This window comes from Equus caballus, chromosome 18 (genome assembly GCF_041296265.1).
Source record: "Equus caballus isolate H_3958 breed thoroughbred chromosome 18, TB-T2T, whole genome shotgun sequence".
NCBI lineage: Eukaryota > Metazoa > Chordata > Mammalia > Perissodactyla > Equidae > Equus > Equus caballus.
This window is the reverse complement of record NC_091701.1, coordinates 22,718,309-22,862,487: the sequence shown is the minus strand read 5'-3', so window position 1 is coordinate 22,862,487 and position 144,179 is coordinate 22,718,309. Positions and strand designations below refer to the sequence as shown.

Below are 144,179 nucleotides of genomic sequence, written 5' to 3'. Positions count from 1 at the left end.
AAATATTTTTGTTTCCCTCCAACTTCCCAACGAGCAGACGAGGAAGCACCATTTTCTGATAGCGCCCACTTCACTTCATTTAAAGATAACAAATGAGAGCAACGCTATCCTAATAGGAATCAGAGGACTGAAGGATTAATTATTTTCCCTGGAGCCAACTCTCCCCACCCTGGGGGAGGATGGGCTTTTCCTCAAGAGCTCTCCTGCATCACTGATAACGCTGCCTCATGCTGTGGAACAGCAGCGGCTGCAGTTGTCACTCTCAATTTTCAAATTCCCGTGGCCAGGGACTTAGTAAAATTCAGATTCCCAATACATCAGGAGGCGCCCTGGACTAGGATCTAAGAAAACTGAGTCTGCTCTTGGCTTCACCATGTGACTTCTGTGAGTCTCGGATTTCTCATCTCAGAGATGGGAAGAATGATCCTTGTGCTACAAGTCTCAAGGGGTCTTCATGAGACAAGATGCAGGAACGTTCTTTACTGAAAGTTGTCTTAGCCAGCTTGGGCAAATATAACAAAATACCATAGAGCAGGTGGCTTAAACAAATGGATATTTACTTCTCACAGTTCTGGAGCCTGGAAAGTCCAAGATCAGGGTGTGAGCAGATTCAGTGCTCTGTAAGAGCTCTCCTCCTGGCCTGTAGAAGGCTGCTCTCTCATTGTATTCTCACATCACAGGGAGAGAAAGAGTGCTCTGGTCTCTTCCTATTCTTATAAGGGCACTAATCCTAAATGAGGGCTCTACCCTCAGGACGTCGTCTAAATCTAATTTCCTCCCAAAGGCCCCACCTCCAAATACCATCCCATTAGAGGTCAGGGCTTGAACATATGAATTTGGGGGGGACACAAACATTCAGTCCATGGCAAAGGTGAAGCACTGCAGAAATAATAAACCATGTGTTGGACAAGTGTGGAATGATCCTATCGGCATCTCTTCCGACTTCTTTCCAGGAGGCCTTCCTGTTCTCTGGGGCCGAGAAGTTAAAAACGACACTTCTCAGACACTGCAACTGTGGTCTAATTCGGACTCTGCCAATCACGTACATTTATGGGACTCCAGTACGGAACCGGATACAGTGAAGAGCCCGGGTTTTGCAGGTGCCAACTCTAACAGAAGTGGCATGGTTTAGCAGTGGACAGCTGTAGAGGTTTTGTGATTGTGGTCCCAACCGCGGCCCCCTCGTCAGCCTGGTTCTGTGGGATGGCGGTGGGAGTCTGCCCTGGCAGCTCAGCCTACGGTCAGTTCCCTTAGTCCTCCAAATGATTCTGTAAACCACTTAGTAATCAGCTGTAAATCCTGCCTTAAACTCACTAGAGTCAAAAGATATTTCTGTTTTTCTTAAATACAAGTGCCAAGGAGCAACATGAGCTCAGAGAGAGGTGGAAACAGATCTTCAGACCAATGTTTAGGAGAACTTAAGAAATTCTGCGTGGGTTAAACAGTATCTCAGGACAGTCTGGCAGGAAAAGGAGATTGAGGAGGTGATCTGTGGACAAATTTTGAAGGTCCTTGTATGTTGTGCTAAGGACATTAAATGCTTATTTTGTAGCGAATAGAGAGCAACATATTCATGTGTGTGTTTCTGAATGGTCAGCCGGGATACACTAGGATAGCAAATAATCCCAGAATACTAATGGTTTACAACAGGGAAGGCTTATTTCTCGTTCATTCTTTCTACATGTCTAATACAATTAGACCCCAGCTCAGTTCCACCTGACTTCACTCTAGGACCCGATAATAGAACGTCTTCCACCTGGAGCATCACAGCTCTCCTGGCGCAGGGAAAGAGAAGTTAGAAAACTGCTTGCAATTTGTGACAACGCAGATGAACGTGGAGGAGGACATGATACCCAGTGAAATAAGCCAGACAGAGAAAGACAAACACTGTGTGACCTCACTTATATGTAGGGTCTAAAAAGTCAAACTCACAGAACCAGAGAGTGGATTGGTGGGTGCCAGGGACCGGGGGCTGGAGATAAGGGGGAGATTTTGGTGAAAGGGTACAAACTTTCAGTTAAAAGATGGATACATTCTGAAGATGTAATGTATATTACAGTGACTAAAGTTAATAATACCGGATTGTATACTTGAAATTTGATGAGAGAGTAGATCTTGTGTTCTCACCACACACACACAAATGATAACTAAAAAAAAAAAAAAAAAAGGGAAGAAAGAAAACTGCATGCAGGCCCTTACAGCCTCTGCTTGGATGTGTCACAGGACATTCCCATCCCCATTTCGCTAATTAAAGCAGCTCTCGCAGCCAAGCCTGACACCAGAGTAGGGAAGAATAACCCCCAGAGGGATGGGCAGAAACATCTTTGTTTTTCACCACATTCTGGAAGGCTTTCAGAGAACAGATTGGAGGGGTATCATAATAACAACGAACTCTTACTCATTTATTCCATCATACCAGACACTTGTGACACCCTCTACGCTCTGCTGTGCTGGCACCAGGATGGAGTGGCGGATACGACAGACAAGGTCTTTGGCTTCACAGAGTTTTAAGGTGAACACTTATTATGTGCCCTGCACTGTTATAAACACTTCTCCGTGTATTATCTCATTTAATCCTCAAACTAATATTATCCCTAGTTATAGATTAGTAAACTGAGGCTTAGAGAAGGAAAATAATTTGACCAAGTCCAGACGGACTGTGGCAGACCAGATGTGAACCCAGACAGTGTGACCCCCAACTCCCTGTGCTTACCCTTCGTGGAAAATCATCACTTGCCTGGAATAGTCCCGAGGAGGGGTGATGGAGACGTGTGAGATGGAGAAGAGGGAAGAGCTTCAGGAGGCGGACAGCGGGGAGAAATGCCTGGACTTGATTATAAGGAGACATGAGCAGGGAGAGAGAGGGGTCTCAGGTGAGTTAGGCACGTGGCAAATGAGTGAATGGTTTAACTCTCCTGTAACCAACGTGAGTCAGAAGAAGCCAATTTATGAGGGAAGATAGCAAACGTGGTTTTGGACATTTAGGTTTGAGATACCTGTGAGGCATCCAGAAAAATTTTGGAAAAACTAGTTTGGAATCCAATAAGAAAGTGAGGAATAGGAATACAGGGAAATGTGGTTGTATGGGTCTTTCACTGGTGTCATGAAGTAGAAGAGATTGTATCCCAAGGATGGATTCATTTCAAGTGGTTAAATAGCCAATTCTAAAGTGCAGCCGCCAGAGTCAAATGTCCACTTGTTCAAATCAGCGTGACTTGATGGATTGTTTCTGTACAGTGGGGGAGATTTTTCAGGTGATGCTCAATTTAGAAGTTACCCTCATCCTGTCAAAAGTCATTTGTTTACAGGGATCCAGGTCAGACATTTGCAAAGTATGTTTTAAAGAAGAAGTTATGTTTCATAAAATGCCTGGATCTTTACTGTAGCTAAGAGGAAGAGAAATAAGTAGGGAGATGTAAAGAATTGATCTATACTCTGTACTTATTGTGAGAATTAGACAGAAAATTCCATACATCTGGAATATCAGCCCTGCTATAAGCAAGGAAATATTTGGCTGTATGAAAGTGTGAAATATGGACCAAGGGGGACATCAAAAATAGTCATCAAATATAGATCTAGCCTGAGGGTCTGAGAGGAAGGAAAGGGAGCGATTCCTTTCAGCCACACTTGATGAAGGCTTGCCTCAATGCTCTCATTAGGATAAATATGAGTTACCCCAGAAGGGACTAAGGAGTCACTTTTTTAAAGTTAGAAACCTGTCATCTTGTGGTTATTTGCAGTTTCTGGTGCTCTGGTCCAGAAACTATAATTTGTCTTTGTGGCCTATCTTCTCTTTGTTCTGGAAAGAACCCTTTTCAGTCCTGCAAATGTAAGGTAAGTATCCAAATACTGTCCTTAGGGAAGCCTTGTAGGTAACAAATGTAAATACTTAAGACTGAAATATTAAGTAAACTGCATAGCAATGTAAAATGGATGTTTTAGCAAAGTGTGTCCCTGAATTGTTAAATACATTCTTCACCGTACAACAGCAATAGATTGTCCTGTGTTTGAAAATTGTAGCTTGTTCTTGAGACAGGCACGTGAATTCTCAACTAAGTGATTACCCATGAGAGATGAGCACTGAGACCAGGCTGTTTGAGGAGATGAGAACAGGCTTGCTCTCTGCCCTTGATGCTGGAGGAGAACGTGGCCATGGCTGGATCTGCACTCGGCACCTTGCTACTGGGATGGGATTGTTGGGCTCCACATGTGTGCTGCACGGCTGAATGAGCCCAATTTGCAAAGGAATTGTTGACCAGACTCCATCCTGAGAGTAGAGCGTGATCCCCCTTCTCCAAGAGGAGTACGTCACCCCACTGTCAAGCATCCTTTGCAGATGCTAATTCCAGGGCATGAACAAGGTGTGGGAAGTCCTCTCTCTTTCCCTTTAATTGTGAGTTCTTTGAAAGCGGGAAAGAGGATGGGTAGGCTTAAATTCCAAGGGTTTTTTGGAGCATTCCGGTGAGGGGAGCATTTTGAGTGGTCTCTGCCACATGTCTACAGGTCAGGACCTAGTGAGAAGGACCAATTCAAAGGACACTTCAGTTAGACACTCAGTTACATGGAAGCTGAGATTAATCCTTCTGGCCACACTTGTAAGTTTCAGCCTGTGTTGTGCTTCTCTCCCCCAGCTGACAGCTAAGTCTCTTTAGAAGTCACATCAGGTAGGACGTGGCTCAGTTGTGCTGGGAGGGTTACCAAGAGCATTGTCAGCTCCGCTAAGGCCACTGGGGATTTCAGCAGCGGTCTCCATCAGAGGAGAGCTGAGGCCAGCAGAGTAGCCATCACATGAGGGAGCAGCAGCAGAGGCCCCTGGGAGGGATTGTGCCTTTTTCTAATCCAGACAAAGGTACACGTTAGTATGCACTAGCGGCAGCCCTGCCTCCTTTGGTGGGAGAACCTCTATCCCCCATCTTGCCCAACGATGACCCCTGGGGCCCCTCTATTTCACATCAGGAAGGCAGCCAACACACTTCTCTGTCTCCAACAAGGATGCAAAAAGGATTTGAGCTCAGACACCAAGTCCCTCGGGGGCACCTTTTGGCCCAGTCCATCTATTCTAACCCCAGTGACCTCTAAATCCCTCCCTTCCTTTCAGAGGGAATGCCAACCAAACAGCACCACATGGAATAGACCTGAAAATGCCAACTTTGGAACGACACTTTGAATGGCAAAATAAAATTACACACTCATGACTCTGGATCTTGAAATAACTCGAGATGTCTTTACTAGTTCTTCTTTCTCTTTTTACTCTAAATCAGTATTTTTTTTCTTGGGTCTCAGACTTTGCATTCAATAATTCGGCACAAGATAGCTGGACTCTTTTGTTATACCTGTAAGTTTTGAGCCAAATTATTAATGTTGTGTCATAGGACAAAGCATCCAGAACAGGAAGAGCTCAAACAAACACAAGTCATCTTCCAGGCAGCAGGATTGTATTTGAATATTGAGGTTTGTTTAAGTTAAAATTATTGTTAAAAATTATTTGAGATTTTCTACCCATTTCAGCCAAAGTGCTTGCTTTTTGCCTCCATGTGTGCATCTCTCTGTTTACGTTTTCACAGCTTAGGGAAGTATAAGGGGAGAAACCTTGGGTGAAAATGAGAAAACTTAGACTATTTATATCCTGTTCAGGTACCTTCATATTGTTTGGCTTTGAACATGTCAACTAAACTTCCTCTTTTCCATTTCCCCTTAGTAAAAGTAGTGTTATTACAAAGGTATAAAGACACAATAATCTGAAAGAGCTTTGAAATTATAGAGAGCTTGCTGATGAAAGATATTAATTCTTTCTTCAAAGGGTCTACCTGCTACAATCCAGGGGAACCCATCTGCAGGCAGGAATTTGGACTTTATTTTAATTGAACTTCCAAAGGACCCAGAAAGCTGTTGGCCTTTCTTTATATCATCTGGCATAAACATGAAAAAAAAATGTGCACACAATAAATATTTTAACTTTCAAGTCATACTTTTCTTTTGATGTTTATTATATTTCTGGGAGAAAGTGTTTAGGCAGTGTTTTATCCTGGGTTCCCAGGAGATAGAGCCTGGGGCAAAATGTGTGTGCTAACATTTATCAGAGAATACAAATCCCAGGTAGAGGGATGGGGAGAAGAGAGTGAGGCAGGAATGGAAGCATCACTAAGCTGGCCACCACACGTTGGATCTCAAGGGACTGTCTTCCGAGAGGTCTTATACGTGACTGAGACACGATGGCCACTATCTGGAGGAGAAAGGAAGAAGAACGTATTGCTTCTCCACTTCTGCTTCTCATCGGCTAAAGGTCTGCCTCTCAGGTTTGTGCCTGCATCAGTGGTCCAAGCATCTCCTGGCCCTGCAACAAGGAAGCCCCAGCGGGGGCTGGGCACCATCAGGTTGCACCCGTGTGAAGTTGCACTGCGCTGCCCTGTCCAGAAGCCCCAGCAGAAGGCCGGCCTGCCAGGGTCTTACTAAATGGTGCTTAAGCGGTGGCCTCTCACAACATACTTAATATGTACTTCAGGCATGATTTTATTTTGTAAAAATGCAGTCCAATTTGTATTCTTTTTCTGTATCACTTTTCATAAGAATATAGTCAACCAGCAATCCATCAAAATGGCTCACTTATGGATTCTTATAGGTCCTATGGACTTGGAACACTCAAAGAACCATACAGCTTCTGAAATATTCTGAAATATTGAAGAGCCTCATGGAAATGCTTTTTTTTTTTTTTTGCCATATTTTAAAACTGAATTTTCACTCCTTTATACTCTATATACACAGGTTGCGTGTGCCCTGATCAGAAGAGATGGCCTGGTAGAATGCTAACGAGGTGATTCTGGGGATTTTTTAACCACTTAACCAGAGTCAAACTTCTAGCAGTGTCTCTAAGGCAAAACCATGAGGTTGGCCTTTCCTCTTCCACTTTCAATTCTTTTTTTTTTGAGAACAATTCTCCCACCTTCAGAATCAGCCAGGCCTCCAGACTCCCGTGGTTCTCATGCTGCTCCATGAGGAAGCTCAATTCCCATCCAGCTTTGACTTCTCAGATGCTGTGCCTGTGCTTGTGGACAGCAGCACTTCTGTCTATTTCCTTCCTTCCTTCCTTCCTTCATTTCATTCAACAAATATACTATCGAGCATCTACTCTGTGCCAGGCACTCCTTTAGGCTCTGGAGATAGAGTGATGAACACAAACAACCCGCTAGCTCTTGTGGTGCTACATTCTAACAGGGGATGAAGTTAATAAGCAGATAAGCTAATAAAAAAATAATTTCAGATGATGATAAGGGACACAAGAGAAATAAAACAGGGCGATGAAATAGTCTTGTAGGCTCTGAGACTCTAACTCTGGCTTAATTTATTCATGGCTGGCCACTGGTTTTGAGGTCTCTCTACACCTACAAGAATATTGCCCTGTGAACTCCTTTAGGCATTGGTGGGGGAGGTGTCTTTTATCTTTGCATCCTCAGTGTCTTCCTAAGTGCCCATTAAGCATTGACTGTCAATAAGAGACAAAATCTTATTCCAGCAAGTCTGTCTTCTTGAGGAATGGGGGATGATCATGTGACGTACAAGAAGTCTTCTTCCAACACCCCCTCCGCACATCACATGATGCCTGGAGGTTCTGCCCAGGAATGTTCCCTAGCAGGTGCTTTGTGGTGAAAGTTCAATGGCTTTGAAAGGAGACTTTGGCCTGTCTACTTTAACCAGGAGTTCCTTCTTTTCGCATTAGACCTAGATCAATATGTCTGGAATAAAGATTATCAGGACCAAATTCCAAATTAGCTCAGTTTTCAGACTTTATTATTTTTCATGCCAATGAATTTCTCACACTCTCAAAAGAAAGAGGAAAGGGAAAAGAGAAAGCAAAGCCGTGCAAACAAAGCAGGGTTTTAGAAGCCTTCCTGCTTGTATTATACCTGCACATTATTGGTCAGAATAGGCTAGCCTATGCTGCAGTAACAAACAATCTCAAATCTCAGTAGTGTAATACAACAGAGATTTCTTTCTTGCTCACAAGAAGTCTGCTGTGGCTCCATATAACTCTTTAGAGCAACTTTCCTCCATGTTTGACTCAGCAACCCGAGCTGTTCATCTCAACAGAAGTCCAAATCAGGCGCTATGGCAGCTCGTCTATGCCTTGGCCTGGAAATGACACACGTCATTCCCAACCACGGCCCATTAGCCAGGACCAATGATGTAACTTCTAAGTTACATCATTGCCAACTTCTAAGGATGCTGGAAAATGTGGGAAAGCAACCAGAATGTTTGCGGAACACCATTGTCTCTCCCACACTGGCCACTAAGGGTATCAAAGAAGGAACACAGAAAGCAAGAGATATTCCAGGGGGCCTGGTCTTTACCTGCCTTCCTGTCCCACCAATGCCAACACAGGGGGTCCTGGGAGCTTCTTATACAATTTTACACAACAGGTAGAATTAGTTGGAAAGGACACCTGCAAATGTATCTCACTTTACCCCAGATTTTGCTATCACTGTCCCCATCCGTGGTGATGGTTACAATAATCTCTCCTTGAAGTTGTAATTTCCAAAAGACAGCTTACCCAAAATATCAATGTTTCCCCCTAAATAGTTTTAAAAACTTTCATGACAAGTTCTGGAAATGGGGTCAAAAACACATTCATAAATAACCGGTTTCAATCATTTTGTGAGATGGTTATAAATATAAGGCTTTGATTTTTATTTTATTTTACATTTTGCTCAAATTCAGAGGGACTGGAAGCCATTATTTAATACTCACCATGGAAAGCATAAATTGGCATCTGCCCAGTTTTCCACAGATTATGCTGTGAAAGGAACAGACTCTGCAAATTACACAAGACCCTCCTCAGGGCTCTGCTCTTGTGGCTGGAAAGAGAAAGAAACTCTGTGAGAGTGTGTGTGTTTGCGTGTGTTTGCGAATGTGGACAATTAGCATCACTGTCCTCTTTTTTTTGTCAATTCTTTCAACAACATAACTCCAAATTAGGATGGTAAGCCCTAATTGGAAACTTCTGGAGAAGGAAGTGGATTGGGGTCAGGGAAGAGGTGGAGGAGAGAAAATATGCCCATTCTCAAGTTAGTGCCTGCCAAAATGTGGCAGAGCATTTTTTTCTTCATTCTTAGGCACTCTTGGATGTCTTTTACTCATTCACTCATTGAACAAATATTACGGACCAGTATTAGTCCCTGTGAAAAGCACCTAAGAATCAATGGTCAGTACAATTAACACAGCCCTTGCTCAAGGAGCTCAGTCTAGTATGGGAGACAAGTAGCACACAAATAACCACATAAACAAATACATAATTTGCCAGCCATGGCCTTATGCTTGTTTGCTCTCGGAGCTATTTCCTGCTCTTCCCCGATCTGCTGCATTTCCTTTGCCTTCTGGCTTCCTGGGTGATTCAGCCAACAGAATGCATTGGCAGGATTGGAGGGTGAGAGGAAGGGAAAAACCACGAGATAGTTCTCCTCCCTGACGGTGTCTCCTTTGGACAGCCCTGGCTGAGACTCTAACTCCCACTCTGTAGCTTCTCCCCGAGGGTTCCAGCATCCACCAGGCATCGCCAGCTCTTGGGCTCTGATAGATTGCTCGCTCCTCATCATCCCTCCAGTCCCAGGGATGGCAGTGGCTTTCCATAATTGCTTCCAACATGCCCAGCATCTGTAACCATTCCCTTCATTAAGCTCCCTCTAGCAAGGGTTTCCTTCCTAGGAAATCACATGATAGTAAAAACTGTGATGAGAGCCAAAAAAGGAAAGTATATTGTGCCAAGAGAGTATATAATGAGGATTCTGAGTTAGTCTTCACCGTCAGAGGTAACTTTTCCTGAGCAAGTAACATAAGAGGTGAGATTTGAGGGCTGAATCCAAGTTAAATGGGCAAAGCATGTGGTTAAGAAGGCTCCTAAGAGAGAGCACAGCATGGGCTGAGGCCGTGAGTCAGAAGACTTGAGAGCTGTCAAGGGACTGAAATAAGGGTGGTGGTACCTGAGTATAGGGGGCAAGGAGGGAGAGTGTCAGAGAATGGGGCAGCAGAGTTAGGACCGCACTGGATCGTGCAGACCCTATAGGCCATGTTAAGATCTTTGGTAGCTATCATGAGGAAAACGAGAAGCAACCGAAGGGCTTTTAAGCAAAAGAATAAGATGATATGCACTTTTAAATGATCACTCTGTCTCCAGAGTAAAGGATATAATAGAAGTAGGTGAGAATGGATTTGAAGAGATGAGTTAGGATGTACTGCAATAGCTCAGGCAAAAAATGATGTCAACTCTGGGAAAGGATAGTATTAGAAATGGAGAAAGGTGGATGAACTCAAGAGATGGTTAGGAGATAAATCAATAGGACTCGGTGATTGATTAGTTAGGGAGGGGTGATGGAGAGAGCGACGCCAAGGATGACTTCTGGGGTTTGATTTTCGTAGGTGGATGGGTGGATGGTGGTGACATTCACCAAGACAGGAAACACTGGAGAAGAAATGGGTTGTGTGTACATATAGGGGATAAGGAGGAGATGGATCATATGTTCAGTTTTGCTCACATTGAATGTGAAGTGCCTTAGAGGTATCCGAATGCATTTGTCTCCGGTAGGCAGCTGGATAGATGGGCTAGAGGTCTGTGGCAGGATGGATTATGGCTCCCAATTCTTCACTCTCCTATAACAGGATTTTACACCCACACCCTTTGCCATGTAACTTAGCAGTGACTCTCACCAGTGGGAGAAGCATATTTCTCCCATTGATCTTGGCCTTGGCCAAGTAACTTTTTTGATCAGTATAATATTAGTGGATGAGATGTAAAAAGAGACTTGAAATATGCTTTCATGTTTGGCTTGTCCTCTTGTGTTCTTTTGATCTTCTGTGAGAAGAATATGTTTTAGGCAGCCACTGACCCTCCAGCCTAAGCCCCAGATTGAAGACAAATGGAGCTGACCTGAACACAACCTGAAGACTGGGTCCAGCGTGACCCAGGTGAGCCCTGCCTCGCTGAGCCAATCTGAAGACCTGTGAGCATTGTTGTAAACCACTGAGCTTTTGAAGTTGTCAGGTATGCATCAGAAACCAAGGAATACTGTTCAAACAAACGGACCAGACAAGAGACTTGAATTTGTGAGTCATTGACATGTAGTTGGAATTACTACCACTGTATAGAAGACACCTCTCAGGGATCATCACATCCATTATGGAATCTTTGGACACACCCACTTAGGATAAGGCTGGAAAAAGCTTTCTTTTCGTTTTTCCTCCCCAAAGCCCCAGTACATAGTTGTATATCCTAGTTGTAGGTCATTCTCGTTCTTCTATGTGGGATGCCACCACAACATGGCTTGATGAGCAGCCTGTAGGTCCACACCCAGGATCCAAACCAGTGAACCCAGACCTCCAAAGTGGACCACAGGAACTTAACCACTCGGCCACGGGGTCAGCCCCTAGATAAAGGTTTCTTTGATCATCCCTTTGTCTTCCACCCCAGGTAGTTCATGTCGACTGAATATCTTTAGCCTCTCTTTCTATCAGCTCCAACCAGGCCTGATAATCAGGTACTTGGGTTCCAAACCTGTGTCACTGCATTCACCCTCAAACCCTTCTTTCTCTATCCCTCTTTTGATTCATGCATCTATGGTGCCTTCTGACTTGGTATGTCCTTGAGTGGCAATGGCATATGCCTCTCGAACATTTGCTTTTTAAGTAGGAACTTCAATGCCTTGGGTTAGAGTCAACGAGAATATCAGGCTTTGTGGAGTTGACATCTCTGTCAAGGGAAGCCTTCATCTACATTACAAGGGTGACTGCCTACAACCATCAATGAACACCATTCAACTTTCTTCAAATGCCAGTGGGAGGACTTCTGAAGGCTCAGTTTAGATTTCTTGAAAGGAGGAAGAGGAGGTGAATATCTATGTTATGCATGTGGCTTCATGGTTCAGCCAATTAAGGAATTTATGTGGTTGCTCCAGTTTACAGATATCTCATATTCTCATCGTCATTCCTTTTCTTTCTCATTCCTTTTCTCTCTCTCCAACCAAGCTCTATTCATTAATCAAAGCTCCTTTTACTCAGATTTGAATAAAGAAAACACATTAAAATATTTAGCTAAATCTCTTGTCCTATTCTGTGCTAATTTCTTAGCTTATTCACTACTGTAGTAGAAGTTTGTATTCATTTTCCTCCATTCCTCTGCTTCTCTCTGTATTTGAAGAATTCTCTCTTTTATTCATTACATTTGGTAATCTAACTCTATTCCATAAATGACTCCCTTCATCTTTCAGAGGACTGTTTCTAATGAAATTTTTCCCTTCTCCATTTTAAATCAAGCTGCAATGATGTTTAAGCCCCATAGTGGTTCTAATGCAAATATGAGGAAACACAACATGACATTCACATCCTCTGCACTGAGCATTTTAAAGAGCACTCAGGCAGGAGTTGGAGGAGCTGGGTTCCAGCTCCAGCTCTTGCAGTGGGTAGCTTGTCACCCTAGCTAGTCTTCTCCTTATCTTTAAAATGGAGATAATATCATGCTATTTACTGTATGTGATTGTTGACCTAATTAAACTGAATGAGAATTTTAAATATGGTCAAATAATGAGTGTATTTGGGCAAACGAAACAAACAACTCAACTCATAGTAACTTTAGGAACTCAATTTATTTTTCTCATAGAACAAGTCCAGAGTAAGTGATTTCTGGGGTTGGTTCAGGGTTCAACAGTCTCTTCTTCCCCCTCTATCAGGAGAGCACAAACTCTCCCAGAATGTCCTCCCAACAGACTTACACTTATTTCTCATGGGCTAGAAGTGGGTCATATGGCCTCACTTCACTCAAGGGAGACTGCAGAATCGAGTGTTTGGCGATCAGAAAGTGACAAGAAGAAAGTGGAGAATATTTGAGGGGATCATTTAAAATTATCTGTCGCAGAAAGCTTTGAATTAAAGTCACATTAATCAATACACCTACTGTTCTGGTACCAATTCCAGTATGTGGGTTTTTTCCCCATACCTCTGACACCAGCTGGTTTTCCTACAGTTGAACTCAATTCTGACACTATCTAGCTAGAGATAGCACCAGAGCTCACAGGTTAAGGACTCAGTCCCACAAGACTAACCGCCGCCCACTTCAGCTGCCAATCATAAGTCCAGGTTGTCACCTGTGCTTCTGATCCATTGAAGTTCCCACAACCCTCTCCTGCGTTTGATTAATTTGCTAGAGCAGCTCTCAGATCTCAGAGAAACATTGTACGTACTAGATTACCAGTTTATTATATAAAAGGATATAACTCAGGAACAGCCAGATGGAAGAGTTGTATAAGGCAAGGTATGTGGGAAGGGGCGCGGAGCTTCCATTTCCTCTCCAAAAGCGCCACTTTCTCCAAATCTCCACATGGTCACCAACCCGGAACCTCTTCAAACTGCATCCTTTTGGGTTTTTATAGAGGCTTCATTACACAGGCATGACTGATGAATTCATTAACCATTGACGATTGGTTCAACCTCTAGCCCCTCTCCCCTCCCCAGAGGTCAGGGGTAGGACTGAAAGTTCCAACCCTCTAATTGCATGGTTGCCTCCTCTGGCTACCAGCCTCTATCCTTAGATGATTTGCAAAAGTCATTTCATTCCCACAAACTCAGGTGTGGTTGAAAGGGGTTTGTTATGAATATTAAGACACTTTTATCGCTCTTATCACTTAGGAAATTCCAGGAGTTTGAGGAACTCTGTGCCAGGAATGAGGATGCAGACCACATATACATTTCTTATTATAAATCACAATATCACACACCTAAAACCTTCCTTTCAAGAAGGTGCAGTGTTTTCATAGGTACAAAACTTCTGTTTGTTCAGAGAGGGCAAAAACTAGAAAGAAGTTATGTCAGTCCTGAGAGCCAAGTGTACATTGTGCCTCTTCCTCGGGGCTGTGTCCTCCCCTAGATCTAGATTATGGGTCCAAAGGAATCAGGTGACTCGGTCAGCTTTGTAAACAGAAGTTCTCCACACACAACACTCTTCTCTGGCTCTGAGATATTTAACCCAGGGACTAAGAGTGCAAGCTCTAGAGTCAGATGGGCATAGGTTGAATTCTGACTCTGCCCTTTTTCAGCTATTGATCAAGACAAATTAATGCTTAAAACCCTCAGGTTACTTATTTGAAAATGGGAATAACAGTATTACTTATCTCTTTTTATCACTATGAGGATTAAGTGGAAAGCACTAAATACAATGGGTGCCGTATATAGTAACCACTCAGGTATGGTAACTGTTATTGACGTTAGTAATAGTAAAACTTTTCAAATTTGCAGATTACCCAGCTGTATCCCAAAGATCCCAGGCAACAATAAAAGTTATGCTGAATAATGGTCTCCTTCTATTTGCACCTAAAATTGAACCACATGAATCCATCCCAGGTTTTCTGTAACTGTTCGTGTTTGAATTGCACACTCCCCCATACATTTCCTAAGGCCTGTAAAGAAAACTATGCCATTCCTGAGTTTGGTGCTCAGTCCTGATAATATATCTAGTAAGCTCATTAGTTGCCTGTGGTAATATCTTGCCAAATTCAATTTGCAAAGACAATAGCTTTATAGCCATTTCTTTTAATCTTGTTTATAATATTGCCCATTAAATAGATGTACCAAGCCAGATCTTGTCCATTTCAAAGCAAATTATAGGAGGTGACTAAGTGGTGCACCAAAAGAAAGAGTCCAGTGTTTCACCAGCAGGGCCATAAAATCAGACATCTGCTTTTTGACAAGCTGACAGATCCAAAGAATTGAAACTTGATGAATCTTAATGCTGTCTGTCGTAGACCACAATGTTCTTCAATTATTTCTTTGTGAAAGAATGACTAATGATAATTCTTACTAGAGGATCATTTGCATATTCAAGCTCAAGTGTTTTATGGAGAAGAGAATGTCAATTTGTTGAGAGGGCAAACCCCTTCCCTCCAGATTAAAATGCTTCTTTTCTACACACTGCTACATCAGGCTTGCTATTGAAACCTAGAGAGAGAGAAAATATAATTCAGAAGCAGAGCCCAAATCTATTTTCTCTTTTCCAAGAGAAAGAAAAAGTGTCTTTTTCTCATATTTAGACTAGATATTTTGAAAACGTGCTCTGCAGCTGCCATTGTTCACAGGGGGGAAATGATCTGGATACAATTGGCCTAATCAACTCTTAATCTGAGAGCATAAGTGGATGATTACACCTAGTGTGACCCACACAAGCAGCTGCTGACACCAGGGTTCTTTTGAAAATGCTACTCCTGACACAAATGCCAGGTAGGTGGCACTGGAGACTTCCGACTCTGGGGCTCAGAGAGAAGCTGAGCCATTGCATCCAGTGGAACTAATCTTGGAGCCAAAAGGCTGTTCTGTTCTCCAGATGAATGAGCATTATTAACATCACTGTCCTTCCCAGAGCGTGAGTGCTGCCGGCCAAGGTCGCCACCTTCCAAAAGAGTGGAGTTGGAAGGAATGCGTACCACCTCTACACCCATCTGATTCCTTAGACAGTTTGATACTGGGAACATATCAGGAGAACTTGCCGCTGCTATGAGCCTGCACATAATTACAGGGGGAACATAACAATGTGATGCAGAGTTAGAAAACACTACTCTCTACTTGGCCACGTTCTACCTTTAGCTCACTCCCTCTGACAGCGTACAGCCAAATTCGCACTGGACTGTCAACAAAGTCCACTCGGAAGCAGTGAGTGGTACGTGAAGGACAAATAGGAAGTGTCCGAGTGGGTATGGAGGAGAGGATATTTCTGGTAGAAAGACTATTATGAGGCAGGCCCAGGGACTTGAAACAGCATGATACATGGGCAAAAAAACAAGCAATGCAGTAATCTGGTTTCCCCTCCCTTACTCTTCACTTCCACCAGACCCCTTCCTTCTCCTCTGCTGAAACCTACAACACATATGATTACTTGCTCATTGCATAGAGAGAGATCACAGTGAGATCACAATACACCAGCCCACCCCTGACATTTACAGGGCTCAGGATAAGAATACAAATGGAGACCCAGATAGCATATGTCTAACTATTTCCAAGTTATATTTTATGCTAAAAATTGTTAAATAAACTATGTTCTATTCTCTTATTTTGACAAATATACTTTCATTACTACAAAATTTAAAAAGAAATTGGAAAGCTATGGTTTTGGTTTAACTGAAAGTCGGCAAAATACCCAAGATGATCTGCCTGGGTGTTCTGTTGAAGGGTTGCTGATGTCAGGATGAGTAATAAAACAAAGACATACATAATTCATAAATTATCATACATGTATTCCATAGAATTTATTTCTCTTACTTTAAGTTCAGAAAATGTACTAATTATGTTATTGTTGTCAAGCTTTTCACATAATTTGTGTTTTATTGACAGTATTGCCAGATTAGACCAAATTCCTTGAGTGCATATTTTTCTTATTTTTTATGAATGTTAATCTTGAGACACTTCCCTGAGGCAAGAGTAACTGATATTTTCAACAAAATGCTTAAAGCAATGCCTAGACTCAGATATGAACCATAAATTTTATAGATCATGTTCAAACATAATTCATTTCCATATGAAAATTTATAATTATCACAGAAAGTGTTATAATATATTTAATTTCATCATAAAAATTGCTATCACTTATATCACAGTTTTGCCCATTATTTAAAGCAATATCTAGAGCCATTCCACATTCCTTAAGTTCTTATTTCAAATATTTCAATTTTAGGATGTTTGTAAGGAAAACTGAAAATAGTAGTATGTTGTAAGATTTGTTCAAATCTCTCTTCAAACAGGACTATATCTTAATCTATAACAGCCAGAAAAAAGTCGTCTTAAAAAATTAGCTTCAAGATTATTTGAACATATTATTTGTCTCTCCTTAAAGTCATTTTTGTTTCTAATTTCTAATTAATTTCTTATATTTTATCGCCATGTCACTTTTGCAAGTCACATGTAGTTTCTTTTCTTTTAATTATAAAAACACATTCTATAATTTAAATCCATATATATGCACGTATGTGTGTATGTGCGTGTGTATATATATGTATGTATATATACATAGGGCATTTTGATTATTTTATATTACAAAATGTTCCTCTGTCACCATGTGAACTGTGGTGGATACAGCACTAATTCACGGATCCCTCCTGAACCACAAATTGGAACACAAAGAGAAACAAGAAAATGGACGCTGGACACCACTAGGAAGAAGACACTTGGTTAGGCAAAAATCTAGTTCATTCATGCTCTCAGACAGGGAAAATTGGATAAAGTAATTTATTTGCTATTTCTCTTATCTGTGTGCTCCCACCACCGGAATCCTCCTCAAACTCCAAATTAGCGTCTGTTTCCAAAGTTGGCAGTGACTCAACCCAAAAATCTTCACAATCAACTGTCCTTTCAGGGACATAGGGTAAGAAATTTGGTGTCTCAGGGATCTGATATTGGGCCTCTAACATAGAAGGTTCAGAGCAGAGCCCCCCTGGCCTAGGTGTAAGGGTAATACTGCAAATAGTCGCCAGTTCCCTGGGACTCTGTTTAGTGTGTAACTTACTGGCTCAGTACCATAGGAATTTGGCACACAGAAGTGGCCATTAGACTCACATTCAGAAAAGAGGACCTCTAAACAGCGTTCTGTGCACATCCATACATACACACACTGTGCAGTGACTTTAAAAAGTCCATGTGTGTAACCTTAGTTAAAATCATTTCATGATGATGATGATGATATTAATAGTAATAATAAGGAGGAGAAGTGGAAGAATGGCAGCTACTATTTATCAAAGAATTTCTAGGGACCAAACGTGCTCTATGCCTCATGCAGATTATCTCATTTAGATATTATTATCCTCATGTTACAGATGAAAACACAAGGACCCAGAGTAGTTACATAACTTATACAAAGTCACAGCTGGTAAATGCTAGAATCAGATTTGGATCACAGATTAGTCTGACTATAAAGTTCATGTTCTTACCCACCATAGTGCATGGCATTTAATTTAACAGAGCAAGACAACATCATCAATCACTGCTCCATTTTTCTCCATGTTTTAATCCTTAAAATGAAAGTAGTTACACAAGTAATAAAAGACATTTCCATTTTAAAAAATTCAAGAGATGCAAAACTATATGCAGTGAAAAGCCAAGGTCATCTTTTACCTTCCACCAGGGTCCTTTTCTCCTTCCAAGGTAACCACAGGTTGTAGACACTATATATGACATATATGCGATCACATAGATGATATATGCAGACTCTACTCGATAGCTGAACTAGACACATATATAGTTTCCTTTCACATCAGTTAGGTCAAGAATTACGTATTATTCTGTGACTGGCCTTTTTTAAACATAGCAATATGTCTTGAAATATTTTTACATCTATATCTCTTGATCTACCATATTATTTCTAATGCCATCATTTTAACTATCCCTCTGTCACCTGGAATTTAGACTGTTTACATTTTTTGCTATTACAAAAATGCTCCATGGAACAGCCTTGTACATACATCTCAGCGTGTACACTGATTTTGAAGAATTGATGAATAGGATTTGAATTGCTAGATTGCAAAACATATTCATTTTTAGCATTTGATAGAAATGGCCAAATTGCTTCCAACATTACTAATTTGTACTCACATCAAGACCATACATGACTTTTTCTGCTTTGAGAGATGGTTTTATTCAAGGGAGTGTGTTTGGAACTCTGTAGCTAAAGCTCTTCTACCGGTATTCAAATGGTGCCCAAAGTTTACACAATCTGTTTAAGGCATCCAGCTATCAGTAGATAAATTAGTAATAAATAATTTTTACATAAACACCTCTCCTGTGCAAATCTTTACTACAACATACTGTCTGTCAATTTTTCTTCCACAAGAAGAAAACCCTGAATTTAATTGCAACTTCAGTTTGAATTTGGGTTCTTTCAGGCTTACGGATGGTAATGATAAAACTTGCATTAGTATTGTGGTTTTTAAAAAAGTTTCCTTCCAGCTTTATTGAGGTATGATTGACAAATAAAAATTGTATGCAGTTAGGTTGCACAATGTGATTTTTTAAGGTATACAATGTGATGATTTAATACATATATATATAGTGAAGTGATTACCACAATCAAGTTAACACATCACCTCATACAGCTATCATTTTTGTATGTGTGTGATGAGAACACTTGAGATCTACCCTCTTAACAAATTTCAGGCGTACAATCCAGTATTATTAACTATAGTCACCAATCTGTACTTTAGATCCTCAGAACTTATTCATCTTTTAACTGAAAGTTTGTAGTTTTTGACCAACATCTCCCCATTTCCCTCACTCTCTAGCCCTTGGCAACAACCATACTATTCTCTAGTTCTACAAGTTCAATGTTCACAGGAATGTGGAGAAAAGGGACCCCTTGCACACTGTTGGTGAGAATATAAATTGGTACAGTCATTGTGCAAAACAGTATGGAGGTTGCTCAAAAAATTAAAAATAGAACTATCACATGATCCAGTAATCCCACATCTGAGTATATATCCAGAGGAAATGTAATCAGTTTCTAAAAGAGATATCTGTACTCCCTGTTCATTGTAACTTTACCCACAATAGCCAAAACATGGAAGCAACCCAAGTATCCATCAACAGATGAATGGACAAAGAATTCCATTGTGTATGTGTGTATATTCATGTGTATACACACACACACACACGATGATATATTATTTAACCATAAAAAAGAAGGGAATCTTAACATTTGCAACAACATGAATGAAGCTGGAGGACATCAGACTCAGTGAAATAAGCCAGACAGAAAGACAGTTACTGCATGATCTCACTTACACGTGCTTTGACTTTCAAACTACCTTCATATATTTCACCCTCTCCATGAGGTCATAGAATTTTAAACATAAAAGTAATCTTACGAAGGTTTATTGGATTTGACTCACTACGTAATAAGAGCTTCTTCCTGCGTGGAATGTAGCCTCAAGAGCTGGGCTCCGCGTTTTACTCATCATGGTCTGCGCAGAGCTGTGCACAGTGTTTGACATTTCGGAGGCAAATAAATAAAACAAAAGAGGCTAGTTCAAGCTTTCCTCTAGTTAAATAGGAAACAGGGTCCTGGGGAGTCTGAGTTACTTACCGAGGAAAGGGAGTTTACTAACGGCAGAATCGGAAGTCTTAGCAGCTAAAATTATAAAACTGAGAGGCCACAGTGTGGCGTCTTCTGTTATTTACGTGGAGCTCTGGTCACCTGTGGAAACTTCACGCATGCCTGAAACTTGTCTTGTGGGTCAGTCACCTGGTTCTGAAAGCTGAGAGCTTCTCTGAGTATATTTTTCACTTGCCACCTGTGTGCCAAATATAAAGTTGCTATTTGGTTCAATTTTTTTTTCTAGTTTATAAACCAAAGTCATCACAAAAAATAGGAAGAGAAAACAGACAATGTGTGAAGGCATCCACCTGGTCTTCCCTACTGAACCACTTGGAACACTAAATACTTTTCCCCGCCCCTCCTCTCCCTTCCCCCAGTGTTTTAAATTTTCCTTTTGGTATTTTACACAAATGAGAGATTGATGGTGAAAGACCATAAACATCAACCTGAAATTCCTAATTTCTTTAACCAAGGAGCCTGATATTAAAGGAAGTCAGGCAGCAATATGGAACCGACGCAGAGGCAGCTTGTCCTAGAGAGCCTCTCCCTGAAGCCTCATTGATGGGTGGACACACAGCAGCTGGTGACCAGCAAATCTGACCAGGTTGGGCCTCCTGAGCAGAGAAAACCATGAATGTATACCTCTCCACTTTTTTTCTTGAGGTCATAATAGTTTATAACATTGTGAAATTTTAGTTGTACATTATTATTCGCCAGTCATCATAGATATGTGCCCCTTTACCCTTTATGCCCAACTCCCAATGCCCTTCCCCTCTGTAATCACTAATCTGTTCTCTTTGTCTGTGTGTTTATCTTCCACATATGAGTGAAATCATGAGGTGTTTGTCTTTCTCTGTCTGGCTTATTTCACTTAACATAACACCCTCAAGGTCCATCCCTGCTGGTGCAAATGGGATGATTGTGTCTTTTTCATGGCTGAGTAGTATTCCATTGTATATTTACCACATCTTCTTTATCCAATCATCAGTCAATGGGCACTTGGGTTGCTTCTACTTCTTGACTATTTGAATAATGCTGCAATGAACATAAGGGTGCATAACTGTCTTCGAATTGTTGATTTCAAGTTCTCTGTATAATAGTTAGTAGTGGGATAGCTGGGTCATATGGTATTTCTATTTTTAATTTTTTGAGAAATCTGCATACTGTTTTCCATAGTGGCTGCACCAGTTTGCATTCCCACCAGCAGTGTATGAGGGTTCCACTATCTCCACATCCTCTCCAACATTTGCCATTTTTTGTCTTGGTGATTATAGCCATTCTAATGGGTGTAAGGTGATATATTAGTGTAGTTTGGATTTGTATTTCCCTGATGATTAGTGATGTTGAACATCTTTTCATGTGCCTTTTGGCCATCTGCATATCTTCTTTAGAAAAATGTTTGTTCATATCTTCTGCCCATTTTTTGACTGGGTTGTTTGATTTTTTTTGTTGTTGAGCTGTGTGAGTTCTTTATATATTTTGGAGATTAACCCCTTGCGGGATATATGATTTGCAAATATTTTCTCCCACTTGGTGGGTTGTCTTTTCGTTTTGTTCCTGGTTTCCTTTGCCTTGCAGAAGCTCTCTAGTCTGATACAGTCCCACTTGTTCATTTTTTCTTTTGTTTCCCTTGCCTGAGTAGACATGATATTTGAAAAGATGCTGCTAAGACAGATGTCAAAGAGTGTACTGCCTATATTTTCTTCTAGGAGTTTAATGGTTTCATGTCTCACCTTCAAGTCTTTAATTCATTTTCAGTTAATTTTTGTGTGTGGTGTAAGATAATGGTCTACTTTCATTCTTTTGCATGTGGTGTGCAGTTTACCCAACATCATTTATTGAAGAGACTTTCTTTTCTTCATTGTGTGTTCTTGTCTCCTTTGTTAAAGATTAAAGATTAAAGATCCATAGATGTGTGGTTTTATTTCTGCACTTTCACTTCTGTTCCACTGATCTGTGTGTCGGTTTTTGTACCAGTACTATGCTGTTTTGATAACTATAACTTTGTAGTATGTTTTGAAGTCAGGGATTGTGATGCCTTCAGCTTTGTTCTTTTTTCTCAGGATTGCTTTAGCTATTTGGGGTCGTTTGTTGCCCCATATGAATTTTAGGATTCTTTGTTCTATTTTTGTGAAGAATGACACTGGGATTCTGATTGGGGTTGCATTGAATCTGTAGATTGCTTTAGGTAGTATGAACATTTAACTATGTTTATTCTTCCATTCCATGTGTATGGAATATCTTTCCATTTCTTTATGTCATCATCAATTTCTTTCAATAGTGTCTTATAGTTTTCATTGTATGTCTTTCACCTCCATCATTCAATTTATTCCTACACATTTCATTCTCTTTGTTTCAACTGTAAATGGGATTGCATTCTTGACTTCTCTTTCTGTTAGTTTGTAATTAGAGTATAGAAATACAACTCATTTTTGTAAGTTGATTTTGTACCCTGCAGCTTTGCTGTAGTTGTTGATTATTTCTAATAGTTTTCTGATCGATTCTTTAGGGTTTTCTATATATAAAATCATGTCATCTGCAAACAGCAAGAGTTGCACTTCTTCTTTTCCTATTTGGATATTTTTTATTTCTTTTCCTTGCCTAATTGATTTGACCAAAACATCCAGTACTATGTTGAATAAGAGTGGTGAGAGTGGGCACTCTTGTCTTGTTCCTATTCTCAGAGGGATAACGTTCAGGTTTTCCCTGTTGAGTATGATGTTGGCTGTGAGTGTGTCATATATGGCCTTTATTATGTTGAGGTACTTTCCTTCTGTACCTATTGTATTGAGAGTTTTTATCATGAATGGATGTTGGATCTTGTCAAATGCTTTCTCTGCATCTATCGAGATGATCATGTGGTATTTATCCCTCATTTTGTTAATGCAGTGTATCACATTGATTGATTTGCAGATGTTGAACCATCCCTGTATCCCTGGTATAAATCCCACTTGACCATGGTGTATGATCCTTTTAATGTATTGTTGTATTTGGTTTGCCAATATTTTGTTGACGATTTTTGCATCTATGTTCATCAGCAATATTGGCCTGTGATTTTTCTTCTCTGTGTTTTCCTTGTCTGGCTTTTGATCAGGGTGATGCTGGCCTTGTAGAATGTGTTAAGAAGTGTTCTATCTTCTTCAATTTTTTGGAATAGTTTGAGAAGGATAGGTATTAAATCTTCTTTGAATGTTTGGTAGCATTCTCCAGAGAAGCTGTCTGGTCCTAGACTTTTATTTTTTCAGAGGTTTTTGATTACTGTTTTAATCTCTTTACTTGTGATTGGTCTATTCATATTCTCTATTTCTTCTTGATTTGATTTTGGGAGGTTGTATGAGTCTAAGAATTTATCCCTTTCTTCTAGATTGTCCAATTTGTTGGCATATAGTTTTTCATAGTATTCCCTTATAATCCTTTATACTTCTCTGGTATCTATTATAATTTATCCTCTTTAATTTTTAATTTTATTTATTTGAGGCTTCTCTCTTTTTTCCTTAGTGAATCTGGCTAAGTATTTGCCAATTTTGTTTATATTCTCAAAAAACCAGCTCTTAGTTACATTGATCCTTTCTATTGGTTTTTTTTTTTTTTTTTGGTTTCAATTTCATTTATTTCTGCTTTAATTTTCATTATTTCCCTCCTTCTGCTGACTTTGAGTTTTGTTTGTTCTTCTTTTTCTAGTCTATTAGGTGTAGTTTAAGATTAATTATTTGAGATTGTTCTTGTTTGTTAAGGTGGGCTATACTGCTGTGAATTTCCTTCTTAGGACCGCTTTTGCTGCATCCCACGTGAGTTGGTATGGCGTATTTCCATTTTCATTTGTCTCCAGATATTTTTGGATTTATCCTTTAATTTCTTCAATGATCCATTGATTGTTCAGCAGCATGTTGTTTAGTCACCACATATTTGTCACTTTCCCAGCTTTTTTCTTGTAGTTGATTTCTAGTTCTTAGCATTATGGTTAGAAAAGATGCTTAAATTCATTGAGGCGTGCCTTGTTTCCAAATATCTGGTCTATCTTTGAGAATGCTCTGTGTGCACTTCAGAAGAATGTGTATTCTGTTGATTTTCGATGGAGTGTTCTCCATATATTAAGTGCATCTGTTCTAGTTTTTCATTTAATTCTACTATTTCCTTGTTGACTTTCTGTCTGGATGATTTATCCATTGATGTAAGTGGGGTATTGAGGTCCCCTACTATTATTGTGTTGCTGTTAATTTCTCCTTTTAGGTCTGTTAATAGTTGCTTTATATACTTTGGCGCTCTTGTATTAGGTGCTTATATATTTATAAGTGTTATGTCCTCTTGGTGGAGTATCCTTTTTATCATTATATGCTGCCCCTCTTTGTCTCTCATTATCTTTATTATCTTGAAGTCTACTTTGTCTGATTTAAGTATGGCAACACCTGCTTTCTTTTGTTTGCCATTAGCTTGGAGTATCATCTTCCTTCCTTTCACTCTGAGCCTGTGTTTCTCTTTAGAGCTGAGATGTGTTTCCTGGGGGAAGCATATTTTTGGATCTTGCTTTTTAATCCATCTAGCCACTCTGTGTCTTTTGATTGGAGAATTCAATCCATTTACATTTAGAGTGATTCTTGATATATGAGGGCTTAATACTGCCATTTTATCACTTGTTTTCCAGTTGTTCTGTATTTCCCTCATTTCTTGTCCCATATATTTGTGACTGCCAGTTCAGTTTGGTATTTCTCTATGATGGTTTTCTCATTATTTATCATTTGTGTCTCTGTTCTGAATCTTTGTTTAGTGGTTACTGTAAGGTTTCTATAAAAGATCCTGTAGCTGAGATAGTCCATTTTCTGATAGCCTCTTATTTCCTTAATCTAAACAGGTTCCTTTATCTTTAATGTTATAATTAGGTGTTTGCTAACCTGTTCTGCTAGAGAGCTGCAATTTTCTGATTTTGCCTACTTCTCTCCTTGCTCAAGGCTTTGTAAACCCTTTCTTTTTTTCAGGTATGAGGGCCGTCTTTATCATTTCTTGTAGGGGGGTCTTGCGGTGATGAACTCCCTCAGCTTTTGTTTATCTAAGAGTTTTTATTTCTCCGTTATATCTGAAGATAATTCTGCTGGGTAGAGTATTCTTGGCTGATGGTTTTTGTCTTTCAGAATTTTGAATTTATCATTCTAGTCTCTCTGAGCCTGTAAGTTTTCTGCTGAGAAATCAACTGAAAGCTTGATAGGGGCTCCTTTGCAGTTTATTTTCTTCTTCCTTGCTCCCCTTAATATATATATATATATATATATATATATATATATTTTGTCATTGACTTTTGCCAGTTTTACTACTATATGCCTTGGAGAAGGTCTTTTTACAGTGATGTAATTAGGAGTTCTATTAGCTTCATTTACATGTAAATGTAGAGAATTTCTACATTTCTTTTTAGTCTTAGCTCTCTCTCCTCCTCTATCTACCGCATTTCCAAATTTCTGTCCTCTAAATTGCCAATTCTGTCCTCTATAATATCAGCGCTGTTTTTTTTAAGGATTCCAAATTTTCTTTATCTCATTCATTGTGTTTTTCATCTCCAACATTTCTGATTGGTTTTTCTTTATACTTTTAATCTCTTTTGTGAAGAATTCCCTCTGTCCATTAATTTTATTCCTGAGATCATTAAACTATCTTTCTGAGTTTTCTTGTAACTTGTTGAGTTTCTTTATGATACCTATTTTGAATTCTCTGTCATTTAGATTGTAAATTTCTGTGACTTCAGGATTGATTTCTGGGTACTTGCCATTTTCCTTCTGGTCTGGAGTGTTAATATACCTCTTCATGCTATTTAATGGGGTGGACTTTTGCCATTGCATAGTGGTTGTATCTGGTCACAGATTCTACCTGCCACCACTGAAGGGGCAGAAGCTGTGTTTTCTGAGCTTTCTGTGACCCCTGGCAGATGTGCCTGTCCATTGGAAGCTGTGCCAACAGGGTCCATCTGTGTTTGCCTGCTGACTGCTGCTACTTTACACACATATATGCAGGCACTCTAGTGGGTATTCCCTGCTCTGGCTGACAGGCTGAGCTGGCGAGTCAGGCAGGAGAGAGGGGAGGGATGCTTTCTTTTGTGTGCATGATCCCAGGCAAACACACTCTGCACTCACTGTCTACTTGCCTGGGGTGCACAGGTTGGTGTGGACATCCCCTTGATTGCTTAGCCACCTCAGTGTGGAGCATTACCACAGGCTGGGAGGCAACTACGAGAGCATAAGTGTTCCTGTGGATGGCTGCCTTCTCCTCCTTCTCCTCTCAGCATAATGAGCCAGCCACCATGCAAGGTCCCACACCATTGATTGCTGCTGTTCAGGAAAGGAGACCCCCTTGCTTCCTTCCACTGCCTCCCAAGGGGGTCCAGCACCCCCTCCTTCAGACGTATGGCTGTGTGGACCTCTCAGATATCTGTTGTGTGAATATCCTCTGTTGGTTTATGAATGTCCTTTTCATTGTATCTTAGCAGGGAGAGACTAAGGGAAGAGCTCACTAAGCCATGATGCTGACATCACTCTCTGCACTTTTTTTTTTAACTTGGGGCTTCCACTGCCAGTCCACAAGAATTGACTCTTGTTTAAAAGGTTTCAGACTCAGCAGTTTCTAGAACCAAAAGCAGCATCAAATAGGCCATGTCCTTCTCCAGGAGGAAAGCAGCATCAGTTCTTGGAGCTCTAACACTGTCTCTGTTCATCTTCTGGAGATCCAGATGGCTTAACCACTGCAGTCCCCAAATGTTAGAGCAGTAGGCCAGGCACAGTAACACCTACAAAAATGTTGAAGGCATGGTCCCTGTCCCCAGGAGAAACATTTTCATAGGCCAAGTAGGTCATGTCTCCGAATAATAGTGCAAATCAGTGTGTCTCTGAATAATGGTGCAAACCAGTGTGTCTGAATAATAGTGCAAGCCAGTATGTGATCAATATCCTAAGAGAGAAGCACTAGCCATTTGAAAAGGAAAGAAATAATTCTAGTCCAAGTGACTCAGGGATAGATTAAAGGAGCCAGAATAAACACTTGTCAGCCATTACCACATGCCTCACATCCTTCCCAGAACAACCAGCCCCACCTACCCCACCACCTCTCTCATGAGGACAGCTTTCTCCTCACGGCTAACCTTAAAGGGATGCACCAAGTTAAAAAGGACAAGTTCTTCCAAGGGAACATGTCACAATTTAATTAACAGTTAAATCGTGGGAAGATTCTAGCACCCAAAATCATATTATTTTCAGGAGTTAGGAAAAAACATCAGCAATTCAAGCCTACCAAATTACTTGATATAGATTGAGCATTTATTTATTACAAGTCATAGTTTCTCTAAAAGTACACGGTCCCTGACAGCCATTTCTTGTTGATTTGTTGTGTAGCCAGGTTGCTGTGGAAGGATTTTAAACATTGTCTTAAACATAGGTAGCCATTTTATATTTAGAATATATAGAAAGTAGAATATATATGAAATAGACTAGGACACTATGGAGGAGCAAAGAGCAACTATAATAGTGTTCATGAATTATATCTATTTGGAAAATATGTTTATAGTAAATAATTGGTGGGACTAGTTGTTTATGTGAGTTCTCATATTAGGTAATTCTATATCTGACCCCAAGAAGTAATGTAGCAGTCAAGAATAGTCACTGATATGAAAAAGGTGACATTTCATAAATCAGCTGTGATGGGTATTAAAACCATTGGCCATACATTTGAAAAAAATTAGACCTTTATCTCTTACCATATATAAAAATAAAATTGATATGTGTCAAGTATCTATAGACTGTTAAAATATCAAAAATAGGCCCAAGATGATGTTGTTCATACTGAGCCCCACTAAACTCCAGTTAAGTTTAAGCAAAACCAAAACTAACTAGTGTCTATGCTCAGTTCTCCCAGACAAGGAAAGCCTCAGTCAATCAATCACTGCTTGCCTGCTCAGCATAAGTTACCTGACCCGGCTCCACTTTAACCAGCCAGCAAATGCCTAGTATAACATCCTTGTTCTCGCTCACTCTGGTCTGTAAAAATCTCTCACCTTCTGCAGCTCTTCAGAGCTCCTTTCTATCTGCTAGATTGGATGCTGCCAGATTCATGAATCACTGAATAAAAGCCTACTAGTAAATCGTCTGTGGAAAATTTTCTTTTAACAAGACCAGCTTGACATTTTGGTTTATTGAACACTACACCTAACAACTACGGAGTACACGTGGAACATTCACCAAGAAGAATGTGCGCTAGGCCATAAAACAGGTCTTGATAAATTTAGATGAAATCACAGAGTATGTTCACTGACCACAACAGAATTAAATTAGAAATAAATAAAAGTAAGTTATCTAGAAAATTCCTAAATACTTGATAATTAAAGAACATGTTTGTAAATCATCCATGATTCAAATAAATCATAAAGGGAATTAGAAAATATTTCAAATTAAATGATAATAAAAACACAGTCTATCAAATCTTTTGTGAGGCAACTAAAGTAGTGCTCAGAGAGAAATTTATAGTGTTAAATGCTTATATCTGACGATGAGATAATTATAAAATAAATGATCTAGGTTTCCACCTTAAGAAGCTATGAAAAGAAGAGAAAATCAAACCTAAAGTAGAAGAAAGAAAATAATAAGGATAAATCAAAATCAGTGAAATAGGAAGCAAACAATAGGAAAAACCAACAAAACCACAAGTTCTTTCATAGAAAAGATTAACAAAATTGATAAACCCCGAACAAAACTACATCAAGATGAAAAGAGATCAAACACAAATTACCAATTTCAGGAATAAAGAGAGGATGTTACTAAGAGTTTACAAACATTAAAGAGATTTAAAAAAATGATGCTATAAATAATGTAATACCAGTAAATTGAATAAATTAGGTGGAATAAAGAAATATCTTAAAAAACACAGTTTAGCAAAATGTAATACAGAAATTTAAAAATTGCATAGCTTTATATTTATTTTAAAAATTGTGTGCAATTAAAAATATTTCCATAGAGAAAATTCTAGGCCTAAATGGCTTTATTGGTGAATTCAATCATTTAAGGAAGAAAGAAAACCAACTTTACGTAAACTCTTTCAGAAACTAGAGGAGTAGGAAGACCTCCTAATCTGTTTTACAAGGCCAGCATAACTCTAATTCCAAAATTTGACAAGAATATTACAAGATGATCAAATTACAGATTGATATTCCTCCTGAATATAAACAAATATCCCTAATAATGTAATATTTGCAAATCAAGTCTAACAATAAAAAAGAGGAAACAGCAAGCAGGGTTTACTTTAGGACTGAAAGTAAGTTTAACATTTGAAAAACAATCAATATAATTTACTATATGAAGAAAAGAAAGAGGAAAATCAAATTATTATTTAAAAAACTGCCCCCAAAGTGTCTTTGGCAAAATAAATTATCAATGAATATAATAATAACAAAAACTCAGAAAGCCAGAAACAGACATGAACTTCCTCAAACTGATAAAGGGCATATATGAGAAATTTCCTGCTAGTATCACACTAATGATGAAATATTGAATGCTTTTACTCTCAGATTGGGAATAAGGCAAGGATGTCAATTCCCACCACTAATATTCTACTTTGTATTGGAGGGCTAACCAAGGGCATTAAAGCAAGAAAAGTGTAATAATTGTATTAAGTTGAAAAGGAAAAATCAAAATTGTTATTTGCTGGTGATATGATTATAAATATAGAAAACACCAAGGGATCTACAGAAATGTTTTTGAATTAGCAAGTATATTTGGCTAGGTCCCAGGATTTAAGATCAAAATACAAAAATTATTTGCATTTCTAAATACAACCAGAAAAAATTTTAAATTAAAAAAAATTTTGGTATCATTTATCTTAGCATCAAAAAAATCAAACTAGGAATAAATATAATGAGATCTCTACGCTACAAACTAGGAAACATTACTGAGAAAAATTATAGAAGCCTTAAGCAGTGAATAAATATACCATATTCATGGATTTGAAGGCTCAATATTGATAAGATGTAAATGCTCCTCAAATTTATTTAGATTCAAAGCATCTTAATCAAAATATTACCAGCATTTATTTCAGTAGAAAATGACAAGCTAATTCTAAGATTTATACAGAAATGCAAAAGATTTAGAATAGTGAAGACAATCTTGAAACAGAGCAAAGATGGAAAACTTTCACAACATGATTTTAAGACTTGCTACAAAGCTACAATAATAAAAAAAAAATCGGGGTATTGGCATCCAGATAGATACATAGTTAAATAGAACAGAATCAAGACGTGCACGGATCAGTCAGTTCATTGACTGATAGATTTTCAAGAAAAGCATCGAGTTAAGGGAGGCATGGGGAGTGACTGCTTAATGGGCATGGGGTCTCCTTTGGGGGCAATGAAAAGGTTTTGGAACTAGATGGAAGTGACAGTTGCACAACATTGTGAATGTACTAAATGCCACTGGATTGTACACTTTAAAATGCTTAATTTTATGATATGTGAATTTCTCCTTAACAAAAATAAAAGAGTATCAAGGCAATTCAGCAGGGTCAAGGAAAGCCTTTTCAACAAAATGGCACTCAAACAACAGGATATTCGTTTGAAATTTTCTTAAAAAAGAATTTTGACCTTTACCTCATGCCGTTCACAAAAATCAATTCAAAAGGAATCATAAATCCAAATGTACAAGCTAAAATCCTACTGTTTCAGAGAAAAACAGAAAAAAAATGTCTCCATGCACCTGGAGCAGGCAACATTTTTTTAGACAGGACACAAAAAGTAGTAACCATTTTAAAAAATGGAAAAATTCCATTTGATCAAAAGGTAAAACTTCTTGATCACGAAAAGTCACCATTAAGAAAATGAAGAGAGAAGCCATAGACTAGGGTATTTGGCAAAGGAATTGTATCTGGAATATACAAATAACTACAAATCAATAATGGGAATTATTAACTGATACATTAAATTTTATTAAAACAAATAATTAAAAAATCTTCAAGTGGGCAAAAGTCTTAAACCACAAAAGAAGATATATGGATGACTGACAACACTAAGTGTTCAATGTCATTAGGAACAATTAAACATTAGTCAAAATCACAATGATATCACTTCACAAACAATGGAATGGCAATAATTAAAAAGAATAACATTATAAAATGTTGGCAAGGATGTGGAACAACTATAACTCTCACATTTTGTTGTGAGAGTATAAAAAAATACAACCACTTTGGAAAACTGTGAGTTAGTGTCTTATCAAGTTAACCATACACGTATCCTATGATCTAGCGATTCTGCTCCTAGGTATTTATCTAAAAAAATGAACATATCCAAAGGTTACAAAACAAAAACTTGTACACCAATGTTCATAGCAGCCTCATTCATAATAGTTGTCAAATGGAAACAATTCAAATGCGCATCAACAGGAGAACTGAAAAATTGTTGTACATGCATATAGTAGAACATAGTTCAGAACAAAAAGTAGTTAACTATTGATACATCCAAAAATTTAATAAATCTCAAGTATTATGTTGAAGAAGCCAGATATAAAAGAGTACATACCGTATGAGTTCATTATTATGAAGTTCAAGAACAGGTGAAACTAATCTATGGTGATAGAAGTCAGATAGTGGTGTTGTCTTTGGATCAAGAGGATTGACTGGAAAGGGGCCTGGGGGAACTTCCTGGGGTAATGGAAATGTTCTATATGATTGGGGTAAATTTACAATAAGAAAAGCTCATTGACCTGTACACTTAAGATCCATTCATTTTATTTTATGTAAGTTATATCTCATTTAAAAATATCAGAGGAGAAGAAAAGTTATCTTAAAAAAATCTAGAAGAAATTTCTAAAGAAAACTCAAAAATCACTGAGACCTACGGAAAAAGACGGATAGATTAATCCTCTTCAAATGAAAACATATATATATATATATATATATAGCTTAAAGACATCATAAAATAATGAAAAGACAAATGACAGACTAAAAAGTAAAATGAGTTGCAACATATGAAACAAAGCCTTAATATTCTTAATATAGTTCTTTCAAATCAGTAAGAAAAACATAAGCATTTCAAAGAAAAGTTGGCAAAATACTGACTAAAATAAAACACCAATAAAACCCTTCAATCCAGAAATTCCACTTTCCATTTTCTATACCAAGAGGCAACGTGAACAAGATATCTGTTGTTCATAACATTGAAAAATTCAAGAAATCAATTGTATGTTTTGCCTTTGCTCGATTGACAAGATACGGCAGAGCCGTATTATAGAATGCATCAAGGCAATTTAAAAAGAATGAATATATAGATATATAGATATATGTATACTCGTACTGAAAGATTTCCAATACATTCATTAAGTAAGATGAAAAGCAAGTCGAAATCAAAATTGACGTTTGGGCTATTTTACAATAAAAAATTTTGCTTACGAGATCTAGCTGTACTTCCTGTTCCCTGCCTCTTCCTGAACGATTCAGTTTTGAAGTCATTAAGCGGGGTGGAACAAAGTAGGGGCCCACACCAGAGAAAGGGGGAGCGGCAGTGGCCCAGAGTGGGATGTGACAGTTCAAAGAGGATAAGGAGGATGCACAAGTGAACGTGGGAGTGGTGGCGGAAATAGAAGATTGATTATCCTCAGGAAAACTGATCAAATAACTAAATATATTAAGGTTAGTGGAAGCCAGGTTTATCACTAGCAAAGAAGGGGTTTATAACGATGAAAGGGAGAACACTAAAATGACCCCTGTGATTTGGTATTGGATTTGGAAATATCGATGTAAACTTGTGGTTTTCAAAATATACAGATGGCCATAGAATAAATATAGAAAAAAGATGTAAATAAATATCTATGCATATATATTCATATGTGTCTATACATATACATGTATGTATATGTATATGTATACACGTATACATAAATTCCCTCGCTCTGGCCTTTAAAAGGCTCTGGGAACAGAGATACTCCAGTAGTAATAAGCGTACCAAGGGCACACATCCTGGCTTCTAAATATCATTCTCCACTAAGAGGAAGTGGGGTTACTTGAAGAAATGGCTGATCCTAGGGCTGAGGCAGGAGAAGAATAAGTCTGAAACATCTTGCTATATCAGGAAGCAAGGAAGTGCTTGCAGAATGTCAGGACACAGGACAAAAGGACCCAGAAGTCAGCTTGATAAAGCCTTCACTGGCCCAATCAGAGACAGTTTGACCAACAAAAGAAATAATGATGGTAATGGATTATAACCCATTGAATAAAATAGAAAATCATGTTCATATAGATATAAATAAATACATGAACAAATTAGTAAAAAGTTTCATGGAGAGTGGGATACCTACATGGTTTCATAGTAACTCCTCACAAAATTACTAATTACAAAAAGATAAAACAGAACCGTTACAGTGGAAAAGCCCAGCAGACAGCACCTTAATTAAATGATCAAAGTGAATATCATCAGTAATGGGACAAATGGGAGTCATGTGCCACCCGATAAGATACAAGGAGAAGAACACAGATTTACTTCTCTGACATTTCTGCCAGTATACTCCTGTGTGTAACCTAAATTTAATTGAGAGGGAAAAAAAAGTCACACCAACCCAAATTGAGGGACATTCTACAAAATAATTGGCCAGTAATCTTCAAATTGTCAAGGTCACGAAAGTCAGAGAAAGGCCAAAGAAGACTAAAGAGACATTACAACTAAATGCAACACGTGATGATGAACTGGATCCTTTTGCCATAAAGGACAGTATTGAGACAACTGGTAAAATGAGAACGTGGTGTCAGATTTAGGTGGTTTTAATGTACTGATGTTGATTACCTGATTTCAATGATGCTTTTGGATAACATCCCTGGATGTAGGAAATTCACACTAAAGTCTCCAGGGCTATGAATTATCATGTCAGTAACTTCCTCTTAAATGGTTCAGGAAAATAAGTTCTTTTTTCTGTATGTAGAACTCCCAAGTTTGCAATTGTTGTTTCAAAATATTTTTTTAAAAGATAAGTATATAAAATAATAGTATATAAAGTACATTCCAAATTTGAAAATAGAAAAACAAAACTATGTATAGTTTTACATACAGACCTATGGAAATGTGCAGAAAGAGCTTTAGTTGAACAGTGGTTACATTTGGAAGAGGAAGTTGGTTGGGGAAGTTAGGAAAGATACTTGTTTGTGATTCAAAATATTTCTGTATTGTTTGACTTTTTATACAGCTATCATATATTCATATATTGCTTATATAAAATAGGAAGGAGACAAAGCTATCACTATTTGCAGATGACATGATTTTATACTTGGAAAATAAAATTAACTTGAAAACTACTGCAAGCAGTAAGAGAATTCAATAAGGCAGCAGAGTAGAAAACTAACATAAACAAATCAATCGATTTCATATATACCAGGAAAAGCCACAAAATGTAACAGAAGAAAAAAATTCATCCTAGTTGCAACAGAAAAGATATAATTTCTAGGGGAAAAAATAACAAGATGTCAGCTCTCCCTAAATTAATTTAGAAATGTAATATACTCTCAAGAGTACCAATAGGATATCTTTTTAAAAATTAAAAAAGGTGATTGTAAAGCTTATATAGAAAAATAAACAAGAAAAATGGCTTGGAAAATTCTGAAAAGAAATTCTTCATAATGAAATCAGTGAGGTATAAGTGCAATAATAGACAATGGAACAAAATAAATATGGAATAAAATAAATATTCAGAGACATCTACATAAAGATGGCATATGAAATGACTGGGGACAAGATGGGCTTGTCAATAATTGATATTGGAAAAGCTAGATAGCCACCTAAAAAATAATGTTGGCTCAAATCTTACATTCTGTATTATGGTAAGTTCGATATGGATCAATTAATTAAATATTTTTTTAAAAACCACAAAGGCACTAGAAGAAAACTTCAGCAAAATCCTTTATAAACTTGAAGGAAAGCCTTTCTAACTATCATTCAAAATCTAGAAGCTATTAAAGAAAAGATAGATAAATGGATACATTGACCTCCTTAAAAATAAAAAGTTCAACTTAGTAAAAAATACAAATATAAGCAAAGTCAAAATATAAATGATTAACTGGGAAAAGGATTTACAATTTATATTATAAATATAGTGCTAATTTTCCTAAAATATAGAGAGCGTCTAGAAAGTGCTAAGAATAAGACCCACGACTTAACAGTAAACGGAGGAAAGAGATGAATAGGCTTTTAACACAAAGCAAAAAGTTCCTTAAATGAAAAAACACTAAACTTTATTGATAGTAATAGAAATACAAATTAAAACCAAACTAAAATACTACTTTTCTCCTATCATTTTGGCAAAAATTCCAACCACTTAATAACATAGCATGTTGGTGAAGCTGCGAGGAAACGGCATTTTCATTCACTGCCTGGCAGGAGCACAAAGTGCCAGTGGGGGTGGTGGGGCCCATCAAAGGCCAAACACCCTTACCACTGGTCTCAGCATCTTCATTTCTGAGACTGTGTCTTAATCATACATCTGCACACACAAGACATAATGTTACTGTCAGTCATTATGACATTGTTTATCATAGCAAAAGTTTTGCCTGGTAATATCAATAGTCATCTTAAAAATATCAGCAACCTGAAAACTCCACCAATCGGGGCTGATACAATAAGTTATACTACATTCTTACAACGGAACAGTTATATACTTGTTTTTTTAAAAAAAAGGAGGCACAAAGGGGACAGGAAGCTACTGATACATAAAATATAAGTTGTTTTAAAAAGCAAGATGCATATCAGTGAATATGGTCCATACACTTCTTTCTTTTTGCAAGAAAAGGAAAAATAAAGAATATATATTTTTATTTGCTTATATTGATGTAAAGATATTCTGGAAAAAGACACAATAAACAATTAAAAGGAGGATTAGGTTCAGATGAAGATAGCAGTGTGAGCAATTTCTCTGAGATCACTAATCTCAACAAACCCCATGAGATATGGGGTTATCCCACATGAAATTGGCATCACTTAACTGTTTTGACCTACAAAACTGGCAATTTCTTTTTTTCTTTTGAGGACGATTAGCCCTGAGCTAACTGCTGCCAGTCCTCGTTTTGCTGAGGAAGACTGGCCCTGAGCTAACATCTGTCCCCATATTCCTCTACTTTATATGTAGGACGCCTACCACAGCATGGCTTGCCAAAGGGTGACAAGTGCACACCTGGGATCCAAACCAGTGAACCCTGGGCCGCTGAAGTGGAAGGTGCGCACTTAACCGCTGAGCCACTGGGCTGGCCCCAAGGCAATTTCTAATAGTTACTATTACTATTGCCATTTTACAGATTTTGAATATATGTGAGACTGTTTGGGAACATGGGAGACGTTAATATTATTGGGATTTTATAATCTGATCAAATGCATTAAGAAGTCAAAATTTAGAAAAATCTCATCTGAGGAATCAGTACATTTCCTTTTACTGCGCAATAATAATTCATCAGCTTTTGCTTTTTGCTTTGGTTGATTGGAATCTCAAAAATGTCTCGTAATTTAATGGCTGTCATGTTTTCTCTTGCTTTTTTCATCTTAATTTTTGTGCATGTTTTAAAAAAACTCCTGTAGTATTAAGTTTATTTGTAAAATGTATAGTACGAAAATAATTGTACCTGGTAAAACTGATGATCTTCTGTATCTAGGGAAAATGGAAGATGTAAATAGTACTGGGATATACCCTGATAAATTAAGCCTTGAGTTCAGATAGTCACATAAGTGGTACTGGAGGTCACTGAATATACTGTAACAAAGAGCCAAGACAAATACAAAATGTTTTCCTGCCACTTGGACCTCTGAAGATGTCTCCCTGGTGGTTGCAGTAAGGACAGGAAGACGTAGCAAACTATTAAGGACAATCCTGCAGACTAAGTGAGGAATGTGGCTTAAACATAAATAAAAATGCAGGTTGGACCTCAGATTTGGCGAGCTGGAGAGATACATGATTTAATCTAAGGTTTTTCAAGGTTTTCTGTACTATGAATGAATATTTTTCTCAAAATGACATCGTAAGCATGACTGGGGTGGTAGCTCTCCCAGAAGCAGAGAGAGAAATTTCCATTTCACAATCCTGAGAAACTTCCTTCTCTCTCGAAATTCAGTCACTCACTTGTATTGGTGGCTCACAAAGTCTCCTTTCCTTATTATGATGGGGAAACCGAGTGGTGCAACCTAGTATTAGATCCAAATAGTCTCTAGGCAGAAGCTGTCCTCTGTCCCCAACAGTGATCATCTTGTCAAGGTGGACGGAGTCCCCTTCAGGTCCCAGTAGAGATGAGAACCAGTGAGTAATTTCTCCCTCTCACAGTCTTTCTTGAACCACAATGAAATCAATGGGAAGGGGCCAGGCAGAAGAAGGAAGGATAGAGAACTGGAAGGGGAAGGGGTGGGGGAGGGTTAGCTGGAAAATAGAGGTCTGAAGACTCTAAGCAGAAGGTCACTTAATCCGAGACAATTTTGGAAAGAGGTTCTCAGCGTTCTTTTCACAAAACAAACTCAAAACCTTAAGAGGTACGAACACTGACCAAGAAGATAGGAAATCACTAAACTTAAATGTAGATGAGATACAGAGATACATTTTAATATACCAAGAGCTATGAAAGGAATAAATATAGCCATCGCATAAAAGCTTTTCTGCAAATCTGAAAAGAAAGAAACATTTTGGAGAGAAAAGGAAGGAATGAAACGCTGCCTGATTGGAAAACGCAAACAAGCAGATGTCTGATCCAGGCAGGAGGAATATAGACCACGTGAGGAACATTTAACGTTCAGATTAGCAAAACGCTGCAGCTTCATCTGTTTGTCTGCTGGCTTTTCACTCCTATGGCTTCTAGCTCAGGAAGTTAGTTCCAAACACTTTTTGAGAGTTGAGAAACCAGAGCATAGGTCTTCTTATTAAAAAGACTGATTGTGTCAGCTTTGAAAAAAGCGAAAGTCAAATTTAAAATAACGAGATCTTTCTTAAATTGATCTGATCCTGTCCACCTATTCTTTCCTTGCTATCTATGGTATTGACAGTCACTTTTCTCCTAGGGAAAGACCAAGGGATTTGCCCTCAGGAAGTTAGAAACTGATAATTGCAAAACTCAGAATGGAGATCACAGGAAACTACACAAGGTAGGATAACTATCCCCTAAATGAGGACTGATCCTATTGTAAATCAATCTCTTCGCTGGCTTGCTCTTTACAATTCTATGAGAAAAGAAGATTGCAGTGGAAATGCTGTTTGTTCCTTCCTTCCAACTTTCAATGTGTAATTAATGACAAGATCTATAGACGTTTACAGAGATTCTTGAAGGCTAGTAATACAGGATGAGTTGAAAGAATTCTTAATAGCAGTTTGCATTTGAAATATCATATTGCGAATATCCACAATATCAATATTTCATCCGTAATCACTGCCACAAAGAGCACCTGGTTTTATCTCAGAGACAATTCAAGCCCAATTTCTGATTTGTAAGACATAAAGAGGAGTTCCTAGGTTTACTTTCTATTAAAAAAAAGGAAGAGAGAAATTAAGATAAACTCGTAGAGCAGTAAGGGGGAGCACATCACAAGCTTTTCTTTTGGTATCTCAAGGTCTTGTGTCCCGGTTGCTATATTTTGCTGGGAGGAAACAAGAAGGCTTGAGAGGTCTCATGTCAATCTGAGAGAGAAAGTCATTAAGCACAAGGATACCCAAAGGCTTTGGCCAACATCTGCTCTAGGATGCAGCTGATCCATTAAGGAGAATTAAGAGTCCGTAACTAGGTAGTAAAAGAAAAGTCAATTTTCGTGAGTAGCCCTGTCTGTGGAATGATTCATTGGAGTTTAGTGATTAACTGGGAGCTCTCAGCAGCATTAGGATTGAACTCATGTCCCTTTCTAGAAAAACTGCTCTATCCTGTATCATCTCACTGTCTGGGTGGTGTCAGGTTTTGTGAGGTTTGAAATTTATACAATTTGTAGGGGGGGGGCCTCTTTAGGAAAATAAAGAATTAAATTATTAATACAAAATTTGTTATGAAAGTGAATATTTATTTTGAATGAGAAATTACAATAAATTACAAACTTTTAAAAGCTGATATAGACATCACAAAATCAATATAAACACAATGTTTTTAATAATTAATTGCCTGACACACACTACTCTATTTTCTACAATTTGCATAACCTCTGAACACTTTTTCATATTGACAATTTTGTAATATATTATCTCTAAAGAGGTAACAGAAACATAATTCAGCCTGAAACGTGGCTGATGAAATTTGCGTTATAGTACTGATAGTTTTTTTAAAAAACGTTCAGCTTCACAAGTTGTTATTGGTAACAAGATGCAGGATGTTGGGATGCATAAAACATGACTTCACACTCAGTTGTACTGCATCCGTAACACTGCTACAGGTTTTGTGCCCTACATACATAGCACTTTTGATAAATTTCACACAAATCCTATCAAGAAAGAAAAAATGATCGTGCGTTGATAATTAGATATGGTGCATTATTGAGTATATTCTCACAAAACACAACTTTCTTTTTTTCTAGGTATTAATGAGAACTGAATTCACCTCTTGAAAACGTACACATGTGAGGGTTGGAGGACTTTTCTACAGCCCATTTGGCTCCAGACATTTCAAACATTGTTTCTCCTTCATTACCCACATACTTCAATGCCAGGTGCAGTAGGACATGTTTATATGATGATACAGCTTTTGGCCCTGGACGTTTTCTCACGTGGTTTCAGGAAGTTGGCATGGCAGGCAATAGAATTATTCCTGGAAGCCATTCCTACACCCGAACAGCTAGCAATAATTTAACTGTACATGAATGCTTGTGACCCATATAGATCGCAAAAACTCAAACTAAATGCATTCCCAACTCATTTTTCCTTGGTTGCAGCATCAAAATGCCTGTGGCCACTCCAATAACAGCCTTCCCCCCGCACCCCCAAAAAGAGGAGAAGAGTGACAGAAAGTTGAAGTGAAAAGAGGCAACAGTTTTAACCAATTGCAGTCAAAACATCTTACTTTGGAAATTTTATGAAAATAGATAAATTTGAATTACATTACGGGAATCTCTCCCATAGCCTTGGGAGGAGCTCATCTGTGCAAGTGAGGGGCTTTGAAGCTGAAGCTTTACTAATTTCATGGTAAACCCATATTTACACACTGGACACGTCAGCACAGTTTGGAAGTCTTGGGTCTGCCCCTATATCCATGCTCATGGTCATAAGCCCGAGTCAGGACCTCAGCATCTTAGTTCTGCAATTGCTCTCATACTCTTTTCTGTCTCCAACTTCAGCCTCTCCCTTTTCCTAATCTTCCACGTTAGCCTCATCTTTTTCCATCTCGTTTTCACACTTCCCACATCAGAACCTTAAACTGATTGCCAATTGCCTCACTGAAAGGTGAAAACTCTTGATTCTCTAAAGAGCAAGTTTCCTTAAAGTTAGAAGAACTGGTGTTTAGGTTAACCACTGATCGATCGGTTGATGGTGGAGGTGGGTGATGAGAGCTACTTCCTCCTGTAGCCAAGTATGTGCCTGTATGTTATGTCAGTTGTGACAGCTGCATTCACATCCACTCTTGTCATTCAACCCTCACAACATTCCTTTAAGGTCATAAAGTTATCAACATTTTAAAAAATGAGGCAATAAACTCAGAGTTGAAGTAACCCAAGAACCCACAGTTGGTAAGCGGTGGAGGATTCTATTGCACTGATACTGACTTCCAGTTGCTTAGTTAACTCGTGTGCTGAGAGAAGGAAAATACAGCTGGATGGTGCACCCAAGTTCTAATCTTATGGCTTAGATTGGGTGTCACTTCAATGTCTATGCAGCTCTCTTCAGTCACTATTATCAGGTATACGAATCCTCCCTCTGGGTCCAAAGCACATCTATCTGGCTCTTAAAGACAGAAAGTTATGCGTAGCAGACTTTGTTCTAGAACCCCATTTGATTTTGAGCTTCTTTATCATCTTGATCACATACTACCCAAAGCACAGAAGGAGTTCAGACATTAGAGGGATGACATGGACATTTATAATTTCTCTTCAGATGCTAACAGCCCCCAGAGATTCATAAATAAAGCTTATTTTGGTTATTCAGAGATCAGAAAAAGAACACATCTTCCAAGGACTACAACTGTCTTTTCAGGGGAATAAACCTGAGACTAAGTGGAAGAAATAGAGAAATTATGAAAGGAAATACATACAAAATAAACTAAGAAGTAAAGTATCCAGCTATAAGGATGAACATGACAACAAAAATAACCAAAAGAATATTAACAGATATTTTTTAAATGATAAAAAATCCTCTCATCTTCATCACTGCTAGGTCTTGGGGAAAAGCAGTTGACACTTGGTACCTTCATTTTACTCTCATGCTGACGTCTTCGTAGAGAAAACAGAACCAGAACACCCTTCAGTCTCCTATCACCAAACATCAACCCACCATCATCTGCTCTGCTCCTATTATCCTTCCCTCGTTAAACAGACCCGAGCAACTTTCTTCTATTTAAGGCCGCTTACTTTTGAACTGAATATCATCCCAATGTGTGTATTCAGAAATCTTACACGATCCCTTAGCCTGGTTCTTATATACTTATGTTTTCTCTCTCACTGGGGTATTCTTATTAGCTTAACAATTGTTTTTGTTATCTGAGTGGTACATGTATATAATATAAAAAGTCAAACATCTCTATAGAGAAAACTTCTGGTCTAGATGACTTCACTGATGAGCTCTTTCAAACATTTAGGAAGGCAATAATGCCACATTACACACACTCTTTCAGAAAACAGAGGACAAGGGAACATTACCCAACCCATTTTAGAATAATTTAGCTAGAAAAATTGTAATACCAAAACCTAATAAAGCTATTGCAAGAAAAAAAACACACACACATACACATAGACCAATATCCTTCATGAACATACAAAATTTCTTAAACATATATATTAAATCAAAAACCTAAGTAAAGAAAACTCCAGAAAGTGACTAACTCTTGATACGGGAGAAGAAACTCATGGCTGTTCTCACGTGTGGCAAAACAGCAGAGTAAAGAAGAATCTACCACAGAGACAAGGTAAAACTAGCCAAAAATTCTTTCTAAAATCACTTAATGGCTGTATGTGAGCTAGCATGACAAATGAGAATTCTTAAAGGCCACAGTCACAGAGCAAGTCAGGCACCAACCTACCAAATCTTTCCTATGGGAATTTACAGAGTACTAGGGACAGTACACCAAATCTGAGGGGAGAACAGGACAGGAAAGACCCCTCCACACATGCAGAGCCTCTCCCAAATGTAAGGCAGCCCCCCACTGAACTGAATGGGCAGAGCAAAGGGAAGGAGAGAAATCAACTCAAGGTACTTAGGACTTTCACCTACAAAGTTTGGGGTCAGAGCTGAAGAACTGAGAGAGCAGTTCTCTTCTCTCACCATGCCAGGTACTCTATGCTCTCAGCTTCCAAGGTGTGGTTAGAAGTAACAGATACCTCTCCAAGGCATTCTAGGCAGAACGAGATCTCTGGAACAAGACTGAAGAGTAAATGAAACTTCTCAGTTGGAAGCTTATCTATAAAACACAAGATATATCTGGAATATTGCCAGTGCTCAGAAGGGAAAATCTTGATTTTGTTTCAAATTATTTGAAGCCAGTGTTTGAAATCACTAAAGATGATACTGACTCAACCTCACTTTAGTGGCATGACACAAGACAGAGGATACACTTTTTGGGAAGTAAATATTATTCACTTTAACTTTTTTTTTGTTTTTTGTTCACATGTGGCATTAAATCAAACATTAAAAGAAGAATTAAAAAGAAAGAAAATACAACTCATGATCAAGAAAAGAAACAGTCAATAAAAACAGACCCAGCTATAGCCCAGAAATTGGAATTAACAGACAGCGACTTGAAACTATAATAAAAATGCTGAAGGAAATGGAAAGCTGAACAATATATATAGAATCTTCAGAAGAGACATTGAAACATTGAAAGAATCAAATGGAAATTCTCTAAGTGAAAATTCCATGGTTATGTGAGATTACTAGCAGACTGGATTCCATTTAGGAAAGAAGATAATATGCAAACTAAAAACCAAACAGGATAAATAATGGAAAAAGAAAACCAAAACGGAGTACCTGAGATATGTGAAGCAATATTAAATGATCTAACATACACAACTGGAGTTACAGGAAGAGTAGAGAGACAATGGCAAAGAAGAAATATTTAAAGAAATAATAACTGAAAACCTTTCAAAATTGATGAAAGACATCAACCTGTGCATCAGAAAGCTCAAGAAATTCCAAAGAAGATCAATTCAGAGAAAAACATACCTAGATATTTTATAGTCAAATTGCTAAAAACCAAAGATAAAGAAAAAATTTTAAAAGCAACCAGAGAAAAGAAAAAAAGACATATCACAGATAGGGGGACAACATTACAAATCATGAAAAACAACAGGGGCCAGAACACAATGCAATCACATCTTTAAAGTGCTGAAAGAAAACAAACTGTCAACCTAGTATTCTACATTCAGTGAAATGGTAATTTAAAAATGAAGGAGAAATAGGGGCTGGCCCAGTGGTGTAGTGGTTAAGTTTGTGTGCTCCACTTCAGTGGCCTGGGGTTGATGGGTTAGGATCCCAGGTGTGGACATACACACCACTCATCAAGCCATGCTGAGGGAGCATCCCACATACAAAATAGAGGAAGACTGGCACAGACGTTAGCTCAGCAACAATCTTCCTCAAGCAAAAAGAGGAAGATTGGTAACATGTTAGCTCAGAGCCAGTCTTCCTCACCATAAAAGAAAAATGAAGGAGAAATAGAAAACATTTTCAGGCAGACAAAAGCTGAAAGAATTTGTCTCCACCATCACTACACTAGAAGAAATTGCTAATGGAAGTTCTTCAGACTGAATGGAAATGATACTAGATGGAAATAGAGATCTGAAGAAAGGAACCAAGAACACTAGAAAGGATAAATACTCAAGTAAATGAAGGTAACTTTTTTGTAAAAAATGTCTACACTACACATATGTAATATTTCAAATGTATTTAAAAGACTATTGTCTGTTTAAAATAAAAAATAATGTAATGTGGGGTTTGTAGCATGTGTAGTGCTGTATGTGAAGTATTATAGTATTAGTTGAAGGTAGATTGTGATAAAGATGCATATTGTAATCTCTACAGCAATCATTTGAAAACAGATCAAAGGGACCACAGCAAGAATTTCAATATGGAAGGTATAATGAAATATTTTTTAAAAACCCCACCATGTGATTCACTGCACAGAAAGGAGGAACAGAGGAACAGGATGGGATAAACACCAGATATCAAAATGCCAGATATCAAATCAAAAACCCAAACATATCAATAATCACATTAATTAGAAATGGACTAAATACTCCAAGTAAAATGCAGAGACTTTCACACTGAATAAAAAGCAAGATCCAACTATACGCTACTTATAAGAAACACTTTAAATATAAAGACAGAGGCAAAGTAAAACAACAGAAGACAGACCTTGAAAACAGTGTAAGAAAGCTGATGTGACTATAGTAATCATAAAGTGACCTCAAGATGAAGAGTATCACTAGACATAAAGACCTCTTATGAAGATAAAAGGATCAACTTACCAAGAAGACTTGACAACTCTGTGTGTGCCTTTAAAAACAAAGTTTCCAAATACACTATGAAAAAATTAACAGAAAAGGGGCAAGCAGACCAATTTAGATACAGTCAGAGATTTTTAAAACCCATTGTTCAGTAAGTGCTAGAAAAATGTAGACAAAAGTTAGTGAACATATAAAAGATTTGAACAGCACTAGAAATCAGTTTGACCTAATTGTCATTTATGGTACACAACACAAGACTTGCAGAAAAACACCGTCTTTTCAAATGCATATTAGAACCTTCATCAAGACAGAGCATTTTCTGTGCCGTAAAACAAGTATCAATAAATATCAACTGACCGAAATTATACAGTATATTCTCTGACCACCAAAGGTTTAAATTAGAAATCAATAAAAATATGATATCCAGAAAAATCCTCCCAAATATAGAAAGTAAAACACATGGACCAAAGGATAAATCACAAGGAATATTTTGAACTGGTGATAATGAACACACAACATACAAAAAATTGTGGGGTGTAATTAAGGCAGTGCTCAGAGAAAAATCAATAGCTTTATATGATTATTAGAAAAGAAGAAATATGTAAAAATCAATGATCTAAGCTTCTATGTTAAGAAACCAGGAAACAGAAAGTAAACAATAAAGCTAAGTGGGGACTTCAATGAAACAGAAACGGACTAACATCAGAGAAAAATCAACCAAGTCTTTTTTTTATATACATCTAGCAAGACTGATCATTATGGATTAATGACAGTTCCTCTATTAGTCTGTGAGCAAGGTGCACGAGTAAGGGACCTGTCTTTGTTTGCATTTTTCTTTCTTTTTTTTTTTTTTTACCATCACCGTATCCTCAGCATCTTGCATAGAATAAGGACTCAATTGTATTGTACCTAAGGAAACACTCTTCCAGTCAGCCTAAAACCTTAAATCCCAAGAGGAATGGATCAGATTAAGATTGCAGTCTGCTAAATTCTTGTTTGAGTATTATCGATTCTCAAAAGATCAGCATTCATTTTATGGAAAATGCAGAAAACGAAAATCTATTTATAGTAAATATGTCTTTTTAAAATAAGAATTTACATTATCCTAGCAATTGAATGTCACTTTATTTCCAAATGATTATAAACAATTTCATCAGTAATGATGGTCTGCATGAGAGTTAAGTACAAACTAACAGAGCTATCACATGACTTGTAATATTCCCTTCCCCAAGCTAGGTAGTCAAGTCTCACTAATTTATTGTTCTCGATTTTACCACTTTTACCTGGATAGCTTTAAAAAAAGTCAACTTACTCACTTTTCCAGAATGTATATTTTTTAAATGTTTAATCTTTTTTTCTCGTTAATAATGTAAAACATATTTGTTTTATGGAAATTTCAGAAAATGCAGTCCATTGGTACAAACGACTCCCAGTAGATAATCCAAACACTTTTATTGTGTTCTTATATTTCCCTCAAGGATATTTTTATTAAATATCGGTATATAGTAGTATGATTTATCTTTTTTCTTTTCTACTTTACAATTCCATTTTTTCCCTTTCAGTATAATTTCGTAGGATTTTTCCCTCTTTGTAGTGCTTTTACATCTCAGTCTAAGATCATTCTAACGCCTTTTCCATTTTACTTTCTGCCACTGTGTTTGGGATGTTATTTCTAATAAATGGTTTCTGCCAATATATATATCTTGTAGATTATCTCTAGATTTTCCTAGCCATTTTAGTAAACTAGCATTAAATTTTAAATTTAATTTGGGTCTTCAAGGAAAACAATTATGTATAACTTTCAAATATAGGCCTCCTTTCCCATACTTATATTGGTTGTTTCATATGAATCTCATAGATTAAAATTTCTAGAATAATTTTAAGTAACAAACATATTGTCAAGCTACCTGTGTTTTGGTTCTGATTTTAATGGGAACAACTCTAGTTGTGTCATCATTAAGATGCTGTTGGCTAATGGTGTGAGGGTGATATTCTCTATGTTGTTGAAGAATTATCTCCTGCAGTTGGTTTGAAAGGATATCTTGTGTGAAATGGATGTGTAATTTTGTAGAATTCAACTAGATGATCATGGCTTTCAGTTCACCTTTTGATACGGTGAAAAACTGAACCATCCTCAGAGTTCTAGGTTAACCTTAGGTGACTTGGTTTGTTTTTCTTTTTATTACTGAATTCAAGCTATTAGCATTTTATTTAGGATTCTATCACTCATATTTATAACAGAGATGGGTCTGTAAGTCTCACCCTTTGGGTATTGGCTTAGTCAGAGGGGGAAGGGACAGGGAACGAACATTTACTAGGCTACTGCTACCTCTAGGACTTTGCACTAGAGTCTTACATACACAATTTCATTTATTTTTTGCAATTTTCTAAGGTTTTCTGGTTTATACTAGCTTGATTAAAAGTACTTGTTTAAATTTACTTTTCATTATTTACTTCAATTCACATATCATAGGAATTATCAGTTCCTAAAAAGTTTGAAATAATTTCCATATAAAGCCAACCTAGTTCCAAGCCTTTTGTGGAGGTAATTATTTTATAATTGTTTCCATTTTTTCCTTATTTTAGTCAATTAGGGCAATTTAGAACTTAAAAGGGCTTTCTTTTTTTTTTTAAGTTTTACCTTTATTGCTTTTTTTTTTTTTGAGGAAGATTAGCACTGCTGCCAATCCTCCTCTTTTTGCTGAGGAAGCCTGGCCCTGAGCTAACATCCGTGCCCATCTTCCTCTGCTTTATATGTGGGATGTCTACCACAGCATGGCTTGTCAAGCGGTGCCACGTCTGCACCCGGGATCCGAACCAGTGAACCCCGGGTCCCGAAGCAGAACGTGTCAACTTAACTGCTGCACCACCAGGCCAACCCCTAAAAGGGCTTTCTTGACTTAGTCCTACCAGAGTTCTCCCACTTGGATTCCTATCCCCATGAAAAAAAGACACACACACACACACAGAGAGGCACTACACAGCAACAAAAATCACTACCTTTCAGCTCTACTGAATGTCGGTAAAATCACCCTCCCTTCTGACCCCTCAGCCTTCACACTTGTTCCCTTACACAAACAATCTTTCTCCTCCACACCTGGCCAGCAATTATGTACTGTTGAGATGTGCTGTACAACACTCTCTACTCCTCTTTCACAAGGCTTATCTTTTGTTATTGATTTTACTAAATTCCATCAGAACAGGCCATCTCTCTCTCACTATTACATATCCAGTACAATCTGATGAATGAGACCATTGCTCAGGTTTTCTTAGAGTAGGTGTGTTTAACCTATTCCATTTGTCATACAGTTCTGCTGGATCATTGTAATGTGATCTTTGCCCTCTCCTTTTTTGATGTCCCGATTGGTTTTTTCCTCTGGACTTTGCTTATATTTTGGAGGATATATATGGTCTATTTTAAGTTCTACCAGTAGATAATTAAAGCTTAATTATTAAAAAAATCCTCAAATGTTTATAACTCAAAGTTTAAAAATAAGGAAACATTTTTAATTCCTGTTTATGGAAGAGTTTTACACTTGTACTTCCCAATCCCAGTTCCCCATCTTCCTCTTGTCTAGCTTCCTTTTGGTTTACAATAGATGATGATTTGCACATTTATATTTGTAACCTTTATACTTTTACATTTTATTTTATGGTTTCTATTTCTAAACCAGCCAGGGTTCATCAGCGAGGCAAGACGGCCCCTCTGTAGGAGGATAATGGCTGCATAACGGGGGCGGGGTGCACCAGGCAAGGGGGAATGCAGGAGGGTGGGGGAGGGGGTCACCGTCAACTTCTACATTGGTTACACTTATATTTGTAAACAATGTCACAATAAGTTAGACTTCCCTCTAACAGTATAATACTCATTCCCAGTCCTTTTAGGCCTCAACTTCCTATGCTTGAATTAATTTTGATCAATTTTTGGCATTCTCTACGCTTTAGGTACTATGTTAATATACTACTTCTATATAATTTAAATGTTAACTTTAGAAATAAATCACTAAACAGTTAAGAGTTCTTGAGTCAAAATTTTTTCACTTAAAGTATTGTCAGAGAAACATGACTTTAAAACTTTTATTTATTGCTTGGATGCTCACACTACTTTCCTTTCCAATTTCTAAGTCACCCAGTATGTCTAGGTTTGGATGTCTGTTCATAAATTCCACCTGGAGCACTATGAATTTTCTCATTTCTAAAGTTCGTATATTTTTAAAAAGTGATTAATCTCTTTAATCACTGCTTCTATTCCAATTGTTTCTTTGGTAACGTCAATCATGCAAACACTGGGTCTACTCAACTCATCCTGTGTAATCATGGCCTCCAATCTCAACTGGGCCGTCCATGTTTTTCCTCCACATCAATTATTTCAAAACTCCTCTGCTCTTTTCAAACCTATGAACTCAGTAAACAATGCACAAGGGCCAAATCCAGCCCACTGCCTGCCTTTGTAAATAGTTCTGACAGAACAAAGCCACACTCATTTGTTTACATATTGTCTATGGTTGCTTTCACGTTACAACGGCATGGCTGAGTAGGTTAAATATTTACTACCTAAGTCCTTTACAAAGTTCGCTGGCCCCTGCTCTAAACTCACCTACCTCCTTTACTCTGAAAGATAGCTTCACAGGAATAACAGACATAAAATGACTATATCAACTTTCAAGCAAAAAAACAAGAGAGGATAAATCTGACTCTGTATCCATGCATTTCTTCTTCGTACTTGCTAGGGGCTATCCTCGTTTGGCATCTGATTCCAATTTCTCTTCTCTTCTTCACTAGGACCTCAGTAATCCCATTTGCATTCTGTTCTCTGATTCCTTATCATTACCTTAATATACTGACACTTCTTCCACTGCAAAGGAAAACCACCAAAATAAACAGATCCTAAACGTCATCCCACAGCTACATTTTATCCTTGCTGTCTTCGCCGAACCCCCCATATTCTATACTTGGAACACCCATTTCCTCTCTCCAATCCTACTCTTTTCCCCACTCCAGACTCTTGTCATTTCCTCTCTCAAAAATCAAATGTATATTTTAGCTTCTTACTTGACTGCTCAGCAGCATTTCACATTGTTGGCCATTTTTTCTCTTGCAATATTCTTTTCCAACTTGTCAGATGGACACTCTTTGGTTTTATGTTCATGATCATTCATCCTCTTCTGCAAGCTGCTCTTTCTCTCTTCCTTTTTCTGCCCTGCACTGCCTTCTCTTCACCTTAGCCTACAAATACCAGTTATCATCTGTATATCAAGAATTCCTTACTTTATAATCCAGATGGCACTCATGTTAAAGATTCGCATATCCAATCAGAATGCCCCAAAGAAACCTTAAGCTCAATGGGTTCCATATCAAAATAGGTTTTTCTCCCCAAGCGGCTACACTTGTGAATACTGTATCAGTGAATGGTACTATCCTCCATCCAGTTGCTCAGACAAACGCTGGGAGTCTCTTGACTCCTCCTTCTTCCTTCTGCCATATGCAATTTATTTCCAAGCTCTCTCCTCTCTCTCCATTTTTCCTCCATCCCAGTGCTCCTAACCTAACACAGAGCACTAGCATTCCTCATCTCTTAAGAGAGTCTCCCTCCCCTCTCCTCTAGCCCCTTCTGATGCATCTGAAGATTGATAGATTGTTGATCATGATATAACCCCAACTAAAATCGCTCAATACTCACAGGTTCGATTCCCTAATAAGCCCTTTAAAAACTCATGATTTTTGCCTACTGGTTTAGCCCTCTCTCCAGTTTACACATTAGGACATAGCCATGTTCGTTTGCATTCCCATAAATGTTCCATATGAACCTTGGTCAACCTCGGGGACTTCACATAACAGGTTGGATGATACTCCTACTAAGTTGCCTAATTTCCACTCAATCTAAATTCAGACACCGCTTCCTCAGGAAGGCTATCTGGGATCTCTACCCCCACCCCAGATTAGGTGCCCCTCTTGTACTCCTACCAGAACAATTCACACACTGTATTATAGAATTGTGATTTCTTCAAGAATATAGACTTCATGAGGATATAGACCACTTGTACCTTGTTTATCACTGTAAACACGTTCAGCACAGTGCCTAGCACTCCATTTAATTAATGGTTGATAAATTAAACTAAATCTTTATTTTCATCTATTATTGTCCTTGTGGTCTGTGAGCATTTCTGAACCTTGTCATCTACTGATTCAAATTTCTGCTTTACCATTTCTGGTATTTATCAAGGTTAATGTATCTAATTTTACTAGTCTTTTTCAACTGCATGTCGTTTTCATTTTTCTGCATTTTTGCCCAATTTCCATAATTACACATCTTTTTAGCATTCAGAATATTAAGTATACATTCTGAAAAGCTTCTGCTATGGCAATAAATCTACTTTCGAGCAAAGTGAGTATCAGAGTCACCTAGGACACTGGTTGCTTTTTTAAATTTTTTTTGGTGCTGCAATTGTTATTCCTAAATTCCACAATTTTCCTTTCTTTGCCTTTATTTATTAAGGTCTGGTTTGAATTTGGGCAAAAGAGTAAGATTAGATACTAAAGGAATTATTTGGCTGTTACATTATAGACTGGCACAGGACTACACCTGAATTCTTTACAAAGGATTGAGGGTGGAGGGCAAGAGACTGGGGTGGCGGGGAGGGGAAGGAAGCACTCAACAGGCATGATGAACCTTTTTTGCCACTATCCACTGAAGATGCATGCAAACCTCACTGGTACAAAAAGAAAAACACTTAGCAACATATTATGTTAAAGATTTCTACCAATATGTCTTCTATTTAAAAAGCAAATGCTACCCTTAGCCTTCTCTTAGAAACAAAATGATTCTGAGATGGTAGAACAGAGGAAACAACACCCCAATGTCCTAAAATAAAGTATTAAGGGCTCTGGCTGCTACAGAAAGGGTTATATATAGTTCACTTAAAAGTTTAGAATATGACCACTTGACCTATTTTACTATAATTGCATAAACAATGCTCTGTTTTTTAACCCTTCTTTTATTCTTCTAAGGGGAAATCTGTGTGTGTACATGTGTGGGGGACAGGAAAGTTTTTCACTTTGCATTTCTACTGCTACTCTGGCCATAATTTTTAAGCACTAATTATGTTACTAAGTTGGTCCAGAAATGCACTGCCCCAAATCTGCTCTTTCTGACAGCAGCAAATGACTAAGCTGTTAGTTGAAATTAAGAAGTAGTAGGAGGACTAGCTAAAGGTAATCTCTAAGTGCTACAGCAAAGTTACATGACATTAGCATAAGTCATTCAATATTGACGGTACACATATATTAAAGTAAATATATATGTAACATCTCACAGTTAAGGAATAAGTCTTTAGTAGGCTCCAAAAAATATTAGCTTCCCTATGTAGAAAAGACAGCTACTCTGCATAATTTTAAAAGTTACCATATCAATACATGGCTCTTTGCAAAGCATCACAGTAATCTGAAAAAGAAGAGTTCATATTTTCAAATAAACACAAAATAAACCAATTAATTCTGAATAAGTAGTAACAACTTTATTTTAACTCAACGTGCTGAAATGCAAAAAATATTTTCAGCAACAAGATACAAAAAGTATGTATCTCATCATTAACATCAGCTGATTAAAAATGAGGCTGAAAAGGTCAATATATGTTTTTATACATCTGAATCTTGAAAATCAATTTCCCCCAGAACTAATTTTTAAATAATTTTAGCAGAATTTTATTTTCAAAAACGGGACTCACTTAAGTTATATCTTTATTCTAAAAAACTGAAGGCAAAATTAACTGGGTTACAGTATACAATGATAAACTCTAACAACATAAAAAGATTTAAATATAAGAATTCCTTTTCAAACATAAAATCCACATACTGCAAACAGAAGACACGGTGTGGTGATTTCATTTCTAGTGAGGAGAAAGTCTTGCATATGGTAGGCACTCAGTATTTGTTCAACTGGACCTAAAATTTACATCATTCCATGAACACTTAAATAAAGTAGAGCTCATAATCTGTATAAAAGAGGTTTGCAAAATACTCTTATGTGTGCTGAAAGTGCTGTCTTTACAATCTGAAAACACTAAAACCCACCCACCCGCCTTATTTTGCAAGAATACATTGAATATTTTTATTTTATCCATCAAAGAGCTTGAATGTCCAACTCGGAATAGGTCACCTCTTCAAGTATACTTGGCTATGAGAAAAGCTTTTTGAGTCGGATTTTAACAAAACAACTTATGAAGTCCCTAGTGTTCTATTTTACTAACACTGGGTAGTATCTATGATGCACATTTTTATAAAGAATTCTGCTTAGGTTTTAAATTTCTGCATAAAACTTAAACGGGTAAATAAAGTTAGTAATTAAACTTTTGGGAATTTAAGCTCTAAGTTAGGTCTAGTTTAAAAATAAGCCAATAATGCTCATGACAACTTTTTAAGAGATTTTTGCTAATATTTTAAAACAATTTTAAAATCGATGTCCTAAAAAGGCACTATTTTCACATTTCATCATGCAGTAAACTGGTCACATTTTTGAGAATAATAACTTCCTCTGTCAATCAATTGTCCCCCAAAATAAAGCACATTTAAATGAAATATTTCAACTAACCTGAACTTGAGTCCTATTTTCAGAAATTCACTCTTTTGAACATACCACAAAGTCCAAGCGAATATAAGTACGTGTACACACACCCGCATGCGCGCACACACACACATACACACACACGCTCAAATGACTACGTAATAATACATGCAAGGTTCTCCAATTACTATTTCAAGACAATGACACATGAGTACTCAAAGAGGTAACAATGGCAAGCCATAATATTATGGCACCTTCATATTTGTGCTCCAAATACCAATACACGTTAAAATTAAGAAACGAAAAAGGCACAAATATAGTGTTTCTGTATCTCAATCTAAAGAACAGTTCTCCAATGTTTACTTTTACAATATGTAACATTTAAAACCAGTCACTACTTTTCTAAGGAAAAGCTTTGTTTAACTGACAAAAAGGGAAACAGGAGCAGGCTGACAGTTCAAAAGGCAAGACTGCTCTGGACAGAATTGTGCCTACTGAAAACAACGTGTGTAGTTTAAAAAAGAAAAGCTATTAGAGCACTCATATCAGAATACATTAGCAGATTTTTATCATTGCCTCAAGAACCAACAATACCAAAAACACAGATAATAAATAAAAAAAAATAAAACTACCATACAATTCTGTTAGTATAATGGTAGGCATATTATCTGAAAAGCGAACATTTCTACAAATGTGGATATTCTTACAGCACAGTGTTTGACGTTTTTGGTATAAAAATGTGCTACCAAACTAAAGAAAAAATCTTTATAATAAAACCCTTAAGATTTGCAATAAACAGTGAAATTAAGTAAGTAAGGGCAAGCTGAAATGTTCATTATATGGTGTTATTTCTGAAGTCACTATGGTTAGAAATGTAGGTTCAAGCAGTGAATTAATTCACAATGTGCCTGTGTGCATTTAATATAAATGGATACACCAGTATTTTTTTATTTTTGAAGTATGACAACAAAATTTTATAGCCTGAGTAAGGAATTTTTGTTTTCTTCTAAGACCCTGACAAAATCTTAAATTAAAATCTTAAAGTGTACACCTATGTGTGTATGTATTTTTTTAAATTGTACACTGTAAATTTAATAAACTCAATCTTATGGTGAAATTAAGGAAGTGAGTTTCTGATCCCTAGAGTACTTTTATATAGGACGGAGTCCACTAACATGTAAGAATCTTTCTTCTATCCCAAAAGATTCTTCCAATTTCAAATTTAAGTTAATACAACAAAGACTCAAACTACACAGAAAGAAATGAAGATACCGGAAAATAGGATCTTTTCAAACTCCACTTTGTTGCGGATAACAAAGGCTTATTTGACAGTGTTTGTTCAAAGTAAATATGAATTATGCTTGATATTAGGACTGCTTCACTGAGAACCTAACAAAGAAATAACAAAAATAAACTCTATGTTAAAATCTCAGGCTTAATTTTTTCCTTTTGTCCTAAATTCAAAAACTATATACAAATTTTAATTTGGAGATTAAAGTTATATAGGTAAATACATAGGTTTATTTATTTTTTTTTTCCAGTGACATATTTTTTTTTCTTGTGGTCAAATATAGGTCTTGCCTAAGAAGCAAGTTGTCACTGTGACAGGAAATCAGGCACAGCAACTTGCCACTGATTTCTCCTACTTCTCTGGGATAACGCACCAGAACAGACCTCCATTGTGAACAGAACTATCAAACACTGAACATGTGTATGTGTTTAAAGCAAAAATTCATTTATAATAAAGAACTGGCCCATGAAAAGCAGTTTATAAATAGTTTATCCTGTTCACATTATGCAGAATTTCAATATCATCCACAATGTTAGTACAGTAACTGAAACAGAAAGGAGAAAGCTAGGGGGAAAAAATGGCTAGAGTGTGGCCTGACATATTCTAAGGGTTCTCTCCTTTAGTCTGCAAATAATATCAGTTCATTGTTTTTAGAAGGAGAGGATGCTGTTCAAGATTTGTTTACTGTTCAGGTGACCTCTCCAAAGTGTGATAAAACAGGAGCAAATTCAGTAATGAATATCTGAAATTCAAACCAATTTAACTATAATCAAGGATATCTTTCTTATCTATTATCACAAACATCCCAGTTGCCTCCATCCATCCTTAGAAATTTTCAAAAGTTAAGACACAATTAATTATACCTTATTAATTCCCTCAAAAGCAAAAAAATATATGTACCACTGAGCATACAAAAGTTACACATTAAAAGTGCATATATATCTTAATTGGCCCACTCATTAAATTTACATTTGGTCATCCTTACTTTTAACATGTACAGAATTCTTCATATAAATGTAAGTCACTATAAATTAAAAAAAAAAAAATAATTCAGCACAAAACATGCTTTCTTCTTATTGAAACCTTAACCTCAATCAGTTCTCAATCATTGTAAACTTGGATACACCCACAAAGAAACACAAGCAAAGGTTTGTTATGCTTCTCTTAGTTTGTTGGACAGTTAACATATAGACAAACATTACAAATTTTACTAAAATTTTGGGCCAATTCATTGCATATTTGCCCCCTGAAATGAACAATAAATTAGAATTGAAGCAGTGTATTGCCATAACTTACCTTGAAGGTAAGCGGGTTCTCCTGTATTTACAGAACTTAGATTGGAGATATTACCAATAATCTCCAATACAAGTGCTTTTAAAGAGAACCTAGTTTTAAAACTTTGAGATAGCATAGGACAAACCCTATAAAATTCATTTTGCTTTTCTCAAACTAATGGAAGATCCTTTTGAAACTTAATATCTTCAGTTATCAACATTACTGCATTATGGAGCTAGTGCAATCCTGCATAGCCTTGGTCAAAATGACAAGGCACAATAAAAAAATTAAACTATCATATGAACAAGAGAAGTCATTGAAGATAATTTAAGGCCTTGAAGTGAATTAGAGTATAATCAGTCTAATTTAAAGCTGAAGAATAAACCATAAATTATCCACCTGAAATGCAAGCAATACGCTTTTTCAGCTTCTGTTCTGTGGACAAAACAACAGAAACAACTCTTGCTTATGGTTTGTGTATTAGAATCCTTCTGGCCCTGGAGGAGAAAAAGTCAATTCCACTTTTCTACAGTTCATGGAAGATTTCAGGACTGTTTTAGCCGTTTGCGTGGAAGGCCAAACTGTGGACACTGTGCAGAGGCTAGCGCTCGGAAGGCTTCTGCTACTAAATGGGGGTGAGACTGAATCATGGACTTCCAGCCCGAGGTTTCCATTATGTCCGTTGCTTGGCTGAAAAATAAAATTAAGAAATGTTTATTAAAGAGAACTTTTCAAGACGCATTGCTGCACTGTCAATTTTTTTTTAATTTACAGATTTCAAAATGTTTTGAACACTGTCTGCCTCTCTATGTATTCAAACCATTTGAATTCATTAAAATATTATCGTTAGCTTACTGGTATTTTCTGTTGCAAGTGAAACTATTATATTTTTCCGGAATTTCTACTCTCCTGAAGTATGCGGCACTTGTCTCCATAGCCCCACTCCCACTGTTACCATTTCTGTCCTGGCTCTTTCAAGAGCTCTTTTCCCCGGCTCTTAAATGTGCAGGTTTTCTCTAGAGTTGCAACTTTTGCCTTCTACTCTTCTCCCTTAACATTCATTATTTATCCTATCTCATCTACCCTTCACAATTTTAAGTATCATACTCAATGATGATAACTACTGATTTGCAAAATCCTAGGCCTCCCCACAAGATTCGTTCCCCACCACTTGTTCTCTTTACAGTCATGCATTGACTAACGATGGGGATATGTTCTGAGAAACGTGTCACTAAGTGATTTTGTTGTGCGAATATCACTGTACTTACACAAATCTAGATTGTATAGTATAGCCCTACTACACACCTAGGCTACGGTATTAATCTTATGGGACCACTGTCATATATGCAGTCTATCATTGACTGAAACGTTCTTATGCAGTGCATGACCATTTGGATGTGCCTCAAGACCCATAACTGCAGGATTGTCAGATAAGAACTCAACACGTCTCTCTCCAAGCCCCAGGTTCTTCCTCGTTCATTTCCAATGAGCTAATGCTTCCACTATCATCCAGTGATTCAAGTCAGAAACCTGGGAGTCACCCTAGACATCCTGTCCTTTCCTTTCCAATTAATCATCAGTCCTATTTTAATTCCCAAAGACATTCTCCTAATTTGTCTTCTAGTCTCCTATCTTGCTCCTCCCAAACCAGCCTCCATGCTACCTTAGGAACATAAACATGACTACATCATGTCCTCTTCTATTGTTCCCTACTGCCAGCATCCAAGTTCTTTAGAAAGAGAAACAAGGTTTCCTACTTCCTCTCTGTAGCTTTGCACCTCCCACTTCTATGCTCTGGCATTTTGTATACTGGTACTGAACTGCTTATTGAACCCAATGGACAACACGCTCTCACTGAACAATTACAGTAAATACCTAATTGCTCAAACAACAAATCTAGTTACCCTTCCTGGACTCCTGTCTTCTTCCCCTGGTACCCAATCCACTATCCAAATAATATCCAAATATTATCATTGTCCCTTCAAAATATTATATACTTTCATTTCTCTCTACTCCCACTGTCACCAATCAAGTCTAATTTTACCCTTCATTCCTTACTTGAACTACTCTAACAACTTTCCAACTGGTCTACCTATATTTAACCTTGCTCCTCAACTACCACCACCACCTCAACCTCCCCACATCCATTCTCTACACTGCCTGCAGACTGCTAAAAACGCAAACCTGATCAGGCCCTACCCTAGGTTAAAACCTTTTACTGGATGCCCATTACTCTTCACATAATGTCTAAAAGCCCTAATGTGCTTTACATGGCCTTCCAGGATCTGATCTCTGCCTGCTTTCTCCAGCTTCTTCTCATAACCTCTCTCTCTTACTCTATATTGTTCTTTCTTATCACCAAAACTTTGCACACATGATTCCCTTTTCCTGGGACAAACTTTCTCATCTCTTCCCTCTTCTTCACCAGGGTAACTCCCACTAATACTCTGGGTCTTTATTTATACAACAATTCCTTGAAAAGGCTTCCTCTGACCCCTAGGTTAGGTTCCTTTGCTACATGCTCAGATAGATATGCTATACATTCCCTATCATCATACTTTATTTCAATTACTTGTTTAATTCCTACTTATCTCCTGCTAAACCATAAACTCCACGAAGGCACGGAAAACATCTGTCATGTTCGCCACTATATTTTTGTACTGAGCACAGTGCCTTGGGTACTTACTGAATAATAAATATAAATATCTGTCAAGTGAATGATCAACTACCGCTCCATGTTTCTATACTTTGATTCAAGCTATCCTTTCTGTCTGCAATGCCTGTTATTTCCTTCTTAGTTCTGCTAATTCTTATTCATGTTTTAAGACTCAGTTCAGTCATCTCCAGGAAGCCATTCCTGAACCTCCAGCCTTTTGTCAATTGCCCTCTTTTGTTACATTACTTACCATGTTACAATGAAATGATAAGGTCACATATTTACTTCCTTTGTTACATAAATTTCTCAAGAACAAAGATGCTTTCTCGTAATTATTTTTATATGCAGCACCCTAGTATGGTGCCTGAGATACAACAAATCCTAGATAAAAGTTTGTTGAAGTAAATAGCAGCTAATAACAAAACAGGTTTTTTTATTTGCCTGATATCAAATTACCATGTGTCATTATGTTTATAATTTCAACTAGTTGTTTAGATTCACATAGATACCTCTTAATATATCTGAATTTTCATTTATTTAAATCAACAAATACCCACTGAAGGTATGTGCATATAATAGCTTCTCCAAGGAATATAAAATAAGCTGATATTTTCTGATATTGAAAAAGTTATACAATGTAGAATATTTTAACAGAATAAAACTAGAGCTTGAGAGTGGCTAAGTATAAAGGATCACAAATTGTCATTTGCTGCTAATACCTTACATTTTAAATTCAAATTGACTTTTTCTAGGATCACATATCACAATGTATTATCACAGACTGACAAATATATAGAACCAATAATGTAAAAGTAGTCACTAAGTTTTACTTTCAGAAAACAGAATTCACAAACTGATATGAACTCGGTTAACCAACTTCATAGATATCAAAACACATCAAAGTAATTGGAAATAAGTCAATAAACATTGATTTTATTGTCTCTAACACTGTCTTTTTTCACTTTTTTGGATCAACTTTTGACAATTTGTGAAAATGGAATTTAAGGGTTTACAGGCAAAAACTAATCAAAAACAGATGGAAATTCTTCAACCTATCGACTCTTTACCCTTTTTGATTTTGAATAATTACAAAGAGTAGAAAATCACTCTAAGAACAAAAGGGGAAAAAGGGGAATAATAAGTTTTAATAGCTCACATTCAGAAGGTCCAAGCTTAGAAAGATGTAACAACTATCCCACCGCTTATAATTTTACCAGGGAAAGGAAAGATCAAATTGCTACCATTTTTGGAATATTAGCCAGCTAGCATAATACAGCATTTGACGCAAGGTACCTAGCTAACCTAAGAAGCAGTGGATTAGATTCAAATGTAAAAACTTTTAAGCAAATCTTGAGGGTACATTCCTCATAGGATAAAAGGAATATTTCCCACATTTTTAGAAATGCTTTCTGAAGGGGCAGGGAAAGGATGTCTAGTAGCCACTGAAATACCGGGACTCAGCTATATACTACGTGAGCATGTGTGCTTAAGATATTAGTGTCCATCCCAGTTCACACTAGAAGCTGATCTACAAGGGAGCATAGCCTCAAGAATCCACTAAGCAGTAGTCAAATTATTATTATTTTAATAATAACTGGCAGTTTGCTTCATATAACTAATATCTGGATTCATACTTATTATAGATGAACAAAAGGCTATGCAAATACTTAATTTCATATATGCAGATCAACTTTAAGTCAGAAACTGATGTCATCTTACTTGCTGTTCCAGTTTTTCCCATCTTTACACCCAAGCTGTCGAAGTACACTGCACCTGCATTGAAGATTTAAACACACTTAAGAAAAAGTCCGGTGAAAAAATGTTGAAGGTGTCATGCCCACTGAAATACAAGCACAGCTTACCTATTAATAAAGTCTATGGCTTGTGCTTTCAACTGTTCTGCACTGTGCAAATCTGCAAGGACAAGGGTATCAGCAACATTTTCTACTGAGAGGTTACTACACAAAGCTTCTTCACACATGACCTTCAGCCGTTCCAGTGCATACTATCCAAAAGGAAAACATAACCATTAAACATTTACCCAAAATACTAAGTTTTAAATACATGATATTTTAACTTAGAAAATAAAGCACATTTCACTTTGAACTGAGGGTACTTAAGTCTTTAAATTATTTTAACCTAATACAAGGAAATATGAATGAATGTACTCAAAAGAAAGACTGATTTTTCTTTAGGAAATTTCAATTTGTCTAAATGCAAAATACCGTGTATTTTACAAGTAGGGTTTTAGGGGCTGGCCCTGTGGCCGAGTGGTTAAGTTCACGCACTCCACTTCGGTGGCCCAGGGCTTTGCCGGTTCGGATTCTGGGTGTGGACATGGCACCGCTCATCAGGCCATGCTGAGGTGGTGTCCCACACAGCGCAACCAGAGGGACCTACAACTATGTAATGGGGAGACTTTAGGGAGGAGAAGAGAGAGAGGAAAAAAAGAGAAGATTGGCAACTGATGTTAGCTCAAGTGCCAATCTTTTAAAAAAAAAAAAAAAAAAAAAGGAGGGTTTTATTCTTAAAAAAAAAAACAACCCTTATTACTCAACATCCTTAATGAGTATTTCTCTTCTCTACTATTTTAAACACCAGAGTGTACCAGCCAGTACACTGCATGTAGCCACTAGTCAATCTTGAAGAGCGAATTATAAAGCAAAACAAATCACATTCATAACCACAAAAAGTTCTTACAGTTATTAGTGTATATAACACTTTTAGCAGCTTTACTGAAGTATAATTGACACACATGTCAAGCATGGTCAAGGAGGTGGAAGAATTAGGACTTTCATATACTGCTGACGGGTGCAAATGACTTTGAAAGACCATTTTGCAGTTTCTTAAAAAGTTTTACACCTGCCATATGATCCAATGAGTTCTACTTTTAGCTTTTTACCCAAGAGAAAACAAAGCATATGCCCATACAATGACTTTCATATCAATGTTAATAGAAGCTTTATTTATAACAGCTAAAAACTGGAAACACACAAATGTTCATCAACAGATGAAGGATAAACAAATTGTGGTATATCTATATACAATGGAATACTACTCAGCAATAAAAAAGCATTGAACTACTGATACACAGGCAACAACATGCATGAATCTCAAAATAAAGATACTGATGGAAGAAGCCAGACAAAAATGAGTACAAATTGTATGATTCCATTTATAGAATACTCCAGAAAATGCAAACTACAGCAGTAGAAGGCATATCAGAGGTGCTGCTTACTTAGTATCATCTTTGTAATTTCAGCTATCATAATACACGTATAGAAATAGCTGATGATAGTGTTAATTTACATTTCCCTAATGGCTAAGGATGTTGAGAATCTTTTGACATATTGACATTGTTTCAGGAAGCATCTGTTCAAATATTTTCTCTATTTTTAGAAATAACTGTTTTCTTATAATTGAATTTTGAGAGTTCTTTACATACTGTGAATACAAAAGTCCTTTACCAGATATATTCTGGATAAAAGTTGTTCATCAGATATATGCTGTGCAAGTATTTTCTCCTAGTCTGTGATTAGTCTTTTTATTCTCCTAAGTGTGTTGTGTCTTTTGAAGAAAAGTTTTAAATTTCATTGAAGTTCAATTTATCAATTTTCTTCCTCTATGTATTATGTTTTTGGTATCACAGCTAAGAAATTTTTGCCTAACACAAGATTGTGAAGACTTTCTCCTATGTTCTCTTTTAAAAGTTTTACATTTTTAAGTTTATAATCCATTTTGCATTACTTTTTGTATATGGTGTTAAGTTCATATACAAAATTCATTCTTTCAAACAAATCTAATCAAAGTTCATTTTCTTAGGCATACAGGTATCCAATTGTTCCAGCATCATTTGTTGAAAAGACTATCCTTTCTCCACTGGATCGTCTTTGAAGTTTATCAAAAGTTAGATATCCATATGTCTGACAGTCTGTTTCTGTACTCTATTCTAATGCAATGAGTTATTTGTCTATCTTGTCACCAGTATAACATTGTCTTAAATACTGAGGCTTTACAAATAAAAGTCTTGTTATCAGGAAGTCTTAGTCCTCTACTTTGATCTTCTTTTTCAAAGCTTTTTGACTATTCTAGGTTCTTGCACTTGCATATAAATTTTTAAATCAGCTTTTCAATTTTTAAAAAAACAAAACAAAACCCCTGCTAGGGACATGTTGGTTCTATTAATAAATTAAGGAGAAGTGAAATTTTAACAGTATTGAGGCTTCCAATCCATAAACAAGATTGCTCTCTCCATTTATTTAGCTCTACCTGAATTTCACTTAGCAATGTATTGTAATTTTAAGTATACAGGTATGAACATCTTTTGTCAGATTTATGCTTATACATTTAATATTTTTTATTTTAATTTAAATTTTTATCGAGATAGTTACAGATTTATGTGTAGTTGTAAGAAATAACAGATTCGATCCATATACACTTGCCCCCCAGGTATAATATCACTATATATATATATATATATATATATGCATATGCACACACATGCATACATATACATGGATGGAAGTGGCATGGACACCAGTACTTTTGGAGAAAGCACTCAATGTACTTTCAGGATTGAGAACTACTGGCTTTGAAATTTTCTCGTATTTTTGCACTGTTTCTCTATCTTCAAGAAATCATCATTATAAAAGTACTATAAAATCAATAGTTTTTTCTCTTCCTATGCTATATTAAAAAATAAATTCATGAAGAGAAAATTAAATTAGACAAAATACCCAATATTTTCTCCTTTTTCAAACAAAGGTTATGCACTGTATCTTAAGACTAAGAATATCTGAAAATTTCAATAAATTATATATGCTATTGTGTGTGTGTTCTTATAAAACAGAATAAAGATACCCTCAAAACTACTAGGTTTTCTTTTTACAGTTTAATCTCCCATGAAACATTCACTTTCTTCCATATATGGCTCAAGGTATTTTTGTCCTATTGATTTAAAAAAATCTCATTTCCATATTATCCCACTGTATGCTATATCGTAATACTCTCAAGAGCCATCTACAAATAGTATAATTAATTCAATATTGAAGTTATTTGGGGTTTTCATTTGATGATAGCCTTCTAGACACCTCAAACTTGAGGACATTTTTCAGCTCTTTAAGACCTAATTACTTACTTTGTCTGCAGCTGCCAACAAGTTGTCAGCCATTTTGTCAAGGTTTGGTGCTTTCCCTGTGTAAATGAATCTCATCATTTCTTTAAAAACCTCAGGGTCTACATCATTTATTTCCACTCGATTCTGATATTAAAAACAACACAGAAAAGTTATACTTAAAGAATACCCACACACACGAACCAAAGCAAAACTTCGACAGTAATTTAAAAGCTCCAAATCTGCACTCAAGTACGCTTTGACTCAAATATACATTGCACTCTATTTTAAAATTGAGCTAAATAAATCTTCATTAAACTAAGCAAGCAGGTCTAAGAGGAGAAGTACACCCAGTCAAGCACTATCATGTAGAAATATAAACCCCAAATTCACAATTAAAAAACAGTAAAACAAAAACAAAAAACTGTAAGGCAAACAAAATATATCTGTGTTCAGTTTCTGACCTCGATCTTAGAGGAAGATTGCTATTCACTTTTTCTTTGCTGAATTCCTAGGTCATAGTATGCCTAAGATCCTATAACCAACGGTTCTATTCCCAGCTTTAAGCAAAAGTAGAGCCAGGTATTTGAGATAACTTCAAAGCCCACTAACTCAGAACTCTCTCTTTTGCAAAAATGGCACATAATATTATCTATTGGCACCTTGTCTCTTTGTTTGAGACATACTCAAGTCCAAAGAGGACTAGCTCCTTTTCACTCTTCTATCTTTGTATTTGATTTCTCTCCTGGGATCAATGAAGCTAAATATCTAACACTAAACAATACCAAACATTTCTGATTCTGCTGACAATAACATTTGACATCACTGATGTCTCCTTACTTGGAAGTAATCAGAAGGTTAAATATAGGACCTGTCCAGACAAACATTCAATGGAAAGAAAGCAGCTACTCTGTGGCAGCCTCTAGTTCTGCAGAAAGAATAAAGCTGAGCCACATAAATAAACTCTGGAGTTGTCCAGTTGGAGCACTAAGGCTCACATGTAATGCAACCAGCAAAGAATCAACCTCTGATCTTTAATCTGACATATCAAGATGACAGGTCAAAGAGAAACATCTGGGATAACCAAATAGGTAATGTTTTGATTACAGTTAATGTATAAGAATACCGATGTAATTTATACCGTTTTTGTTAAATCTAATAAATATCCTCTTATTTTAGTAGTAGAATGTAGGCATTATTTTTGTTCTAGAAAACAAATTCCAAAATCAACTCATAAAGTCTAGAAAGGAAGAATATACATCTTAATCAGAGAACTCTCAAATAGCTATGGACCACAACAGTCCTTTTGGAAAACCACCCTTTTGGATAACAACTACCCATTTCTTTTGCCGCCAGATGAGCATAAAAATAGCTGTTATTTGGAACATTCATCCACATTAGGCTACATCTATTGTTCTATTATGGAATACATGCCTCCCTCCCCACCGTCTTCTACTTCTTTCTGAAATCACAGTATTAACAAAGAGAACCTGCACCATTATTTTTGAAATACACATTCCAGTATTCTGTATTTGTACAAATTAAATATTAGCCTTTAAACCATGTTTACCTTTTTGCTTTCTTCCATTTCATGTTCAAACATTGCATTAAAAACTGGGGATCGAGCTGTAACAAGATTAAGCATCATTATTTAATGCACAAATATATGAAAGAAATGTACTATATTACCAAAAGTAGAAAGTACCTGCAAGTACAGATTTATGAGCTTTAAATTCTTGTCCTCTCACAAAAAAACTGCAATCTGTAAATCTTGTGTTTTCCCAGAGATTACCTAAATCTTCTGCTAGTCGACATTCAGGCACCTTCAAAGTATTTGTATTAGTATGTCCTGATATATTTACTGAATCTTGGACCACACTCACCTAATAAAAAAGGGATAGCAAAAAAGAACACTTTTACAAATTAATAACAATTACTTACTAAGTCTATACTTAAATTTCTTATCAATAAAATCTTTTGGATAATTCAATATACTCCTGATCAAAACTGCTAACACCGGGAAATTGAATTTAAGCATACAATTTAAAGGAGAGAATATAGAAAAAATTCGAAACAAAGTAGATCATTTTGAGGTGACATTTTATGTAAATAAATGGCTTATCGACTGGTTGGAATGCTTGTTTATTAAAGTAACTACAAAAACTATTTCTCAACAAGAGAAAGTCTTAATATGATGTCAAAAGCAAAAGGAGAAGACATTTTTGTGAGGTGGAGGAAGAAACTTCTTTAATTTTCATTTTCTCATACTACAGACCTATCAACATTTAAAGTTTATTATACACACAATAAACACAGCGCTACCCTCATAGTAACTTTTTACAGTATTAAAAAAGGTTATAAAACTACAGTCTATGATAGACAATTTGGGAAATATTTTAAGTGTTGTTCCTACATGTTTCAACTCTAGTAAAACTGATTTAAATATCTAGTTATATTGATTTAAATTTTAAAGTACAAGAATTCTCATAAAAGCAACTGTAGTTATTAAAGTTCATGGAAATCTTTTATAAAAAATCAACAGTAAGAATAATACAAATAGAATTTAGTTTGATTTGCAGACTTTTTATTTGCCTATGAAATAATCAATAAATAAAAGTTGGTATGATTACAAAATTGTTTTTATAGATTCCAATATAATACGAATTAAATTATCTCATTAAAGATGACTACATACTGAATAAAAAATACACTATTGACTAAAAGTCTTGCACAACACTTTTAAGGTATTCTAATATTAACATGAATTTCACATTAAATTTAGTAAGTTGAAGAAAATACTACCTCAACTAGTAAAGCAAATGTTTCAGAATAAACGATCTTTTACAAAAATGCTATATTAGTTATCTACTGTTTTAAGCTGCTAAGTTTTATGGTCATTTGTTGTGCAGCAATAGATAACTACATTCAGTTAAAAACATATGTCATAAGGTTCTAATTAAATAAAAGTAGGTATAAATTAAGAACAAGTATAAATACAGTAAACTATGTAGAAAATGTAAATTAGAAATGGATAGAATTGGACTGAACTACTAACATGCTAACACAAAGTAATAATACTCCAACATAAACACTTGGAGAATATGAACTCTCTGAAGTCCTCATTCACCCAGATGTATAAACATGTAGCATGTGAATGGACATTTCTAAAGAAAAACCTTATTTTCTGAGGACATTTTTATTAATCACTTTGTTTTTCCAACTTGCATTATTAATCTTTTGGAATCGTGTGTGTCATAGAAATCACCTACTCCAATTACCTTATTTCATAAAAAGATTTCAAAATGACATCAAGACAAAGTGACCAAAGTGTCCTCAATCACACTGCTACTATCAGAAGACTAGAGCTACATGCCCAGATTCCTTTTTTTAGCATTCTTTGTACTACACAATTATTTCTTTGGATATTTTTAAAAATTAATAGTACTACTTTAATGTAACTACGGTTCAGAAATGATTTATTACAATAATCTGGTGAGATGTTTTTCTAAATATAGGAGCCAAGATATTGTGTACATAAATAAATCCACCAATAAAGGTTTTCCTCTAAGCTTTTGATTATTCAAATTGTCTCTAAAATTTTAATAACTGCAAAACAGAAAAAAAGCTTCACTAATCCTTACCTCATTGCCTTGTTACACCATTATAATTTAATGACACATAAACCAAAAATGTTGGTGTTAATATTCCAGGTTTAGGTAGGGATCAGTTTTTTATCACATGTATTTATTCTTTCCTATCAAGCATTGCTCTTGAAATTTCTAGGCAGCAGGAACAGGATCAGTTCAATTGCATAAAGTATGCAGTGAAGTTATAAAAAAAATGTGAGGCTATTAATTTAGGAAAAGATTTCTAAATCCTAAGTATTGTCTATTACCCTAACTCAAAATAATATAATGTAAAAATCTGACAAAAATCAGGTGACAGAAGAAATAAAAAGATCAAAAAAACAAAGGCATTATCATCAGGCATATATATTGATGATGTTATATTTGTATTTCGTATATGTAATAATTCAGAAGAATTTGTATTATTGACATACAATACATAATATTATCATAGCAACCACAAATTTTAACTAAGATATAATTAACATTTCATACTCCAAAAAGTATTCAAGAGACTATTTATAGAGCACAAATTAATGATATAACAATTGATATGCAATGAATTCTGATGACTGTTTTCTTGATATCTATAACTAAGAAATCAATAAAATTTTCGGTTTTTAGTACATATTCAAATACAGGTAATGAACATGTTTACTGAATGGAACCTAGAGTAAAAAATCCAGAAAGAAGGCTGAGTTTCTTTCCTGAGGTTAAATTGTTGTTCTTTCAAAGTAAAAGTGCAAATGCACAATACTCAAACTTCACAAATGGTGCAAAGCAAAACCTCAAACTCAGTGGACAGCTCTTTTTCAAATTTGCTTCTGGCTCAACCCTGAGAATGTAATTTAGGCTAAAGATGTACACATGCAGGCTTTAGTCAACTATGACTACCCTGGAAATCTGGGTCTCCTCTAGTGTGGAATTAGGTGACTACTGGTTTCAATTTTTAAAAATCTCAAGTTTCCATTCAATTCTGAAAACTAGGAAATTTACAAAGGTGCATAGTACTAAAAATTTTGCCACTCTAATCAACTATCTAACCATCCTTCACACTGGCTCCAAAGTGAGAAACTTTTAATAGTCCAATTTCACATCATCTTCTAGAATAGCAGGTCTTAAGACTTTCTGACTTTCATAGATAGGTATCCTTTTTAAAAATTTGGGTGCTAGAAGCAGGGTTGTTAACTTTTCATTTTGCCACGAAAGGGCTTTTTAGAGAATAAAACCCAACTTCCATCCATTATCACAAGTATTTTAAAACAGAAAAGTATCTTAGCAACAGAAAAAGAGGAAGGGGAAAAAGGTACGTCCTCCTAAATTAATTTAATTTCATGAACAACTTGCTATCTATATTCTATCTGTAGATATATATTCTTCTGTATATGATAGAATGGCATTGGTCGATAGACGGATTATTAAAATCTGTTGGATTTCAGAAGATGAATTAATCTAATCAATTTTCTGGTTTTTTTCCTACTTATTCCTCAATTCCTGTCTTCTGCATTACTTTGAGAGAAGGGGCAGAACTATTTACACTGCTAGAAATCTCTACCTCTAGCTACTTGATTCATAATATGGAACTTGCAAGATTAAGTTATGTCTTGCACAAAAAGGTAGCAGCAAACTGCCTTACCTGTCTACAGCACCACTTGCAGGGGAGGGGGAGGAGGCAGTTCTTTAGGTAGGGCAGTGCAATGCTTCCTCCTCTTCTGCAAGCAGTGCTGGAGATGCTGTAGAAGGAAGGGCATCAATGAGAGGTATGGAAGAAACGGTGGATGGTATGAGGAATGTTTGTTCAAAGCATTTTCTGCCTGCCTATGTTAAAAACAGTGCTCAGGGTATAAATGTCTACATCAGTAAAAAGGCACATGTTACAGTATCCAAAACTGAATCTGATCCATGCCAACTTAAAATGTATGTCATGGTGGGTTCTATTTTTAGGAGGTCACTAGTGTGTATAACCTAGCATGTAGACAGAAAGTATACTTCAAAAATATGTACTGAAAAAAGATCTTAATTTCAGCCTTCATTCTGAATTTCTTGGTTGTCTAGGTTCCAGCGCAATATGCTTAGGAGAATATTTGTAAACAATATTTCAATTCTAAAAGAAAAATCTTCTTAAAAAGTTTATTCACAAAAAGACTTTCAGCTGTAGGTTTGTTTTTTTTAAAACTGGATTACATAGCCTTTGAAGGTCCTTTAAATTCTAAGATGATGTGATTTAAAAAAATTAACATGCTGAAATTTAAGGTAACTGCTAAAATTCTGGAAGAGTCTACATTAAGGATGCTAAAATTTTTAAATAACATAATCTATATTTATTTAGAACACTACTTAGAAGATCTGTCTATTGGCAACAAACGCTTTAGGATTTTTTCTCCCCAAATTATTTAATGGTGAGCTCTGCTCAAGACACTTGCGTTATGTGTTTTATCAACCAAATAACTGTATTCGTAACAAATTCATCATACAGTTCATTTAACTTATCTAAGTGAAAATAAGATGCACTATATTTGCACTAGGTAGTCTCTGGGGCCATATTTCAATTATTCTTCTGACACAGCATAATGTCATACAATTAGCTTGTAATCTCGTCAAGAAATTTTACACATTTTCTATAAAGAGATTAAAGCTAATTTAGTAGCAGTTAAGGAAGCTGTCATGCTTCTAAGATACTCATCTATCTATAATAACCCATTGAAATATATTTAATGTTGAGTTTACTTGATCATAACCTTTTCAACTGGCTTTCCTATGAAAATTATCCAACTACTTTAAACATTCTGAAAAAACTGTTGCTGATGTATATTCTCTATAAACTCTATAATCCTTGAAATCACTCCAAAGATGAATCTGAACAATTTGTATAGATAAAACTATGACATGATAACAATGATAGAAGCAAATCCAAATCTCAAATTAAGACAAATCGTAAGTGTAAATTATTGGCAGGGGCAATGCTGATAAACTTTAAAATCTGACATTTTATATATATAAATACACCTCATAAGTTTGTCAACAGACATGGGCATATCTTAAAAAACTGAGATGCTATAGTTTATAACGTTAACATCTATCTGATTAAAGGAACCCAACTGCTTTAATGAACAAAAAGCTTCCCAATCATTTTTAGGCACTTTTACTACCATTCAAGTATGGATTCAAACTGATAAACTACTAATAATGTTTAATATGTTCAATCTGAGTATGACAAAAATTACTGATCAGCTATGTCAAAATTATTCAAAGTGAAGAAGATATTTACATACTTTCATATAAAGATATACACATCCATAGTCTTCCTAAGAGGAAGAAGTACTTAGTATGTGGTAGTATAACTGCACATACAATTTAGAGGTAGAAATACGACAGAATTTTTTCAGACTGGGCCACTATACTGATTTCTAAGACAATCTCGTCAGCTTTCACTGGTAAAACATTTACAAATAAAACCTCAGCAATTATAGAAATTACTTAATTTTCAAAGTATGCTCAATATTGTTCTAGTTTATATTTTTGCTTTATCACCAAATATAACCATGCTGTTCCTTGAAATAAAGAACGTACCCACCTCACAAAATAATGTAAGCTTGTCATCTGGTAAAAGACCATTAGCTTCATCAAGCAAAAAATCCCTCCGAATGAATTTTTTAAAACCCCAGTCCTTCCCTTGCACAAATCGATATGCTCTTTGGCTTTCTAGTGAAAAACAGAACAGAAGTTTAAATAAAACAAGTATCCAAGAAACATTTTTGTTAATGATAACATAGTTAAATGAATGTGCAAAAATAGGACTTGGCTAATACATATCCACCATCAAAATTACAGATACGTGTGTTCATAAACCAGATTGTTCCACAGCGCTACTCAAATTTTGGCCATCATCAATGAGCTCACTTTCAGATTTCTGGATCTCCAAGGAAAAAGCCAGATCAAATCTCGTGAAGAAGGAAGAGATTTTAACACATCTAGGCTCTTTAATAATGACGTAGAATCAAAACACACTGGCATACATACTACATATCTAATAGCAGAACCCAGTTAGAAACATACCTCTCATTCCTGCTTCTCCCTTTAAAGATGCATACTCTAAATCCCCAGGGTATCATCCTTTAAGCTTTCCTGGCACATTCATCCCACTGATTTAAATTTTACTGAACCAGAGAAAAATCCATTAATAGGCGAAAACTAAATAAAGTCCCTTATCATTCCCAAATTTTTAGACATAATTCCTTCACCCCTAAAAACCACCTCCATAAGGTCCAAAAGACAGTTTTAGTATAATTTATAAAAGATTTAATAAATGCCTGAAGCAAGTGTTTCAAATGCCTAACATACTATATAACAACTGTATACCATGAAATAAACAAGATCCTTTATAGAAAGTATTCACTATCTGTTATATAAAGAATAATTAGAAGCAGAAAACCTATAATAAATCTAATTGAAATATTTCATGTTATGGACTGAATGTTTGTATCCCTTCAAAATTCTCATGTTGAAACCCTACCCCACAATGTGATGGTATTAAAGGTCAGTAATTGGGATTAGAAGAGGTCATGAGTTCAGGCCTCATAAACGGGATTAGTGTTCTTATAAAAGAGAACCCACAAAGCTCCTTAGCCTTTTCCACCATGTGAAGACAGTGAGAAGTCAGCAGTCTACAACCCAGAAGAGGGCCTTCAGCAGAATATGACCATGCTGCCACTCTGATCTTGGACTTCCCAGTCTCCAGATCTATGAGAAATAAATGTCTTGTTTATAAGCCACCCAGGCTGTTGTACTTTGGTACAGTAGCCTGAACTGCCTAAGACCCTGCACTATCTTAAATGTCAGACCACGTGAAAATGCATGTGAAACTATGTATTACTTCAGTAATAAAAGATATTATTTAAAAATGTGGTTTTGGAGGAGGTTTTTTTATTGTAACGACATTACTTGGTTCTGTGATTCACTTCTAGAACTCACTTAAAATTTAATGTGGCAGTTCATGACATTATTTTCCTACTATGCACATTGTGCATTTCCTACAATATTCTTCTATTATGAACCTCCAGGCTACACGGTTTTTAGCTGGCTAGACATGTGAAGCCTAAAATGAATTTAACAGGTCCTGAGACTAAGGAAAACTGATTTCCCTTCAGTCAGTGTTCAGTCCACTGCTCAAAAAAATTCTAGTGACAAAATATCAGGACATTCAGTTTGTTCTTCACATTTTACTATCTGGCAAAAATGGCGAGGAAGAAGAGAAATATTTCCTGAACACCTATTATATATGCCAGGCACTGAACCAGGCACTTTGCCCTAATAGCAACCATTTTTCCAAGTGACAAGGGAATGTCATTTTAAGACAAAGATTAGGTGAAAAACTTAAATTTTAATATTATTTGTAACTAATTTTACATGTCTTATGAAGTCTAAGACTTAGTAAAACAACCAAAACTCTACACCAGCATTTACAATTAAATAATGGCCATTTAAATATTTTAGGTTAAGCAGGTTATAGTAGAAAAAAATATCCCAAGTTTTTATGGGTCAAAGTGCAGAAGTCACAGTATGTAGTCACACAGAGACTCCTTCACTCAGTTTGCAAATCACTTACCCATTGCTTTTGTTTCTTCCCTTTTAGCGTTCAGAAGGGAAAATTTGAATTTTGCTCGAACTTCACTTTTTGGACAGCTGACTAAAAGCAAATATAAGGACAAGTAGTCTTTACTTTCATCATCTAATCCCTTTGGATTTACCCTCAGGCACCTAAAATAAAACAACAGGCTCACATGGAGGAATATAATACTTTAAACAGTGAAGAGAAAGGCAACAGTGAAATCATTTGTTAAATAATATCACGAACAGCACTCCCATCAATATCCCCACGGTTCTCTAGAATTCTATATTATTAGGAACTTAGCACAAATCTAATAGAAAATTAGACTAATATCCATTTAGAAACAACAACAAAAACCACAAAGTAACCGATGATAACATCAAAAGAAAAAATTCAAAACAAACAAAAATCTTACCATTTCATTTTGTCACTGGGGCTAGATGAGAATGTTGAACTTTTTAACACTTCACCCATTTCCTCTCGACAAAAACTGAAGTTATTAATGGTCCACATATAGGAAAATTTTACTACTTTAACCTAAGAGATTCAGAAAACCACTTTTATAATGATGACTTTTAAACTTTTAATTTATCGCATGTTAAACATCCTATGACCCACTCTTCTAACACTTCTAATAACTATGCCAAAGTGCTTCACAAAATTCTCAAAATACTATAAAATCTGTAAGTGACAAAAAGTAAGGCACTTTAACAGCATGTACCTGTGTATAACACCAGCTTTCTGCTATAGGACCAGTGGACATATCTCCAGGGAGAGGTGGGGTGGGTTCTCGAGACATTGCCACTTTATCGCAGTCTTCCAAGATTTATGCAATATCCTACACAGCTGAGTACTTTACTACAAAGAAGAGAAGTTTCATTTACTGATCAAAAAGTTTAACTGACTGAATCAAGAGGGAAGAAGTATTTAAACAGTCATAAAACAATTACTTTCCCAAATTAGATTATGAGGAAATATGAAGATTTCATTATTTAATAATTTTTAAGAAATGAAGTCATAAGTCTTTGTGACATATAACATTTGAAATCTAAACAATACTTATAGACAAGACATTATTTTATAAAAGCACACTTTGCAACATATCACAAATCAAAAAATAACATATAGCTAAATGGTAAGATCATAAACATAAAATCACAAAATAACATGGAAAGTTACTGGCAACAATTAATATCTAATTCACCTTCCTTCCTTCATCTTTTCATTGACATATTCATGGAAATCAAAAGGGCTGTAAAGATAGAATAGCCCTGGAAACTATAAATATTAGTTATTCAGCTGTCAGACTCTAAAGTTTTGACCAATTAAAACACAGAATGGGACTTAACAGGCAATACTATACAAGAACAATTATCTAGATTTCCACAGAAGTCTACCTCTACCTCAAACAGGTTCCTGATAAGACTTTGTCCCTATCAGAGACCTCCCTCCGAGATAATCTGTACCATATCATGACATTTCCTCCCAGTTAGCTGTTCTTGTACTACATCCATTTGGTCTCATAATAAATTCATCATAACCTAGGCAGGACATTAGTGACTAGATGATGATGCTTTGCAACTTGTAAAGTCTGTAAAAGAAAACAGGCAAAATCCAGAAGAGCTACATAAGTAGTGCACTTGGCAGGGAAGTTGGTGTGGATGTCTCAAGATTACATTCCAACATAGGGACTTAAGTCGAGAATCCTCTTTTCATTCAAGAATAATTAATAAGGGAAGAAAACCACACGCATCTTATAAAAAGAAACTACTAGGAGAAAAAAGGGCAGGACTTCATCTCAAATACAGAAGAAAATATTTACTTTGTGTCTATACTCAATGAAACCATAGTGTGAAATGAGAAAACAATGACTAAAGAAAGCCACCTGAAAGATACATAGAACAAAAAGATCTAAAAAAGGTATGAAAAAATTCGAAAGTACAAATGAAGGACATTAAAAACTGCACTAGAAACAACCAAAATAAGCCATCACTGAGATATACTTCTGTGGAATTCAAAATCAGAAAAAAAATGCTACAAGTATACATGTTCCTTTAAAGGAACAAAAATCAAGATGGCCCCATTCTCCTCATTGCTCTATGTCTGAGGAAAACAGGATAATTACTAGAGTTCTAAGGGGAAAAGACCTGTAGCACAAGGATTCTACAGTGCATCATGTTTTCATTCATGTTGAAACAAGCACAAATTCATTTCTAGATGTGTAAAATATGTATACCACCTCCATAGCTATTTGGTGGAGAGACGAATTCAGTCAAGTTATTTTCTAGTCAAAGACAGATGAATCAAAGACAAAAATCTCCATCATAATGAAGAAGTTCTGATTTTTATAACTCTGAACACGTATAACAAATCCATAATGTTTTAAAACTATATGGACATGTCAAAAAATAGTTCTTAAAGCACTGTGACAAAATAAGTCAAGTGAATAAAATGTTAAGTAAAATTATTCTTAAGGCACAAAATCAATGGGCACAGGACTTAGTTTTGGAACTATATAAATTCATCTGATCCTTAGAATCAAGAAATAGCTGATTCAAACCAGAAGCCATTTCATGGGGGGAAAAAACCAAACAAACTGCCAACTTAAATGATTTAAGATTTAGTTCAAATGAACAACTAAATTTGGCAGAAGAATCTGCCAAATTAATTATAATTCATTCATCCATCAATACTTATTAAGTAGCTACTATTTATAATATAATCTTCAAGATCAGGAAACACGTCAGAAAAAAAAACACAATGACAGGTAAATAAGTAACTAAGCAAGATAAATCGTAGTAAATGAAACTAAAAAAAGAGACAGACATGGGATAGAGTAGGTGCTATGCAATAACTGAAAAATCTTCAAGTAGGTATCCAGGAGGCTACTTTAGATAGAGTGATCAGTTTAGGCTTCTCTGAAGAGCTGAGAACTAAAAGATAAGAAAAAACAGCAGAGACAAGTCAAGGGAAGGTGTCTGTAAGAGAGAAGAAAGGATAGCCAGTGCAAAGGCCCTAGGGCAGGAAAGAAATTGAGAGAATTTAAGGAAAAGAAAGTAATCCAATGTGGTTGATGTCACTGAAGAATTTTAAGCAGGGGAACAACAGCGTAATTTAGATAGTAGTAAGATCAGAATGTCAGCTTCTCAGGGAATAAAATGGTGAGAAGAATCAAAGCAGGGAAACAATTAGGAGATATTAAGAATAGTTGGCAAGAGATAGGGGTCACAGACTAATATGGCATGACAGTGGAGATGGGGAAAGTGGTCCTATCGATTGAAGACAATATTTAAAATTAACAGAATGTGTAATGGATTAAAATTAAAGGAAGGAGAAATCAAGGATAAGTCCTAGTGTGGGACCGGAGCAACTGGGGGGATAGTAATACGAGGTTCTCAGATGAGGAAGGCTGAGACAGAAGAGTAATTGTGGGGGCTGGGGAGACTCAATTTCAATAAAGTGATGTATGCAATATCAGGAAGTACTTCATATGGAACACTTTTAAATTAATCCTTTGTGATTAGATTGTTTATGTAATTTTCCTTTTCAATTATGGCATCAATACTAATACACTCACTCAAATACTTATGCAGGTTCCTTACATACAGGAGTTCCTATCATGTGATGCACCTGTGGCATTACACAATGAACTGGGGAATCAGCAAGGTAACCAGGCAGTAAAGTCAGAAGGGTAACACTGGAAATAGTCTATCAAGAGCACCTAAAAGTCACAATCAGCATTAAAGAAAGGTGAAGAATGGATGTTCCTTAATTACACAAGCAAGAATAAAGGTGATGAATGATGGAAGAAAGTAAAAGTGCCTCCAAGAAAAGTGAATACACTATTTAAGAGCACCACACACTGTCACTTTCAAAAGAATTATTCACGTCTACATAAAAATTACATACTGCTCTTAAGTACCTCCAGTTATCATCGTCAATTACTTCTACAAATCACAAATGTTATTTGCTTTTATTTGAAAACAGTACAGCAAACAGGTAGCCACCCCACAGTAAGTTGAGATCACTAATAGACTACCGTCATTTTAAACATGTTGGTGCCCCCTCCATATCTAACAACTTTATTAAGGTATAATTTACATATCACAAAACTCATAAACTCATTCATTTTAAATGTACCGATCAATGATTTTTAGTGAACTTTTATCAACACAATGTAGTTTTAGAATACTTCCATCATCCCAAAAGGTCCTTTCCACCTCCAAATTTGGGCAACTACTAATCTGCTCTCTATAGTTATACTTTGTCTAGAAATTTAATGCAAACAGAATTGTGCAATATGTAGCTTTATGTCTGGCTTCTGCTTTTTTTTTCCCCTGTTACAGTTTCCTCTTTCTTAGCATGTCTCATAATTTCTGGCTGAAAGCTGGACATTTCCAGTTAACATACTACAGCAACTCTGATTCTGACTTGTTTTCCTATGGCTTGCTGTCTTCTTCTTAATAGGTTGCCTGGACTTAACTGCAGCATCTGTCTCCACCATATTGCGTGGTTGCTGATACTTCTGTCTAGCTTTTTATTCTCAAGTTTTTTTCCCTGCTTAACAAAGCTGCATGCAGGTGGTCCCCTTTCTTTCAAACAGTTTGGTGACAAAGCCACAGGTTCCCCACTCTGAGCCCCAAATCAAATCCACTCGATCTGACAGCAAAACTGCTGGTTTTCCTGGCTAGCCCCAGGCTGGTAAAACTACCATGGTTGTCTACTGTGCTGAGGTGGAAAAAGAGAGAGAGAGAAAAGAAATTCTTTGTCAGATTTATCCTAGAAACTCATCCTGGGAAAAGTAATACAACTGTGGAAAAAGATAATTAAGTATAAACATAGTATGTTTTTGTGATATACATGTAGAACTACACAACCATTGAGAGTGTATGAAAAATTTTCTTAATGACATTTAAGAAATGTAGTATATAAAAAAATCAGACAAAGAGTATGCCTAAAAAGATCTTACTTTTGTAAATATAAATAGCATATAGAGTTAATACAGGTACAAGTGCATAAAGAGAAACAGACTGGCACATAGATGCACCGAGTTGCACTTTGGCATTGCCATGATAATGCTGATAAGATATACATCTAAATATTACTAATCTCTGGGTGATGAGCTTTTTCCATTTGTTTATATTTTCTAAATATATTATTATGTTTTAATAAAGAAATACAAGTCATTATTCTTAAAAGAAGTAAAAAACATAGTTATTTGCATACTCAAATGAACCCACAGAAAATATGTTACGCGTGCGTTTGTGTGTATATGTTACTTTCCAAGTAGCAGAGATTGAGAGATGTCAGGTCAATGAAGATGGTAACTCAAAGAAAAACACTGCAGATTAAAGTTGAGTTTTTATAAGAAGACACTACTAATTTAATACTAATAAAATATATAAATAAAAAATAAATTTCATTTTCTGGAGAGTAAAGAGGAGAAAGTTCTTTAATGGCTCTACAAGAGCTATTACCCTCCTCAAGCATAACACACAATGTAATTCATAAATAAAAGCAAATTAAATAAAAGGTTACAAAGATTTTTGTTTTCTTTCCAGCTTCTTCAAATGATGTAATTATGGGATGGAGATATGGAGAATGCTGGTGAAGCAGATTGCATTGGTGAGCACTGAGAAGACGACACACCTTGTTTATTCTTCAGCAACTCTATGAGACGGGTGGTAATAATCCCATCTTAACCATGAGAAAATGATTAACGACAAGTTAAAAGGTTTCCTTTAACTGTAAGTAACCAGAAAGTGGTTGATCACAAATATACCGGCTCCAACGTCTATGCTCTTTCTTATAGTCATGCTGCGTCTCCTGATATTACAGAGCTGAAACAGCCCTCAGCTATCTGGTCTAACTCTTCTTTTACAGTGGAGAACCAAGAAGAGAGAAATGGATTAGACTAGTGACATAAACTGTCCAAGTTTACACTGTTAGATAAATATTAAAAGATGGACAAAGATCTCCCAAGGTCCATTTCAGTGCTATGTCCAGTATTCTTTTTCTTTTCCAAAGGAAAAAAATGAGAAAGAGAGTAGACAATTAACTACATTCACGACTTCCTATTGCTGTGCTTGCAGAAAAGCTTGCAGAGAGACAGCAGAACCAAAACGAGATCTAGAGAATAATACAAGACAATCAATCTATACACATTAACAAAATAAAGCTTTCTTCTATATTCTGTATTTTGCTTTGTAAACAAATTTAAAGTGTGATGTTTCCTAGTTTTACTTATTAAAGGAAAGCAAGACTCCTACTTGTTATTGGAAAAAACACGAATGTGATTTTCTAGCTTAACAAAATGTCTGAGTGCCAGAATTAATGTTCTATATGTCAAACACACACACAACTATATACATTATTAAAAATTTCAAATATTCAAAAAATATACAAAGAGTCATATGTCAAACAACCATCTTCCTGCCATCCTTGTATATATTCCCACCATCAAATCTCTCACTACCAGAAGTTATCTGTATCCTGAATTTGTTATATCAATGAATTTCTTCACATTCTTACTATCTGTGAATCCCTAAACCATATGGATAGAAGTTCACAGATATGTAATAAAGGACATAGACATCACCAAAAATGGCAAAGTGGAGAACTCCAAAACTCCATCCTTCCACAAAAGCAATGAATAAGATGGCAAAAACTTTTTCATAACCCAGAAGTGAATCAAAAACATACAACCAGGAGAATGCTAAATGAAGAATGCAGCTGCTGAATTGCAGGGAGTAAGAGTTGTGGCGTTTTAAGATACTCACTCACCATGGCCCCCTCTCCAATTCAGCAGCAGCAGAGTTGACATCAGCCCACATTGCTGACGCAGGCTGCTGGGACCAGAGGGAGCTACATGGATTTATTCTAAAATAATTGTGGTTGCATGCTCTGTCCAGTCTGGTAACTCTCTGAAGAATCAGGTCAAGGGCCTACCTTTGCTTCACCTGCTGTGGAGCATCCCTAGGGTAGAAGCAGCATTCTGGGGGGCAGCAGTTGTCAAAAGCATCTAACGGCAACGTATTAGCTGCAGCTGCCTGGAGCGAGGGATAAGAGATGGGGCGAGCAATAGCCAGAAAGGAAAGCCTGGGAAGAAACAAGCTGAGAAATATATTTGGGGGAAAAGGGCTTTGAAAAGCTCCCACATATACAGGGGAAACTAGAAGGCCATGTACATACCTGGGGCCAAACACATGCTTGGAAAATATGTGAGAAGACCCTAAGCTATCAACTCTGGTGGATCTTTGGGCGCCAAGCAAGCAGAAAGAAGCTAAAGCAGAATCGTAAATGGCCTGGCTAAGCAGTGAAGGAGTGCCCCAACAGAGAGCCAAACTCTACAAGACTAGAAAAGCTGTGGGGCTTTTTTTGTCTCCATATATATATGGAAATCAAACATCAGTTGAAAGTGAAAAGGTGGAAAAAAGATATTCCATGCAAATAGCCAAAAGAGAGTTGGGTGGCTACTAATATAAGACAAAATAGACTTTAGTCGAAAACTGTTACAAGAAGGATCAAAACAAAAAGACAAGCCACCAATTGGGATAAAATATTTGCAAATTATATATCCGACAAGGGGTTAATCTCCATAATATATAAGAAACTCACACAACTGAACAAGAACAAAAAAACAGCCTAATCAAAAAATGAGCAGAGGATATGAAGAGATATTTTTCCAAAGAAGATATATAGATGGCCAATAAGTACAAGAAAAGATGCTCAACATCACTAAGCATCAGTGAAATGCAAATCAAATCTACAGTAAGATACCACCTTACACCTGTTAAAATGGCTATAATAACTAAGACTAAAAATAAATGTTGGTGAGGGTGTGGAGAAAAGAGAACCCTCATACACTGCTGGTGGGACTGCAAACTGGTGCAGCCACTATGGAAAACAGTATGGAGATTCCTCAAAGAACTAAAATAGAACTACCATATAACCCAGCTATCCCATTACTGGATATCTACCCAAACAACTTGAAGTCAACAATCCAAAGTAACATTTGTACCCCTATCTTCATTGCAGCACTATTCACAATAGCCAAGACATGGAAGCAACCCAAGTGCCCATTGACTGATGATTGGATAAAGAAGATGTGGTACAATGGAATAGCACTCAGCCACAGAAAAAAGACAAAATCATCCCATTTGCAACAACATGGATGGATCTGGAAGGTATTATGCTAAGTGAAATAAGTCAGATTGAGAAAGATAAACACCATATGACTTCACTCATATGTGGAATATAAACAAACACATGGACAAAGAAAACAGTTCAGTGGTTACCAGGGGAAGGGGGATGAGGGGTGGGCACAGGGGGTGAGGGGAGCACTTAGGTGGTGACAGACAAGAAATAATGTACAACTGAAATTTTACAATGATGTAAACTATTATGAACTCAATAAAAAAATGAAAGAAAAAAAGGAAGGAAGGATAAAAACAATTGTTACAGGAGACAAAGAAGGACATTACATATTGATAAAAGGAATCAAGACATAATTATAAACATACATGCACCAACCAACAGAGCTCCAAATTATATCAAGCAAAAACCAACAAAACTGGAGAAAAATAGACAGTTCTACAGTAATAGCTGGAGACAGCAATACCCAACTTTCAATAATCCATTGAACAATCAAGAAGATTAATAAAGAAATAGAGGACTTGAACAAAATAACTAAACCTAACAGAGATTCACCTGTCAACAGCAGAATATACTTTCTTTTCAAATGCACATGGAACATTCTCCATTTAGACCATACGATAGGCCACAAAACAAGTCTCTAATAAACTTTATAAGATTGAAATTATACAAAGTGTTTCTCTGGAATGGAATGAAACTAGAAATCAATAACAGAAGGGAAACTGGAAAATTCACCAGTATGTGGAAATTAAAAAACACATTTTTTTTTTTCCTGCTTTATCTCCCCAACACCACCCCCCACCCCCACACACACACACACCCTGTACATAGCTGTATGTCCCAGTTGCAGGTCCTTCTAGTTGTGGCATGTGGGACGCCGCCTCAACATGGCCTGATGAGCGGTGCCATGTCCACGCCCAGGATATGAACCCTGGGATGCCAAAGCGGAGCATGTGAACTTAACCACTCGGCCACAGAGCCGGCCCCAAAAAACACATTCTTAAAAAAAGAAATGACAAGAAAAATCAGAATTTCACTTTGAGACAAAAGAAAATAACAATATACCAAAATTTACAGGATGCAATGAAAGTGGCATTCAGAGGGAAATGTGTAGTAAATATAAACATCTACACTAAAAAAAGAAAGATCTCAAATCAATAAGCTAACTTTACATCTCAAGGATCTAGAAAAAGAACAGCAAACTAAACTCAAAGCTTGCAGAGAGAAAGGAAATAGAGAACAGAAAAATAGAAAAAAAATAAAACAAAGTTGGTTCTTTGAAAAGATCGACAAAACGGACACCTTTAGCTAGACTGCTCAAGAGAAAAAGAGAGAACACACAAGTGACTAAAATCAGAAATGAAAGTGGGGCTATTACTACGAATCTTACAGAAATAAAAAGGATTATAAGAGAATATTATGACATTGTACATCAACAAATTAGATAACCTGGAAGAAATGGACGAATTTCTAAAAAACACAAACTATAAAAACTGACTCAAGAAGAAACAGAAAATCTGAACAGATCTATAACCAATAAAGAGACTGAATCATTAATTAAAAAACAACTTACAGCATGACAGCCTGAGGAGCTCCATGGATTTGCTTTCCAGTGAAACTGGTGAAAATTATAAAAGAACAACCATTACCTCTGGAAATGGTCCTGGGGCTACAGAGCAAAGAAGAAAGATGTATTCAAGAAAATCTACTAGGTGCTCTAAGAAACGTGAGAATCTGTGGTGTTTGAACCAGGACCTGCCCTTCCCTCCATCCTTCCAGCTCAGGGAGTCAGAAACTCCACTCCAGACGGGTAAAGCCAAGAGCACAGGGCTCCCTCTTTGCCCAGCGGGCTCAGGGTTCTATCTTACTGGGAGGGGCAGGATGCCAACATTTCTCATCTTGCCTCCAGCCACCTATTGCTAAAGCTAATGTGGCTAAGAGGGGAGGTGAAGGATGCGTCCCTTCTTCCATGCAACCCCCAGTGGTGGGATATAGGCTATACCATGGGTATGGTGCTGGTGGGGCACAAAGTGCTATTGTTCCAGCTTGTAAGATGAAGCTTTCCACACTGGGAGAGCCAAGACAAGAAGATCTAAGGGTACCGTTCCCCTCTTCTCCCATTCCACTAAGTGCTCAGCTCCTAGAGCAGAGATATCACTAAGAGAGAAATGCATCATTGTCCCCACTCCATATTCTAGAGACCTGATTTGATGATACTGCCTATGTGGCAAAGGGGGGCATAAAACAGCTCCAAATCTCTTCCTAGAGAAATACTGGCTTCATTTGTAAGGGAATGGACAAGGGTGCTCTAAAAAAACAGTGCAGGTCCTGGTAAAAGGCAACTGAAAGGAGACTGGAGAAATTATTGGGCATAAAGCATAAACTAAAGGCTGGTTTGTTTGCCAGAGAGAACAAGAAGGCAAACAGCTGGGAGGGGCCTGCCTAGGGTCAGAAACAAATCAAGCACTAACTTAGGAAATTATCACTCCAAAGGAACTCAAATTTTGATTAGTTCAGTCTGTGGATCAATTACTGCATCAAGGAATGCTGAAAACAACAGAGCAATTAGCACTAGATTAGTGGACCTTAACAGTTGTATGTGGTCAAGGAAGGAGGCAGTCAAAGAGAGCCCTGCCGAAACGACTGCCATCCCAGGCTAACTGGGAAAACCCAAGACTGTGTCCCTGAGGAGCAGCATCAGAGGCTTAAGAGCGAGTGAGTGAGTGAGAGAGAGAGAGAGAGAGAGTGTGTGTGTGTGTGTGTGTGTGTGTGTGTAAGGGGAGGAGGGGGTGGAAGGACAGGAAAATTGACTCCACTAAAATAACTCTGCCAGTCACTAAATAAGCAAGAAACAATAACAAACACCGGAAGGGAGAAATTAGCTCCAAGAATTTCTACAAAATATAAAATGTCCAGTTTTGAACAAAAAATTATAAGCATGCAAAGTATGACCCAAGCAACAGGCAAAAAGGAGGTATTAGAAACGTCTGATTGCAAGAAGATGCTGGGTTGAACAAACAATGCCTTCAAAGTAGCCACTGTAAATATGCCTAAAGAACTAAAGAAAAATCATGATTAAATAAGTAGAGGAAGGTATGTTGACAATGTCACAAAAAATAAAGAATATCCATAAAGAAGTAAAAATTATTTTTTTTAAAAAAGGAAATTCTGGAGTAAGAAAGTACAACTGAAATGAAAAATTCACATAAGGAACTATGTTCCTATACAGCAGATATGAACTGGTAAAAAAAAAATTATTAAACCTGCTGAGAGATCAATAGAGATTATCTAATGTAGAGATAAAAGGATGAAGAAAAACAAACAGAGCCTCAGAGAAATGTGGGACACCAGTAAGCCGACTGACACATATATAATGGGCATACTAAAAGGAGAGGAGAGACAAAACGAGCAGAAAAAAACATTTGAAGAAATAATGGCTGAAAACTTCCCCAAATTTATTGAAAATCAGTAATATATACACATTTAGGAAACTCAACTAACTCTAAATGGATAAGTGCAAAGAGATCCACAGACACATTACAGCAAAAATGATGAAAACCAAAGACGAGGAAAAAATAGTCACTAGGATGGCTATAACAAAAAATAACAGAAAAGTACTAGTGTTGGCAGGATGAAGAGAAATTGAAAACTCTGTATATTGCTGGTGGACATGTAAAATGGTTCAGCCACTGTGGAAAACAGTTTGGAAGTTCCTCAAAAAGTGAAACATAGAATTACCACATGATCCAGCTTTTCTACTAAGTATATATCCAAAATAATCAAAAAAACAAGTGTTCAAACAAAAACTTGTATAACAATATTCACAGCAGCACTACTCACAATAGCCCAAATGTTACTGGTTAATAATCAATTCACAGATGGACAATCCAAAAGACCATCAACAGATAAATGGATAAATAAAATGTGGCATCTCCACACAACGGAATATTATGTAGCCATAAAAAGTAATGAAGTACTAATATATGCTACAACATGGATGAACCTCAACATATCATGCTAAGTGATAAAAGCCAGACACAAAAGGCGACACATCATATGATTTCACTTACATAAAATATACAGAATAGGCAGATACATAAAAAGAGAAAGATTAGTGGTTGCCACGGGCTATAGGGAGAGGGAAATGGGGTGTGAGTGCTCAATGGGTATGGGGTTTCCCTCTGAATTAATAAAATGTTCTGGAACTAGATACTGGTGCTGGTTGTACAACACCGTGAATGTTCTAAATACCACTGAATTGTACACTTTAAAACTGCTAAAATGGTGAATTTTGTTAATGAATTTTACCTCATTAAAAAAAAAGTACAGGCACATACGTGTCCATATGTACTACATAAAAATCTTTCTTTTGTGATTAAAAAGTAATGGAAGTAATAGATCCACAGTATGGAGGATCCTCAAAAACTTAAAAACAGAACTACCGCATGATCCAGCAACTTCTGGGAACATATCCAAAGATAACTTAAACATTAACTCGAAAAGATATCTGCACCCCATGTTCATTGCAGCATTACTTACAACAGCCATGACACAGAAACCCCCTCAGTGGCCACAGATAGACAAACGGACAGAGAAGTTGTGGTATACATATACAACAGGATATTATTCACCATAAGAAATGAGGAAATCCTACCATTTGGACCTTGAAGGCATTATGCTAAGTGAAACAAGTCAGATAAGAGAAAAATACTGAGATATTTCACTTATACATGGAATCTAAAATGGAAAAAAAACCAAACTCATAGAAAAAGAGATCAGACTTGTGGTTACTACAGGTAGGGGCTGGAGATTTGAAAGAAGGTGGTCAAAAGGTATAAACTTCCACTTACAAGATAAAGAACTACTAGGGATGCAATGTACAACATGATGAGCATAGCTAACACTGTTGTATGATATACAGGAAAGTTATTAAAAGAGTAAATCCTATGAGTGCTCATCACAAGAAAAAGTTTTTTTTCTTCTTTTTTCTTTCTTTTCTTTTGATTGTATCTATTTGAGAAGAGGAATGTTAGTTGAACCTATTGTGGTAATCATTTCACAGTATACGTAAATCGAACCATGGTGCTGCACACCTCAAACTGAGTGATGTATGTCAATCATTTCTCAATAAAACTTGGGGGGAAAAAAAGAAAACTAAACCAAAACTCAATGTGCCAAACAAACAAACAAAAAAGTAATGGAAGTAATTATAAAGTTTCTTCTGTAACTATTGAGTCTAAATTAGCCAGATTAGAGAATTAAGTACTTAAACAGATTTTTAATGACTCTCAAAAGAAAAACTATTAAGGTTTTTTAACATTTGTCTTGAACTGCAATACTCCCAGTATGCTAACTATTGAGCTTCCAGACCAATGGAATATATAAATTATCCAGCAAAGCAGTTGTTTTAAATCACTGTCTGAAGAATATTATTAAAATTCTATCCATTCATAACCATGTACCCAGCATGTTTATGGGATACTTCTTTTCTACTGTCATCTGAACTCAGCTCAAGTCTTCTAGGAGCTAGCTTAACCTGGATGTTAATCATATAGCATTTTTGTTTATTAATTCTTCAACTAACAAAATGTAAATCACTCTAAAACTGTGAAATACTAGGATATTTTTGCTAAAAGTTATCTGAACTGCTTCATAAAGTTATAACTGAAAATACTGAGATCAAAGCAATTTTATACAAATTATGACTATGATTACATAATGAAAGGAAATGAGTTAATATGTAACACATATATAATATTCAACAGTTTTGCTAAGACTGTTATCAGGAATAATTAGACTGTAATAAATGTTTATAAAGGTGATAAAACAGTTAACAATACATGCATCATATCTTTATTAAATCTCTTTGAATTAAGCATATGACGACTTCATGGGAGTGCAATAAACATTTATTACACGCTTAGATATATTGTGCACTCTAAGGGACCTTGAAGCACAAACATGAATAATATATAGTCCTGACTCTAGAGAAGACCATAAGATAGTAGGAGAGACACCTGCTAGGATACTTTCAATACAATAATAGAGGAATGTACACAGTAAATGAAGCCTTTTCAGAACAGGAAGGCTGTCCTGAAGAAAGCCCTTGAGCTGGATTCTAAAGGAAGAAAGCAAATGATAGGAAAACCATAAACTACAGCAGAGATTTGAAAAGCAAGGGTTCTATAGTGAGACTAATGTGAATCACTCTCCTGTCATGGATTCTGTAACCTTACAGACATTGGGACTTTCCTTTTTTCCATTAAAGGATTCCAGTACCTCATTTCCCTACGGTTGGACAACACGAAATAATATACATATAAGTGGTTACACTTCGCACAAAGTAAGTACTAGAACAGACGTATAGCAAGGAAAACTTCACAGGTGACCTTGGAAGTAAATAATTTGTGCAGAAGTGATATGGGTGGGAATAACCAAGACAAATAACGTGTATAAAAAGTACTTAAAGGCTGTCATGCGGTCTTGCTTCTGAGTACGATGGAACACTGGTAGGTGAACTAACTTCTGCTGTGAAGTAGAAAAACTTGGATAAAAATAAAATAACTATTTGTTTAATGGCAACTAGAAATGCTCAAGCAATCAGGACGGGAGGTCCCAAGATTCCAGAGAAGAGGGAATCATCTAAAGGTAAGCTGATAGACTACAGCTACTTTTTTCTCTACGAGTATTTGCTGATTTTAGCCACAGTGCAGAGCGAGAATCCAGGCTTTGCCCGGGCTGAGGGCCACTGCCAAGGGGTAGAAGTATCAGCAAAGATTTTGTTGGCCTGGTGAGGTAGGAGATAAAAATAGGATACCTGAGGGGCTAAGATCCTGATGAAAAGTGCCCTTTAAGATTTCTGCCAAATGCAGACCCAGCATGGAGCAGGAAGCCAAGAAGAAAGCAAAGTGTTCAGATATCTCATATTGCTGAGGAGACAAGGATTAGAGTTCAGGATCCGCGAAAGAGAGGGGCTGAGTAAAAACACCAGGTTCTCATTTGGAAGGCCTGGAAAGCTAGGCTATACAAGAAGGACAAACCAAATATACAAATAGCCTTAATTCACTTCAGTCTCTGACTAGCTCAAAGTGATCGGTCCCTACGCCTTATATCTAAGAGAGGAAAGGATGGATCCTCTATGAAAGAAGATATCATCTAGAGCCTTTAATATTCTCATAATGGCTAGTATTCAATTAATAATTACCAGGCTGCCAAAAAGACAGTTGCATATGACTGAAAAGTAGGAGAAAACAAAAACAGGTAACAGACACAGACCTACAGAACTTTCAGACAAGAACTTTAAAATAACTGTGATGAATATGTTGTAATAGAAAAAGATGGAAAAAAATAGATGAAAAATAGACTTGTATCAAGAATTCCTTAAGAAAGAAGCAAGCGGAAATTCTAGAACTGGAAAATAATTGAAATCAACAACTTAATATGTAAAGTTTTTTTGTTTGTTTGCTTTGCTGAGGAAGAGTGGCCCTGTGCTAACATCTGTGCCAATCTTCCTCTATTTTGTATGCGGAATGCTGCCACAGCATGGCTTGATGAGTGGAGTGTAGGTCTACGCATGAGATCTGAACCCACAAACCCTGGGCTGCTGAAGTGGAATGCATAATCTTAACCACTATGCCACCAGGCCAGCTCCCTTAATATGTAAGTTTAACAGCAGACTAAACAACAAAAGATAGGACTAGAAAACTTTTTAAAAGGTCAATAAAAGATATTTTCACCAACGCAGAAAAAAATATTACCGAAAATGCAAAAACAACCTAGGATGAATGGGAGACAGTGAAAGCCTACCATATGTGTGGGTGGACTCGCAACGCTTGAAAAGATAAATAACTAAGAATTTTCCAAAATTGGTCAACAAAACAATAGTAACGTTTCGTGGGGCTTAAATATATGTACAATTAAAATGCGTGACAAGAATAATGTAAAAGCCATGGGGAGAAAATGGAATAAAAAGTGTTCTAAATGGGGAAGCAGCAAGCATAAGTACTGGTACTAGTTGTAATAAGTCAATGAAGCATACTCTAATCACTAGGGTAACCACTAAAATAAATGTGAGATAGCATAACTAAAAATATAATAGAGAAACAAAAAAAGGGGGAGAAAAACTATTGAAAAATAGTACAATGATAGATAATGATTATATATAATTACACTATATGTAAATAGGTTACATACTACAATTATCAGCCTGGATTAAATAAATAAATACCTGAAGACATAACAACTAAGTGCAATGTCAGATGTTGGAACAGTAAAAAGACAGCAGAGGAAAAACTGGTAAAAATCTGGTTCAATTCTTCAGTTAGTTAACAGTATTATACCAATGTTAATTTCTTGGTTTTGATAAGTTTAATATTGTTATATTAGTTAATACAATAACAAGGTGTTTAAATGTAATTGCTCCTTAACATGGGGTCTAATATTGTGTTAACATTATGGAAATCTGTGTGAGGAAAAAAAAAGTAACTATTTGCTGTTTGGAGAAGACTTAAATATAAGGGTATAACAAGGTTTAAGTTAAAATGAAGGGAAAATATATACCTTACAAATTCTATCCAAAACAAAACAGGTACAACTATACTATGATCAGACAAAACAGACCTTAAAGCAAGAAGCGTTAGGAGAGGGAAAAAAGAAAATAATAAACTGAGAAAAAAAGCCAATTGTGAAAACATAATTCTAAATGTGTCTGTATGCAATAGGATTGGTTTCAAAAATCATTGTGGGAGACTTTAACTCCAGTCACTCAATAAGTGAAAGAACAACCTTAATGAAATATACATGTATATACACATAACGTGGCACTAACAGCAAAAGAATGCAAATTCTTCTCAACTGCACAGAAAACATTTACCAAAACTAGCCATTTTGGTGCAGGATAAAGAAAGCCTTGCAAACAAATTTCAGGTCGTTGAAATCATTCGGAGGACGAACCTTAATCACAGCAGAATTAACTTAAAAATCAATAAGCAAGGGGCCGGCCTGTTGGCGTAGCAGTTAAGTTCTTGAGTTCCACTTTGGCCACCCGGGGTTCGCCGGTTTGGATCCCGGGTGCGGACACGGCACCACGTGGCAGGCCATGCTGTGGTAGGTATCCCACATATAAAGTAGAGGAAGATGGGCATGGATGTTAGCTCAGGGCCAGCCTCCCTCAGCAAAAAGAGGAGGATTGGCAGCAGTTAGCTCAGGGCTAATCTTTCTCAAAAAAGAAAAAAATATTCAGTAAGCAAAAGATAACCAGAAAATATCTAAGTCCCCAGAAATTAAACAATAGCTTTCTAAATCTAGGGGTGAAAAATGAAATTACAATGGAAATTACAAAGTATTTTGAACTGAACAACATTAAAGATAAGGAATTTCCAAACTTGTGAGATATGGCTATACCAGTACTTGGTAAATTTATAGCCTTTCATGACTACACCAGAAAAGGAAGACTGAAAATCAATGACTTAAGCTTCCATCTAAAGAAGCTAGAAAAAAATAAGTCGAACCCAATGAAAGTAGAAGAAATAATAAAGGCATGAGCAGAAACCAGTAACTAGGGAAAAATGTACAAGAGAGAAAATACAAAGCCAAAAGCTAGCTCTTTGGGAAAAATAACAAAACTGATAGCTTTAGTCAGATTAATCAAGGGAAGAGAAAGAGAATACAAATTTACAACACCAAAAATGAAGCCCTAAAAGATAATGAGGCTCTCATGAAAATGTTACACGAGTCTAATTGATAATTCAGAAGAAATGAGAAAATTACTTGAAAAACATAAGACTTCCAGAACTGACACATAATATAAAGGAGAAAAATCATAAATAGTCTTATGTGATTAAAACAATTAGTTATTAAAAACCCTCCCACAAGGAAAACTTACACAGATGGCTTCACTGCAGAAGCTCTTCCACAGAAGGGAAGATAAAACCAAATTTCGCAGCTTGTTTGATGAAATGAGTGTAACTTTTATAACAAAATCTGGTAAGCACATTACAAAAAAGGAAAATCTCTCTCATAAACACAGATGTAAAAATCCTAAGCAAACTAATAGCAAGTCAAAGCTAGGACTGCATAAAAAGTATACCACTTCATGACCAATGGAGTTTTATTTGAGTAATGCAAGGGTGATTAACATCAGAATCTATCAATGTAATTTACCCTATTATAATAAGGAGGAGGAGAACAGATCACCTTGACAGATGCAGAAAAACCTTTTGATAAAATTCAAAACATCCATTCAGGAGAAAAACTCTTTACAAACTGGGAATAAGAGAGAACTTCCTTAATTTTACAAAAAGTGTCTTAAAACACACACCCACACCCACAGCCCTACAGTGAGTGAGATGAGACAAGACAGACCACTGTCAGCACTTTCATTCAACATTGCCCTGGAAGTCCTAGCCAGTACCTTAAGGCAAGAAAAATAAAAAGCATAAGAATCGGAAAGAAAAAAGAAAATGATCACGTTCACAGATAACATGATTGTGTACAAACTAACAGAATTAACAAGTAATTTTGTCCAGGTTGCTTTATACAAGGTCAACATACAAAAACGCACAGTAGAGGGAGAGGGGGACACACAACGGCAGGACAGGCAGAGATCTGAGAGTCTGCCTACCACACTTAACAGCTAGACTTGGTAAATCTGGCTGGCCTGATAGTCTCTAGGGACCCTCTCCAGGGGAGTGTTTGGTAATAGCTGAAGCACCTAAGTGAAAATGCTCTGCTATCTTGTAACTGCTGTTAAAGCAGTTTATAATTTCCTAAAATTACATAATACATAAATATGAAAGTTTTTAAATTGAGGGCTATGTTTTTACAGAGAATGCTCTCCCAAATATATGCAATCGAGTCAGTCACTCCATCTTCCTAATTTTAACAAATGATCTTTTATAACGGATAATTTTGTTTTAAAATTGTGTAACAGTATACCAGAGACTATGATAGCCCATCTCTTTAGTCAAGATATTTCTGTAATATTCTGAAAAGACTCCACATGCACTAAACTCATAGCTGGCATATAAAATATTTTAAAATTAGAGTTTAAATAGATTTATATATCCTCTACAGGTTAAACAAGTATTTTGATTGTTTACGTTCATTTCCTTGTTCTCATGCCAGCTTAGTTACGACATTTGCTGAGGTTCAAGTTTTGAAGTCTAGTTTTGCTTAAATAGGACTGAAATTACTAAGAATATTTTAACTTTGGTGTGCCGTACCAGTCAAAAATTCAAATTAATGTCACAGAAAATAATAATTTTTAAAAAGGTTAATGTCAAATTTTCCAGAAAATGCTATAATCGCTCCATTTCTTACTGTTGAAGAGATTGATAAAGAAGTTAGAACAAAGGAATGATGAAGTGAGAGTAATTCTGGAAAGTGTTTACAATTGAATATAATGTAAAACTCAATAAAAGTAAAATAAATGTAAACATTAGGAAATCCATTATATTTCTGTGTTAGCAACAAACAGGAAATTTTAAAGGATACCATTAATAGTATTTAAAAACTCACTTCTCCTAGAAGTAAATCTAATTAAGGATGCTCACAATCTCTACACTGAAAGCTAGAAAGTGGTATTGAGTGACAGTAAAGATAAGCTAAACTAATGGAGGAATACACTATGTCCATGAAATGGAAAAATCAATCTTGTGAAGAATTCTCCCCAGATTAAGATATAAATTCGATGCAATCACAATCAAAATTCTAACAGTGCTTTTTTGTGGAAATCGACAGGTAAATTCTAAAATTTACATGGAAATGCAAAAGGATCAAGAACACCCAAAACAATCTTGAAGAATAACAAAGCTGAAGAACTATAAGTACACCAAGTATGTGATAATCAAGACTTAAATACAGTCACACAGCACATAACAATGATTCAGTCAATGACAGACCACATATACGATGGTGGTTCCATAAAGTTAGTACCATATAGCTTAGGTGTGTAGTGGACTATACCATCTAGGTTTGTAAGTACACTCTGTAATGTTCAAACAATGACAAAATCACCTAATAACGCATTTCTCCAAACATATTACAGTCCTTAAGTGACGCACGAATGTATACGATGTACGTATTATAAAATATCAAGACTTAAAATGTAGCCATTGAAATTAAGAAAGAGTGGTATTGGTGAAAGAATAGAAAAACTGATCAAAGGAAAAAAATAAAGAGTCCAGAAACAAATGCACATATATATAGCCAGTTCATTTATGATAAAGGTTAATGATGAAGTGCAGTACACAAAGGATGGTCTTTTAACAAATGGTGCTGGGTTGGGCTGGCCTGGCGGCTTAGTGGTTAAGTTTGTGTGCTTGCGTAGTGGTTAAGTTTGTGTGCTCTGCTTTGGCAGCCCAGGGTTTACTGGTTTGGATCCTGGGTGCAGATCTATGCACCCCTTATCAAGCCATGCTGTGGCAGGCATCCCACATATAAAGTAGAGGAAGAGGGACACAGATGTTAGCTCAGGGCCAATCTTCCTCAAAAAAAAAAAAAAAAAGTGCTGGGTCAAATGAATAATCATAGAAAAATAAAATCTTCACTCACATCATATACAATGATCAATTCCAGATACACTGCAGAATAAATATGAAAGTAAAGCAAGAAAGCTTTTGGGGGGAAAAAATGGGAGAATATCTTTATAACTCTGAGGTAGGCAAACATTTCTTAAGCAGGACACAGGGTAGAAGATATCTGCAATACAGGTATCTGATCAGGATTTATATCCGGAATATACAGAGAATTCCTACAAATTATTATAAAAAATGCAAGCAATGCAACAGAAAAATTGGTCAAAAACTTAAATATTACATAAAAAGAAAAGAGGAGGATATCCAAAGGTCAATAAATATAAGAAAGCACGTTCAACTTCATTAGTCATCATACAAACACATTAAGACAACAATGTGATACCACTACTCAAGCAACAGAATAGCTAAAATTTAAAAAGACAATACAAGAAATGTTGGCAGATATGGAGAACTAATCTCTAAAATTACACTGAGAAGGAAAGCACAAATCAGTATAACAACTTTGGGAAACTACTGGCAATATCTATTAAAGCTAAACAAATGAATACCTTACAACTCATCATTTCACTTCTGGGTATACAGCCAATAGCAGACATTCATATGTTCATCAAAAGACGTGTACAAGCATCTTCATAGATGGACTCTAGATATAAATATGAAAATAAGCACTTGTGATAGTCCAAAACTAAAAACAATCCAAATGTCCATCAATACAATGGTTAAACTGTGGTACACTCATACACTGGAATACTATACAGCAACGAAAATGAACACTATTACAACAAGCAACATGGATCAATCTCATAGGCATAATGCTAAGCCAAAAAAGCCAGACATGCTGCATGGTTTCCATTCATACAAAGCTTTAAAACAGGTAAAACTATCTTAAGATATAAGAAGTCAGAATAGCAGAGGTATAAGTGACAAGATTTTGAGGAATTATAGATGTTATCAAAGTTTGCAGTTTAGAAAACAGACTTAACTCAGCAATAAAGGGGATTCATGTAAGCATAAGTTGGGGTTTTACACAACTTAAGATTTTGAGATACCAGTGTGGGGGCAGGATTATAAACATATTCAAAAAGACCATAAAAATATACATCACATTTATTGTAACTTTACAGAAGCGCACAGACACAGAAAAATGACACAATCAGGTAAGTGTTATTTATTGGCTTCGTATGAGTCTAATCATGCAAAGAACTCTATTATTCCAGCAGGTGCTTCCTAAGAAGGAACAAGAATCTCTAGAAACTAAAACCCTGCAAGTGTGCTTGCTACTGATTCCAGTGAGCCCTTCACCAAAAGCTTTCAACTCATATAACAGAGGGATTTTTCTCTGCAAATGCATCTTCAGTATTATAAAGAGAATCATTGTGAAAATTTATTGTAAAATAATCCACTTCATGGCCAACTTTGCAGAAACTTATCTGTTCTGTAAGGAAAAAGGGGCTGTCTAAAATGTATAACTAGCTTTTTCCTGAATAGAAACAATTTAACAATACCAAGAGCAGATATTTGTAAAGATTTTCTATAAGGCAGGCTTAAGTATGTATGCAATTTGACTCCCAAAATCACTCTATGAGGAAGGTAATAACTGCCTTTGCCAATGTTACAGATGATTAAACTAGAGCGCACAAAGGCTATGTAACCTGCCCAAGATGATAATGCTGAAATTTGGCAAAGCCTGTCTCTGAGCCTAAGCTTATACATTAAATTCTTAAATAATTTATGTTGGCAACAGAAAAAAAAAAATGCCTGGTTTAAAAAACCCAAAACAAAGGGGATTCACATCCTCTTCCAAACTCATGTGACAGATATATAGCTTTCTATCAATTTTCTAATTTCTAGATGCCTGGATCAGATATTGCACCCAAGATGGAACTCTGAAAACAGCACATGCTTCAAGGCAGTGAAGTGAGCACATTTATCTGTCTCTTTTATTTCCCAATATACCAATGAGATGACAGAAAATTTTCACAGAAGAATGAAGCCATACCATGGCTGGGAAATAAGAAAGGGTGATGTTGGTGGATCAGAAATTTTGAGAAATTCAAGGCAGATAAATGGGAACAAATTAGCAGAGAAATCAATCAGATGGGAACAGCTTTGCAGAGAAATTAAGGGAGAAAACCACAATCCAAGATACTAGAGGTATTTACAGCTCTTTGAAGGACGGTCAAAGAACCAACCTTTTATCAAACACAAAGGGTAGGAAAAGGCCAAGTGGCGATCATCAGGTTAATTATTTTAGAAACAGTATTTGGGCTGGCTGAGACAGCTGGGGCCCTCCTCGCTCCCAATGTTGGCAGTTGTGGCTTTTGCCATCATGCCAAAGCCCAAGAAGTGCCCTCTAAAGGAAGTGGGCCACCTGTCTGGGTACATTCCTTTGAGAGTGTCAGTGCCTGAGAAACAAACAGGACACAGATTGGATTGACTCTGAATAACAGACATTAGAGCTGGGATAGAGAGAGGAGATAATTCCTAAGAGAAATTAGACATTAAAGCACTCTAACACACAAAATAAAGCCCTCTTTACTTTGGCATGAGTAGGGGTTCCCAATCCACCCACACAACCTACAGAGAGTTACCATGTTGAAACACGGCCCACTTACACTGAACACATCCATAGCCTTCCCATTCAAAAGAGGCCTGCTGAGGAACAGACGTACCTACACAATTTCTGAGAAAACCATGCCAGCCAGATACCATCACTTGGCAACTTAGTTCTTCATCCCAAAGTATTAAGGGAAAACCAAAGACCACAGACATTTGGGAGAAGATCCAAAAATGGAAAACAAAACAAAACAACCCTAGTAGAAATGGAGACGATTCAGTAGACAGAATGGTACACTTAAAAAAAATTTTTCGGGGCCGGTCCCGTGGCCAAGTGGTTAAGTTCACACGCTCTGCTTTGGCGTCCCAGGGTTCATATCCTGGGCGCAGACATGGCACTGCTCATCAGGCCATGCTGAGGCGGTGTCCCACATAGCACAACCAGAGGCACTCACAACTAGAATATGCAACTATGTACTGGGGGGTTTAGAGGAGAAGAAGAAGAAGACAAAAACCAAGACTGGCAACAGATGTTAGCTCAGGCACCAATCTTTAAAAAAAAAAAAAAATCATAAAGTATGCTTGAATAAAACAAAAATACCCTGCTTTGAAAAAGCAGTCAGAAAAACAAGAATTCTTGTTAATTAAAAATATAAATGATAAATTCAATTGGCAAGAATAAAAAAATGGTTATAACAGAGGCATAAGTGAAAAATAAAAGATAAAGACTACTTCTGAAGAGACAGACTAAAAACACAAAGAACGTAGGAAATAAGAGAAGTTAGGGACCGAGAGATCTAACTGAAGAGATCCAATATTCACCCTAATAAGTGCTCCTTAAGGGGATAAAAACAGGAATAATAGAGATATTTAAAGAGAAAAAACCAGAAGACTATTTCCAAGATGTGAAGGAAGCCACGAGTTCATAGACAGGCCTCACCAAGCGCTAAGAAGGCTTACTGAAAAAAGATCTATACCTACGCTACATCCTGGAAAACCAGAGTTCCACAAAAAAGAAAAAAATCCTAAAATTTCCCATGTTATCTACAAAGGAACAAATCACAGTGAAAACTGAATGCTTTTAAGGTTTATAAGAGAAAAAAATCTTGAACTTACAATTCCATACTCAAATTTATTCAGGAATGCAAGCTGAATAAAGGATATTTTCAGACAGCAAATACTTGAAAGTTTTGCCAGCCTATACTGAAAATTAATCAATGAGGTATTGTGAACTCAGTGAACTCCAACCTTTGTTGTAAGACATGTCTTTATGAGAAAAAACCATTTGAACATATGCTCTCAGTATATGTTTATTTAAACTAACATATTATTATACTAATATATTTACATATATTATAAAGCATTTCAAAATAAAAACTTAAAATAATCAGATAAAATTAACAGATAATTTAATTCCTAACATATTCTGACATTCCCCAAAATTATCTTGTGCACCCTTTTTAATGGGGATGTCTCACTTTGAACACCACAGGCCTAACCAAAGGAAAAAGAAACCCATGAACTCGAAGAAACAATAGAATTGAACGGGCCTCAGAGGAAGAGAAGGAAACTAAAAAAACTAAAAGAGAATCCACTAGAATTTGACACGTGGAAAATTTTCAATTGGTAAAGTTTTAATGTACATAGGATTACATTTCATTCTCTGTGAGGCCATTCTACTTTGTTCTAGACTAAGTGCTTATATAATGACATTATAAGTATTTCCAGGTTCAAAATTTTTAGAATTGATCTATAAATAAAGAAAAAAGAAATTACAGTCACAAAAACAAAATGCAAATACTTTGATGATATAAAATTAACAACAAATAATAATTGGGAGATTGAGAGAGGGAGAAGAGGAACAAGACTATCATTTAGAGTGGTAGACAATACTGTCTAGAGCTAATAAATAAAAACATTAATAAAAACCACTAACAGAACTAAAAGGAGGTGTAATTTACAGTGGGAGTAGGAAAGTGACTTCCTATTCTTTTCACTCTCTTATGTAATACATCTCAATACAATTATGACTTCTACTTTTTTTTTTTTTTTTTTGAGGAAGATTAGCCCTGAGCTAACATCTGCCACCAATCCTCCTCTTTTCGCTGAGGAAGACTGGCCCTGAGCTAAGATCTGTGCCCATCTTCCTCTACTTTATACGTGGGACACCTGCCACAGCATGGCTTGCCAGCAGTGCATAGGTCCGCACCCAGAATCCAAACCTGTGAACCCTGGGCTGCCGAAGAGGAACGTGCGAACTTAACCGCTGCGCCACCGGGCCGGCCCAATTATGACTTCTCTTTTTAAAAAGCATTATAAGAAGGAGGAAAAAAGTAGTAGATAACATCGTATGCTCATTTAGAAAGCTGAAATTGGTTACTCATCACCATAGTAAGCTCACATTAAACACTCCTACCACCACCTCCATCACTCCCTTTCATTTACGCCTTTCACTATTTGAGTTCTATGTGCATGGTTGTGTTTTTACCTAAACTATGATCTCTATGAAAGTCTTGTGTGTTTTATTCATTTCTGTAATGCAAAGCCTAGTACAATGCTTGGTGTATGTTTAAAAAAAGAGGAAGGGGGAGAATTCCAAGATGGCGCCGTGAGTAGTCCTCTTTGTCTCTCGCCCTTCGAGTCTACAATTATTTGGACACTTATCGCTTGACAAAGGATATCCAGACAGCATCTCAGGACGTCTGAGACACCCACGCGACTATACATCGGAAGGCGGACGGACTTTCCTCCGGGAGGATGTGGAAATAGGTGGAAACTCTCCGACCCCGACGGGCAGCCTAGTACCCGCAAGCGGCTTTCTTCCAACGGACGCCCCCAGAGGATCCACACACATCTAGGGCAGGAGCGAGAACACAACAGAGGAGCGACGGTGGAAACAGGTGACCAGAACCCTACTTAAAGCCCCCGCAATTACTCCTAAACGCAGAGGGAAACTTTGGAGTTGCACACCTGAGCCCGTGGGGAGAGTCTCTCCCCGCCATTGGCGGGGAGACCCAGCCTGGTGCTCGGGGCGCCCGGAGGGTCCCAGAGAGAGACACGGAGGGCACGGAGGTCTCCCAGCTGCCGTTGCTCGCCCCGTGGGACTAGGGATTGCCGGAGATCTCGGAGAGGACCGGGGCGGGGGAACTTTCAAAGGCCGGTCCGGCGACCCGGTGGGGAAGCGCCGGAGCTCCGCCAGGCAGCAGACAAAACTCTCTGTCTGCCGGTAGCAGAGGGGCCACGCTGAGCATTCAGAGCTCCCGGCAGAGGCCCGGAGAGAAGCCCAGAGGGCGGGGCAACCCCCAGCTGCCGTTGCCCGCCCGGTGAGGCTAGGGATTGCCGGAGATCTCGGAGAGGACTGGGGCTGGAGAGAGTTCCAGAGACCCAGCTTAGTAGCCTAGGGGGAAACCCTACAGGCTCACAGAAGCCTTAGGGAAAGCCTCTGCACAGCACCAGTAGAAGGCACCCAGCCGCCAGCCACAAGGCTGGAAGACCCCAGGGCAAAAGCAGCATAGCTAGGTGTACTAACCACAGACTGTAGAAGATGCCAATAGCTCTCCTGCGACCCATAGAGGACAAGTGAGATTTGGTGGGTGCCGACAGCAACGGAGCGACAAATATAAGTGATCCCACCCCTGGCCGCTGGAAAAGCCCATAACACCGTTGCAGACCCCAAGGAGAGAGCGCATCTAGGTGGGCAACAACAGCAGGCACCTGCAGCCTGAAGCCCCCCGTGACGGCCCCCACGGCAGAGGAGGGAATCCAAAGGGCCACTGTGGCTACGAAGAGGGGCCCAGGCCCAGTTAGCAACTACGGACAGGGTTCCTGGTTGGTGAAGTATAAACAGCTGCTCCCCCCACCGCAGCAGCTGAAACAAGTGAAAGGAGCAACTAAACTCTATCTCCATGTGGAGGCACAAATCAACATCATCAAGCAATATGAAAAAATACATTAAATCTCCAGAACAGAAAGAAAGTAACAAATACACAGAAAACAATCCCAAAGAAAATGAGATATATAACCTAAATGATGATGACTTCAAAACAGCCATCATTAAAATACTCACTGAGTTAAGAGAGAATTCTGACCGACAACTCAACGAGTTCAGGAGCTATGTCACAAAAGAGTTTGATACGATAAAGAAGAACCAAACAGAAATATTGGAAATGAAGAACACAATAGAGGAGATTAAGAAAAATCTAGATGCTCTGAACAGTAGGGCCGATAATATGGAGGAAAGAATTAGCAATTTGGAAGATGGCAATATAGAATTGTTGCAGGCAGAGGAGGAGAGAGAAGCAAGACTTAAAAGAAATGAAGAAACTCTCCGAGAATTATCAGACACAATTAGGAGATGCAACGTAAGGATTATAGGTATACCAGAGGGAGAAGAGAAGGAGAAAGGGGCAGAAAACCTATTCAAAGAAATAATGGCTGAGAACTTCCCAAATCTGGTGAGGGAGATGGATCTTCAGGTGACAGAAGCCAATAGATCTCCAAACTTTATCAATGCAAGAAGACCAACTCCACGGCATATAGTAGTGAAGCTAGCAAAAGTCAACGACAAGGAGAAAATATTAAGGACAGCCAGGCAAAAGAAACTAACCTACAAAGGAACCCCCATCAGGCTATCAGCAGATTTCTCAGCAGAAACTTTACAGGCTAGAAGAGAGTGGAATGATATATTCAAAAATCTGAAGGACAAAAACCTACAGCCGAGAATTCTCTACCCAGCGAAAATATCCTTCAAATACGATGGAGAAATAAAAACTTTCCCAGATAAACAAAAATTAAGGGAGTTCATTGCCACAAAACCTCCTCTTCAGGAAATCCTCAGGAAAACCCTCATTCCTGAAAAATCCAAAAAAGGAAAGGGGCTACAAAACCAAGAGCAGAGGAGATAAGTAGAAGGACAACAACAGAGAGTAGCAGCTCTACAGCAGAACAGATTAAACCATGGGACGAGAAACAAAGGAAACTGAAGAAAACCGGAAAACAAGACACAAAATGGTAGTGGTAGGCCCCCACGTCTCAATAATCACTCTAAATGTAAATGGATTGAACTCCCCAATCAAAAGACACAGAGTGGCAGGATGGATCAAAGAACAAGATCCAACAATATGCTGCCTCCAGGAAACACACCTCAGCCCCAAAGACAAACACAGACTCAGAGTGAAGGGATGGAGAACAATACTCCAAGCTAATAATGAACAAAAGAAAGCAGGTGTCGCTATACTAATATCAGACAAGGTAGATTTCAAAGCAAAACAGATAAAGAAAGACAAAGAGGGACAGTATATAATGATAAAAGGGACTCTCCACCAAGAAGACATAACTCTTATAAATATATACGCACCCAACACAGGAGCACCAAAATTTGTAAAGCAACTCTTAATAGAACTAAAAGAAGACATCAACAACAATACAATAATAGTAGGGGACCTCAACACACCATTAACACCAATGGACAGAACATCCAGACAGAAAATCAACAAGGAAATAATAGAATTAAATGAAAAATTAGACCAGATGGACTTAATAGATATATATAGAACACTTCATCCAAAAACAGCAGGTTACACATTCTTCTCAAGTGCACATGGAACATTCTCAAGGATTGACCATATTTTGGGAACCAAAGCAAACATCAATAAATACAAGAGAGTTGAAATAATATCAAGCAGCTTTTCTGATCATAACGCTATTAAACTAGAAATCAACTACAAGAAAAAAGCAGAGAAAGGTGCAAAAATGTGGAGACTAAACAACACGCTTCTCAACAAACAATGGATCATTGAAGAAATTAAAGAAGAAATCAAATATTATCTGGAGACAAATCAAAATGAGAACACGACATACCAAATCATTTGGGATGCAGCAAAAGCAGTCCTAAGAGGGAAATTCATCGCAATACAGGCTCACCTCACTAAACAAGAAAAAGCTCACGTAAGCAACCTCAAACGACACCTAACAGAACTAGAAAAAGAAGAACAAACAAGGCCCAGAGTCAGTAGAAGGAGGGAAATAATAAAAATAAGAGCAGAAATAAACGATATTGAAACAAAAAAGACAATAGAAAGGATCAATGAAACAAAGAGTTGGTTCTTCGAAAGAATTAACAAAATTGACAAACCCCTAGCCAGACTCACCAAGAAAAGAAGAGAGAAATCGCAAATTAATAAAATCAGGAATGACAGAGGAGAAATCACAACAGATACCAATGAAATACAAGAGATCATAAGAGAATACTATGAAAAACTATATGCCAACAAATTGAACAACCTGGAAGAAATGGACAAATTCCTAGACTCCTACAATCTCCCCAAACTGAATCAGGAAGAAATGGAGAATCTGAATAGACCAATCACAAGTAAGGAAATAGAAACGGTAATCAAAAACCTCCCCAAAAACAAGAGTCCAGGACCAGACGGCTTCTCTGGAGAATTCTACCAAACATTCAAAGAAGACTTAATACCTATTCTCCTCAAACTGTTCCAGAAAATTGAGAAAGATGGAGAACTCCCTAATACATTCTATGAAGCCAACATCACTCTGATCCCCAAACCTGACAAGGACAACACAAAGAAGGAGAACTACAGGCCGATATCACTGATGAACATAGATGCAAAAATCCTCAACAAAATTTTGGCAAACCCATTACAGCAATACATCAAAAAGATTATACACCATGATCAAGTGGGATTTATACCAGGGACACAGGGATGGTTCAACATCCGCAAGTCAATCAACGTGATACACTACATCAACAAAATGAAAACCAAAAACCACATGATCATCTCAATAGATGCAGAGAAAGCATTCGACAAGATCCAACACCCATTTATGATAAAAACCCTCAGTAAAATGGGTATAGAAGGAAAGTACCTCAACATAATAAAGGCCATATATGATAGACCCACAGCCAACATCATACTCAATGGACAAAAGCTGAAAGCCATCCCTCTGAGGACAGGAACAAGACAAGGGTGCCCACTTTCACCACTCCTATTCAACATAGTTCTGGAGGTGCTGGCCAGAGCAATTCGGCAGGAAAAAGAAATAAAAGGAATCCAAATAGGTAACGAAGAAGTAAAACTCTCGTTGTTTGCAGACGACATGATCTTATACATAGAAAACCCCAAAGAATCCACAGAAAAACTATTAGAAATAATCAACAACTACAGCAAAGTAGCAGGGTATAAAATTAACGTGCATAAATCAGTAGCATTTCTATACACTAACAATAAACTAACAGAAAAAGAACTCAAGAACTCTATCCCATTCACAATCGCAACGAAAAGAATAAAATACCTTGGGATAAACTTAACCAAGGAAGTGAAGGATCTATACAATGAAAACTACAAGACTTTCTTGAAAGAAATAGGCGATGACATAAAGAGATGGAAAAACATTCCTTGCACATGGATTGGAAGAATAAACATAGTTAAAATGTCCATACTACCTAAAGCAATATACAGATTCAATGCTATCCCAATCAGAATCCCAAGAACATTCTTCACAGAAATTGAACAAACAATCCTAAAATTCATATGGGGCAACAAAAGACCGCGAATTGCTAAAGCAATCCTGAGCAAGAAAAACAAAGCCGGCGGAATCACAATCCCCGATTTCAAAACATACTACAAAGCTACAGTGATCAAAACAGCATGGTACTGGTACAAAAACAGGTCCACAGATCAATGGAACAGAATTGAAAGCCCAGAGATAAAACCACACATCTATGGATAGCTAATCTTCAACAAAGGAGCAGAGGGCCTACAATGGAGAAAAGAAAGTCTCTTCAACAAATGGTCCTGGGAAAACTGGACAGCCACATGCAAAAGATTGAAAATTGACCATTCTTTTTCACCACACACCAAAATAAACTCAAAATGGATCAAAGACCTAAAGATTAGACCTGAGACAATAAGTCTTTTGGAAGAGAATATAGGCAGTACACTCTTTGACATCAGTTTCAAAAGAATCTTTTCGGACACTGTAACTCCTCAGTTGAGGGAAACAATAGAAAGAATAAACAAATGGGACTTCATCAGACTAAAGAGCTTCTTCAAGGCAAGGGAAAACAGGATTGAAACAAAAAAACAGCTCACTAATTGGGAAAAAATATTTACAAGCCACTTATCCGACAAAGGGTTAATCTCCATAATATACAAAGAACTCACACTGCTTAACAACAAAAAAACAAACAACCCGATCAAAAAATGGGCAGAGGACATGAACAGACATTTCTCAAAAGAAGATATGAATATGGCCAATAGACACATGAAAAGATGTTCATCATCGCTAATCATCAGGGAAATGCAAATCAAAACTACACTAAGATATCACCTTACCCCCGTTAGATTGGCAAAAACATCCAAAACCAAGAACGACAAATGTTGGAGAGGTTGTGGAGAAAGAGGAACCCTCATACACTGTTGGTGGGAATGCAAACTGGTACAGCCACTATGGAAAACAGTATGGAGATTTCTCAAAAAGTTAAAAATAGAAATACCCTATGACCCAGCCATCCCATTACTGGGTATCTATCCTAAGAACCTGATATCAGATATCTCAAGAGTCCGTTGCACCCCTATGTTCATCGCAGCATTATTTACAATAGCCAAGACGTGGAACCAGCCTACATGCCCAGAAACTGATGATTGGATAAAGAAGATGTGGTATATATACACAATGGAATACTACTCAGCCATAAAAAAAGACGAAATTGGCCCATTCACAACAATGTGGATGGACCTCGAGGGCATTATGTTAAGCGAAATAAGTCAGTCAGAGAAAGACGAACTCTATATGACTCCACTCATAGGTGGAAATTAGTATATTGAGAAGGAGATCTGATCGGTGGTTACCAGGGAAAAGGGGGGGTGGGGGGAGGGTACGGAGGGGGAAGTGGTGTACCCACAACATGACTAACAAAAATGTACAACTGAAATCTCACAAGGGTGTAATCTATCATAACATTAATAAAAAAAAAAAAAAAAAAAAAAGAGGAAGGGGGACTAATTATATGGTCTGAGGGAATTAATGAAATAGCTAATTTAGACCTAGACATGAAAACAGAAAAGTCAACTTGTAGTTCCCATCACTTAAAACCAGTTTGTCTAAAGTTTACTAAAATGTGTATAACATGGAGAGAAAGTCTCCTCTTCAAAATATAAACAAACAGCTGTGACTTTCAATAGAATGACTCACCTCAGTGGCTGCAAGTCTGAGAAGAATCCTAGGGGGCAAGAACAGATGAAGAATACAGCAACAGCAGTATTCTGAACCATCAGGAAAAAAGCTGGCTATGGATGGGAAGCTCATTCCTCCTCCCTGACTACATACATTCCTATATGAAGGGAAAGCCAAAAGAGCTGAGGCAAATGGGAGGAGGAGGGGATGCCCACCCAGGAGTATGGCTGACAGTGACAAAACTACACCGGGCCTCGGCTTACAAAAAGAAAAAATGCATGGGCTGAGCAAACACCTTCCTTTACCTTATAGTCTACTTACCTGGGCCCTTAATTTTTTTTACTTTGGCTATTGAGAGGCCTAAGTGAAATAGCTGTTTTACAGTTTAAACTTTCTGCCCCAAGTAAAAGGTTACTTTCCTTCAAGATTAACAAGTTTCAACAAATCATTTTTAGAAGTCAAAAGCAGAAGAATATCAGTAATTTCATATGGTGCAAACTAATAGTCCCAGCATCTAAGTGATTATAAATGGTAGCCTTTTGGATTTATATTTCTCTAGGGCAGCAATCCTCAAATTAAGTGTGCATTAGAATCACCTAGAAGGCTTGTTAAACCAGAATGCTGGGCCTCAATCCCAGAGTTAATGACTCAGTGGGTCTAGGTCAGGCCCTGAATTCTGTATTTCTACAAAGGTCTCCGTGGTGCTGATGCTTCTGTTCTGGGGATCTCACACTGAGAACCACTGTTCTAGTCTGAGGGTCAGACCAGAAAGCTATTAATACCACTAATACAAAAATCTCATCCTCACTGCCCTAGCTATCCATCTGTCCTCTACCTCTGACTAAGTCTTCCTTTTTACCTAAGTATTATCCTGAGGGGTTGGGCTAGTTTTCAACTTCTTTGTTCCAGGGTCTTATCCAGTGTTATGGAATCTCGTTTGAAATTCACAACACCCTCTAACACTGAAAGTAAGGAGGGAGTTTTAATTGCATATAGTATGTATGGAAACTTTAGAAGGATAAGCAAAAGACTTACACACATTTTAAGACCAACTCTTTTTTATGGTGGAGGTTTCTACTCAAGCAGAGATTTAAAGAATGCTTACTGTTGCCTTGTCTTTCAAAACCAAGGCTCTCCCTTAAAAACAAAAAAAGAAAAGAAAGAAAACAAACAAAGAGTCAACTCCTGTGTACACACATTGTAACCCCACAAAAATCACTGCATTTCTGTTGCTTTAATGTACTTTCAAAGAAAGGATTAAAAGTAAGAAACCAATTAACATCATTTCTAGACATAGACATAATATGTCATTTTCCTTAACAATGAAAAAATGGAAAAAAGCCCTAGGATCCACATGTTGAGAGATGTGGACTCTTCCTAGCCATTTTAGGTTTCAGCCACACGACCTATATCACTGAGCTTTTGGCTATACAAAGAGTTGGGGTCAAGAATTACTCAGTCCCATCCAGTTCTACCTTAAGTTAATACAGTAAGACTCATACACCTTAGACTAGGACTTACTTGATATCATCACATAACTTCCTCAGACTGCAATGAACTTAAAAAAAAAGAAATCAACTGGGGCCGGCCTGGGGCACAGTGGTTAAGTTTGCATGCTCTGCTTCAGCGGCCCGGGGTTCACCAGTTCAGATCCTGGGTGCAGACCTACACACCGCTATCAAGCCATGCTGTGGCAGTCATCCCACACATAAAGTAGAGGAAGATGTTAGCTCAGGGCCAGCCTTCCTCAAAAAAAAAAAAAAAAATCTACTGCACAACTATAGATCATTTCAGAACCTGATTGCTTTTCCTAAGGCATAACATATTAAGGATATTCTGGATCTTTTCAAATCACTTTTAAACATCATTTGCAAACAACTAGATTTGTATGTCATGCTAGCTGCTATAAATTCAATTGATTTCTTATTACTTATTTAATAACTTACATACAAGGCACAATAAGAAAAATATAACCCTATCTGTATTTATATTAATAGATATATCCCCTTAAAATATAGGAAGCATGTTTCACTTTTTAAAAAGAGGCTACTTCCAGAAATTTTATAAAAATATTATTGGGATTTTTAAAAATCAGCTTTATTCAGTTAGCATGACAGTTTATAACTATGGTTATTAAACTTCATGAGGTAAGATTTTTTTGTTTTGTTTTGTTTTTTGAGGAAGATTAGCCCTGAGCTAACTACTGCCAATCCTCCTCTTTTTGCTGAGGAAGACTGGCCCTGAGCTAACATTCGTACCCATCTTCCTCTACTTTATATGTGGGATGCCTACCAGAGCATGGCTTGCCAAGCAGTGCCATGTCTGCACCTGGGATCCAAACCAGCAAACCCCGGGCTGCCAAAGCAGAACATGTGAACTTAACCGCTGCACCACCAGGCTGGCCCCCATGAGGCAAGATTTTAAATTATAGTAATAAATAAACTGTGGTGAACTAAAAAGCGACAAGACTAGCAATCAGGAGACTACTCACTATGACCAAGTTGCAAGACCTCTCTGGTTCTTTTTTTTTTTTTTTAATCATACATTTGGTCCTTTACTCTCTCTCTCTTATTCACTGACCCGTTTTGAGTATTTTTGGGGAACCTACACTGAGCTAGGCCCTGTGGAAACAAGGAAGGAGAACAGAAAGACAGCCCCTAATCTCATAATCTGAGCTACATCTCAGAGGTTCTTCTGGTTAAATCTTCTATAACTTTAAATGTGCTTAAGAGAACAAACAAAACAGCAAACACCTGATCAAGTCTTTTGCGGTAAAAATTTCAAATAGCTGAAACCAAATCATGTCACCCAAATTCATATGTGTATGAACGTATTTATTTTTAAGCAGCAGGAGCATGATAAAAGGAACAGGATCATTCAGATACTCTTAACACCAAAGACTTACCTTCAAGTTCACCAGTCTCTAAAAGCAAATTTACAGGGGCATCAGCCTACAGAGTTTTGCAAATATCAGGAACGGCTTAAGGCTACTAACAAGACAGAAAGAATCAGAAATTATCTATGAGTAATTTGTCTTTTTTGTAAAACGTGTGAAACAGCATGGAAATATACACATTTCATAAACTTCTGATACAATTTTAAATTTTGAAAGTCAATTTAATTCAAGCTCTAATTTATAAATTACAGTAACACTTCTTTTATCTAACTCAGAGGAGTAAGTTACCTCAATTAACAAACAATAGATAATTTAACCTTATCTCTTCTTTAAGCACCAACACTGTGTTTTAATCTATCCATCTTAATTGCCACCTTCTTTTGTAAAACTTTTACTAACCAATCTACTTCCCTATACCATTTTCCTCAGTAAAATGAAGGAATCCCTAGCTACCCAAGTACTTTCATAACCAGTGCCTCACACATAGAATTAATCAAATTTATTGTAGTTATTAGTTCAATAATCCATAAGATTTTACTTTCCACTTCACTCTTAAACAACATTATCTCATTTGATCCTCTAAACAACCCTGTGAAGTAGTTCCTTCTATTTTACAAACAGGGAGACTGAAACACAGAAGGAATGTGATCTAAGGCCCAGAGGTTTAGGAAAAAAAGAACCACCAGCTAGTCAGAAATTGAATCCAGGGTTTTTAACTGAAAATATTATGATTTGTCCAATTCATCAAATGTGCTGACCTCCTTGAGATTACTATATTTTCACTTTTATGTAACCACTGCCTAGTACAGAAAACGGCAGAAAGTAAGCAAAGGCATATTGACTGGATTTGAAGTCAGCTACTACAAAAGTATTACATATTTACTAGACAGTACATAATTTATTGCCTCCTAAAAAACAAAGTACCAAATATAATTTAGCACTACACAATGATCCAGGGAACACCATCAGGGTTAAGAATTTGGTTTCTGATATTAGACTTAGGTTCAAATTCTGAAACCGTGTGAACTCTCTTGGTCTCAATTTTCTTGTCTGTAAAATCAGAATAATAAATGGTAATTGTCCCAAATGACTGGTGTACTGAATGGGAATGTATAGAAGACACCTACTGTAGTGTCTGGTACATAGAAACCACACAATCTCTTAGTTTACTTAGTTTAAGTATATGAGTACCAACGTGAAACTCAAAGATAGAAGTAGTTTACAAAACAGCAATAATCTCATGCTATGAAGAAGAGCAGAGTTAAATTTGCCTAAATAAGTTTTCTTCAGGTTTTCTTTTTGTTTTTTTAACCCTTTCACTTGGCTCTCCATCAGCCATTACATCAGGTATTAACTCTGTTGCTCTCACATTGCTTATCTCTAACAACTTCCATCTCCCTTTTAATGCAAGTAATGTGAGGTATAGCTGGAAAATGTTCAAAATGTCTCTTAGGAACTGTGTAACCTTAAGGGAACTTTCTGGAATAATGGAAATGATCTATATCTTGACTGGGCTGTTGTTACACAGGTGAATACATCTATCAGAACTCACTGAAATGTACCTGTAAGACATACTGGCCACTTGCCCCACTCCTGACCCCCCACAAGCCCCCTGTAGGGTCCCCAGTCCAGGCCCTGACTGCATCCTGTCCTTCCGTGTTTCAGGAATTCAAAGTAAATAGGGAGATCCAGCTCCTCCAAGTGGCTGCAAATCATTACAACCTGGAGCCTGAGAAGAATCTGAGGCCTGCTTCCAGGTCATGGAGCAGCTCAGTGAGAATGAGAGCTACAGCTTGTCCTGCCAGCTGGAGCCCCCACACCAGTGGGCCAGCAATATGCAACTGTTCTTCAAGACCAGGAAGAACTGGCCATCATCAAGCTCAGGGGCAACAACCAGGCCCCTGACAGAGAGCCCAGTTCCAGTGGCAGATCACACTCCTGAGACCAGCTGAAGTGTGGCCCCATCCTCAGCTGTGGGGACACAGCTGGGACACCCAGGGTGCGCTGGGGTAGCTCCTCCTACCCTGATGGGAAGGAGAACATTGTGAGCTTCCTGGCATCCCCTGAAGGCCAGGAAGGAGGGGACAACCCTGCCTCAACTCCCTGATCTCTCTACCCCAGCACCCAGCCTATTTACCTATTGATGGGAGGGGCAATATTTACTTGTTGTAGAGAGCAAATGTTAGAATAGAATATTAAACATAGTTATATTAAAATCCTGTTTCTATTAAAAAATACATATTAAATTTTTTTTTAGGTTTCCTAGCCCTTGAGCAAGATACCTTCCTTTTCTGGCCCTTAGCTTTGTCATCTTCAGAAAGAGAATAATTACTCAGAAAGATTACAGTGAGTGAGTGTTAAAGGAGACAATGTAAAGTACTTCCACTAGTTTCTGCACAGTTGCTAACTTTGGATACACTAATATTAACCCTAGGCATTTTTCAAATTTACCTGAGTCCTAAAACTATATTCTCTCCATCTTCATTCTCCTACTCTCCTCTCATCTCTTTAGCCCCTCCCTGTGGTTTTTTTTTTTTTACAAAATTACAATGGAGTCTTTTGCCTTCCTGTTTCTCCTCCTGCTCATTTAGAGATGGTTAAAAATTTTTTACCTTAAATTACTGAAGACTTCTTTACTCATCTTGCCCAAAATTAATCTGCTATAATTCCTTCCTCAAGAGCCTAATGCTCCAATGAAAGAAAACAACAAAGTAACCCATTGCCAGAGATTAGAGTTGTAACAACTGTTGAAAAGTCTAAAGATATGCATCAATACAAACATGTCTAATTAAAATTGGGGCATTAATTCCATATTTTGAAAATATAACTGTATTAAACTAACATGTCTAAAATTTGGGTTATTAATTCCCTATTTTCAAATACAAACATATCTAATTAAAATTGGGGTTATTAATTCCATATTTTGAAAATACAAATGTGTTAAAGTAACAGTTCCTTTTACCTGTTTTTAAATCATTTTTTTAAAGTGTGCAAGCAATGCTCCTTGTTCCAGAATTCCAGGACACTGGAACAATTTCACATTCATCTACCATTTACTGACCAAACATTTATTAAGTACCTAAATAGGTCAGGCACTGGAGAAACAAAGATAAGGTCAGAGAAGCAAATACCTAACTAAAGCAGCTAAAGGAGAATTGCTAAAATAGTATCCTTTTCTTACACCTGTGAAGGATCTAGAAAAAACAGTTGAATAGTTATAGAGTTCTTTTCCCTATGGTTGCTTCCAGAACACTTTTCCAACCTCCTACCAAAACTGTAGGGAACTGCATGAGCCCACTGTTATGGTCTCTTGTCCTCTTCCCCCTTGCTCTCACCTTCTCAACTCTCTTCTAGGTGGGTTCATTTATGGAAGACTTCAACACCTGTCTCCATTGTCTTCCTCACTACTCCTGCCATCACCTTGGCTGACTGCACTTCTGTGGACTTCCAAGCTACCAACATCAAAGTTTCTTGACCTCCATAAAGATTTCACCCACTTAAAATATTAGCAATCTTTTTCAAAGATTCTGACTTGAAATTTACTACCTAGAGGGGCTGGCCCCATGGCCGAGTGGTTAAGTTCGTGCGCTCCGCTGCAGGCGGCCCAGTGTTTCGTTAGTTCGAATCCTGGGCGCGGACATGGCACTGCTCATCAGACCACGCTGAGGCAGCGTCCCACATGCCACAACTAAAAGGATCCACAACGAAGAATATACAACTATGTACTGGGGGGCTTCGGGGAGAAAAAGGAAAAAATAAAATCTTAAAAAAAAAAAGAAATTTACTACCTAGAATAGCTTGATCAACTATGAAAATAAACTTCAGTATATCATTTTCATAACAGAACTTATTCCCATTCTGTCAAGTTAATCCTCCAATATCTCTTACAACAACAATTCATTGAGCCCTTCCCATTCTTCTGAAGTCATTATCCCCATACTGGCTTCACTTCCTTCCTTATCAAACTCAAAACCCACAATGCATCACTTCAAACGCTCTCTAGCAAGCATGCTTAACATTTTACTCCATTGTTCTTTTACCACAATCATTCTGTAAACCTTCTACTCCATTATCAATCTAAACACCCACTGTCTGCTCTTTTATTTGGTTCACTGAGCAATGGTGTAGAAAATCTTAAAACAGCAGAATAGCAGACTCTTAAGTATATGCTTTCAATAAATACATACTTCTGTTTTTAACTAATTGCTGTCAAAAGGGTTTGTTGCAAAATAAAAGTCGACCAAATAATGAAATAATTAAATTAAAGTGGGAATTCAGCTCCTCAGCTGTACTAGACTCATTTTAAGTGCTCAATAGACACACGTGGCTAGTGGCTGCTAGAATGGAAAGTACAGAATTCAGAACATTTCTACCACTGCACAAAGCATTATTAAACAGTGCTGCTCTACACATTCTACAGCAGTACTGCTCAGCCACTATTTCAGCTCATATAACCTGTAATTTTCTACTGACACCACCTACTGCCATCCTTGTGACTTCAAGAACCTTGCAAGCTGCAGCACTGAACATGGAATAACAGGCTGGTGCCCAAAGTGCTCAACAAGGGCAGTGGCATCAAATCTATCTGTTACCATCACCTGATACTGAAAGGAATTAGTTGCCCTCAGTCATTTGTGTCCCAGCCCACTTCCAATCATGGAGATCCCCACCCCAATACTGTCATTAAGGGAAGGTATTGATTACATTGTATCTGAGGAGGGTTAGGGAAAGAGAGATGTACTTGGTAGATTCCTTTCAGATTTTATTACCTGTTAAAGATAGAAGCTATTATTGCATATGTATCTCACATATGGCTAGACTAGCTCATGGCAGCAGCTGAAGTAAAAAGTCTACTAAATCCACTCAGGCTTATTTTAATGCAACGATTGATACATTAAAAATTAAATATCTAGGGGCCTAGTGGTTAAGTTTGGAGCAATCCACTTCAGGAGCCAGGGTTCATGGGTTCAGATCTTCGGCGCAGACCTACATCACTTGTCAGCCATGCTGTGGTGGTAACCCACATACAAAATAGAGGAAGACTGTCACAGATGTTAGTTCAGAGCTCACCTTCCTCAAGCCAAAAAAAAAGAGGAAGACTGGCAATGGATGATAGCTCAGGGCGAATCTTCTTCAGCAAAAAAAAAAGAAAGGAAGAAAAAAATTAAATATCTGTTACAAATGCTCAATCAGATAGGATGCTGGACAAAAGACAGAAATTTAGTATTAACCTAGGCAAAAGCAGGATAAACCATCATCCTTGAAAAAGAAATGAGGGACTACTACTGTTTGGACCTCTTAGTAATAAAATCTATGAAAAAAATTGGAAAAATAGCATGCCTTAAGATAAAGGATAGGGATCCACATGTCTATATCATTATATCTTGTGTGTCCATAACCAGTAAAATGGCTTAATTCTCCTTAAAGTAAAATGTTTTCTTAAAGAAAATCAATTTGCATAGCTGCTGAGTTTACAGGGGAAAAAAAATAAAAAAATGAAAGAAAGAAAAAGCCTAAAGAGAAAGAAATGAAGCAAAATGATCCACGAAAAGCAATGCTAGGATTTTAATCCAGTCTCTTCTGAAATGATGTAACACAAAGTGAAACTAGACAATAAAAGTGGGCTACTGCCATCCACCTACCAGCCCTACCTCTCTCATGAGGAAATGCTTTGCAAAATAAACTGAGTTGTTCTTGTGCGTCACAGGAATGCCTTAAGGACATGAATGCCATCTCAGCTCTTCTGATGATGAGCTAATAATTCCAAGATTCTTATAACCAGCGATAATCAGTAACTGCTTATGAATATGGAGAGCACAAGTGTTTATCAAATGGCTACTCCACCTAGGAACAGTACTTTGCAGCAGTAAGAAGTAGTCAGATATAAAAATATTAGCTATAAAAAGGGAAAACTATGGGCTTATCTGAGTCATACGTCTCTAAGTCTATATGTGTTTTTTAACAGAAAAAAATCAATACGATTCCCCAAAGGTACAGGAATGGTGCTTCTCCGACATAAGACTCTAATGCGATCTACATTCACTGAGGAATGAGAAGAGACTAACCACCATTCTAACACTGAAAAAGATACACATGCAAAAATATTTTTTGCATCCTTGGTTTTATACATATTAGGTAATACTGCCTTCTGTGACACAAGATAAACTCCATAAATAACAAGAAATTAAATATAAAACAACACAAACCATACTGTGGGCATATGGTAAAATTTTGTCTATTTTCAAGTTCTGAAAACTGAGTAAGCTCTGCTGTGTAGATGGTGTTTCCCTTACTTAAGGGTTAGCAAAACCTCACAAAATAATGAATGAACACAACCTACAATCTGGGTAGACAGTCAAGTAAGAGCAAGTGCATTCCAGCATTGTGTAATCAGAGCTTTGGGACAATGTTGCAGACTCACTCAATAAAAGAGCCTACAAAACTTTTCACTAGCTTGCAAAATCTTAAAACCTTTCTCATGTTTAGCAATAGTTAGGCAGAAATGCACGATAGAAAGCCAGAAACTATACAGTGAAGCTATAATTTTCATGACAGTCTCATTTTCCTTAAATTATACTTAAATTTGTTTTATATTCTGCATCTTATCAACTGACAAGGCAACCAGAATCATCTGATGGGTTTTGTGAAAATAAATATGTCTCTACTCCACTTTCCATTGGTGTGCACGTGGGAGAGGTATGTAGGTATGAGTGGGGAAAGGAGTCATATTCATTTTGAAAAACCAGCCTATTCACAATACAATACCACTTTACACCCACGAGAATGGCTAAATAAATGAGACAAAATCAAGCAAAAGTTGCAGAGTATGTGGAACAAATGGAATGCTCATTCACTACTGATGTGACTATAAATTGGTATTACCACTTCGGAAAACAGTAATATATACTAAAATTGAACATAAGCACACACCATAGCCCAACAATTCCATTACAAGGTACATATCCTACAGAAATGTATACATGTGTACCAAAAGATATGTACAAGAATATTCTATAAGGACACTATTCACTGTGGCTCAAAACAGAAAACCACCTAGATGTTCATCAACAGTAGAATGGGTAAATTACAGTATATATAGTCACATAACGGAATGGAATACTACAGAATGAGAATGAATAAGCTACTGCTACACACTACATGGATGGATCACATAAAAATAAATGTTTAGTGGGGCTGGCCCTGTGGCATAGTGGTTAAGTTTGGCGTGCTCCCCCTGGCAGCCTGGGTTTGCAGCTTTGGATCCCGGGCACAGGCCTACACCACTCGTCAGCCATGCTACGGCAGCAACCCACATATAAAGTGGAGGAAGACTCGCAACAAATGTTAGCTCAGGGCTATTCTTCCTCAGTAAAATAATAAACAAATAAATAGAAATAAATGTTTAGGGTAAGAAGCCAGAAACAAGGGTGTACATGCTGTATGATGCTATGTGCATGTCTTTGAACGTGTGTTTCAATAAAAATTTACCTAAAATAAAAAAGCAAATAAAAATTTAATAAATAAATAAGCAGCCTTGATGCCTACATGTTTATAATAAAGTCCTGTGCTATATTCCCTACACCCTAAAATTGGGACAGAATACTTTTTTGAACCTTCTCTTGTGCTAATTTAAAACATTTTATATTAAAATAAAGGCGGCTATATTACAGTAATAGAATGCAAGAATTGAATTCTTTGAGAAGAAAACACTAATCTGACAAGGATTTTAACACCAAAGCTCTCCCACTCCACTACTACCTTGACCACACTCAGATCTTCACCTCCCTTCCATCTGCCAAGAGCTCACTCTTCTCTGCTATTTACTTAGTAGAAACATTTGAAAAGTAATGACCTAACCTAGCAGAGTAGTTGGGAGGATTAAAACAAAAGGAGTATGTATACAAAGTTTTCAGCACTGTGCCTAAGCACTCAATGAGTGGACAGTATTAATAAATCCCAAATAGTGAGTCTTCCAGGTCAAAGGCTATTTCCAATTCATCACTGTAAACACAGAACCTGGCATTTAAATGTTGGTCAAAACTATTTGTGGAGTAAATGAATGATGTGAACTCAAAACAGAAAAAGGACAAAATAAAAACAAGGCAAAAGTGGGAATGTGGGAAAAATCAAGAAGTTCAAAGGAAAGTCTTAACCTATTTTTGTTTTCAGGGTATATGACAAGATTTTAAATCTCAAATGAACCAACAAAATCATGTACATATAAAACCACTAAAATAAACAAAAACTTCCTCAGTATTACTTTTCCTCCATATACTTCAAAATGTAGAAGTGGGATGTTTTAACTAAAATTAAATATAGTTCTTTAATACTGAAACTCTTTAAAAGTATTTCAGAATGAATTCCTTATGAGGTTGACAGGCATCATAAGTATATCACAGGTTATTTTCAAGACATCCATCATAGCCTGTCAATATTCTAACTAAATATGTCATAACAGAGATGAAAGGAAAGCAGATTTCAGCTGAACTTTTATACAGTATTATTTCTATGAAAATAAAAACGCTAATTAGATACCAAAATCATCAAGACTGGGGGTGGCCCAGTGGTGCAGTGGTTAAATTCGTGCACTCCACTTTGGCGGCCCAGGGTTCACAGGTCAGGATCCCAGGTGCAGACCGAGGACTGCTTGTCAAGCCACGCTGTGGTGGCATCCAACATAAAGTAGAGGAAGATCAGCACGGATATTAGCTCACTGACAATCTTCCTCAAGCAAAAAGAGGAAGATTGGCAACAGAACTTAGCCTAGGGCCAAATTCCTCACCAAAAAAAAAAAAAAACCCCTCAGGACTGCAATCTTACAAATCAATAAAATATTTTAATCTTCATTTTGTGCACAAAACACCAACAAACCATTTGATAAGGCCCTCTTTCACTCCTGTGTAAGCATATCATCTATCTACATATCTTAGATCAGAAATATCATCACCGTTTGGATTAACCAACATTTATACAAAGCACTTAACTATGTGGAAAACACTATTCTAAATGTAAGCATAACTCATTTAGTTCTTACAACAACTTTTATGAGGTAGGTACCATTCTCATTTCCGTTTTATAGATGAGAACACTGAGGCAGAGAAGCTAAGTAAGTTGCCTAAAGTGACAAAGTTATTGAATAGCAGACTGGATGCACACTCAACCTGTATGCTATGCTGCCTAGAGAGTTCTGAAGAAAAGCAGACTAAATTTATCCTGACCTCATTTGATGCTGGGAGGCTGGTTATTTTGAGGACCTAGGCTGATAACCATAAAACAAGGGAGCTCTAATGTCACGTTTCATTAATTCTAAGATACTCATTTTTTTCATATTTTAATATTCTGAAATGGATGGCATATTACAGTTGTAATTGACAGTGCTCTCTCTCTTTGGGGTACATAAAATCACAGTGCACCTGGTAACTGATGGAAAGTACAACTCAAAAACTTCTGGTAGGGGCTGGCCTGGTGGCGTAGTGGTTAAGGTTCATGTGCGCTGCTTTAGTGGCTTTGGTTTCATGGGTTTGGATCCTGGGTGCAGACCTATACATTGCTCATCAAGCCATGCTGTGGTGGTGTCCCACATACAAAATACAGGAATATTGGCACAGATGTTAGCTCAGGGACAATCTTCTTCAAGCAAAAAGAGGAAGACTGGCAACAGAAGTTAGCTCAAGGCCAAATCTTCCTCATCAAAAATTTAAAAAATTAAAAAAAAACTTACAGTATTATCTATATCTCATGGGTTAGTGACAAGTAAATGAGATAAAATATCTAAAGTACTTGACAGAGTGTCTGGTACAAGAGCTTTAAAAAGGGTAGTTCTTCCCTTTAAACCAAAATGATCTATGAGGAAATTCTATGTAATGACGTCTTTCTACTGTAGTAAGTTGTCAGTTTCTCAGGCGATGTTCAAATAAACCTGGTTATACTCTGCTGGGAAAAAACACTGGTTTCATTATACAATTGGATGAAAAAATTTTTGTTGATAAAGGACTTGGGGTGGGGAGAGACAGACAGACAAAACAACAGTGAAAATAAGATACCTGAGAAAAGTAAAACTATCAACAGTAAAGTATAAATCAAGATAACTCTTGATTCAAGTCAGTTCTCAAATGTTATTGACAAAATGCTCACAAGAAAAAAAAAAAATAAATTTGCTTCAGAAAACACACCCAGAAGGGAAACAATGGTATCTTCTTTGTTAACAAATCTCAAATAATACTTAAAAAGCATCATACTACTTTTCAGGTATACCACAACCTTTGAGCTCTTACATTACCTAAAATGAGAGGGAAACCTCTCTTTCTTGTTTTTGTTCTTAATAGTTATTCCTAATTATTTTTATTCCTATATCTAATAAAGGATGAAAGCAAATACAACAACCCCAAAAGAGTTTGTGTGTGTTTGTGGGGAGGGTATTTTCTAAGTATACTCATATTGCACACACGAATTATTTCCATCATACTTGCACTTCAGGTATACAAATAACCCATCCCAATCATGGTTTGAGATAATGCAATTTTATATTAATAGACAAAAACTTTTTTAATCTGCTTTTACCTATACAAAGTTCTGTTTCACAGTTATATAACTCAATTCAGAATATAATGCTAACAATTATTCTGTCCTTCCTTAGAACATGTAAGTAAGTATGAAGAATATCAGAGCAGCTCCACTTACGTATATAAATAAAAGGCCTGGAATAGTGTACCTGTAAGAACCACAATAATATATGAAAAGCATACAGCTGTTACACAAGAATTTAGTGCGATTTAAAAACTAAAAACCAGGGAGAAGGCAAGAGCAAAAGATACTAAAGCTAGCAAGAACTAGTAAAAATAAACTTTAAAAGTTACAGATTTTCTTAATATGAAATTTAAGGAAGGTTGTCGTAGAAGGTCAGAATAACATGACAATGTTTCTACAATAACTCACGAAGGTATCTCAGAAGCAAGTTTTGATAGAGCCCACTCCCCTTTTATTTTAAAGCAGATGTCTTCTAGAATCTTAATTTACTGTGCTTTTAAAATCCATTTTAACATCATTTTCTCTTCTAACACACTATTTTCTATGAGACTTGGATCTTGCCAACTGAGGTTTTGCCACCTACAGCACTCTTCAGAAAGCAATCCCTGCAATTGAACCGTGTTCTACTAAGGTGCAAGAGATCAGTCTAAGGACACTTAGACAACTATCTCCAACAGTATTTAAGGTATCGAGGACTGTTCTTATTCTACTGAGCCCAAAAGCACCATCACTGACCAGATACCTGAGGTTTAGTAGTCAACTCTTCATAATCCTTACCTAGGCCTTCAGTTTCAACTTTTTAAATTTGAGAAAAAGTTATATGTATAAAATTTCTCCCCCAAAAAATCACTAAAGTGTAACCAAAATATCTGAGTTATGCTATCAGTTACTTAATGATTCTATAAGTATAGGTGTAATATATAAACTATAAAGCTAACTAGCAAAAATAAAACATAACCTTGGACAATAAATACTACGACAAAGATTACCTTTAATTTTTTAAGATATTCAGAATATATCTCCATGTTTGTTGGCTACTTGGGTGGTGATGATATTAATTAAAATAGCAAAAAGAAAGAAGTTCAAGAGGAAAACTTTTGAACGACATGGCCAATCTCTCTAACCTACCACCCATATGCTATAGCCACAATTCCTTGCCTTTGCATGCTTTCAAAATATCTAAAATAATCATTTCTTTAAACTCCTCTACCACAGCACAGCCCTCTCCACCTCCCCCATTTGTCTTTTGGAAACACGCTGCCCAAGTGTCATTCTCCTTAGAAAGCCTGCCCTGATGCCCCTTCTCTGTGCTTCCAAGGCAACCTGAGTAAACTGCTATGACAGCCCTAATCACATTATAATGACAAGATTTAACTGTCCATTGCCCCAGCCTCTGAGGTCTAATCGCATTCCTAAAGTCTAGTATTCAATGCCTGATAAATAGTACTTAAAAAAAAAATCCTGTTTGAATATGTTCTAAATGAATGAGTTGTAGAAAGAGAGTTTGAGATGATTATAGAATATCCAGATGGTGAAAAATAAAACCACGGGTCTGAGCTCAGAAAGGAAGATATGGCTCATGCTATAGATATGATAATTTTATCCTAAATTTAGGATTGTTGCTTTGGCAGATTAAAACAAAATTCATCATCAAATAATTTATGGACGGACTGACTACCGAGAAATATAAAATTTTCTTCATGTTGCTAAATCCAGTGTGTACTTTTTAGTTGCCAACTTAACTGATTCCTCAGCTTCATTCAACAGTTGATTAGCCACTCCCTCCTTTTTCAAACAGTCCATTGCCTTGACTTCAGTGACGCCAAGGAAAATTCCTCCAACCTGTGGCTACACCTCCTCAGTCTCCTTTGCTCCATTTCTTTCTCCCAATGTTCAAATGCTGAAGATTCATGTGTCCCTTTATCTTCTCTCTCACTATGCTCTCTCCTTAGGCAATCTCATTCCCCACCTCCCACACTAAGAAGTCAATTATAAACTATATACTGACCCTTCCCAACTGAATTATTCCCCTTCCCAGAAACTAACAAACAAAAACTCTCCTCGTGCAGTAATGCCTATGTTAGGTACAAGAACCACTAACCCTGGAAGTCAGCCTTCTCCTCCTCCTAAATCATCAAATCTAATCCATCACCAAACCTTATCAATTCTACTTCCCAAAAGTCTGTCAAATCCAGCTACTTAACCTCTATCACATTCATCCTGGACCAGGGTTCCACTACCTCTCTAAATTACTAGAATAGCTGAACTCAATTCTACTCAAAGTGTGGTCTATGGACTAACACCAACCCATGAATTATTGTTACTGGTCTGAGACAAGGTAAACACAGAAACTGAGAGGAAGCATGTAGAAATTTTTATAGCAATTTAACACTGCCACAACATCCATTTTACTCTGTTACTAAAGTACCAGTATGGATTAGAATACAAAACAGGTCCTTCACCAGCTGAGTCTGAGAAGCAGTGGCCTAACTAGTCTCCCTGCACTTACACTTGCCTCTCAATCTGTCCTCCACACAGCAGTCGAGTGATGCTTTTAAAGCAAAAATTTAAGCAACTTATTCAGCAGTTTAACATTCTCCAGTAGCTTCCCCATTGCTCTTAGGATTAAGTACAAAATGCTTAGCAATGATTGACCATTGTGATCTGCTCCAGTCTCATTTCACATCACCCAGCTTCATTTGCTAAGGCCCAGCCCCTAAAGGACTTTTCAGTTCTAGAAAGCTGAAATTGCCAACAGCACGTGGGTAACTCCAGTTCATCCTTCAGGTTTCAGCCTAAAGGTCGTTTCCTCAGAGAAGCATTCTCTGATAGACTAGTGGGCTTTTGTTTTTTATAATAATTTCCCTTTGTGGCAATTATCATAACTGTAATTATTTTTGAAATTATTTGTTTGGGTTCTTTTATTCCCCCAAAGTCTTTTACCTCCATGAATCCAGCTACACCTTTTCCATTAATGCGTGTCACCAGAGCCTAGCACAGTGCCTGGCACACATCAGTTATCAATAAACTTTTGCTAAGTAAATAAATCCAAGTTAGGAAACAAAGTGGTGAGCAGGACCACTAAATGCAAATGTCTTCAATATCTAATTATATATAAAACTTGGGAAAAGTCGGTGTACCAGACGCATTATCAAAGCTAAATCTTCTTTACTTCCCTAAACAACCTATAAGACAGGGAAACCTGTGTCGAGATTTAAAAAAATTTTTTTCCACAAAGGTGAAGAACCTTGCCTAAAGTAGCCAACAAAAAATTGGAAGGTTTGGGAGACAACCCAGGGTAATAGACTCTACAACCATACTGCCTGGCTCCATTGCTTACTTAGCTGTGTGATCTGTGCAAGAGAAGTACTGTTTCTCATGTTCCTCATTTGTGAAATGGAGATACAATAAAGGCTTCTTCAAAGGACTGTTATGAGGTTTAAACAAGTTAATATATATAAATCATATGAAACAGTGCCTGGCACAGTGTTTTCTAAGTGTCAGCAATTATCATTATCTTTGATATTACCAGTGCTCTCATAAATTTTATCCGCTTACTTGCTTACTGTCTGTCAGTGCCAAACTGAAATTTAAACTGCAAAACAAGCAGAATTTGTATTATTATTCTCTGATGGAGCTTTTGTCAAGCAAGGTTCTGTAAGAACGAAGCCATACACAAACTGAAGTAAGTGACTATTTCCTCAGTTGTCTCTCTCAAGGATGGTATGGAGCTAGCCCCCTTTTAGGTGCTCAGGAGAGGAGTTAATTCACTACATCCTTGGGATGCCTGAGAGCATTAGGGCTTGATATTCACTGGAACCCTGGTTGAGAGGGGCTGCTCTTGTGCATCCCCAATACCTAGCATGAAGTAGGGGCTCATTAAATGTTTCTGGAAAGAATGAATATTTACAAAAACCAAAGGAATAGTGCTTTGCACAGAGTAGATGTAAATGTCACTTTGATTCTACTCCTTCAAAGTTCCGATAAACTTTAAAAGTCTGATAATAGGTGAGTCATTTTTCTTGAGCCAGGGCTGCCTGTGTTAGCCAAAGCCAAAAATGCAGAATAGACAGTAGGAAAGCCAAGAAGCAAAGAAACCAATGTTGGCAAGAACTATGTAGCAATAGTAAGAAACAGAAATAGGTGGAAGATAGGTGGAATCTGGATATGCAGGGGAAAGAGCAAAGGTTATTCTAGGCCAGGGAATAGCTTAAGCAAAGGCAGTGTCTCCCAAAGTTTGGAGTACACCCCATTGGTGACACAAAAAATGATTTTAGGCTATACATGGGCAAACATTTTTATTTTGATAGTTGCATATGTACATATTTTTAAGTGTAACTAGGACAGCAAATTGTGATTTCAAATTTTTACTATTTATAACACTAAAGTAAACAGTACCTATTTGGATTTTTTTTAAGTGAGTTGTTCAAAAAAATGTATCAAGAAAATAATAATGCACAGGAGGTAAGCTAATATGACAAAAATGGTCACGATTTTAAAGAGTAAGTAAAATTTGGGAAACATCAAAGCATGGTCATGTGAGTAAACATAACACATTAAGACAGAAAAGCCACCAGTCTTCTGAATAAAGCCAAAGCTCCATCTTGAGTAGCAACCCAACATAAAGGACAGATGGGTGTGAGAACCCCATCAGTTCTGAGTATTGAATTTGCAGCACTAAAACTCTTATCTGAAAAATCCTCATTCCCCATCATAATAAATCTAGTATATATTTCAACTTCATTTATTCTCAAAACAAAGATAACATTTTTAACTTTTCAAACAGATGTCTGAAATTGGGACTGACCTGCTTCTAGCCTGGTAACTTAGCTGAAAATAGGGAGCTAAAACTCTGTACTTTCCACACCAGAAAGAATTAATTTATACAAATGAAATAAGAATACAAAATATGAATCATATCTACATCGAAAGTGTTAAACGAAAAAGGCAGCTTTCCTGTCCCACCTTCAAAATTTACCTACCAACAGCCAAACCAAGTCAAGCTAAGAGATGATAATAAAGAACATTTATCGAACGCTCACCATGTGCCAGGCACTGTTGCATTTTACCTACATTAAGTTATGCAATTATCGCCACCATCTTATGAAATATATCACTCTTCTCATTTTATAGCTGTAAGAACACTGAGACACAGAGAGATTAAATAACTTGCCTAAGGCCAGAGCTGGGAGATAGCAAGGCAAGGGTTTAGACCCTGGCAGTTCAGCTGCAGAGTCTGAGCTCTTAACCACTAGGCACCATTTCTCTCAAGAATAACAGGATGAGAATTTGAAATATTCCACCTTATGGCAGGAGAGATGCAATTTCCCAACGTACGAACGTTTTATGACAAGCTTCCAGTCTAAGACACAGTGGATTCAGCTGTAAGGAGGAACTGGGAAGACAAGTAATATAATGGAACAACCTAGGCCCAGGATTATGCAAATGCAGACAAAGCACCAGAAGCCTCAAAAGTATGGTTGAATGACACTATTCACAGGGAAAGAAGCCAAAAGTTGGGATAAGCAAAAGGTGAATCTTATTTCTGCTAGATCTATTACTGTTTTGAGGGAGAAAATCCTACCATCCCCTTCCCTTTATGTGATTCAGTACACAAATACACAGACTCAAGAGGAGGAATCAGGAGACAGGACAGCAGAAGGAAACAGGAAGGGGGAAACTCAAGACTCAGACCCTGAACAGCAGAGTTGACTCGAAGTACCCTGGTAAATGTGAGAGAGAAGTAATGAGAGGGAAAGGTGTACTCAGAGGGAGCGAGGCTGAGGGCATCCACGGGGGTGGAGGTACTGAGTGGTCTGGCTGGGGAACTGAGAATTCACCATAAAATGGGGTAAGAGGGATGATAACTGCGAGTGTGTCTGTCTGGGATGAGGAGTTAGGGATGTGGACGCCGTGGGGGGTGGGGGGCGTATTACTTGCTTTGGGCGGAACTCAGGGTGCGAAGGAAAAGAGACAAGGTATAAAGGGGCGGGCATGTGGAGGAAAGTCAGGGGGATCCTGGTAGGCGAAGGCTGGGAAATCAATGGGGGGGGGGCATCACAGGGGAGTAAGGGAGGGCGGGCCGGGGGGCGGAGGGTGGGGCTGCGGGGCGGGGGCGAAAGGTAGCCCCTCAGAAAAGGGAAGGAGCGCCGCAGGAGTGGGGGTCCGGGACCAAGAGGAAGGGGGCGCAGGCGAGTCCTGGGGGGGAGGGGGCAGCGGCCCGGGCTGCGGCGGGGACCCCGGAGGAGGAGGGGCACCTACCCGGACGTGCGGGGCGGCAGCGGCCAGTCCCGGCGGCGGCTTCTCTCCAGCTGAGGCGGCCCCGGGAGCCCGAAGCTGCGGCGGCCGCGGCGGCGGAGGTGATGGCGGCGAGTCCCTGTGGCGGCCGCCTCCGCCGAACCGCATCCCTCCTCCCCGGCCCGCCCTCCTTCCCTATCTCCAGCTCCTAAACTTCTTCCCCGGGATAAACAAACCCGCCGCCAGGGGCGGCCGCCTCCGCCGCTCCCGCCCCCGCGCAGCCTCCCCCCGCCCCGGGCCCGTCCGGGCTCCGGCTTCCGAGTTGCGACTCCAGCCCCGGCCCCAGCTCGCAAGAGCGCTTGCGCGCGGCGGCGGCGTCGGCTCGCGAGGCTTTACCCCCCCACCCTCGCGCGCCGCCACTTCCGGGCCGGCCCGGATCCGCCGCCGGGTTTTGCAGATAGCCGCTGTCGCCCCCGTCTGCGACGGGCGTTGGGCTCTCTCTGGCCGAGGGGTGCGTCTCGGGCCGGTCTGAAAGCACGACGAGGGCCCCAGGTTTTACGGGGACCCCCCTCTTCGGCCCAACATACAACTTTCTTTGCCCTCAAAAGCTCCACCGATAACGCCTCCTAACTGGTTTGATCCACGTAGGATGCGAAAGGCGACCACGGTTCCGAGCACGATTTCCTTGGGGCTGTAACAGGCTAGAAAGCCAAGGCACAACTTTACTGAGCCCTTGCTGAGGGCCCAGAAGTGTATGAACTGCTAAAACAAAAACAGCGGTACACAGTCCAACGAGAAATAAAAACCACAGTCTGCGTAGACAAAGTGCCCCAGTGGAACGGTGGGAGGAGATGAGCCTCTGATGGGAAGTCTCAGGAAGGGGTCCGCCTAGGGGCGGCCGAGGATGCTTGAGAAGCACGGAAGAGCAGGCGGCATCGCAAGACGGGACGCTTGTCAACAAAGGTGTATCTAAGCAAATGTTTGAAGAGGCAGACGAGGGCACGAACTCGTGGAGTTTAGAGGAAGAGGTGAAAAAACTTTATTCAGCGCACCTGGGGGAGAAAGATACTTGATCTAGAATATTCTCATTAAAGAGGTTTGAAGGACTAACAATTCAGGCTTTGCCAGAGCAGACACAAATATCGTTTAAGGACCCCAAAACCTTTCACTTGGCGCATCATTCAACTGTTTATCTGGTTTCGCAAGAAAAGGAGAGACGGGTGGAAAAAAATATTGTTTTACTATGTGTTGAGCACTGTAAGCACACGCTTGTATCTTTTTTTACTACGCTCACCTTGTTTACAATTTCACGGCAGAAATTATTCCCGTTTTACGGATAAAATAACTGAGGATCAGAAATAACTCACTCATCCAAGGGTTACTGGAGTTTGAACACTGGGAAAGCAGATCCCCTCACTTCAAATTAGCACTACCTTGGCAATCTTATTCACGTATTTAACACACAAAACCTGCGTGGGATACAACCAAGGGCAAAGAATTTCAGAAAACAGATCAGCTAACCACAGAGTTCAAAATTGCCTTAGGCCAAGAGTTAAGAAACAGAAGTGAAAGTAAGCATTGGTGTGCTCAGGACTAGTGGGGAGAGGAAATATTAGTGCAAAATTTCACGTTCTCCAAACTTGAACAAAGAACAGTAAAACTATTTGCCGTACTCGTGGGTCTGTGTTAACTTTATGATATGTGACAGAAACAATGTTACATGTAATTTTTGCCCAGGCCTTTTAGCTGTTTCAACCCCTTAATATTGTATCACACCTTCTCTTTCACTAATCAATCATGATTAGGCACTAATAAATGGAATATGCTCAAGGAATCAAGTTATAATAAATTCTTCAAGTAGATTTCTAATTGGGAGTTAAGAAATGAGTGACACTTGGTGACCCTTGACATTTAACTGGTTTTAGTTGGGGAGTTGTTGGATAAACTTCCACCAAAAAGATGTCAAATAGCTGATCAGGGTATTCTCGTAGATTCTTTTCTCTAGGCTTGAACTCCTTTGACAAATAAAAATGGCAAGCAATAGGATATATTGGAGAATATGAGGAAGCCATTTGGTATAAACCTAATTCGGCCTGACCTTGTCTTTCCAAAAGGGCCTGACCGTGGCCGTTGAGCATGCATTGTATATCTGCTTTAGAGATTCCCTATGGCAAGAGCAAAAGGCCCTTGAGGTAAAGGTCCAACTTCCCTCCCCCTCCCAACGTTGGCGTCTCCTTAAGAATTAAGCATCTTTCCTTAGGCTAGGAACTGATTGCTGCGCTCACCTGTGACCGCCCAGCTCGAGATGATAGACTTTGCCTCCTGCTACGCCCATCAAGATAGCAGACCCACTACCTGCTGTGTCCATCGAGTGCTGTGCCGACAGGGCAATCTTGTGACTATTGTGGGAGGGACATTTCAATCATATGTGAAACGCCCTGTTTGGGGGTATATAACCACTCTGTGCACCCCATTTCTTCGGTGCCCTTTCTTCCTTTGGGGCCATGGTCCTCAGATTTCAGCTCAGAATAAACTCGCCCAAATTTTCATTTACAGATTGGTTATGGATTATTTTCGTCGACACCTTGCAGTGTTAGGATATACTATTCTTTTCCTTGCTTTATCCACTGATAAAGTAATGGTAAATAGTAAGAGTAAATATGGCTTGTAAGTAATGCTGATAAAACTGTGATGGTATGGCAAAGCGACAAATGCCCTGTGGTCAATTAGCTTAGATTAGAGCTTAGTGCTGTGTTGTCAGTCCCCTAAAGAACTACGTTTCTTGATTTGATTTCCTGCTTACTGGATACCTATTGGAAAACTAGACTATTACAGTAGGCTTGACTCTATTGCTGTCATAAGTGACTTTTAAAAATAGAGAAATCAGGAATAGCTTTATCACTGATGTGGAGCATAAAGTATTTCCACCAGTTATGTGTCAGGCTTTGCGCTGCTTTATGCATTAGTCAACTCCTTAGACACCAAGAAAGTTCATGATGCTCATTTTGCTACTCATTGTCAATTTTCTGTAGGAAACCATCCAGATTGCTCAGTGGATGTCGCTGACTTGGAAGTTCTACTTATTGTAATTAATAAGTTGGCAATTAGTAAAGATCAGAATAGCCATTCTCTGAGCTTAATGAGCACAGGTGAAGATCAGACTTTGGATCTTCTTGACCCAACCCTATGAGGCTCTGTCTGAAGAGCCAACCAAGCATTCCACTTTGATCTTTTAGTGACTGCAGGATCTTCTTCCTCTTTTTTACTGTTAGTTGTTTTTTTGCTGAGGAAGATTCATCCTGAGCTAACATCTGTTGCCAATCTTCCTCTTTTTGCTTGAGGAAGAGTCATCCTGAGCTAACATCTGTGCCAATCTTTCTCTATTTTGTATGGGTTGCTGCCTCAGCGTGGCCACCAATGAGTGGCGTAGGTCTGTGCCTGGGACCCAAACCGGGGCGCCAAAGCAGAGAGCACTAAATTTAACCACTAGGCCATGGGGCCAGCCCCATTATTCGTCTTTTCTAAATTAAAATTACAGATGCTCCCCTTTCACAGCTGGGTATGCACAATGGACTTGCTACTATCTTCCAGACCACCACTTCTTTTGTACTATCATTTTCCGATTCTGGTTATCAAAAACTAAAGCATATAGTGACAAACAATTCACAAATCCATTATTATCTTCTGTTTAGAGGTCAAAAAAAGTGGTAATATGCTTGTTAGCAAACATGGTCTACTTGGTGAATCCTAAGTGATGTACTCTCTGAGCTTCCCTGGACATTTTGCTCATACCCTACCCTTTTTATTTTTATTTTTGAGGAAGATGAGCCCTGGGCTAACTACTGCCAGTCCTCCTCTTTTATTGCTGAGGAAGCCTGGCCCTGAGCTAACATCGTGCCCATCTTCCTCTACTTTATACGTGGGACACCTACCACAGCACGGTGTGCCAAGCAGTGGTATGTCTGCACCCGGGATCCGAACCAGCGAACCCCAGGCCGCCAAGAAGCGGAACGTGCGAACTTAACCGCTGCGCCACCGGGCCGGCCCTACCCTACCCTTTTTAAAGTGGTCCACCAAGCTCTTCTTTCCTAGTGAGCTGGCTTCCCCATATTTTTCTAACTATTATCCCCTCCTATCTTAAATTTTCTTTAAGGGAACCCAACTCAGGCCTTACATCTATAAGCTAACACTTGTGGTCAGACATTTAAAATAACATTTAGCTTTTGGAACTTATGTGGAAAGAAAAGAACAACTTGTTTGCTAATTATTTTTCACTGTTATAAATATTAGGCCTTTTACCTGTGAGAACACACTAAAACCCTTGTTTAATAACTTGTAAGTTATCTTACATGTAATTTCATTTCTTTTCCCCTGTCTCCATTTCTTTATCTCTGGCTTTTCACCTTGCTTGAGAATTCCTAGTTTTGTAGTACTTCTGCATTATATGATACTCACTTTTTAAGGATCCAAAAACTACAGAACCCTAGCATTATACCTACAACCCTTGCGTAATGATGCCAATAGCAAAAAAGTGCTGGAAAGTTTGATGTACTTATCACTCAAAAATCATTCCCAGAAAACTAAGAACAGGGCCCATCCAGAATTCTGAGACCAGGATCATTTTTATGTCCTTTGTTTAAGTCCTTCACTGACACCCTTATTTTCGTGTTGCCAGCCATGTTATGTCAAATATTTCGGATGCTCCCTTGTTTCAAATTAAATATGCATTCACATGGTTAACACTTTGGTCCTTTAGATCATCTGTTGGGTCTACTATAGGAGAACTGATCTTTCTTGTTGTCTTCTATCACTGTGTGAAGAGTAAGGCTTGGGTTGCAGTTCACTAGTTTGGTATACTATTACATTTTATAGCCATTCAATTAAGTATTAATATTAATCAGGTTTGAAACATTTTTGAGGCTCTCAAAACACTAGTAATTCCTAGATTCTGGATCAAGAAAGCCCAATGAATGAGAAATAGCAATCCTTCTACCTAGGCAATATATCATCTTGGAAAAATTTTGCCCCCCCCCCCACCTGAACGTCCTCTATTCACAATGAAATAGGAAAAAAACAACAAAAATGATCTCTCTTACAAGATTATCCAAACCCCCTACAGCATCCCTCCAGGCGTGCCCTGAGAACTCTCATCCAAGGTCACTTACAGTTGCTGGAAATCTTTTTCTGTGCCAAGATGCAGGCGGTCGCTGCTGCCATGATCTAGTAGTCCCTGATGACCTCTCTCTTCTTCAGCTTGGCCAGCCAAGCTCTGTCTCCTCTGCTAGTGCCCTGGCCCTGCCCCTTTTCTGCTCTCAGGTAACCTGAGAAGTTGCGGTTGATTCTGACCCTGGAGATAGTCCCAGAGGAAGCCTAGAGCTCTCCACTCTGCTCTCCAGCCAGAGGTCACCAGCCTCTGCAGCAGCCCCAAATGCCTCTGGAGGTGCAGCTGCACTGTCTCCTCCTCTTTTATCTCTGCTCAGTCATCACAATGTCTCCGGGTCATGATCTTTGGTCCCCTCCCAGGGAGACACACCCTTCTGCCTATCAAGGCAATTTCTGGCTAGAGGAATTTATTTAAACAGCTGCCTCTGCAACACCCACGGGGTGGTTCCCTGTATCTCTAGTCTTCTTCTCCCTGAAAATTGGAGTTACTTCACTCCACTCCCCTCTGACCCTGACTCAAGAAATGGCAGCTCCACGGCCCTTTCCTCTAGCTACATCAAGGGACAGTGCCTCCAGCACACTCTCGCAGGTGACCTCCTGTTTCACTCAGATTAAGGCAGCCCTCCTCCCAAGACGGAGGCATATAGAATTGGGTCCTATTCCCAGACCAGCAATTTGGAAGTCCTAGAGGGCCCATTGGGTGAGCTCCTGCTGTGTTCCCAGGATTGCCCGGCAGCCAGTCAGACACTAGGTGAACCCCGGGGCCTAGGAAGCTCTGTGCCTCAGTCTTCCTTGGCTCTGATTTTCCACTGCTCTGCTGCCTCCGAAGGACTGAGTTCTCCCGCTCGGTCCTCCCGTCCCTTCTGCTGCCTCCCCGCTTTAGAACTAAGCCCTGCTGCCAGCTGTTGCCAATTCTGCATTCATACCCCTACACAACACGGAGTGGCCACCTGCCACCAGATGGTTCTCTCTGCTATTCCGAGCCCTTTGCTGCCAGCCTGCCTGCCAGATTGGAAACCCTGGTATGGCCATTTCCAAAATTAGAAACCAGACTGTGCTGTCTCCAGGGACACTGTGCCTGCACCTCCCAGTACCAGTCAACTGTCCCAGACACCCTTCCCCAAACCTCCCTTCCCCCTCTGCCCCTCCCCTCCCCCTACATTTCTGGCCTCTGGTGATTTGGGTTTTTGCCTTCCCCTCGTTTGCCCTGTGCATCCTTGCCAAAGTTTTAGCACACTCTTGACCTTCTCTGCTTGAACTATGCCAGGCTGAAGAAAGGCCAACTCAAGGGCTACATAAATCCTGCATATTCTTTTAGAGGCCTCATCCCACATCCTATCAAACACTGGAAAATGTAGCCATGTCCCACATGAAAAATACAATGTTTTGTTATGCAAAATGAAAGATTCATATCATTTTCCTCTTGAAATATTTATTAATTTCACTTTGCAGTTTTCTTTGTATTTTAGAGCCAACACATTTTCTTTTCCAGCTCTCAAACAAATTGATAAAACCTGGAAAAGCTTACGGGCCCTGGGCGCTGTGCCTATAGTGAGAACCTGAGTCTTAAAAAGATTAAAAAAATGGCTCGAGGAGGGAGGGAGGTCAGCACTTTCACACTTGACTCAGTTTCAAGCTCCCCAATCCCCATCATCACTTAAATTTTTCTTCTTCCCAGTTTTTAATAACTGGTTTCTCTGTTTGGTTCCCTGCCTGGGTCACTCATCTTGTACCTGTGCTCCTCACACAGACACTCCCCTTATTTCAAATGCCAGTTGGCTTGCCTGGATTTCACAGCATCACCAGCCCCTGGGTGCCCTTTCACAGCATTCCTTCCACCAGTGAGGAACCAGTAACTTTGGACTATGGCATTTGTTTGCTTGACCCTGTAGACATGATGATGTTCTTTGCAGACTGAACTCTCCTAAGTTTGCAGCTGCATCCAGCTCTCCTGCGGCACCCCCAACTCCAGGAGACAAGGCCAGGACCGCATTTTGGTTGCTTCAGTCTTACCCTCTGCTAGGACCAACCAGCGAAGCCCACTTATGTCTGAGGCACAACAGCTCCCAGAAATCAGACTTTCCGTTTTCCTACTTAAGTGTCTGCTCACATTTCTCTGGGCTTTGGATGGCTCCTTCCCTGAAGGAGGCCTTGTATACCTCAGTCACGTGCAGCATCACTGCCACACTTCTCTGGAGGGTGTCCTGACCACTCATTATCACAGACTGAGAATACATACAAGAAACCAAAATGTCCCAGCAATGACCCCAGATCACATCTAATTATTAACCATTACTTAGCTGAAATAGCCATTAGAAGTTTGGCTTTTACTTTCCAGGATTTCCAGTGTTTATACTAGTGATTCTAGAATTTCAGTATACTTCTTCAAATTGAATGATGTATATTCAGTGCACACAATGAACCAGTGAGGAGGGAGACCTTGCAGCAATACGGTATTGCCTCTTCAGTCTCCTTTCTCAATTTTTTCCCTCCAGAAAAAAGATTAGGCTAGCCTAGGGGCCAGCCCAGTGGTCTAGTGGTTAAGTTTGTGGACTTTGCTTTGGCAGCCTGGGGTTCGTGGATTCGGATCCTGGGCAAGGACTTACACACTGCTCATCACGTCATGCTGTGGTGGCATCCCACATACAAAACAGAGGAAGAGGGGCTGGCCCGGTGGTGCAGCGGTTAAGTTCGCACATTCCGCTTCTTGGCGGCCTGGGGTTTGCTGGTTCGGATCCTGGGTGCGGACATGTCACCACTTGGCATGCCATGCTGTGGTAGACATCCCACGAATAAAGTAGAGGGAGATGGGCATGGGTGTTAGCTCAGGGCCAGTCTTCCTCAGCAAAAAGAGGAGGATTGACAGCAGATGTTAGCTCAGGGCTAATCTTCCTCACCAAAAAAAAAAAAAGAAAAGAAAATTAGACTAGCCTTTTAAAAATCGTGGTCTGTTACAGTCTGCAATCTCGAGAGGAAAGGTGATGAATTTTTTTATTTTCATGTTGTCAAGAGCTCAGAATTTGCTTCTATTTTGAATGTGGAGCCTACTGTGTGCAAAACAGGTGTGACAAAATCCCAGCTTCCTTTCTGAACACCTATTGGAGCTGTGTTCTTTCTTTTTTTCTAGTTTTTATTTCTCTCCGTTTTCATCATTTAAGCATAAAAGGTTTGGACATTTATAAAAAATGTTATTGTGCTTTATTTGTCAAATTCTTTTCCTCTTCTATGTTTTATTTTTATTTTACTTATTTATTTGTTTGGTCCAGGATGGACTTTAGATATGTTTTCCTTGACTTGAAGGAAAACATGATTTACATCCTGGAATAGTCACTTGATGGCTTGAACTAATTTGTGGTGTCCTCCCTGTTTGCCTTCAGATCCCCCCCTTGCCCTTCCCCTACTCTGCTCCACATCTCGGCCAGCTGCTGCAGGCTCTTTGCCAGGCTCCTGTCTCAGCTGGCTTTGTGCTGGGTTAGGTCGATAGAAAGCACTGTCAGGAGCATGGAGGGTGGAAGGAAGAAGGGAGAAGCTAGTGTATTTCTCCCGCTATCTTTCTGCCTTAGGCACCCTCCCCTGCAGCAACTATGTTTCCTCCAGTTCCTCCATCTCCTGCTGGACAATCCTACCATGGAATCATCCCTGGCAATACCACCTCCTCCCTCTCTCTGGTTTAAAAGGGGAATGGCTTCCTGCGGTGGCTAATCCCTGTATTCTTCTCAGTTTTTCCATCACCTGTGCAGTGGATTCCTTGTATCAAGTTCTCTGTTTGAAGTAATGAGTGTGGTTTCTGTTTTTCTGGTTGGACTCCACACATTTATCCATTTTATGTTTTCATAAGGGTCTTATCCTATTTATAGGAGAAGGAATGATTTTCACAGAGAAACAGTCACTTTAAACTTAGGGATCTATCTGTTCTCCTCCACATGGCTTGTCTGTCATTATTCTTTCTACTCCTTACCTCCCATACTTGCTTTCCCCCTCCCGTAATACCCAGTCCTTGCCTTGTCGCCTCCCACTCTCCATCCTTAGAGCATTATGACATCTGTGTTCTGGAGTCACAACCCCATAGATACCTAACGATTTCCTTTTTTAATTTTTAAATCCCTTTTATATAGTGTTCTTAACAAGAGTGTCACAGCGGTAGGATAGCAAAAAGGGCACTGGATTTTCCGTTTAGAATTTGACTCTGTGTGGACTTACTTGAATCCCTTAGCCTCCTCCTGCACAACAGTGCCCTTGGTAGTAAAACAGGAAAAGATGACTTCTTCATCAGAGCTATGAAGAACAAATGAGACTAAAACATCTGAAAGGATGTTGTAAATGATAAAATGCAAAGCAAGTGTAAGACATTATTTAAAAATAGTAAATGAGTTATTTTTTCCTGAAACGAATATAATTTTAAAAGTTAACAGTGAAGATACTCCTCAACTGGCATTTATCCTGAAGCTTAGTAGCATCCCCCTGCCTTCGTCTAGCACAAGATTTCTCAGTCTCAGTTCTATTGACGTTTGGCACTGGGTGAGTTTGTTGTAGGGGGCTGTCCCGTACATTGTAAAGTGTTCAGTGGAATCCCTGCATCTGTCTGCTAAATGATGATAGCACCTCCTCCTCCGTTTTGACAACCAAAACATCTCTAAGCATTGCCAAATGTCCCCTGGGAAGAAGGAAGGAGCAAAAGCAGCCCAGGTTGAGAACCACTGATCTAATCAAATCTACTTTGAAAAATGTCACCTCTTTTCAATTTAAGTTGTTAAAAAAATAAATAAAGGAGTTTGGCTTTCCAAAGAAGATTTTGCAAAAGGGCTTTTGAAAATGCAGTTCAGGGACTGGCCCCATGGCTGAGTGGTTAAGTTCGCGCACTCTGCTTTGGCGGCCCAGGGTTTCGCCGGTTCACATCCTGGATGTGGACATGGCACCACTCATCAAGCCATGCTGAGGCGGCATCCCACATGCCACAACTAGAAGGACGCACAACTAAAAATACACAACTGTGTACTGGGGGGCTTTGGGAGAAAAATAAAATCTTAAAAAAAAAAGAATACTAGAATACTATTAAAAAAATGTAATTCAGTCATGAAACAACCTATCTTAGAGATCCATATACTCCACAGTGAAAGTCAGTGGTATTGTCATAGCAGTGATTTGTCTTACTAAATATTTCTGTTGGAGAGACTAATCTTCCCGTTGAGTATTATGGTTGGACTACCTAACCAAGATGGGCTTTCTTCATACAATTAATACCTTTTGTAATTTTTACTAGGTATTAAAAAACCACACTAATACTTTATAGCTGACTATCCTATGCTGATATCTTTTGATGACTTTTAAGCCAAGGAAATTCAAATTGAATATTAGTAGGAACACATATGTCAGTCACAATATGACTCATATTCTGGGTCTGCACATGTTTAGACAACCTTGGGTAGCAGCAAGAGTTAGAATTTTATGAGCATCACAGCCAGGACATAATCAGCAGAATCCTTCATATTATTACAATTCCTAATATGATACTCATAACTACCATTGAATTTCTAGGACACTGGAACGAATCATAGATATTTAAAATCTAGGGGCCTGCCTGGTGGCGCAGCAGTTAAGTTTGCTCGTTCTGCTTTGGCGGCCCGTGGTTCGCTGGCTAGGATCCCAGGTACGGACATGGCACCGCTTGGCACGCCATGTTGTGGTAGGTGTCCCACATAGAAAGTGGAGGAAGATGGGCACAAATGTTAGCTCAGGGCCAGTCTTCCTCAGCAAAAAGAGGATTGGCAGCAGATGTTAGCTCAGGGCTAATCTTCCTCAAAGAAATAAAATAAAATAAAATCTAGAAATTATTATTTGAAAAATATTGATCCCAGCCCTCCAAACATGTCTCTTCTAGCTTATATTGTCAATAGGTTTCTAAGACCAGTTTCCTATCTTCAACTACGTCAATTAGCTTTCTTACTAGCTTAAGAAAATATTGACCAAAGCGGATTGTAAAACAGGAGAATCAGGGTATAGTAACAGCACTACTTTTACTGGGAAGACCGAATAGATGTACCATCCGTAACATGAGTATATTGCTAAGCTTTGTGGACATGAGGTCTCCAAGGTTGGTAAAAAGGATACTTACTGCTTCAAGAAAATTAGATTCATTCTCTGATTTTGCATTCCTCTGGTTAATCTTCCCTTGGGGGACTATGGGCCCTCTTTGAAGGATTTATGGGCATTAATATTAATTCCACTATAATTATTAATATTATATATTACTCTTCTCTTAAACATTTTTTTCATAGAGTATTTCAATAAAAATAATCTTATGACTGATGTAAGTGGTGGGAGTTTAAGATGCTCACAGTGCCATTAAGTTGGGCCAGAGAGTTAGGACCCTCTTATTTGTTGTCAGACTATTGAATTTGAATGACTTTGAACCTGGCCAACCTCTACATTCCTTACCATTTCCCCAGTTTATTACTTATTACATCTGGCCTGCAATTTGCCATCTATCAGACCCTTGTGTAGACATTTGGATCTATAAACTCTGCCAGGGCGAAGCTTGGGCTAGCATCTCACACTATAAATGAGTGTTCCCCAGTGAAATTATCTTGTTTCTGGAGAAGGAATCCATTTGAGGTATCAGTGTTTGCCTTGTCTGTTTTTTAAGATCTGGGCGAAAAAAATCTGTGTCAATATATATAGAAATGATCTGAGCCAAATTTCCCATTCTCATTATAATTAAGGAAGGGAAGACATTGATGATGGGCCATTTCAGAGTCCTTCCTGCTACCTCTGATTAACCAAAACTGTATGGCAAAGACAGAATTACAGGGACTTGATTTACCCTCCCACATGTAACAACCAAAACAAAACGAAATGAAAACATTATAAAACATATGAAACAATGCTTTTCAAGACACTGGATATCAGGCAATGAAAGACAGTGATTCTTGAAAGAAAAAAAAAAAAAAGCGATGAGACCTACCATTGTCCCAGTGTACTAACTTGAGAGAGTTTTCAGGCCATGACATATGGAAGGGGAACCGATACAAAGCCCAGTTAGGACCATGAATAGAAGAGATACTGGTGAGAGTCCAGGGAGATCAAGGCAGTGAGAATTATTAGAACGAGTGACAATGTGGAGAGAGCTGTAGAGGAAGAACACTGGCAGTCTGCAGAAGGATCCCTGTCAAATTTTCAGCAGAGTCCTGCTCAGCACATTCCTGTGAGGAAACTACATGAGACCCAGGAGAAAAATCATCTGGAAGGAATAGAAAGAACCTGTGCCTGAAGCTCATGCAGAGCCAGGAATAGTGCCTATTCCAACCAGCCAGACCAGAAAAACTCATAAGTCATAAGGCATTGGGTAGATTACTCAAGAAGGTCTTGCCTCTATAGTGGGTAATAATTAGTCCTAGACTGAGGACTGCTCCCAACCTGCCAAATAAACCATGAAAGTAAAACTTAAAAGGATCAAACTTAACATCTAGGGAACTTAACATTGTTCCTGAACAAAGCTCAAGAAGATTTATGAGAATTCAAAAGTATCTATCACCCAAGAAAATAAAATCCACAAAGTACTCATGCAATTAAAGATTACTAGGCATGAAAAGAGATTGGAAAATACAACCCATAATGAGGAGAATAACCAGTCAAAACTGACCCAAAATTGACATAGATGATATAATTAGCTGTGAAGGACCTTAAAACAATTACTGTGACTATAGTCTATATATTCAAAAAGTTGAGTAGAGATTTAAAAAAATCCTAATCAAATTTCTAGAGATGAAAACCATAATGTCTGAGATGAAAAATACACTAGATGGGATTAATAACTAATTAGACAGGGCAGAAGATAAGATTAGTGAATTTGAGGGCTTAGTAATGGAAAGTATCTAAAATGAAGCTCATCTGAGGAAAAAGAATCCAAAAAAATTAAAGAGCTTCGGTGAACTACAGGACAACTTCAAGTGGCCTAATGTATGGGTAATTAGAGTCCTCACAAGAGAAAAGGAGGTAGAGGCAGAAATTTATTTGAGAAAATATGTCCAAAAACTTTCCAAACGTAATGAAAACTATAAATCCATAAATCCCAAAAGCTCAATGAAACTCAATCACAAGAAACAGGAAGAAAATTACACCAAGGTCTATCATCCCCAATATGTTCAAAAATGGTGGATAAAGAAGAAAAACCTAAAAGTATCCAGAGATAAAAGACATGTTATATACAGAGCAACAAAGATAAGAGTGACTTGAGTTTTTTTATTGGAAAAAATCCAAGTGAGACTATAGTGGAACAATGTCTTTTTTTTTTTTTTTTTTTTTTTTTTGCTGAGGAAGACTGGCCCTGAGCTAACATCCATGCTCATCCTCCTCTACTTTTTATGTGGAACACCTACCGCAGCATGGGTTGCCAAGCTGTGCCATGTCCACACCTGGGGTTTGAACCAGTGAACCCTGGGCTGCCGAAGCAGAACATGCAAACTTAACCGCTGTGCCACTGGCCAGCCCCGGAAAAATGTCTTTAAAGTAAGGAAAGGAACAAACTGGTCAGCCTAGAATTGTATGTCCTGCTGAAATATCTTTCAAAAACAATGGTGAAGTAAAGATATTTTCAGACATACAAAAGCTGAAAGAATTTGTTACCAGCAGATGCATACCATAAGAAATGTTATAAGACGTTCCTCAGGCAGAAGGAAAATGATATTAGATGGAAATATGAATATACACAAAAGAATAAAGAGCTCTGGAATTGGTAACTACATGGGTTATATATATAAAACTGTTTTTCATATTCTTTAAATCCTTTAAAAGATAATGTACTATTTAAGCAAAAATAATAACAATGTACTGTGATGTTTATAACATATGTATAAGTAAAATACATGACAACATAGTATAAAGGCCAGGAGGGGAGAAATGGAAATATGCAATTGTAAAATTATTATACTAGAGCTTAAGTGGTATAATATCACTTAAGCATAGACTGTGATAAGACAAAGCAATCATTAAAATAACAAAAAAGCTTATAGTGAATAACCTAAGAAAGCAGTAAAATTGGATTCATAAAATAATCCAAAACAAGGTAGATAAAGAGGAAAGGGGGTAACAAAGAATAGCTTTAACAAAGATAAATAGAAAATAAATAGCAAAATGATAGACTCAAACTTAACCATATCAATGATCACATTGAATGTAAATGGTCTAAAACAGTAAAATTGTCAGACTGGATTTAAAAGCAAGATCTACCTATATGCTGCCAACAAGAAATGTGCTTCATATATGACGATGAAAATATGTTAGAGGGATGAAAAAGATATACCATGCTAATACTAGTCGAAAGAAAGCTGTGTGGCCATATTAATATTAGAAAACAAAATTTTCAGAGCAAATAATATTACCAGGCATAATTCCTCAGAATTCTTATGAAATCAAGTTCATTACATAAGGATTATGATGGTCATTTCATAAAGATTAAGTGATCAACTCATCAAGAGGACATAATAATCCTAAAAATTTATGCACCTACTAATGGTGCTTCAAAATACACAAGATAAAAACTGATAGAACTGCAAAGATAAATAGAGAAATTCACAATTAAACTCAGAGATTTCAGTACTCCTCTTAATAATAGAACAAGCAGGCAGAAAATCAACAATGAATAAGGAGACTTGAACAACCCTCATGACCAACTTGAGCTGTTTGACCTTTATACAACACTGCACACAGCAAGAGTGGAATACACATTCTTCTCAAGTGCCAGGAACCATTCACCAAGATAGGTCATATTCTGTGCCATAAAACAAATCTTAAAATTCCAAAAGATCCCAATCATACAGAGTATGTTCTCTGACCACAATAGAATTAAATTAGAAATCAATAACCTAAAGATCCCAAATATTTCAAAATTAAATAATGCACTTCATATCACTCATTAATCAAAGAAGTCAAAAGGGAAATTAGAAACGATTTTGAACTGAATGAAAATGGAAACAACTTATAAGAATCTGTGGGATATTTCCTCTAGAGGGAAATTTATACCATCAAACACTTATATTAGAAAAGACAAAGGTCTAAAATCAATGACCTCACTTCCACCGTAAGAAACTAACAAAGTAAAGGAAATTAAACCAAAAGTAAATAGGTGTGAATAATACAGATCAAAGCAGAAATAAAAACCAGAAAACAAACAATAGGGAAAAATCAGTGAAACCAAAACATGATTCTTTGAGAAGATTAATAAGACTGATAAACCTATAGTCAGACTGATCAGGAAAAAAAGAGAAAAGACATGAAATAATATCAAGAATGAGAGAGGGATATCACTACAGATTCTACAGACAGTGAATGGACAGTAAGGGAAATTTATGAACAAATATATGCCAATACACTTGACAGCTTAGATGAAATGGATATATTCCTTGAAAAACACACTCAAGAAGAAAGAGATAACCTGAAAAGACTGCTATCTATTAAAGAAATTTGAAAGCTTTTTTTTTCCAAATAAACTTCTCATAAAGAAAATTACAGGCCCACACAGCTTCACTGGTGAATTCTACCAAATCTTAAAGGAAAAATAATATCAAGTCTACTCAAACCTTTTCAAAACATTTGAAAAGGAGGGAATACATGACAACTCATTCTTTGAAGTCAGCATTATCTTCATATCAAAACCAGGCAAAGACATTATACAAATAGCTCTGAAAAAGAAAAGTGCAGACAGAGGGCTAATAGTCCCTGATTTCAAGAATTATTACAATGCTATAGCAGTCCAAATATCAGGGTAAAGGAGTTCAACAAAGTTTCAGGATACGAGATCAATACAGAAAAGTCAGTGTATTTCTAGACGGTAGCAAAGAATAATCTGAAAATGAAATTAAGAAAATAATTCTGTGTACACTACTATCAAAATAATAGTCACATAAGAAACAAAAATGAACTCAAAATAAATTGAAGGCAAAATGTAAGAGCTACAACTATAAAACAGTTAAAAGAAAACTTAGGTGTAAATCTTCATGATCTTGGATTAGGCAACAGCTTCTCAGATATGACACCAAAAGCACAAGCAACCAAAGAAAATCTAGATATATTTGACTTCATCAAAATTAAAAACTGTTGTGCATTAAAGGATACTATCAAGAAAGTTTAAAGACAACCAAAAGAATGGGAAAAATATTTGCAAATCATATATCTGGCAAGGAACTTGTATAAAGAATATATAGGGGCTGGCTCCGTGGCCAAGTGGTTAAGTTCGTGTGCTCTGCTGCGGTGGCCCAGGGTTCGGATCCTGGGTGCAGACATGGTACCGCTCGTCAGGCCACGTTGAGGTGGCGTCCCACATCCCACAACTAGAAGGACGTGCAACTAAAATATACAGCTGTGTACACGGGGATTTGGGGAGATAAAAAAGCAGGAAAAAAAAATATTGGCAACAGTTGTTAGCCCAGGTGCCAATCTTTAAAAAAAAAAAAAAAAAAGAATATATAAAGAACTTTTACAACTCAAAAACAAAAATATAAATAATTTAAAAACGCACAAAGGATTTGAATAAGCATTTCTCCAAAGATATACAAATAGTCAATCAGCACATGAAAAGATGCTCAACATTATTAGTCATCTCAGAAATATAAATCAAAATGACAGTGAGATATCACTTCATACCCATTAGCATGGCTGTAATCAAAAAGTCAGATAATAACAAGTGTTGGTGAGGATGTGGAGAAACACACATTGCTTGTACATTGCTGATGGGAATTTAAAATTGTGCGGCCTCTTTGGGAAACAGTCTGGTAGTTCCTCAAATTACAAAATATATAGTTACTATATGACTCAGCAATTCCACTCCTAAGTATACACAAGAGAAATGAAAACTTATGTCCACACAAAAACTCACACATGAATGTTCATAACAGCGTTATTCATAGTAGCCAAAAGGTGGAAACGATCTAGATGTCCATTTACTCATGAATGGATAAACACAATGTGCTATATCCATTCAATGGAATATTTTCAGCCATAAAAAGAATGAAGTACTGACACCTACTACAACATGGAAAAACCTTGGAAGACTACAACATGGAAAAACCTAAGTAGGGGAAGCCAGACACAAAAGACCACGTGTTATGATTCCATTTGCATGAAATGTCCAGAATGGGCATATCCATAGAGACAGAAAGATTCGTAGTTGCCAGGGATTGGAGGCTGGGGTGGAGAAGACGGAAAGAAACTGTTAAAGAGTTTGGGGTGAATTAGATAGTGGTGGTGGTTGCAAAACCTTGTGAATATGTTAAATATCACTAAATTGTACCCTTTAAATGGTAAATTTACAGATTGTTAATTATATCACAATAAAGATGTTTCAAAGATGTACATAATCGGGGGCTGGACCCATGGCACAGTGCTTAAGTTTGCACATTCTGCTTCAGCGGCCCAGGGTTTGCTGGTTTGGATCCAGGGTGTGGACCTATGCACTGTTTGTCAAGCCATGCTGTGGCAGGCATCCCATGTATAAAGTAGAGGAAGATGGGCACGGATGTTAGCTAAAGGCCAGTCTTCCTCAGTAAAAAGAGGAGGATTGGTGGTAGATGTTAGCTCAGGACTAATCTTCCTCAAAAAAAAAAAAAAGAAATGGATGTAATCAGAAGGGAACTAATTTATCTTCCCACTGTTGAATCAGTTGTATAAAGTTTCCTTCATTTAACTCCTCCCACTTCCTCTTTAATCCATTCTGCCACTCAACTGACACAATCTTCCTGAGGTCACCAATGACCTTCGTTTGTCTAGTTCATTGTCCTAATTTTACTCAGTCTTAGCAACATCAAAAATATTTTATCACTGCATCTTTCTTGAAACAGCATTTTATTTTCTATTTTTCCTTGAAATCGTGCTCACCTAGTTTCCTCTTACGAGATTTGTATAACCAACTGCATATGCATAATATTCACTTAGACGTCTAACAGGTGCTTAAAACCTAAAATGTACATAACAGAATTCTTATCTACTCACTATAACCCCATTCCACATATATACATCAGGGCCGTACCTCCTCTTCTGCTGTGTTTCTCATGAAAGTTAACACACAATTATTTACCCAGTTGCTTAGGCCAAAAACGAAGAAGTTGTTTACCATGTTTGATTGCTCTCTTTCCCTAATCTTACCACATCCAATCCATTGGCAGGTCTTAATAGTTCTAATTCCAAAATATACGCTGAATCTGTCTCACTTTCCAGTTATTTATTCGAAGACATCAAAGAGGGGATATGTGGAGAGGTGCCTGGGGGATTAGATTCTGTGTGGTCTTGTGGGCCATTGTAAGAACTTTTGCCTTTACTCCAAATGAAATGCAAGGTTTTGATCAAAGGACTAACATAATCTGACTTAAGTCTTTAAAAATCACTCTGATTTCTGTGTTGAAATTAGACTGTAGGGGGCAAAAATGAAATTAGAGAACCCAGGAGGCTATTACAATGAAGAAAAGAGTGATGGTTTGGACTAGGATGTTGGCAATGGAGGTGTAAGTGGCTTTTTTTGTTTTTTTGAGGAAGATTAGCCCTGAGCTAACATCTGCTACCAATCCTCCTGCTTTTGCTGAGGAAGACTGGCCCTGAGCCAATATCCGTGCCCATCTTCCTCTGCTTTGTATGTGGGACGCCTACCACAGCATGGCTTGTCAAGCAGTGCCGTGTCCACACCTGGGATCCCAACCGGGGAACCCTGGGCCACCGAAGTGGAACGTGCGAACTTAACTGCTGCACCACCACGCCGGCCCCTGTATATACTTTTACTGTAGAACCAAAAGTAATTTGCTAATAAAGTAGATATGGAGCATGAGAGAAAGAGAAAAATCAAATAATGATACCAGGAGTATGGTCTGAGCAACTGGAAGGATGGGTATTCCATTTCCTGAGTAGAGGAGGACCATTGAAGGAGCACGTTTGGGTAGGAGGAGATAAGAAGTTTGACTCTGAAGATTTTTGGTTAAAACCATTTATCAAGCATCGAGATAGAGATACCAAGTAGGATTTTGGATATATGAGTCTGAAATTCAGAGGAGAGGACCCAGCTGGAGAAATAAATTCTGGAGTTTGTCAGTGTATGTACATTTAAAGCTATGAACCCGGAT

General features: G+C 37.6%; 1 protein-coding gene across 9 annotated transcripts; it reads right to left on the bottom strand.

Moving 5' to 3' along the window:
• Window positions 1–52,179: 52,179 nt before the first annotated feature.
• Window positions 52,180–130,936, bottom strand: SPOPL (speckle type BTB/POZ protein like). 9 transcript variants are annotated; one of them, XM_070241828.1, is made up of 13 exons: window positions 124,942–125,204; window positions 108,163–108,247; window positions 106,363–106,394; window positions 73,538–73,674; window positions 73,232–73,353; window positions 72,814–72,965; window positions 70,783–70,910; window positions 65,288–65,465; window positions 65,153–65,208; window positions 63,607–63,729; window positions 60,332–60,474; window positions 60,189–60,242; window positions 52,180–56,503 (listed from the first exon to the last, which is right to left on the bottom strand). In XM_070241828.1, the coding sequence occupies exons 4-13, from the start codon at window positions 73,613–73,615 to the stop codon at window positions 56,359–56,361; spliced, it is 1,179 nt and encodes a 392-aa protein (XP_070097929.1). In that variant the 5' UTR covers window positions 73,616–73,674; window positions 106,363–106,394; window positions 108,163–108,247; window positions 124,942–125,204; the 3' UTR covers window positions 52,180–56,358. The 9 variants fall into 9 exon arrangements, with proteins under 9 accessions (XP_070097929.1, XP_070097928.1, XP_023478615.1 ...); XM_070241827.1 differs by lacking the exons at window positions 106,363–106,394; window positions 124,942–125,204 and adding an exon at window positions 130,083–130,936; XM_023622847.2 differs by lacking the exons at window positions 106,363–106,394; window positions 108,163–108,247 and adding an exon at window positions 94,055–94,149 and having other exon boundaries at window positions 124,942–125,277.
• Window positions 130,937–144,179: the final 13,243 nt, after the last annotated feature.

Coding starts and splice junctions, on each gene's coding strand:
- SPOPL (XM_070241827.1), bottom strand. CDS start 73,615: ATGTCTCGAGAACCCACCCCACCTCTCCCTGGAGATATGTCCACTGGT. Junction 73,354..73,537: donor AAAGCTGGTGTTATACACAG/GTACATGCTGTT, acceptor TGAATCTCTTAG/GTTAAAGTAGTAAAATTTTC. Junction 63,730..65,152: donor AAATGGAAGAAAGCAAAAAG/GTAAACATGGTT, acceptor TTTTAATATCAG/AATCGAGTGGAAATAAATGA.